Genomic DNA, 144,179 nt, shown 5'->3' with positions numbered 1-144,179 from the left:
ACCGGGCCGCAGCCTTCGAAAGCAGCCAGGAAGGCGCAGCTCAGACCAGCTTTAAATGCAGCTGACCCACTGGCTCCGGCCAGGCCCGCGGGGTGGTGTTCTAGGCTCGGCCTCCAGGCCAGCCTCCTCGTGGACGGGAAGGGGCAAACTACACCCGGGTGGCGCCAGGAGCCCACCTGTCCGACTTGACCCTGTGCGTCCCCAGCCTGGAGACGACTCAGGTGGAATTACCCACAGTACAGGCTTAATTCAATAGGTCGACTAAACACATTCCTCAGCACTATAGCAGGGCAAGAGCCTCAAATAGAGCCCTACAAAAAAACCCAGTTTTTAAAAATTAGGAGTAAATCATTTTACTTTCAAATGCTTGCTATCTGATTGGACGACTTAGCGTTTTTATTTTAATTGCAGATGGATTTGCCCTAAAAATCTTTTATTTCTTCCCTGCTCCCTCACCCTAACCACTCCAAACAAACCGTTTAGGCCCTGCAGTAAAGGCATGCCCTATTTTAAAGTATTGCCAGTCTTGTTAAGAACACACACTCAACCCCACAGGTTTGTTTATGCACAAAGGAATCCTTAACGTGTTTGCCTTCAAGGAGCAAAGAAAAGTACCTAGTAAAAAATGCAAATCATATCTAACAGTGAAGCTTTCCAGCAAAAACCTTCTGCTCTGGAATGCATAATGTACTAAAGCATAATAAGATCTACTACTACAAGACTTTTAGCATAATTACCTGTAGGCAGCAAACACCGAGAGTGATTGGTGCCTCTTGGACCTGGGACTCACAGAGAACCTGGCAAAGCACAGCAGTGGAAGAAAGAGACAATGATGCCTTGCAGAACGGGAGGTCGATTTTTTTTAAGCCATCTATAGCAGTCTTCATAATTCCTGTCACAGTCTTGATGAGCTTATCTGCTGTTGAGGCCCACATTGGCCAGTTTCTAACCTCTGTCGGCCTGAAAAACTACAAATTAGATGATCACATGGCCTAGAGCCAGAAATGCAGGAGGCAGCAAGCCAGAGTTCATTTGTTTGTTTCTGAATTAGAAGACCAAATCCTGACTTTAACTAATCAGAATAAATTGCACGTAATGAAGATCTTTCCAGCTGAAAGTCTTAAAACATGGCATCTGGAAAAGGGCCTTAGGCTATTGCTCCCAGGGTGGTACTATGTTGTCATTAAACAGCCCACAGATAAGGGAGTTATTGCTCCCTGGTTATCAGGCTGCCAGGAGGTAAATGATGGAACCAAGTCGGATTTGAAACACTCTCAAAACAAAAACAAACCTTGCCTTGAGCTGTCAGTGGCATTTTACTGAGAAGTAGGATCCAGACACTGCCGGTGTTGTTTACTGATGCCAAAAGGCAAAGGGTCAGGACTTTAAAAAGTCACTTTGGGGTCACCTCACATCAGCAAGCAACAGTGAACTGGTGCAAAAGATAAACAGAGTAAACTTAGGAACAAGAGAAAGAAATGAGGGCAATTTATGCCATAAATATGGAAGGGGCTGGGTCTTATTTTCTCATTTTCTGCACATAATACAGAAGCCTGGTACATAGTAGACATACAATAATTATGTGTAGCCTGAATGATTAAGTGAAGAAGAAAGACAGCAAGCAGTGGGAAAATAATACAGCTGGGAAAGGGCAACTGCAGGAAAGCTAAGTGGCTCAAGCGCTCTGCATGGTCCTGAAATGTCACCCCAATCTGCTGAGATATAGCTGTGCCACTCTATCAAGATACCCCAAAACAAATCATCTGCCTCCCTGAAGCATAGGTTGCCATCATTTCTTACCTTGAATGCTTAAGAATATATGGTAATGGAAGGGCTTCCCTGGTGGCGCAGTGGTTAAGAATCCGCTTGCCAATGCAGGGGACACGGGTTCGAGCCCTGGTCCAGGAAGAGCCCACATGCCGCGGAGCAACTAAGCCCATGTGCCACAACTACTGAGCCTGCGTGCCACAACTACTGAAGCCTGCGTGCCTAGAGCCTGAGCTCTGCAACAAGAGAAGCCACTGCAATGAGAAGCCCACGCACCACAACGAAGAGTAACCCCCGCTCGCCGCAACTACAGAAAGCCCACGTGCAGCAACGAAGACCCAATGCAGCCATAAGTAAATAAATAAATAAACTTATAAAATACAAAGAGAGAGAATGGAATCAGACTACATGGTTTCAAATTCCAGCCCTGCCATGAATACCTGTGACCCGAGGGCAAGTTTGTATGTCAGTAAAATGGAGATTGTAGCAGTCCCTAACTCAGAGTTGTTATGAGGTTTAAATAAGTTTATACATTATAAAGCTATTATAAGGTTAGCATGTCAAAAAATGCCGCATAACTGTGAGCCTCATTAGTAGGGTGTTGAATAAGCATGAAATTAGCCTGCACACCAAACATATACATTCTTTGGGATGTGCACCTTGGATGGGCAATGCATTCATGCACCAAAGGCATTTACCAGCCTGTGGCAATGAAATAAGATTTCACGGGATGTATTGGTAGGTGTTATAGATTTCATTTGTCCCATTTTCCAGACTGACATGAGTCTGGTCTTGGTAGGAGATACAAAGTCTGCCTCTGTGCTCTGGCCTCCACAAAAGTGCTTGTCTCCTGTGTATCCTCCACAGGATAAGTCCGTTTGGACACTTAAAAGAGATGGTGAATACTTACCTGATTAAAATAAATCTTTATCTGTATATACAAATGTCTATGTGAGTATTTCAGAAATATGTAGGTTAAATAAACTGATAAGACTCACAATATTTTGTTTGTGGTAGAGTTAAACCATATTACTCTGAGAAGATGTGTTTTTAGACTTTGTATGTCACTTGGGTACACAATTCATCAAAAAGTTTCTAAGCTTCTACTAGCATTATTGGTGGAATAAATGAAACCAAGTTGGAAAGCTCAAGTCACACATCCATTTATCTTATAAATACTTTTTTTTTTTTTTTTTTTTTGCTGTATGAGGGCCTCTCACTCTTGTGGCCTCTCCCATTGCGGAGCACAGGCTCCAGATGCGCAGGCTCAGCGGCCATGGCTCACGGGCCCAACTGCTCCGCAGCACGTGGGATCTTCCCGGACCGGGGCACGAACCCGTGTCCCCTGCATCGACAGGCGGGCTCTCAACCACTGCGCCACCAGGGAAGCCCCATAAATACTTTTAATGTCTAGTCTGTACTGAGAATTTTGTACTGGTTTTTATTGAGAGATACGCATGTAGAATGCGCGACTCTTAAGTGTACAGCTCGGTGAATTCTTCCATTAGTGTACCTATGTGTAACCGCCATACAAATTAAGACGTAGAAATTTCCAGCAGCCCAGAATGCTTCCATGAGCCTCCACCCAGGTATTAATCTCTCTTCAAAAGATAACCATTATTCTGACTGCTACCATTATGGAATAGTTTTCCTTGCTCATGAATGTCAGAGAAATAGCCTCGTACAGTATGGATTCTTTTGTGTCTAGTTTCTTTTGCTCAACATTATGTGTTAGGAATTCATCACTTTGGTTCTATGCAACTATGGTTCACTCTTTTTCTTTGCTGCATAGACTACTATGCCATTCAATACATATTGAATGAATATGCCACAATTTGTCTCTCCAGCATTATTTTAAAACAATCTTGTCCCCTTCTCCAAGTCTAGCGATTTAAGATATTTTACAAAATCTCCTCGGTTTTTTTTTTTTTTTTTTTTTTTGGCAACCTCAGTGTAGTTCATCTGCAAATGGCAAATCCTAAAAATGGCTATTGTATCCGTCAGGACCCAGTCGGGAAGGAGGTAAGTCAGCAATACATCTTCACTTGTCTAGCCTCGGGGTTATGTCACCTCTCCTTCTCACTGTCCACTGTCGTCATCATGCCAGCAGAGAACTTAATCTTCCTGACATTCCACAGAACATCACACAGATCCATTACATTCATGACATCTTGCTGCACAGACTGAGGAGCAGGAAGTGGCAAGTACCTCAGATGCATTAGAAACTCACATGTGCTCCAGGAGGTAGGAAGTGACCCCTAATCCTGGTAATGAGTATCCTATCAATTAAGATCCAGGAAATAGAAACTTTCCTTTGAAATGCTATAGGCCTTTCAAACCAAAGGGATGGGCCACCACCAGCTGGCGCTGGATTGAGAGACTGTTGCAGCTGGTGCTCGGGCCTTTGACAGTAGCTTAAGATGAGAAGGGATGCTCATCTCCCCTGCCACCTTCCAGTCTCCCACCAGCGCCTCCCATTGGCAGAACCTGAAAAGAAATCAGATGGCAAGGGCGTCTGGGAAATGTAGTTTATAGACTCCAGTCCTATCATCGCAGAACAGAATAGAGAAAGGCAGCCTTGGCCTGAGCAATAATAGGTAAATAATGGTACAGCCATCGCTTCAAGTTTCCACCAAAATAAGACTGCCCTCTGGTTTTTCTGAGAATATGCCAGTAGCAGTTCCTTCAGGTTTGTGTTGAAACCTTAGACATTTGGGGCCTTAGCCCAATAATGCTGAAGGCTGGCACCGTCCTGAACTGTCTAGCACCTTAGGGCTTGCTGACTTTCCTGAGCTTCTAGCTCCTAAAGCTGCAGTGCTTAGGTACACAGGAGGGGAAGGAAAGGGCCAGAGGTCAGATATACTTTCCCTTCTTCTCCCTGAGGTCAGTGGGACACATTCCAAAAGTCAATGCCTTACAGATGTTACAAGGAGTCTCTTAATATAATTACTTTGTGTTTCTCAGAGATGGAAACAAATGAGAACAACTGAAGACTACCATCTTTTTCTCCTTCACTGTTCTGTTAGGAGATCTTTACGTGCAGACGTGATGGGGGAGAATGACACTGAATAAACAGTTAACATCTAACCAATACAAAAGTAAAGGTAGGAGACGGGGACCCAGAAGGAAGGAGCTGGTGAGAAGCCACAAGCCCAGAGACTGATTCGTGCTCAGGAAGATTGCAGTTAGCTTGGGGTGTGCTCAGGGAAAACAGAAGTAACCACGTTGAACGGAAATCACTGAACAGACACAGAGGGATAGAAAGCATTCAGTCACTGAGGGTGCACACCACGGCAGAGTAAAAGCAACTCAGTATGCCTGAAAGCGTCACGAATCCTTGCTCACTGACCCCTGTCCCTCACTGCCCAGCAGAATTCATGCAGCCTTTCCAGCTGAAGCCATGCAGCTGGTGCGTTGAACATGTCAAAGCGTGAAGTATCACATCGCTACAGCACTGGGCACAAATGTGTCCGTCCAAAAGAGCGAATACGTGAGTGAATTTCAAAGGTCATAAATATTTTCTTACTTCTCAGGGCAGGGATCTTAACTGATGAAGAAACAGTTCCTAAGCTTTAGAGCCTCAGGACCCTGGCACACGTTTCTCCAGAGAAAGAGAGAGCCCAGACATCTCAATGCGTGATTATTTTTCTTCCAAATTACACAAAGCTGTAGGAAGGAGGATGCAGGGAGAACAGCAAAGGAGGCCAAGGACGGGGAGGGGAACAGAGCCTCTCTGCTCAGGGAGGCAGGAGTGGACAGACGTGGGTACAAGTGGGCACACCCCGGACCCACCCACTCCCCGTGTTCGTTGGGAGTGAATACGGTATTTCCAACCTCTAAACACAGACGTATTTTTGACTCCGCACCTTGACAGGACAACAAGAGTGCAGCTTCTGCCAGCAGCCCGATTTAGATACAAGATCTCCTCTACATGTGCCTATCTCTTGCCTACTCAGAGAGAGGGCTTCAAAACCCCCCATCAGAACTGAGTTTTCCCCTACATGTGGACTCTAAAAACAAACAAAAAAGCTCATAGAAAAATAGATCGGACCTGTGATTACCAGAGGCAGGAGTGTGGGAGGAGGGGGAATTGGAAGAATGGGGTCAAAAAGCACAAACTTCCAGCTATAAGATACATAGTATGGGGGATATAACGTACAACATGATGACTATAGTTAACACTATATGTATGTATGATATAAAGGAACATTGTTAAGAGTAAGTCCTGAAGGGCTTCCCTGGTGGCGCAGTGGTTGAGAGTCCGCCTGCCGATGCAGGGGACGGGGGTTCGTGCCCCGGTCCGGGAAGATCCCACATGCCGCAGAGCAGCTGGGCCCGTAAGCCATGACCGCTGAGCCTGAGCGTCTGGAGCCTGTGCTCGCGCGTCCGGAGCCTGTGCTCCGCAGAGGGAGAGGCCACAACAGTGAGAGGCCCGCGTACCGCAAAAAAAAAAAAAAAAAAAAATAGTGCTTATACAAAATGCTGGTGAGGATGCAGAGACACTCAGTTCCTCATACAGTGTCGATGGCAATGTCAAATGGTACGACCACTTTGGAAATAGTTCGGCAGTTTCTTAAAAGCTAAACATATACTTACCATATGATCTGACAATTGCAGCAGTAGACATTTATCCTAGAGATGTAAAAAGTTATGTCCTCACAAAAACCCTTATTCTATTGTCATAGCAGCTTTATTTGTACTAGCCTAAATTTAGAATACTGCTCAATCATAAAAATGAACAAACTCTGGCTGACCAGCCCTGCCCAGAGGGAGCTTGAGGCTCAGGACCTGGGGGCCGTGGGCTCTGAGACCTCAAGGAACACACCTTTACCATGCTTCAGCCCAGCCTTCAGGTCGGCTCAGCTTTCAGCTTCCCGGCAAGGTCAGGATGCAACTAGGCCTGGCATCTCATCCTCCTCGTCCCAGTGAGTGGTCAGGCCTGACCCCATGATCTAATTCAGGCCAAAGACAGTTGCCGAGCAAGAGTGGCGGCTTGCCTTTCTCCTGGCACTGCCGGCTGGGGTCTTGCCGCCTTGTAGCTTATGACCTGGAGGAGCTGGGAAGAAACCAGGCTGATTGTATCATCTGAGCCTTGGAAACAGTCCATGCCTGGAGGTAAAGCTGCCCCCAGGCTCATCACTTATGTGCGCCAATAAATGATGTCTTCTATTAAAAGAATAGTCAGGGCTTCCCTGGTGGCACAGTGGTTGAGAGTCCGCCTGCCGATGCAGGGGACACGGGTTCGTGCCCCGGTCCAGGAAGATCCCACATGCCGCGGAGCGGCTGGGCCTGTGAACCATGGTCACTGAGCCTGCGCGTCCGGAGCCTGTGCTCCGCAACGGGAGAGGCCACAGCAGTGAGAGGCCCGTGTACCGCAAAAAAAAAAAAAAAGAATAGGCAAAATATAAAGGGTCCCTGGAACAGGTCACATGGCATGAGACAACAAAAATGCCTCTGCCTGAATGTGAGAGTAGCTGAAATCCTCAAGTCTACAGGAAAGAGGAGTATGTTAGGGAAGAATTATTGTGCGTCCTCTGAGCTCCATCTTCCATCCTCACAAAAAAGGAAGATCCTAAAGAAATCAGAAGATTTTTGCAGGAGCTGTCACCCAGTTTTCTGACCCTGTTTTGTATCAGTCTCATTAAGGAATAAATTTCCAGTTCCATTAGTGGAGCCAGGATTGGCTCTAAAGAGTAAAGACTCAAAAGACGGGTAACAAACAGGCAAGGTGTAATGCCTCCTCCGTCCCCAAGAGCCAGGACTGGGGTGTGTATGTGGGGTGTTGCTGACCCAGGAGAGGCCACAGTTTCTCACACTCCAGACTTTACTGGAGAAGCGACATGAATGTGGTCTTAGCAGCTTCAAGGAAACTGGCCCTTCTTTGTTAGCCTTCACTTCTCTCAGCCGGTGCCAAGAAAACAGCAGGCTCCAGAGGCCTGGTTATTGTTTCTGTCTATCCGAGGGGCTGGCCATTGCACCCTCCCTGGGACAGGTCCATGGGAGGGTACGACGGCCGCCTGATTTTTTTGTTTTTAATTTTCAATTGTATTTGTTTATTTTTTGGACGCGCTGAGAGGCTTGCGGGATGTTAATTCCCAGACCAGGGATCGAACCCGCGCCCTTGGCAGTGAAAACACAGAGTCCTAACCTCTGGACCGCCAGGGAATTCCTGAGATGATCCTGATTTTTAGCAAGAAGAGTGAGTCATTGAGGAGATGGGGCCCAGGTAAGGCACAAGTAACCCACCAATCCTCTGAGCTCAAAATCAATCCACCTGCCCTACAGGAAACTTCGTACTGGTCCCAAATTTCACACTACGGTATTATAACAAGCTGTATTAGCCAACTTTATCATTAGGACCCAGAGACTTCAACAATTTTGGCAGAAAATTACTCCCAAATTCTCATCACAAAGTGACACTTTTTGTGAGATATTTCAGGAACCTTGGCAGGAAGCAGGAACTGCCTCAAGATATCTGAACTAAACACCTTTCCAAATAATTGTGAAGGAAGTGATGTTTAAAAATAAATTACAATAGAAGAGGTGCCATAGACTGAATGTGCGTGTCCCTCCAAAATCTGTTCGTGGAAGCTCCGCATCCCTTCTCCCATGCCTTGCCCTCTGCAACTCTTCCATTTGACTGTTCCTGAGATGTATCCTTTATAATAAGCCAGTAAACATGAGTAAAGTGTTTTCCTGATTTCTGTGAGTCATTCTAGTGAGTATTGAAGCTGAGGAGTGGCTGGGGGAACCCCTGATCTGTAGCTGGTCTGGCAGAGGTAGGGGTGGCCCCCCAGGACCTGCAATTGGCATCTGAAGCGGGGGCTGGGTTAGATCTTGTGGAACTGACTTCTTAAACCAGCAGGGTCTGCCGCTCACCTGGGTAGTTAGGGTCAGAACTGGATTGACTTGAATTGTTGGACATCTAGTTGGTGTCAGAGAGTGTCTGACGGTTGGTTTCAGAACCACAGGTACAGGTGGCCTTTTCTCTGGCTCCAAAAGGAGACATCTGTGGGGAAGGAACCTGAGATGGCAGGCCTACTCGTGTTATCTAGTACATATCAGATGCTTGGTACCTGTAGAAGAAATGTTGATTTAAAATAAGTATTGCTGAAATGCCTTGCAACGTGGAACATTCAGGGTATTCTAGTAAAAGTTGTAGGGGACTTCCCTGGTGGTCCAGTGGTTGAGAATCCTCCTGCTAATGCAGGAGATGTGGGTTTGATCCCTGGTCGGGGAACTGGGATCCCACATGCCTCAGGACAACTAGGCCCAAGCACCGCAACTACTGAGCCTGCGCGCTCTAGAGCCCGTGCGCCACAACTAGGGAGCCCACGTGTCACAACGAAAGATCCTGTGTGCCTCAACTAAGACCCACACAGCCAAATACATTAATTAATTTATTTTTAAAAAGTTGTAGGACATTTACCAAAGGTTCTGATTTGAAATTATGATCTGTGCCTTTCACTTTGAACTTAGTTCCATGTGACAGGTGAGGCCTGGCTTATCAATTTCATTCTGAGTTTATAGAATATAAAACCTGTATTTGAAAAAAATGCTGTTTCATTAATTATTTGCAACCTTCTCCAAATCAGACACAAAAATCTTCATGTGAGGGAATTCCCTGGAGGTCCAGTGGTTAGGGCTCTGAGCTTCTGCTGCTGGGCGCCCGGGTTCAGTCCCTGGTTGGAAACTAAGATCCCGCAAGCCGCACAGTGTGGCCAGAGAAAACAAAAAGCCATCAGGCTTCCCTGATGGTGCAGTGGTTAAGAATCCACCTGCCAATGCAGGGGACATGGGCTCGAGCCCTGGTCTGGGAAGATCCCACATGCCGTGAAGCAACTAAGCCCGCGTGTCACAACTACTGAGCCTGCGCTCTAGAGCCCGCGAGCCACAACTACCGAGCCTGTGTGCCACAGCTCCTGGGGCCTGCACGCCTAGAGCCTGTGCTCCGCAACAAGAGAAACCACCACAATGAGAAGCCCGTGCAGCACACGAAGAGTAGCCCCCGCTCGCCACAACTAGAGGAAACCCACGTGCAGCAACAAAGACCCAATGCAGTGAAAAATGAATAAATAAATAAATTTATTTTTAAAAAATCCTCATGTGAGCTGCATAGAGATACATGTGTTAACCAGAGAGAGGGTGGATGGCAGGAGGGAGGAAGGGAAGACACACTGTTTTGTTTCTTGATCAGCTGTGATCACACAGGTGTGTTCATTTTGTGAAAGTCCACTAGGCTGTTTACTTAGGATTTATGTACTTTTCTGTATGGACTTGCTACTTAAAAAATAAATGAGAGACTTCCCTGGTGGCGCAGTGGTTAAGAATCTACCTGCCCAGGCAGGGGACACGGGTTCAAGCCCTGGTCTGGGAAGATCCCGCAAGCCATGGAGCAACTAAGCCGGTGCGCCACAACTACTGAGCCTGCACTCTAGAGCCCGCGTGCCGCAACTACTGAGCCCACGTGCCGCAACTACTGAAGCCCGCGCACCTAGAGCCCAAGCTCCACAACAGGAGAAGCCACCACAATGAGAAGCGCAAGCACTGCAACGAAGAGTAGTCCCCTCTCGCTGCAACTAGAGGGAGCCCGCACGCAGCAATGAAGACCCAACGCAGCCAAAATAAATAAATAAAATAAATAAATTTATTTTAAAAATACACTTTAAAAACAAATGACAGGGACTTCCCTGGTGGTCCAGTGGGTAAGACTCTGCACTCCCAATGCAGGGGGCCCAGGTTCGAGCCCTGGTCAGGGAACTAAATCCCGCACGCATGCCACAACTAAGAAGTCCGCATGCCCCAACTAAAGACCCCCATGCCGCAACAAAGGTCCCATGTGCCACAACTAAGACCTGGTGCAGCCAAAATAAATAAATAAATAATTTTTAAAAGTTGACACTATTCAAATAAAAAGTTCAAATCCTCTTAGAACTGTGAGGATTAAGAGATCACATATGTAAGGCACCTGACAGTTTTTAGCACACAGGACATACTCATTAGAGTTTAGGTGCCAGCTCTGCTCATTAGATGAAAGGCCAGGTGAATATGCAAATGACCAAAGTGGGTAAGGAATGGATCACCAGTCCATGACAAAGAGTAAGATGTTCACAGAGCAAAGTGCACAGATTTGTGGTTTGCATTTAGCTCCTCCATCTACCAAGCAGGTCACTTTACCTCTCTGAGCCTTAGCTTTCTCACCTGATTAATAACTGCCCAACAGGTGAGTTGCCATGGTTAAATGACATACATAAAGGCCCTGGCCTGGCACTCTACCTGTACACACACAGTTGCACTCTGTAAGCAGTAAGCATGATGGTGATTGTTATCAAGCCCAAGCTCATACTGCTTGCCGTACAAGAGGAAAATAAATCGAGATTGAAGTCATCGGGGAAAGGAATGGTGACTTTATTTGGAAAGCCAGCAGACCAAGAAGATGATGGACTCGTATCCCAAAGAACCATCTTGACTAAGTTAGAATTCAGGCTTGTTTTATACTAAAAGGGGAGGGAGTAAAGTTAAACATTTCCTGGTTCTGGTCAGTCTCCAGAGGGGCTGTGTTTCTTCTTTCCTGCAGTCATTCACAGGTGGACCTGGTTGGGATGTTTCCTGTGAGCTAAATAAAGATATTTTAGATTAACACTCATTATCTGGGAGGCAAGGTTCCCAGAGATGGGCCATTATGTGTAATTTAAGCTTATAGGCCACACCCTTTTAGTGATTAACTTGTGATAGAATACAATGATTCTTTTTTTTAAAAATAGACTTATTTATTTAATCTTTGGCTATGTTGGGTCTTTGTTGCTGTGCACAGGCTTTCTCTAGTTGCAGTGAGCGGGGGCTACTCTTTGTTGCGGTGCACGTGCTTCTCCTTGCAGTGGCTTCTCTTGTTGCAGAACATGGGCTCTAGGCACACGGGCTTCAGTAGTTGTGGCACGCAGGCTCAGTAGTTGCGGCTCGCGGGCTCTAGAGCGCAGGCTCAGTAGTTGTGGCACACGGGCTTAGTTGCTCCGTGGCATGTGGGATCTTCCCGGACCAGGGCTTGGACTCATGTCTCCTGCACTGGCAGGCGGATTCTTAACCACTGTGCCACCAGGGAAACCCCTGATTCTTCCCTATTACATGATGACTGGGAAAACTTGCATACAAAGCCCTCACACTACTGCAGTCTGCACCATGGATGTGCAGGCAGCTTGAGATACAGATTCTCCAGTGGCCATGAACCCCTAAGCATTTTTTGGCTGAAGCTTTCAACGTTGCTCTAGAAAGTGAAGCTTTCCAGGAAACACTGTTCACAATCTACCTTCAAGGAAATCATCTGTAGGTGCAGCTGCTCCGTCCACGCATTAAGCTCATTGCTGGTAATGGCTGTGACAAGACCATCGTGCCAAACACGGTGACCTTAGAAAATGTAAGCTAATGGCAGTTTTATGTTTTATGGAAGCTTTTCCTGTCTATTCACTGCCAACAAGAGCCAATCCTGGCCTCTCTGGCCTGCATCTCAGCCTGGACATTTTAGGAAACTCAGCAGGAAATTACATCAGGGCAGATTAAAATGGCTCTTGGGTATCCTGTGAAACTTAGGAGGTAAAGTCATCCAACTAAAGCCTGTGGAAATATGATATGTATTAATATGCACAAGGACTTCCCTGGCAGTCCAGTGATTAGGACTCCCCTGGAGGTCCAGTGGTTAGGACTCCGTGCTTCCACTGCAGGGGCACGGGTTCAATCCCTGGTCAGGGAACTAAGGTCCCACATGCCACATGCTGTGGCCAAAAAATAAATAAACATTTGGAAAAAAGAAAAACATGCACAGTGTCAATTGCCACCACTTGCTCAGGCCCCGCTATGCAACACATGATGGTAGACATGTCCACATATCACTCCCGTAACAGCAATTTCCAGGATTTACTTAACCACCAAGGTGAGGAGGAGTCTCATCTCCTACAGCCCCTATGCTCTCCCATGTCACTTTGGCCCTGCAATGACTAAAAGGCCATACATCATCGTGTTCTAAGTATACGAGGTCCACATTATACTCTCACAGTATCTGTACATCAAAGATCAAGAATGAGTAGATGGGATGGGCTTCTCTGGTGGTGCAGTGGTTGAGAATCCACCTGCCAATGCAGGGGACACGGGTTCGAGCCCTGGTCCGGGAAGATCCCATATGCTGCAGAGCAACTAAGCCCGTGCGCCACAACTACTGAGCCTTGTGCTCTATAGCTCACAAACCACGACTACTGAGCCCATGTGCTGCAAGTACTGAAGCCCGTGCGCCTAGAGCCCGTGCTCTGCAACAAGAGAAGCCACCGCAATAAGAAGCCTGCGCACCTCAACGAAGAGTAGCCCCGGCTCACCACAAGTAGAGAAAGCCCACGCGCAGCAACGAAGACCCAACGCAGCCATAAGTAAGTAAGTAAATAAATAAATTTATTTATTTAAAAAAAGAAAAGAAAAGAATGAGTATATGGTGCTTCCTTGGTGGCACAGTGGTTAAGAATCCACCTGCCAATGCAGGGGACATGGGTTTGATCCCTGGCCCAGGAAGATCCCACAAACCAAGGAGCAACTAAGCCCGTGCACCACAACTACTGAGCCTGTACTCTAGAGCCCAAGATCCACAACTACTGAAGCCCGCATGTCTAGAGCCCGTGCCCGCAACAAGAGAAGCCACCACAATGAGTAGGCCCCAGTCACCATGACTAGAGAAGGCCCGCACGCAGCAACAAAGACTCAACATAGCCAAAAATTTTAAAAAATCTATTAAAAACAAAAAAGAATGAGTAGATGTGTCTAAGGCTAAGAACCAGACAATTGTGCTGTGGAGGGAGTGTCATCTGAGTGTAGTCCATGGGCGCCTGCATTCTGTCTTTGCAGACCTGCTCTTTCAAAGGAGTGGGGCCTGTGGGGCTTCCCTGGTGGCGCAGTAGTTGAGAGTCCGCCTGCCGATGCAGGGGACGCGGGTTCGTGCCCCGGTCCGGGAAGATCCCACATGCTGCGGAGCGGCTGGGTGCGTGAGCCATGGCTGCTGAGCCTGCGCGTCTGGAGCCTGTGCTCTGCAACGGGAGAGGCCACAGCAGTGAGAGGCCCGCGTACCGCAAAAAAAAAAAAAAAAAAAAAAAAAAAAGTAGTGGGGCCTGTGGACTGGTGACCTGAGCAGAAAGGGGGAAAGAAAGGTGCTCAGAAGGCGTGTCATCTTGCTGCTGTGCAAATGGGAAATTCAGAAAAAATGTTCCTGAATGTTCTGGGGGAAAACACTTGTTTGGTTAACTTCAAGGCCCATGTTAACTTGCGTGAATGTTTCATACCCAGGCATAAGAGGACTTAGTGTAAAAAGAGAGGGCAAATGAGGAGCTTAGCTTTTGTTTGTTTTGTTTTTTCTTGAAATGAGATGGTAACATCAAGACACAATTATAGACTAATCACAAATCAATAAGAAAAATATATACACACACATACAACCCCCCCCAAAATTGGCCATAATATGAATAGGCAATGAATAACATAAACAGTGCAAATGGCTAATAAACATAAGTAAAAATGATTGATCCTCCTGGCAGTTAGGAAAATGTAAATTCGAATATTTTCCCACCATCGACTGTAATACTACTGACACTTGCCAGTGTAAGGGAGTGTGGACAAGTGGGGAGTGGTGATGCAGCCCCGTGGGAAAGTGACTTGGCGGTGATCTCGGCGGGGGGCTGGGGGCAGGTGGGAGGAGGGCCTCGGTCCTTGCCTTCTTTGAGGAAAGAATTCAGCAGAGAGACAGAGATTGTGAAGCAGATCATAATCCGAGTACGTGTGGAAGAGCGCAACGGCGAACTCAGGAGTGAGTTGCACCCAGTAGGGGTGCTTAGATCTCTTACATGGGGGCAGTTTTCCTGGTTGTGTCTGGCCAATCATCTTACGTGTGCCCGTATTTGGCCTGACTCAGGGTCCTTCCTGGCAGGTGCACGCATCTCTCAGCCACGATGGATTCCAGCACGAAGGTTTCTAGGGTTTGGCAGGACATATTATGGGCTGGTGGCTCCTCCCTCCTTTGGTCCCTCCCTAGACTTGAGGACATGCTCCGTGCATGTGTCGGGCTGGGAAATCCCCCTGACCACGAGAGAATGAGGAAAATGTTGTTGCTTTGTCTTCCACTCAGTCAGGGCCCAAGGTTCCTGCTAGTATCTTATCTTGAAGCGTCAGCAGGAGACTGGTTGCAGTCGCTCAGCCTGGGGCCCATCGATCTCCTACCTCAGCAGCACCTACCAAAATCCAACCTTAGTCCTGTTTTCATTAGGCTACAGACACTGTGATATATTTCTATACATACATGTATTTCTCTGTATGCATATATACTTGCATGCCACAGATTGGGAAAAAAAGACTAGAAGGATGTACGGCAACTGTTAGCAGTTTCCTCTGGAGAACTACGTTTTATCACCCCTCCATTTCTAGGTATCACGCACATGTGCACAAAAACGTGAATACAAGGTGGTGCAGCATTGTTTACGACGCAAAAAAAGAATTTTTTACCACCTAATTTCATCACTAGAGAAACTGAGTCCAGAGTGCACTATGGTGCATTCATATAAGGAAAACCACGTGGTTGAGAAAAAGAGCCTGGTGGAACTCCACACCAGCAAAGATTACTCTCTAAGAAACTGTGAAGGGAAAAAGCCAGCGACCTCCTTGGTCCCATTTCATCACTGTCAAATCGCTGTGATGTGTCTCTGTACATGTTTATCTATCTGCGTGTGACTCTATGGAAAAAAAGACAGGAGGCATAGACACAACTGTCAACAGTGGCTCCCCTGGAGAGGAAAGGCAGATGTGGAAGGGCAAAGGGAGAAGTGAACGGGCTCTTGTTTTCTTCCCTTTCTGTGACTCTGCCCGAAAGCAGAGGGGACAAACGAACCAACGTGGATTTCTCACATCAGTGGGTGGGGCGGGGCCCACTCTCACCAGACCTGCTAGCCAATGCTGCATTGAAAGTTTTTACCCCCTTAACAAGGATAAAGTATTACTACTATAAATTAACACATCAAAGTTTAATAAAATGTCTGGAATTGATGTTAATTTTTATTAAAATAAGGAAATAGAAATATTTCTAAAAGGAGAGAAGGAAATGCAAAGTTTGAATATCAGTCTTGTTATCTGTAACCACACATATCTGTATCTGTTATAGAAAGGAAATGTAACCCAAGGGTTAGAAATTATCGAGTCCAAATATTTCATTTTACAGATAAGGAAATTGAGGCCCCAAAGGGTAGAGTGACATGCCCCTGCCACAACTGAGTCGCCAGCCCCGTCAGAGCACCATCAAAGTCTCCAAAGCACCAGGCCAGCGCTATTCCAAGGTATGAGAAGCTGTCTTTCTGTGATTTGTTACATTGCAGGGGCCTTGGTGCATGTTGAGATTAGACCCTCCAGCAAGAGGCCCGGGGTGTGTGGAGGAAGGAGCCCTGGAGGGCGTGCGCCCCTCCCACCGTGTCCGGAACCTTTAGGTCCCTGGTGCCAGTGGACAGGGCGTCTGAGATCATTCCTATCCCCAAACCCTGGACACGACCATAGGTCAACATGCTTAGGCCTTTGGAAAATGCTTCTGTGAGGAGGAGAGACCTAGGGGGACGGGAGTGAAGCACTGAATAAATTTAATAGGATTTAGGCCCTAATCTGTTTACTCCCCAAGGCAAAATTTAACCACCTCTTAATGGCAAGAGGCTGATCTCTTTTCTTCCTACACAATCACTTTCAAAAGCTGAAAATGAGAATAACAAACTTGTTTGAACCTTAAAAAATATCTGAGCAAAATAGCTGTTTTATGTGTACTTTTTTAAAATGACAGTTTTATTGCTTTTTTTTTTTTTTCTTTTTTCGGTACGCGGGCCTCTCACTGTTGCGGCCTCTCCTGTTGCGGAGCACAGGCTCAGGGGCCATGGCTCACGGGCCCAGCCGCTCCGCGGCATGTGGGATCTTCCAGGACCGGGGCACGAACCCGTGTCCCCTGCATCGGCAGGCGGACTCTCAACCACCGCGCCACCAGGGAGGCCCCCAAACTGACTTTTTTACAGGGTACAATTCCATGCTTATTAGTATATTCAGAATTGTACAACCATCACAATTTACTTTAGGACATTTTCATCACCCGAATGAAACCCCACCCCACACCCTTTACAGCCACTTCCCATCCTTCCTCTCCCCAGGCCCTGGTAACCACTGAGTGCCTTTCTTTCTCTATGGATTTGCCTCTTCTGGACAGGACCATTCAAATGAATGGAATTATACAATCTGTGGTCTTTGTGATCAGCTTCTTTCACTTCACCTAATGTTTTCAAGGTCTCTCCATGTGTCAGTACTTCATTTCTTCTATGGCTGAATAATAATCCATTATATGGATATACTGCATTCTGTTTATCCACTCATGAGTTGAGGGACATTTGAATAATTTCCACTCCTCCCCCCTTTATTTTTAAAGGTAGAGATATTTTTAAAAATTAATTAATTAATTATATTTATTTTTGGCTGCATTGGGTCTTCGTTGCTGCGTGTGCGCTTTCTCTAGTTGCAGCGAGGGGGGCTGCTCTTCCTTGCGGTGCGCGGGCTTCTCATTGCGGTGCGCGGGCTTCTCATTGCGGTGCGCGGGCTTCTCATTGCGGTGGCTTCTCTTGCGGAGCATGGGCTCTAGGTGCACGGGCTTCAGTAGTTGTGGCTCACGGGCTCCGTAGTTGTGGCTCTTGGGCTCTAGAGCGCAGGCTCAGTAGTGGTGGCGCACAGGCTTAGTTGCTCCGCGACATGTGGGATCTTCTCGGACCAGGGCTCGAACCCGTGTCCCCTGCATTGGCAGGTGGATTCTTAACCACTGCACCTCCAGGGAAGCCCTAATTTCCCCTTTTGGGCTATTATGAATAATGCTGCTGTGAACGTTTGTGTACATGTATCTTTGTGGGCATGTGTTTTCATCCCACTTCACCTAGAGTGGAATTGCTGTTTCATATGGTAACTCTAGGTTTAGCATTTTGAGGAACTGCCAGACTGTTTTCCAGAATGGCTGCATCATTTTACATTCTCACCAACAATCTATGAGCCCTCAATTACTTCGTATCCTCAACAATACTTGTTACTGTCCGTCTTTTTATTTATTTTTTAAACAGATATTTTTAATTTTATTTTTTTAATTTTTTAAAATTTTTGGCTGTGTTGGGTCTTCGTTGCTGCGTGCAGGCTTTCTGTAGTTGCGAAGAGCGGGGGCTACTCTTTATTAAGGTGCGCGGGCTTCCCACTGTAGTGGCTTCTCTTGTTGCGGAGCATGGGCTCTAGACGCACGGGCTTTAGTAGTTGCAGTGCATGGATTCAGTAGTTGTGGTGCACGGGCTTAGTTGCTCCACGGCACGTGGGGTATTCCCAGACCAGGGCTCGAACCCGTGTTCCCTGCACTGGCAGGCAGATTCTTAACCACTGCGCCACCAGGGAAGTCCCTATTGTCCATCTTTTTAAATGAGAGCCATCCTACTGGGCATGAAGTGGTATCTCATTGTGGTTTTGATTTGCATTCCCCTAATATCTTTTAATGTATATATTTTTGATTTGCAGATCTTTTTTTGGAGAAATATCTGTACAAATCCTTTGCCCATGTTTTAATTGGGTTTTCTTTTTATTGAATTATAAGTGTTCTTTATATACTCTGGAAACAAGTCAGATAAGTGATTTGCAAATATTATCTCCCAGTCTGTGGGTTGTAGATGCTCTTTTTGTAGCTGGAAATGGCATGGCACCTCACTTTTCTTCACAAAATCATTTGGCAGTTAGCTGCAGTTTAGTACTTGAGAAATTATTCCTCTCAGCCTGAAGTGCTGGCAGAGCTACAGGTAGTGTTCAATGATTGGTGGAAGAAACGCCTGAAGTCCTCAGTTTTGAGAAAGAAATGGGACATGTGTGGAAGCGCCCTTGCATATTTGAAAGAATGCATTATTTCTTTTCTTCTTGTCCTTAAAGGAAATATAGGTCTCGGAAAAGCGAAACTATCAAGGGTAATCCTGGTAGGAGCCCCGTTTGGGGACTAGGGGTAAAATCTTTTATGCCCAGCCCACAAATTTGGCTTTTCTATCAGGAGACTTATTCATTCGGCCCAGAACAAGTTAATGAGAAATGGGCATTTTCCCAGCCATCTAACTGCCGTCTACATAACAGTACCCTGCCAGTAAGGGTTCTCTATCTCAAATGACAAAAATCCACCCAGGCTGCTTTGAGAAGGCGAAGAATTTGTGGAAAGACATGGACATCTTTGGAAAGAATCAACTGGGTTCCAAGGCTGTGCCAGGAGAACCACAGTCAAGACTATCTTCCCACGGGACCTGCGAGGACAGTAAGGCTGCCGCTGACCGGTACGAGATCCCAAAGCTCACCCAGGGACAGGGCTGTGGGCACTGGCGGCCCAGGAAAGGGGAAGCCTTTCAAAACCACTAGAGGTGGGCTTCCCTGGTGGCGCAGTGGTTGAGAGTCCGCCTGCCGATGCAGGGGACACGGGTTCGTGCCCCGGTCCGGGAAGATCCCACATGCTGCGGAGCGGCTGCGCCCGTGAGCCGTGGCCACTGAGCCTGCGCGTCCGGAGCCTGTGCTCCGCAACGGGAGAGGCCGCGACAGTGAGAGGCCCACGTACCGCAAAAAAAAAAAAAAAAAAAAAAAAAAAAAAAACCACTAGAGGTGAGGAATCTCTGCTGCTCCTGACCCTTTGTATCTTAGTGTGATGTATTCAAGGCCATGGATGACACTTCTAGAGCTTGCCTGTATCCAGGCTTTCCCTCTCTGCCAGGGACAGTGGAAGTTATGCTCTCCTGTTCACTTGCAGTTAAGACAGGGCAATGGGCTGGGAGTCAAAGTGACATGTGTCACTTCTGTTTTTGTTTGTTTGTGTTTTTCTTTTCTCTTTTTTGGCCGTGCAGCGTGGCATGGGGGATCTTAGTTCCCTGACCAGGGATTGAACCCACACCCCGTGCAGTGGAAGCGAAGCATCCTAATCACTGGACCGCCAGGGAATTCCCAGCTTCTGGGCTAAAGCATTTTATTGCCTGTGTGAACCCCGCTCAGCAGGTTATTCCCTGGGGTGTTGACAGTGAGGGCCAGGTGTTCCCAGCCTTGCAGCTACAGGACAGTGACCCTCTGTTGATCCGGGTCTCCAGGTGACAGTATGGAGTGGAACCCCGGACAACCAGTGTTGGGTATGGAACGTAGGCACAGAACACCTGCACCGTTGAGCCACTGAGATGACACAGTTGTTTGTTCCTGTGGCACAAAAAGCAGTCGAACCTCTGCTCACCACCTGAAAAATACATACAAACAACAAAGTCAAAAGGCGGAGGGAGGGGAACAGGAAGGAAGTTTAACATTTTTCTCCTCATCTCTAAAAGACAGGAGTCAATGATCCTCCTTTGTTTATAATATTTATGAGACAGGCTTGGACCTGGGACTCTTTGCTGCAGTGCTTGCACCTGAACAGAAGGTCTCCTGGAGCAAGAAAATACGAAGGAACTGTAAGGGACTAAAAGTAACTGAGTGCATTCATGTGCAGTTGCGGCAAATTCTGGACAAGATACAAACAGACCAGAAATCCCAACTGCCACTTCTGAGGGTCCGGGAGCAAAAGCAGGGGGTCAGGAGCAAAAGCCGGGTACCGCGCATGCCCGCTGCACACAGCACCACCTAAGGGGTGGGCAAACCACCTAAGCCACCCCTCCCGCCGACCCCTGGACCCACCCCTACCCTCACCCCATATAAGGAACAAGCTCGCCCCTGCTGAGTGAGCAAGCAAGGGAACCTGTTGTTTGTTCTCGCTCCCAAGACCTTGCCTGAATTTCTTGTCTGGGCTCTGATCAATTTCTATTGATTAATTAAGGAGGCCAAGAACCCTGGTCAGTAACATTTACATTTTATTTCAAATCATATTTCCCCCACTGTTTAATCATGGTTCTAATTTTAACTTGATTCCATTTTCACCTTCAGTCCTTTTACCTTGATTCCTCTGTTGTTGAATTCTTTCATTTGAATCTTTCTTATTTAGCTAGATTTCATTTTGGGTAGCTTTTTCAGCAGTCCGTCTGTTCCTCTTGTATTTAAAGAGATATCTTCACGGTGTCTAAAATTCTTAGGTCAATCTTTCCCTTAGAATTTTGTAGGCGTTGCTCTATAGTTTTCTGTTATTGCATTTGGCATGGAGAAGTCTAATGTTTGACCCCTTGAAGAAACTTGCTTTTTAAAAAAAAAACAGCTTTATTGAGATATAAATACATACCATAAAATTCTTCTGTTTAAAGTGTACAATTTGATGGATTTTAGTATATGTACAGTTTTGCAACAATCACCCTAGTCTAATTTTGGAAAATTCTCGTTGCTCAAAAAGAAACCTCCTCTCCTGTAGCAGTCACCCATTCCCTCCTCTCTCCAGCCCCTGGCATCCATTGCTCTGTGATGGATTTGCCTAATCTGGACATTTCATATGTATACGGACTCATGAAATATTTGGTCATTTGTGTCTGGCTTCTTTCACTTAGCATAATGTTTTCGGTCAAATAATATTCCACCGTATGGATGATGGATGGACATATCACATTTTGTTTATCCAGTCATCAGTTGATGGATATGTGGGTTGTTTCTACTTTTAGGCTATTATGAATAATGGTGTTATGAACATTCATATACAAGTTTTTGTGTGGACATATGTTTCAGTTCTTTTGAGTGTGTACCAAGAAGTGGAATGGCTGGATCACATGATAATACTATGTTTAACATTTTGATAAATTGCCAGAACACTTTCCATAGTGGCTGCACCATTTTACATTCCAACCTGCAATATCTGAGGGTTCCAATTTCTCCACATTGTGGACAAAACTTGTTATTGTCATCTTATTTATTATAGTAATCCTAAAGGGTGTGCATTTGTATCTTAATCTGGTGTTGATTTGCAAAACTAATGATGTTAGGTATTTTTTCATGTGCTTACTGGCCATTTATGTATCTTCTTTGAATAAATGTTTATTTAAATCCTTTGCCCATTTAAAAATTTGCGTTATTTACCTTATTATTGAGTTGTAAGAGTTCTTTAAATACTCTAGATACAAGTCCCATAGCAGAGACAAGATTTACAAACATATTCTCCCATTCTGAGGATTTCCTTTTCACTTCCTTGATGGTGTTGTTTGAAGCACGAAAGTTTGAAATTTTGATAAAGTTCAAATAATTTTTTTTTCATTTATCACTTGTGCATTTGGTATTGTTTCTAAGAAGTTATTGCCTAACTCAGTGTGTTGCAGGAAGGGGGACCCCTCCAGGGCCTGAGAGTGAGCTCTTGTCTAACACTCGGAAATGAATTGTCCGAGGAGACACACGTGCTGACAAAGCAAGAGACTTTACTTGGAAGGAGGGCCCAGGTGGAGAGCAGGAGGGTAAGGGACCCCAGGAGAGCTGTTCTGCCACACGGCTCGCAGTCTCAGGTTTTATGGTGATGGGGTTAGTTTCCGGGTTGTCTCTGGCTGAGCATCTTGCTTGGTCCATATTTGGCCTGACTCAGGGTCCTTTCTGGTGGCGCGCACATCCCTCAGCCAAGGTGGATTCCAGTGAGGGGATTCTGGGAGGTTGTAGGCTGGGGTCTCCTCTCTCTTTTGACCTTTCCAGAATTCTTCCAGTTGGTGGTATCTTGTTAGTTCCACATTCCTTACCAGGACCTCCTGTTGTAAGAGAACTCTTGCAGGTGGTTAATATCCGGCCTGGCCAGGATGGGCGGTTTCAGTTAGTGGTTCCCCTACCAACTGTACTATGTGTTCTTCTCAGACAAAGCAAGAGACTTTATTGGGAAGCGGTGCCTGGGCAGGGAGCAGCAGGGTAAGGGAAACCAGGAGGACTGCTCTGCCGCGTGCTCTATACCTTACGTTCTTACATATAGGTTTTTGAAGCATTTTGATCCAATTTTTGCATATAGTATGAGGTGAGAATCCCAAATCATTTTCTTGCATGCAGATATCCAGTTGGCCTAGTATCATTTGTTGACAAGTCTATTCTTTCCCCATTGAATTGTCTTCAGTGGAGGCTTCCTCTTTATGTCTGGATGTCTGAAGAATTGTTTATCCTTAAAGTTCAGAAACTTAACCAGGAAGGGTTTTTATGGCAATTGCTCTGTATCACTTTTTCCTTATGCCTGTTTCTTTGATATGCAATAGATGTAGGTTCATTTCAGGGAAAACTATATTGTATACTGGGAGAGGGAAATTTAAAAAAAGAATTAACATCTCGTACTAAAATTCAATAAGTTTTTTGGTCTTTAAATGAATAAAATTTAACGTTATTTATATTTTAAAAACAGTGGTGTGGTACAATACGTTCAATAAAATGATTTCTGCCTTTCATCTCAATTATCTACTCCTCATCACAGAGTAATGTCCAGAGCTATGATCACCATAAGTTAACACTGCTTTTTTGTCTAAGTGGTAGAACTTCAGGAGATTCACTAATTTCTTCTTTGTACCTCTCTGAGTAGATTAACATTTTTAAATAATGAGAATATATAATTTTATATTAAAGTCATCATTACTTTAAAAAGTCACCACCTTCAGTTTTTCAAATACCTTTAAGCACATTTCAAAGTGATTTCATTCCTTAATACTGGAAGGGAACCGTTGACTGAAACCACCCTCCTTGGCCAGGCCCGCTTGCCTGAGCTGTCTCATGACAGGAGGTCCCAGTAAGGAGCATGGTGCTGCCGCAGAAAACTAACTGGGAGAATCCAGGAGGGGCCAAAAGAGGGAGGAGACACCAGCCTCCAGAGCCCTTCTCGCTGGAATCCATCTCAGCTGAGAGATGCACGTGCCACCAGGAAGGACCCTGAGTCAGACCAAATGTGGGCCAAGAAAGACGACTGGCCAGAGACAACTCGGAAACTAACCCCATCACCATAAAACCTGAGACTGAGAGCCACGTGGCACAGCAGTTCTCCCGGGGTCCCTTACCCTGCTGCTCTCCACCCGGGGCCCCTTCCCAATAAAGTCTCTTGCTGCATCAGCACGTGTGTCTCCTCGGACAATTCATTTCCAAGTGTTAGACAAGGGCCCATCTCGGGCCCTGGAAGGGGTCCCCCGTCCTGCGACAACATCATTGCAACGTTACCCTTTACTAATTTCTTTTATTTTCTCCAGTTTTGTTGAAATATAGTTGACATGTGACATTGTATTTGTTTCAGGTGTACAACATAATTATTTTATATATGTTATATAGTGCAAAGTGGTCACCACAAGCCTAGTTAACATGCATCACCATACACAGTTACATGTTTTTTCCTTGTGATGAGAATTTAAAAAATCTACTCTCTTAGCAACTTTCAAATACACTAAAGAGTATTGTTAACTATAGTCTCCATGCTGTACATTACATCCCCATGACTTATTTATCTTATAACTGGAAGTTTGTACCTTTTAAACTCCTTCACCCAATTCCCCCTCCCCCATCACTTTACTAATTTCTTACCTAGAGATTCTTCATCTCTGACCAAAGTAGCTAAATATTCATCACTGTCTGAATATTGGCCCTTCGGAACTATCTTAAAGGCTTTGCACAGAATATTCCATTTCATCGTCTCATCAACACCTCGGAAATAGAAATGATTATTATACCAGTTTAACTGATGCGACAATTGAGGCTTAGAGATGTTAATTAGCTTTCCCAGGGGTAATTGAAGAAATGCAGGAAACAAAATCCTACTTGGTGCCTTTATTGCCCTCCACTTCCCTCTCCAAGCCCCTTGAAGAATTCCCGTGACTCTTTTTTAAAATAATTTATTTATTTATTTTTGGCTGTGTTGGGTCTTTGTTGCTGTGTGCGGGCCTTCTCTAGTTGTGGCGGGCAGGGGCTACTCTTTTTTGCGGTGCACGGGCTTCTCATTGCAGTGGCTTCTCTTGTTGCGGAGCATGGGCTCTAGGTGCACGGGCTTCAGTAGTTGTGGCTCGTGGGCTCAGTTGTTGTGGCTCGTGGGCTTTACAGCGCAGGCTCAGTAGTCGTGGCACACGGGCTTAGTTGCTCCCCGGCACGTGGGATCTTCCCGGACCAGGGGTCAAACCCGTGTCCCCTGCATTGGCAGGCGGATTCTTAACCACTGCGCCACCAGGGAAATCCAGAATTCCCATGACTCTTACGGATAAGTGAAAATTATGTAGCGGGGCGTACAAGACCCCAAGCCTTGGGCTCTGGCACATTTGTGGTTTTCTCTCTCGTTATTACTTCCCCTTGCACCCTGCCCTTCCGCTTTGCCATTTGTTGCTTTTTCCTTTTTCTGAAGACTATTTATCCTTTATGATTTATGGGATTTCTTCCCTATGTATTCTATCTCTAATCTACCAACTTTTTAACCTGCCCACATTCATTTGGTTCCATGTTGTCTCTCCCTCCAGACTATACGTTCCTGGAAGGCAGAGACTGTCTGATTCATCTTTCTGCCCCAATAGAGTCACTCAGGGCTTAATAAATGTTTGTTCCATTCAATTTCAAGATCTAGTTCAATTGCTAAGCTCATTCTGTCACTCCTATCCTGTGATGATTTCCTTCTCTAAACCCTGAAAGCACTTTTATTTCATGTACCTGATTTACTGCTTAGCACATGCTGCTGTCTATTGCTGCCTTTCCCTTTGATGGAAACAGTCTGCAATAAAACAGCCAGAAAGTACAAACATGCTTTGCTCTATCTGTCCTCAGACTTAACCCTTGACCTTGTTCACATTAGAAACTCAAGACAAAAGAGAGCAGCATTTTTTCCAAAATGCAATTGTTACACACTTAAAAAAAATTTTTTTAAATCAGGTTGTCAGGTGGAAGTCTAGGATGGCCCCCAAGTTTCCTTCCCCTTGGTGTGCTCGACCTTCTTCTTGCCTTGAGTGTGAGTGGGACTTGTGTATATGATGGGATTTTACGTTCATCATTTGATTTCATCATATGGAAAAACCGAAGGGATTTTGCTGATGTGATTAAGGTCCCTAATCAATCAACTTTAGGTTAATTAAAAGGGAGATCATCCTGGGTGTCCTGACCTAATCATGGAGCCCTTTAAGAGAGGCTTAAGACACTCCTTTGGGCCTTGAAGAAGCAAGCCACCAGGAGTTCCACAGGAATGAATTCTGCCAAAAAGCATGTGAGCCTGGAAGAGGACTCAGATGAGATCCCAGCCCTGGATGATACCATAATTGTTGCCTTTCAGACCCTGATCAGGCTCCTGATTATGTGTCCTGAGCTCCTGAATCATGGAAACCGTATGTATCAGGGTTCTCCAGAGAAACAGAACCAATAGGATATATAGAGAGATATACATAAGAGGAAATATATTTTAGCAATTTGCTCACATGGTTATGGAGGCTAAGTTTCCCACAATCTCCTGTGTGCAAACTGGAGAAACAAGAAAGCTGGTGGTATAATTCAGGTTGGTATGATAAGGAGGATATACTCACGACAATTAGAGTCCTCATTTCTGTAAGGGGTTGTGTGGTTGTAGATGGTATTTATACCTGCCTTCTTCTACTCTCTATTCTGTATTCACTTTGCCTTCAGCAAGCACCTCAGCTGGTCATGGTTCTTTACCTGGTAGGGTGACTCACACCTTCATTCTTGAAGGGTCTGGGCCATAAGTAGTCCTGCCTGTATTGAGTTGTTGTGGTTTTCCATTGGCCTTAATCCCAGGGCATGGAAATACTAAGAGATGCCCTAAGGTATCTTCTGTATTCCAGATATACTCTTCTTTACCTCCATCGTGGGGTAGTAGTCCAATTTCCCCATGGTCATCAAGATCAATCACCAGAGAAATTCCCTACCTTTCCTGTTGATTCAGAGGCATGAGGAATGCAAAGTGGCCTGGTGGCAGTCTTCACTTTTAGTTCAGTGGAATCATTGTTGTGTCTCCTGGTGGAAGCATTCCTCCTGTTGGAAGCAAGACCTCTAAGCCAGCAGAACAAAGTCACAGGAATTGGAGGCAAAAATTTTGTTAGGGGGTCACTAAGGGTAACAGTGAGTGGTACCACTACCATTTCTACCTCTTGATTCCTAGACCTGTGAGTCCTGGCTATTAGAGCAACAGCACCATATATTGGACACTGATTCAGAGAATATATATAGTCTTCTGGAGAACCTGGACCCAGCCCTGAAAGGTATTGCCACCTAGCTGGTGCTATAATTGAGTCTTCAAAAGGCCATTCCAGATACAAGTAGAGATTATCATACTAAGCGAAATGTCAGAAAGAGAAAGACAAATACCACATTATATGTGGAATCTAAAATATGACACAAATGAACCTATCTATGAAACAGAAACAGAATCACAGACATAGAGAACAGACTTGTGGTTGCCAAGGTGGAGGGGTTTGGGGGAGGAATAAAGTGGGAGGTTGGGGTTAGCAGGTGTAAGCTTCTATAAATAGAATGGATAAAAAACAGGGTCCTATTGTATAGCACAGGGAACTATATTCAATGTCCTATGATAAACCATAATGGAAAAGAATATTAAAAAAAAGATGTATATATATGTATAACTGACTCACTTTGCTGTACAGCAGTAATTAACACAACATTGTAAATCAACTATACTTCAGTTAAAAAATAAGAAGAAGAAGAAAAGAAAAGAAAAAAAGGTCATTCCACCATTCTATCAAGTCAGCTGCTTCAGGCTAGTGGAAGATATGGTAAGACCAGTGACTTCTGTGAACATGGGCCCATTGCCACACTTATTTTGCCGTGAAGTGCATTCCTCGATCTGAAGCAATGCTGCATAGAATACGATAACAGCGGATAAGGCATTCTGTAAGTCCACGGATGGTAGTTTTGGCAGAAGCATTGCATGTAGGGAAGGCAAATCCATAGCCAGAGTGCCTATTACAGTAAGAACAAAATGTTGCCCCTCCCATGATGGAAGCAGTCCAATGTAATCAACCTGCCACCAGGTGGCTGGCAGATCACCCCAGGGGATGGTGTCACATGGGGGCTCAGTGTTGATCCCTGCTGCTGGTAGCAGAGCGAGGCTGGCCTTCATGAGTGGAAGCCCATGCATAACCTCCATCCCTGCCACCATGGCCACTTTGTTCATGAGCTCGTTGGGAGATGATAGAGGTGGCTGGGGAGAGAGGCTGACTGGTATCCATAGGACAGGTTATCCTATCCCCTTGATTATTAAAATCCTCCTCTGCTGAGGTCATCTTTTGGTGAACATTCACAGAGGACACAAATATACTCTTATCCAGAGAGGTCTATTCACATACATCTTCCCCAAGTTTCTTTGTCACCAGAGAAATTCATATTCCTTCCAAGTCCCTGACCATCCAACCAAGTCATTGGCCACAGCCATGAATGGGTATATAATCACATCTGGCCATTTCTCCTGCCAAGAAAGTGAACAGCCAGGTGCACTGTCTGAAGTTCTGCTCGCTGGGAAGATTTACCATCACCACTGTCCTTCAGGGATGTCCCAGAAAGGGACTATTGTGCAGCTGTCCACTTTTGGGTGGTGCCTGCATATCATGTAGAACCATATGTAAACCAGACCTGAGTCTTTTTTCCTCTGTCAACTGATTGTAGGGAACTCCTCATGAGGCCAAGAGTACAGGCTGGGAGAGAGAAGGCAATGTAAGAGGAATGGGGACCATTGGCATTTGGGCCACTTCTTCATGTAACTTACCTGTGCCCTCAGGGCCTGCCCAGACCCAATCACATATATATACCACCATCATGTGATGATGGAGCATTGCTGTGCACACCCAACTTTATGGCTTGGTGGGTCAGATAACACTCAGTTCACGATGCATAGCTCAGGTCATACGGCAATTTGGTGGCCTGCAGCCAAGCATGCAGTCTCTACTAAGGCCCAGTAGCAGGCCAAGAACTATTTTTCAAAAGGAGAGTAGTTATCCATGTAGGATGGCCAGGTCTCGCTCCAAAATCCTAAAGGCCTGTGATGCAATTCACATACAGGAGCCTGCCAAAGGCTCCAGACAGCATCCTTGTCCACCACTGACACCCGAGCACTGCTGGATGTGATGGATCATAGGGCCCAAGTAGCAGAGTAGCTTGCACAGCAGCTGGACCTGTGGTAGAACCTTCTCTTGTTCTGGGTCCCAATCGAAACCAGCAGCTTTGGGGTCACTCAGAAAATGGCCTGAAGTAACACACTCCAATGAGGACTATGTTGCCTCCAATATACAGAGGCTCAATAGGCATTGCCTCTTTCTCGGTTATAGGAGAGGCCTTATCCTTCAACACAGAAGGCATATCTTGACATGTTGCACACAACTGTGTGCAATGTCACTGAGGTAGGAGGCCCCTGAATTTTACTTGGCTTTCCTTCTCATCCTCTGACACGTGTTTGACCGATAAGTCTAAAGTAGTGCCTACTTCCTGCTTACAAGGTCTAATCAGCATAGTGTCACCAACGTGATGGACCAATGTGACATCCTGTGAAAGGGAAAGGTGATCAAGATCCCTGTGGACTAAACTATAACATAGCGTGGAGAGCTGATATACCCCTCCGGTAGGGCAGTGAAGGCTGAAAGCAAGCTGCCCTGGGGAGCTTTATGGACATGTGAGGAGGAAAAGGCCAGGTCAATAGCTGCATACCAGGGACCAGGGGATGTGTAAATTTGCTCAAGCCATGCAACCATATCCACTACAGCAGCTTCAGTTGCAGTCACCACTTAGTTGTTCATGAGAATCCACTCTCATTCTCCAAGATCCATCAGTCTTCTGCACAGGCCACATAGGAGAGTTGAATGGGGATGTGATGGGAATCACAACCCCTTCAACTTTCAAGTCCTTGATAGTGGTGCTAATCCCTGCAATCCCTGCAGGAATGGGGTATTGCTTTGACTCATTATTTTCCTAGGAAGAGGCAGTTTTAATGACTTCCATTTGGCCTTTCCCACTACAATAGCCCTCACTCTGAAGGTCAGGGAACCAATGTGGGGATTCTGCCAGCTGCTAAGTATGTCTATTGCAATTCTGCATTCTGGAACTGGGGAAGTAACCACAGGATGGGCTTGGGGACCTACTGGGTCCACTGTGAGAAGGACCTGAGCTAAAACTCCATTGATGACCAGAACCCCATAAGCTCCTACTCTGACTGGAGGGCACATGACATTTTTGGGTCTCTTGAAATCATTGTCTAGTCACAGCCAGTGTCCCTGAAAGGTCTGGTTATTCCCTGTTCCTCAGTGCATAGATATTCTGGTAAAAGTGATAAAAGGCTGTAGGTCCCTTTGGGGAAGGTTGGGAGAAAGATTAACAGTATACATTTTTGGTAGTGTACTGGGGTCCTTCCTCAAGGGGACCCAGACTCCCCTTCATTCAAAAGGTTCTGGATCTGTCAACTGGCTCAAGTTTGGGAATTGATTGAGGGGGTGTGACTCTCTAGTTTTATAATTTGAGCTAGACTTTTGTTCACTTGACCTAGAACTTTTCTGCTTATACAGATTAAGAATCTAGTAGGCTTCCTATCTATTTCATGTCTAATAACCCCATGATTAACTAACCAACACCATAGGTCTGAGTCCTAGGGTGAGTCAAAATATTCAGATTGCTGCTTTGACTCTGCTGTCCACTGCGGTAACTATGCCTGCCTGGCCTCTGGTGCTATGAAGCCAGAAAAGCACTCCTTTGGGCCTTGAAGAGGCAAGCCGTCATGTGTTCAATAGGAAATTAATTATGCTGAAAAACCACGTGAGACTGGAATAGGACTCAGATGATATCCCAGCCCTGGTGGATACCATGATTGCAGCCTTGTGAAACTCTGCCCAGGGCTGCAGCTATGCTTTGCTGGGTTCCTGAAGCACAGACACTGAAATAATAAATGTTGTTTTGTATTTGTGATAACTTATTACACAGCACGGAAAACTATGAGAATATGGATAAATGTAATGAGAAGAAAAAGCAGGGATGATTCACAACCTGAATGCAATAATTGTAGCAACCTGATAGCCACAAATCCCTGAGAGTGCTTTAAAAATACCAATCATGGGGGCTTCCCTGGTGGCGCAGTGGTTGAGAGTCCGCCTGCCGATGCAGGGGACACGGGTTCGTGCCCCGGTCTGGGAGGATCCCACATGCCGCGGAGCGGCTTGGCCCATGAGCCATGGCCATTGAGCCTGCGTGTCCGGAGCCTGTGCTCCGCAACGGGAGAGGCCACAACAGTGAGAGGCCCACATACCGCAAAAAAAAAAAAAAAAAAAAAAAAAAAAAAAAAAAAAAAAAAAAACCAATCATGGGGGCTTCCCTGGTGGCGCAGTGGTTGAGAGTCCGCCTGCCGATGCAGGGGAAACGGGTTCGTGCCCCGGTCTGGGAAGATCCCACATGCCGCGGAGCGGCTGGGCCCGTGAGCCATGGCCGCTGGGCCTGTGCGTCCGGAGCCTGTGCGTCCGGAGCCTGTGCTCCGCAACGGGAGAGGCCACAACAGTGAGAGGCCCACATACCACAAAAAAAAAAAAAAAAAAAAAAAAATACCAATCATGGGAATTCTCTGGCGGTGCAGTGGTTAGGACTCTGCACTTTCACTGCTGAGCGTGCAGGTTCAGACCCTGCTCGGGGAACTAAGATCCTGCAAGCTTCACAGCCAAAAAAAAAAAAGGTAAATAAAGTAAACTAAAATAAATAAAAATACCAATCACATGCTATTAAAATGGTAGAAGTTAACTTATAAGTGAGCCTTTTAAAACACTGGTATGCTAGTTTGAATGAAAAGATTATATACACTTTCTTTGTAAAGTTTCCACTTCCTCTTTGTAAAACAAAAAGGTAAACTATATGTGAATCAAGAATTTTATTAAAGTCAGTCAAACTGACATTCAATTATAAAAGGTGTTGACAAACAATTACTGATACACCAGAACTGAAGGAATATTGTACCTCTGAGGCCTTCTTGAGGAACTCACTGGTGAACAAGTTTCAAACAACAAAATGGAGACTTTGACATAAGGACTGGTGGTAAGCACTAAATATATAGTTATTTCTAGAACTAATACTAATTGAAGATTACAAGGGAGAGTAGTATGCTCCCTACTGTCGATGTGCTCTGATATTGTAGGTATAGTATAACTATTTAAAAAATGAGGGAGGGACTTCCCTGGTGGTCCAGTGGTTAAGACTCCGCGCTTCCAATGCAGGGGGTGAGGGTTCGATCCCTGGTTGGGGAACTAAGATCCCACATGCCGCATGGCCAAAAAAATAAATTTTAAAAATAAAAAATAAGGGGAGGGCTTCCCTGGTGGCACAGTGGTTAAGAATCCACTTGCCAATTCAGGGGACACGGGTTCGAGCCCTAGCCCAGGAAGATCCCACACGCCACAGAGCAACTAAGCCCATGTGCCACAGCTCTTGAGCCTGTGCTCTAGAGCCCGTGAGCCACAACTACTGAAGCCTGCGTGCTACAACTACTGAAGCCTGTGTGCCTAGAGCCCGTGCTCCACAACAAGAGAAGCCAATGCAGTGACAAGCTCTGTGTATTGCAATGAAGAGTAGCCCCCGCTCGCCACAACTAGAGAAACCCCGTGCTCAGCAATGCTCAATGCAGCCAAAAATAAATAAATAAAATAAAATAAAATAAAATAATGAGGGGAGAGCCTTCAAGGAGGTGGAGCTTAATTTTTCATCGCTTGAACATGGGCTATACTTAGTGATTAGCTTCCAGAGTAGTTTATGGAAAGGAGGTGGGGGGCAACTTTACAATTAATCACTACACTTAAATATGCATTTGTATATCTGTCTATTTAAAAGTCCTAGAAACAATTACACACCCAATAGCAATAATCATGCCCCACTGCCTAGATTGTGATGTTTAAACACCACTTCCTAGTAATTGAAACTACAGATTCTTAGAGAAATGACCAATTTGTGAAGCAGGAAATATATAAGATGTGTTTAGAACATCTTGCCACACCAGAGAGCAAGATCATAACAAAAAGAATCAGAAGTCAACCTGAAGATGCTCCTACTGGCTGCTAACATTATAAAAAGAGATAATTAGGCAGTAAGTAACTCCTGTTGAAAGAATACAACATCACACATAGTCCTACCAAAATCAAAAATCAAAAATGAACAGATCAAGACTCTGGATCCAGAGGACAGAGAATTACGTTTAACTATACTATTAAGTACAATCAGCAAAAATCAGACTGTGGGGAAAGGACTGAGTTCCTTAACAAACAAATTCTAAGAAAAAAAGAACAGGAAGGCCACCTTTGATTAAAGATTTAAAAGGCATATCAACAATGGAATATTACTCAGCCATAAAAAGGTATGGAGTTATTTGTAGTGAGGTGGATGGACCTAGAATCTGTCATAGAGTGAAGTAAGTCAGAAAGAGAAAACAAATACCATATGCTAACACATATATAAGGAATCTAAAAAAAAAAAGGTTCTGATAACCTAGGGGCAGGACAGGAATAAAGACGCAGATGTAGATGATGGACTTGAGGACAGGGAGGGGGGGAGGGTAAGCTGGGACGAAGTGAGAGAGTGGCATGGACATATATACACTACCAAATGTAACATAGATAGCTAGTGGGAAGCAGCCGTGTAGCACAGGGAGATCAGCTCAGTGCTTTGTGACCACCTAGAGGGGCAGGATAGGGAGGGTGAGAGGGAGATGCAAGAGGGAGGGGATACGGGGATAGATGTGTACATATTGATGATTCACTTTGCTATACAGCAGAGACTAACACACCATTGTAAAGCAATTATACTCTAATAAAGGTGTTAAAAATAAATAAAAGGCGGGCTTCCCTGGTGGCGCAGTGGTTGAGAGTCCGCCTGCTGATGCAGGGGAAGTGGGTTCGTGCCCCGGTCCGGGAAGATCCCACATGCCGTGGAGCGGCTGGACCCGTGAGCCATGGCCGCTAAGCCTGCGCGTCCAGAGCCTGTGCTCCGCAATGGGAGAGGCCACAACAGTGAGAGGCCCATGTACCGCAAAAAATAAAAAATAAAAAATAAAAAAAAATAAAAAATAAAAGGCATATCAAAGACAATAAGAAAACAGGCAAGATGAACTGTAATGTTTAGATAGACATAATTGGTTATTAAAATCATAGAGAAATGCAAAACTATGATTACAATAAATGTCAAGATAGAGGAGTCCATTAATGCCAGAGTTGATTTACTAAGATAAATCACACTTTGGGCCATAAAACATGTGTTAGCAAATTTAATAGAACAGAAATCATACAACGAATGTTTTCAGACCACAGTGAAATTAAACTAGAAACCAGTAACAGGAAGATAACTGGAAAATTCCAAAATATTTGGAAATTAAACAACATACTTCTAAATAACACATGGGTCAAAGGAGTTTCAAGAGAAATTAAATATTTTTTGAACTAAATGAAATTACAAATTTTCAAAATTTGTAGGATGAAGTGAAAGCAGTGTTTTTTGTTTGTTTGTTTGTTTTGATGTGGACCATTAAAAAAATATATATATAATATTTATTTATTTTTGGCTGCACCAGGTCTTAGCTGCAGCACACAGGATCTTCATTGGTTGGGGAACTAGATCCCACATGCTACAACTGGGAGTCTGCATGCTGCAACTAAGAAAACAGTGTTTAGAAGTAACTTTATGGCCCTAAATACATAAAGTAAAAAACGAAGCAAGATTGAAGATCAATAATCTAAGCTTCGGGCTTCCCTGGTGGCGCAGTGGTTGAGAGTCCGCCTGCCAATGCAGGGGACACGGGTTCGTGCCCCGGTCTGGGAAGATCCCACATGCCGCGGAGCAGCTAGGTCCGTGAGCCATGGCTGCTGAGCCTGCACGTCTGGAGCCTGTGCTCCGCAACAGGAGAGGCCACAACAGTGAGAGGCCCACGTACCACAAAAAAAAAAAAAAAAAAAAAAAAAATCTAAGCTTCCACTTTAGGGAAACAGAGAAAGAATGGCTATTTAAACCTAAAACAAGCATAGAAGTCATAAAAATCACAACAGAAATCAATGAAATTGAAAACAGGAAATCAACAGACAAAATCAACAAAAACCAAAAGTTGGTTCTTTAAAAATATTGACAAAACTCTAGCTAGACTAACCAAGGAAAAACAGAAGTCACAAATTACTAGTATCAGACATGGAAGAGGGAACTTTACTATTGACATTACAGGAATAAAAAGAAGCATAGGGGAATACTAGAAACAACTGTATGCCAACAAATTAGATAACTTGGATGAAATGAACAAATTCTTAGGAAGACACAAACTACCAAAACTGACTCATGAAGAAACAGAAAATCCAAATAGATCTATAAGAAATAAACAAATTGAATTAGCAATCAAAAAACTTCCCACAAAGAAAATCCCAGGACCAAGTGACTTCACTGGTGAATTCTAAAAAACGTTAAGGAAGAATTAATACAAACCCTTCACAAATTCTTCCAAAAGAAAGGACAGCAGGGAACACTTCCCATCTCATTCTGAGGCCTATATAACTCTAATAAAAAAATAGACAAAGACATCACACAAAAAGAAATGCACAGAATATCTTTAATGAATATATACCAAAAACCTTTAAAAAATTAGCAAATCAAGTCCATTAAGAAAAAGGATTATACATCATGACCAAATGGGATATATCCAAAGAAACACAAAGTTGATTTAATATCTGAAAATCAATTAATGTAATAAACTACACATCAACAGGATAAAGGACAAAAACCACATGACCATCTCAATAGACGTGGAAAAAGAATTTGACAAAATGCAACACCGTTCCATGATTAAAAAACACTCAACAAAGTAGGAATAGAAGGGAACTTAATCTCGTAAAGGGCATCTATGAAAAACTCATATTTAACACCATACTTAATGGTGAAAGACTCAATGCTTTTCCCCTAAGATCAGGAACAAGACAAGGATGTTATCTCTCACCACATATGTTCAATATTTACTGAAAGAGGGAAGGAAGGGAGGGAGGGAGGGAGGAAGGAAGGAAGGAAGGAAGGAAGGAATAAAAGGTGTGGAAGGAAGGAATAAAAGATGTCCAGACTGGAAAGAAAGAAGGAAAACTATCTCTCTTTGCCTATGACAGGATCTTGATCTTGTATATATAAAATTCTAAGGAATACAGTAAAAAACTGTCAGAAGAAATAAACAAGTTTAGCAAGTTTGTGGGAACACACAAAATCCAAACTGCATATCAATAACTTCAAATTGTATTGTAGTGACATCAGGAAAGATGGCAGAGTAGAAAGCTCCAGGAATCTATCCCTCCACTGACCCAACCATCAGATTGCCAGGAACTGTCTGAAGTAACTACATGGTTCAGCCAGTAGAGTAGAATACTTGCACCATCCAAGAGACAGTTGGATGAAGAGGCTGGTAAACTTGTCTATTTCAGCTTCAGTGAGATGGTGGCTGCTATTCCTCAGTCTTAAGCCCTGGAGCAGGCAGCTATGGAAACAGCAGCCTACACACACTCCTGGTGTGGCTTGCTGGACCCAGAGTGGGTCATAAGGACTTTGTCCTCCAAAAGATGGGGTTGTGGGTTCTGATTTGATAAATGAGCAGCAGTCATGGAGGTGGGCCATTGTTTCAACCCATGGGCTGATGGGCCTCCCAGACATGAGTTTAAAGAGATTGGTTTTTTCCTCTCTTTTGAGAGCCATTTAAGGAAATCTTTGTCAATACACTGGCTGACTGTAGAGACAACAGAAGAGAAACTTCAGTGAACATACACAACGAAGAATATATACTTTACAAAAAATAGTATGGAAAAGCTACAGAAGGATGGCTCCAGCCATCAACAAAGAAAACTCAGCAATCCCTGATGAGTGGAAGTATTAGATTTCCAGAGAGTTACCACAACATTATGCTCAGAGTATCCACTTCTCAACAAAAAATACAAAACATAAAAAGAAATAGAGAAGTATGGTCCAGTCACAGGAAGTAAAGAGTCTGCAGAAACTATCCCTGGGGAAGCCCAGATATTAGAATTATTAGTCAAAGGTGTTACAGTGACTATTTTAAATGTTAATCAGCTAAAGGAAACCATGAACAAACAACTAAAGGAAATTAGTAAGGTGATATCTGAACAAAATGAGAATATCAATAAAGAGATGGAAAGCATACGGGCTTCCCTGGTGGCGCAGTGGTTCAGAGTCAGCCTGCCAATGCAGGGGACACGGGTTCGTGCCCCGGTCCGGGAAGATCCCACATGCCGTGGAGCGGCTGGGCCCGTGAGCCATGGCCGCTGAGCCTGTGCGTCCAGAGCCTGTGCTCCGCAATGGGAGAGGCCAGAACAGTGAGAGGCCCACGTACCGCAAAAAAAAAAAAAAAAAAAAAAAAGAGATGGAAGTATAAAGGGCAATGAAAAAGAAATTCTGGAGCTGAAAAGTACAATAACTGAAATGAAAAACAGAGGGATTCAAAAGTAGAGCAGAACAAGTAGAAGAAAGAATCAATGAATTTGAAGATTAGATATCAAGAAATTAACCAATCTGAGGATAAAAATAATGAGGAAAAAATAATGAAGAAAAGTGAACGGAGTCTAAGGGACCTGTGGGATACCATCAAGCAGAACAACATATACATTATAGGAATCCCAGAAAGAGAAGACAGAAAGGGGCAGAAGAAATACTTGAAGAAATAATGGCCCAAACTTCCCCAATCTGATGAAATATATGAATACACACCTCCAAGAAGCTCAACAAACCCCAAACAGGGTAAACTTAAAGAGATCCACATCTTTTTAAGGAATACATTATAGTCAAATTGCTAAAACTCAAAGACAAAGAGAGAATCTTGAAAGCAGCAAGACAGAAGTGACTCCTCATGTACAAAGGATCTTCAGTAGGGTTAACAGCAGATTTCTCATCTGAAGGCATGAAGATCAAAAGGCAAAGGGATGACATTCTTAAAATATTGAAATAAAAAAACTGTCACCTAAGAATTCTATATCTGGCAAAACTATCTTTCAAGAATGAAGAAGAAATTAAGACATTTCCAGATAAACAAAAGCTGAGGACGCTCATTACCACTATATTTGCCTTACAAGAAATCCTAAAATGGGGACTTCCCTGGTGGTCCACTATCCCAATGCAGGGGGCCCGGGTTTGATCCTTGGTGAGGGAACTAGATCCCATATGCTGCAATGAAGAGACCCGGTGCAGCCAAATAAATAAATAAATATTAAAAAAAAAAGAAATCCTAAAATGAGTTATTCAGACTGAAATGAAAGAACACTAGACAGTAACTCAAAGATGTAAGAAAATATTAAAAAACAGTAGTGAAGGTAACTTCATAGGTAAATAAAAAGCCAGTATTACTGTACTTTGGGTTTAGTTTATATATATAATATCTCCCTTTTCTTTTACATACATACATATATATATTTGTGTGTATATATATATGTGTGTGTGTGTCTGTGTGTGTATATATATATATATATATATATATATATTTTGTGTGTGTGTGGCTGTGTTGGGTCTCCGTTGCTGCGTGCAGACTTTCTCTAGTTACGGCGAGCAGGGGTTACTCTTCATTGTGGTGTGTGGACTTCTCCCTGAGGTGGCTCCTCTTATTGCGTCACGCAGGCTTCAGTAGTTGTGGCAAGCGGGCTCAGTACTTGTGGCTCACAGGCTCTAGAGCGCAGGCTCAGTAGTTGGGGTTCACAGGCTCAGTTGCTCCTTGGCATGTGGGATCTTCCTGGACCAGGGATCAAACCCATGTCCCCTGCACTGGCAGGCAGATTCTTAACCACTGCACCACCAGGGAAGTCCCAATGTCTCCCTTTTCATATATGATTTAAAAGAAACATGCATAAAATATTTATAAATCTATGATAATGGGTATATAATGTATAAAGATGTTATCTGTGACAATAATAACATAAAGAGGGAGAGGAGGATATACAGGAGCAAAGCGTTTGTATACTATTAGAACTATTATTCAAAGCATATTATCATAATTTTATGTTAATTGTAATCCCCGTGGTAACTCCCAAGAAAATAACTTTTAAAATATACAGAAAAAGAAAGAAGGGAATCAAAATGGTACACTGCAAAACTAACTTACTACAAAAATGGCAGTCATGGAGGAAATGAGGAATAAAAAACATGGAAGATACACAGAAAACAAATAGCTAAATGACAGAAGTAAACCCTTCTTTATCAGTAATCACATTAAATGTAAGTGCTTTGGACTGGACATTTGTGTCCTTCCAAAGTTCATCTGTTGAAATCCTAACCTCTAATGTATTAGGAGGCGGGGCTTTTGGGAGGTAATTAGGTCATGCGGTGGAACCCTCATGAATGGGATTAGTGTCCTTATAAGATGAGACACGAGAGAGCTTGCTTCCTCTCTGCTCTCCCCCATGTGAGGATACAACAAGAAGACAGTCACTGCAAATCAGGAAGAGTGGTCTCACCAGTCATCAGGTATGCCGGCACCCTGATCTTGGACTTCCCAGCCTCCAGAACTGTGAGAAATAAGTTTGTTGTTTAAGCCACCCAGTCTATGGTATTCTGTTACAGCAGCCTGAATTAAGATAACATGTAAGTGGTAAGGAGATTGAATTAGTAATGAAAAACCTCACAACAAAGAAAATCCCAGAACCAGATGGCTTCACTGGTGAATTATACCAAACGTTTAAAAAAGAATCAATACCAATTATTCACAAATTCTTCCAACAAACTGAAGAAGAGGAAAACACTTTCTAACTCACTCTATGACATCAGAATTACTTTGATACCAAAACTATACAAAGGCACTACAAGAAAAGAAACAACAGATGAAAATTTTTATGAATATAGATGCAAACACCCAACAGAATACTAGCAAGCCAAATTCAGCAGCATATGAAAAGGACCATCCCATGACCAAGTGGGATTTATTCCTGGAACACAAGTATAGTTTGACATATTAAAATTAACCAATGTAAGTAAATCACATTATTAGAAAGAAGGAATAAAACCACATGATCATTCCAATTGTTGCAGGAAAAGCATTTAATAAAACTCAATATAAAAACACTCAGTAAACCAGGAATAGCAGGGAAATTCCTGAACACGATAAAAGTCATATGTGGAAAACCCACAGCTAACATCATACTCAATTGTGAAAGACTGAGAGCTTTTCCTCTAAGATCAGGAACAAGGCAACAGTGCCACCTTTCACCACTTCCATTCAACATAGTTCTGGAATTTCAAACCAGAGCAATTAGGCAAGAAAAACAAATAAAAGGCATCCAAATCGGAAAGGAAGAAGTAAAGTTCTCTCTGTATGCATATGTTATGATTTGACGTGTAAAAAAACCTAATGATTCCACAAAAAACTGTTAGAGCTAATAAATTCAGCAAACCTGAAGGATACATACAAAATCAACACACAAAAATCAGTTGTATTTCTATATACTTGCAATGAACAAGACAAAAGCAAATTGTAAAAGCAATTCAATTTACAATAGCATCAAAAAGAATAACGTACTTCGCAATGTAAAATGATGCAGCCACTATGGAAAGTAGTTTGGTGGTTCCTCAGAAAGCTAAACACAGAATTATCATATGATTCAGAAATTCCACTCCTAGATACATATCCAGAGGAACTGAAACCAGGCAGTTGAACAGAGACTTATATGCCAATTTTCGTTATAGCATTATTTATAATAAGCAAAATTTATAAACAATCCAAGTGTTCACCAGTAGATAAATGGATAGAATAAAATGTGCTATGTACATATAACAGAATATTATTCAGACATAAAAAGGAAAGAAGTTCTGATGCGTGCTACAACCTGGATGAACCTTGAAAAGCTCATGTTGAGCAAAATAATGCAGACACAAAAGGACAAATATTGTATGATTCCATTTACATGAGGTACCTAAAAATAGGCAAATCCACAGGGACAGAAAATAGTTTCAAGATTACCAGTGGTTGGGGAAGGGGGAATGAGGAGTTACTGCTTAATGGTTACAAAGAGGTAATGAAAACATTTTGGAAATAGTCGTGGTAAAGTTTGCATAATATTGTGAGTGTAATTAATGCCACTGAACTGTATAGTTAAAATGGCAAATTTTACGTTATGTATTTACTACAATTAAAAAATTAATAACATAATATATCAAAAACCAATGAATTATGCACTTTAAATGGGTGAGCTGTATGGTATGTGAATTATATTTGTCAAGCTGTTTCAAAATAAATAAATAATAAGTACAATATTTAAAAAATCAGTTGTATCTATACAGTAGCAATAAGCAAACAAAAAATGAAACCAAGAAAGCTGTTCCCACTACTCAGCCATAAAAAAGAATAAAATTTTGCCATTTGCAATCACATGGATGGACTTGGAAAGTATTATGCTTAGTAAAATAAGCCAGACAAAGACAAATCTGTATGATGTCACTTACATGTGAAATCTAAAAAATAAAACGAACTAGTGAATATAGCAGAAAACGAAAACAGACTCACACACATAGAGAACAAACTAATGGTTACCAGTGGGGAGAGGGAAGAGGGGGGCAAGATAGGAGTAGGGGGTTAAGAGATAGAAACTATTATGTATAAAATAAATAAGCTACAAGGATATATTGTACAACACAGGGAATATAGCCACTAGTTTATAAGTGTATGAAGAATAGCCTTTAAAAATTGTAAACCATTATGCTGTACACCTGAATACTGTAAATCAATCATACCTCAATAAAACATTATAAAATAAAAAAATAAAGCTAATCAAAGGGGCCTGCCACAAATATTTCTGCTACATAGACCATACCGCAACATTTTTCCTACACGTACTAATGCCAGCAATTATGCGTCAATGGCAGGAAGCTGTAATGACATGAAGAATCTACCACAATAAGGATTATGTCTTATTAAAATTTGTAATAACCAAGGGGCACAGGGGCAGAAAAGAAACTGTCTTCCTCTGGGCCTGACTGTATTTCTGCTTGAATGTGTTAAGTGAGTTGTATAATAAATTAACAATAGTTAATATTAAAAAAATAAAGCTATTCCATTTACAGTAGCATGAAAATAATAAAAGTTAGGAGTGAGTTTGACAAATGAAAAACTTTTACTCTGAATACTATAGAACAATTGAAAGAATTTAAATTAGAAGTAAATAAATTCTAAAATCAGTCCAGGTACACAGATCAGAAGACTTCATATAAAGGGGGGCAAATTTTTCCAAATTTATCTATAGATTCAACACAATACCTATAAAAATCCCAGATGACTTCTTTGCAGAAATTGACAGGCTGTTCATAAACTCACCTGGAAATTCAAGGGGCCCAGGACAGCCAGAACAATATGGAAAAAGAGTTCCAAAATGTAGAACTCACAATTTCAAAACTTATGGCAAAGTTTTAGTAAACAAGACAGTGTGGTAGTGGCCTAAGGCTAGACCAAGGAATAAAATTGAGAATCCAGAAATAAGCCTTCACAAATACATCTCACTTATCTTTGACAGATTGCCAGGACAATTCAATGGTGAAAGAATAGTCTTTTCAACAAATGGTGGTGGGAACACTGGCTAGGCATGTGCAAAAGAATGAAGTTGGATAAAATCCTAGAAGAGAACATAGGCAAAACATTCTCTGACATAAATCATAGCAATGTTTTCTTAGGTCAGTCTCCCAAGGCAATAGAAATAAAACTAAAAATAAACAAATGAGACCTTACAAATCAAACTTACAAGCCTTTGTACAGCAAAGGAAACCATAAACAAAACAAAAAGTCAACCTATGGACTAGGAGAAAATATTTGCAAACAATGTGACCGACAAGGGCTTAATTTCCAAAACATACAAACAGCTAATACAATTCAATAACAAAAAAACAAATAACTCCACCAAAAAATGGGCAGAAGACCTAAACAGGCATTTCTCCAAAGAAGACATACAGATGGCCAACAGGCACATGAAAAGATGCTCAACATTGCTAATTATTAGATAAATGCATATCAAAACTATAATGAGGTACCAACTCACACTGGTAGGAATGGTCATCATTAAAAAGTCTACAAATAACAAATGCTGGACAGGGTGTGGAGGGTGTGGGTGTATACATTGTCGGTGGGAATGTAAATTAGTGCAGCCGCTATGGAAAACTGTATGCAAGTTCCTCAAAAAACTAAAAATAGAATTTCCATATGATCCTGCAATCCCACTGCTGGGTATATACCTGGAGAAAACTATAATTCAAAAAGATACATGCATCCCAATGTTTACAGCAACACTATTTACAATAGCCAAGACATGGAAACAACCTAAATGTCCATCAGCAGATGAATGGATAAAGAAAATGTGGTATATACCATAATTCCACAATGGAATATTACTCAGCCATTTAAAAAGAATGAAATAATGCCATTTGCAGCAACATGGACGGACCTAGAAATTTTCATACTAAGTGAAGTCAGACAGAGAAAGACAAATACCATATGGTATCACTTTTATGTGGAATCTAAAATATGACACAAATGAACTTATCTACAAAAGAAAAACAAACTCAGACAAAGAGAACACTCTTGTGGTTGTGAAGGGGAAGGGATGGATTGGGAGTTTGGGATTAGCAGATGCAAACTATTATATATAGAATGGATAAACAACAAGGTCCTACTGTATAGCACAGGGAACGATATTCAATATCCTATGGTAAACCATAATGGAAAAAAATCTGGAAAAGAATATATGTATGTATAATTGAATCTCTTTGCTCTACAGTAGAAATTAACATAACATTGTAAATCAACTATACTTCATTAAAAAAAAAAAGAATGAAGTTGGACACCCTACGTCACATCAGATGCAAAAATTAACTCAAAACAGATTAAACTCCTCAACAGGAGTAATGGTTATAGGGCACAGGGCTTGTTTTGGGGGCAATGAAAATACTCTAAAATTGACTGTGGTGATGGATGCACAACTCTGTGAATATAGTAAAAGTCACTGAATTTCACACTTCAAGTAGGTGAATTGTATGTTATGTGAGTTATATCTCAATAAATATTTAAAAAAATGAAATGAAAGATTATCACTACTGTACCTACAGACATGGAAAGAATAATAAAGGAATACTAGGAACAACTCCATGCCCACAAATAACTTAGACAAAATGTTCCAATTCCTTGAAAGATAGAAACTACCAACACTGACACAAGGAGAGAGACAATCTGAATAGGCCTATGTCTATTTAAAGAATTGGATCAATAATTAATCATTTCCCAAAAAAGAAAAGTACCAGGTCCAGATGTTTTTACTGCTGAATTTGACCAAACATTTGAGGGAGAAATTGTACCAATTCTCTACAATCCCCTCCCGAAAAGAGAACAGAGGGAACATTCCCTAACTCATTCTATTATCAAGACACTGAAACCAGACTTAAGGCATGTACGAAAAAGAAAGCACAGACCAGTATCTCTCATGAACACAGATGCAACTAAGTGTTGGCAAACTGAATCTAACTATGTGTAAAAAGAATTATACACCATAACCAAGTGGGATTTATTTCAAGTGTGCTGGTTTGACTGGCTGGTTCCATAGTAAAAAATTAATTAATGTAATCTAACATACCAACATGCTAAAGAAGAAAACTCATATGATCATATTAGTGATGCAGAAGAGCATACGACAAAATCCACCATTCATTCTATGATTGAAAACTCTCAGCAAACTAGGAAGAGGGGAGAACTTCAACTTGATAACGAACATCTACAAAAAAACCCTGCCGCTAATGTCATACTTAATGATGAGAAACTGAACACTTTACCCTTATGACTGGGAACAAGGCAAGGATATTCCCTTTTACCACTCCTACTCAACACCTTACTGGAAGGCCTACCTAGTGCAATAGATAGGAAAAGGAAATAAAACCTAAACAGATTGAGAAAGAAGAAATAAAACTGTATTTGTTCACAGATGGAATTACTGTTTACATAGAAAGTCCTGAAGAATCAACAAAAAAACTGTGAATACAACATCACAGCACACAAGGTTAACAGTATATAAATGTGGACTGCTTTCCCATATAACACCAGAAAACAATCAGAATTTGAAATAGGGAATTCCTTGGTGGTCCAGTGGTTAGGACTCAATGCTTTTACTGCTGAGGGCCCAGGTTCTATCCCTGAGGTTGGGGAACTAACGTGCCACAAGCAATGCCGTGTGGCAAAAAAAAAAAAAAAAAAAAAAAAAAAAGTACCATTTACAATAGCACACACACGAAGACGAAATAATTAGGTATACATCTAATGAAATATGTACAGGCTCTACATGAGGAAAACTACAAGACTGATGAAAGAAATCAAAGATCTAAATAAATGAGGAAACAGTCCATGTTCACAGACTAGAACACTCAACATTAAGATGTCAATTCCTTCCCAACTTTATCTTAGATTTATGTAATCCTAGTCAAAATTCCAGCAAGCTGTTTTATAGATATTAACAGATTCTAAGATTTATATGAAAAGACAAAAGACCTAGAATAGCCAACACAATACTGAAGAACAAAGTTGGAGAACTCATACTCTCAACTTCAAAACTTACTGTAAAGCTACAGTAATCAAAACAGAGTGGTACTGGCAAAAGAATAGACAAGTAGATCAATGGGACAGAATACAGAGCCCAGAAATAGACTTCCACAAATACAGTCAACTGATCTCTGGCAAAGGAGCAAAGGCAATTTAATTAAGAATAGTCTTTTCGGGCTTCCCTGGTGGCGCAGTGGTTGAGAGTCCGCCTGCCAATGCAGGGGATGTGGGTTCGTGCCCGTCCGGGAAGATCCCACATGCCGTGGAGCGGCTGGGCCCGTGAGCCATGGCCGCTGAGCCTGCGCGTCCGGAGCCTGTGCTCCGCAACGGGAGAGGCCACAACAGTGAGAGGCCCGCTTAAAAAAAAAAAAAAAAAAAAAAGAATAGTCTTTTCAACAAGTGATTATGGAACAATTGGACATCCATGTTCAAAAAACCCCTGAAAACCAAAACCCAAAAAACTTTACACAGACCATACAACTTTCAAAATAATTATCTCAAAATTGATAATTATAGCCTAAATGTAAAACACAAAACTATAAAACCACTATGACAAAACATAGAAGAAAACCTAGGTGACCTTGGGTTTGGTGATGAGTCTTTAGCTATTATCCAAAAGCACAATTCATGAAAGAAAAAACTGATGTTGTACTTTATTAAAATTAAAAACTGCTCTTCAAAAGGTACCATTTATTAAGTAAATGGCAACATAAGCTACAGACAGGGAGAAAATATTTGCAAAACACACATCTGAAAGAGGACTGGTATCAAAAATATATAAAGAACTCTTAAAACTCAATCAGAAAACAAACAAGCTAATTAAAATATGGGTAAAGATCTGAATACTTCATCAAAAATGATATGAAGATGGCAAATGAGCATTTGAAAAAATGCTCAACACCATATCGTTAGGGAACTGCAAATGAAAATAATGAGAAACCACTACACACCTGTTCGAATGGCTAAAATCTAAACACTGACAACACTAAATATTGACGAGGATGTGAAGCAACAGGAACTCTCACTCATTGCTGGTGGGACTGTAAAATGGTACAGCTGCTTTGGAATATAGTTTGGAAGTTTCTTACAAAACTAAACATGGTTTTACCTTATGACTCAGCAATCACACTCCTAGGTTTTTACTCAACTGATTTAAACCTGAGATTCCACACGAGAAGCTGCATTCAAATGTTCACAGCAGCTTTACTCGTAATAGTCAAGAGCTGGAAGCACCAAGATGCCCTTCAGCGGGGAAATGGGTAAACAGACTGTGGCATAGTCACACAGCAGTAAAAAGAAACAACTTAGGATACATTTAACAGATGGAAGAATCTCAAATTATGTTGAGCAAAAGAGCCAGACACAAATAAGTACATACTGTGTGATTCTATTCACACGAAATTCAAGAACAGACAAAACTAATGGGTGTGGGTGGGAGGACACAGGTGTACTTGACTACAAAGGAGCTCCTTCTGAGGTTACAGTAATGTCATGTATCTTTATCTGGATGTTAGCCATGGTTGTATATGTGTGTCAAAATGCACAAAACTGTCAATTTAAGATTTGGGTATTTTACTCTCTGTAATTACATGACAATAAAACTGATTATTTGGGAGGGAAAAGTCAAGAGAGTGGTTATTTTAGGGGGAGGTAGAGTGTGTGATTGGGATAGAGCATTTTGTGGCTAGCAAAGTTCTACTTCTTACTCTGGGGGACCATTTCAAAGTTGTTCTTCTTTCAAGAACTTATAAAGCTATACATTTGTTTCATGTACTTTTCTTTACCTGTGCTGTATTTTACTATAAAAAAGTACAAAAACTTAACATCCTTTCAAAGGTGTCCATTTCATCACAGGTTGGGCTGGACTATATAACCTCTAAATAACTTCTAAACTCTAAAACTGTGTGATTCTATATTATTACTATGATAAAAATCAATGAAAATATTCTAAAGCATTTTCTATTTAATGATCTTTTGAAATACCTAGGTTTAAGAAAGTAATATGAAAGATTTTCTAGACCAAGCAGATGGATTAAAACTTTTTCCCCAGGGACTTCCCTGGTGGTCCAGTGGCTAAGACTCCCCACTCCCAATGCAGGGGGCCTGGGTTCAATCCCTGGTCAGGGAACTAGATCCCCACGCCGCAACTAAGAGTTTGCATGTCGCAACTAAAACATCCTGCGTGCCTCAACTAAGACATGACTCAGCCAAATAAATAAATAAATATTAAAAAAAACAACAGAAAAACCTTTTCCCCCAGATTTATGTTTAATTTTCTACTGTAAAGAACAGAAACCATATCGACGTCCTACCTCAAATATATTTCTAATTCTTTCTCATCTTTAAGTATGTGAATGATAGTTTTCTGGACCAAGAGCCACTGGGTGTCTGGACTTCTCAGCACTATCTCCTGGTCATAAATCCCTGGAAAGTACAACCAACATAAAATCACCAGTTAAGGTGTGTACTGACATTTGTCCATACAAAGAACAGAAACGTACAAAATTCCAGAAAATGCAATCTAGAGTGACAGAAAGCAGATTAATCATTGCCTGGAGATGCGGGGTGGTGAGGCAGGGAGAGGTGAGAGGCAAGAAATCACAAAGAGGCACCAGGAAAATTTTGGATCTGATATCTTCACTCTCTTGATCGTGGTGATGGTTTCATGGGCATATATGTATGTAAGATCTTATCAGACTGTATACTTTAAGGTGCTTTGTTTTTAAATAATGCTGTACACACATATAATTCATCTCCCCCTCCACCCTCTCCTATCTTCTGATCATATTGTCCTCATAAGGCGAGGGAAAACAGAAAACAACACCGTTCTAACCTGCACTGACAGCAAAGCTTGTACTGGCAATCTTCCTTTGACCAGGGTTATCGAAGTTTTGTTTAAACAGAGGTAACAATACTTTTAGAGAGAACAGGTCTGTAAAGCAGGATCCAAAGTACCTGGGTCCTGTCCTTCAGAGCCAGCACATCACGTATACCTGGGCAATATGCACAGATGAGAAATGGAGGCAAGGAGCCCTGTGCTAGCACAGGCACTATACTGCACACAACACTAAACCGGCATCATCTAGTACATAGTCAGTAATATCTTCAGGTTGAAACACTCTAGTGAAGCAGCCTTGACTGTTCCGAGAACCTCTTTAGCTTATGCTATGCAGGCCATGTGGCCTAACAGGGGGAAGGCTGAAAGCCCACTTTGCTTCTCTCTTCCTCAATCCTACAACAGACGAGAGTTTACCATTCCAGTTCGAGGAAGGCTGCCCCAGGAGAGCCAAGGCCGTCCCAGGAAGGCCGTCCCAGGAGGGCCGTCTCTGGTCCCAAAGACTGGATCAGACTTGGCATAGACTCCTGTCTCAGATCTGTGCAGGTCAAGGCAAAAAGCAAGGCTGGGCTACCTTCCCACTTGAGCTAGTTCACAGGAAGCAACCTTGTAAAGAAACTCCACTTTCCTGGAAGCTCTATCCCTAATTGTCCTATAACATGACCAATTTCTATCTGCAGTGGGATACAATGTAGTCTCGTATTTAAGATAACCAAAAGCTAACAGGCTTCACCATCTGTGACATCTTCAAGATACGAGGGTAAGTGGAACTCGATGTGGAACGACAAAACTTTAACAGAGTAGACTCAAAAACGTGAGAGAAACTACAGCAGGGTAAACACTCGAGCGATGTGCAGTACAGCACCGATTAACTTTATAAAAAGATGTAAACTGCTCTGTACAAAAACCTCTTTGAGTCCTTTATTAACGTTTGGAGATGTGTGGTACATACAATTAACAGCATCACACCAGGCACAGAAGTACAGATAACCAAGAATGTACTTCAGAACACAGATCTCAGAGCAACTTACGGTGTTGCCTGCTCCGAACCTCCACAGAAACCCAACTCTGACACACGCAGGACAGACAATGTAACAATTTCACTCTGAAATGGTTCTTTAAAAAAATGACGAGAATCGATAGTTCAAACCCTTTAGAGTGAGATGTGGCAGGTCTCTCGGTGCCATGGCACTGCTTTAGAAGGCCAGCGTGGGCATCTGAAGGTCAGAGTAAGGACCGACTGGGGTGACGGGAAGAGGTTCAATTTTCAGCGTAGAGAGGGAACAGATGGTCTGAGTGGGTACTTTCAGTCCAGGCTCAGTATGGGTCCTGCAGGAATCCAGCAGATAAATACAGTTTATCAACTGGAAGGCCGAAAAACACCAGCCAGTCACTTATGTCACTGATTCCAACTGGGAGACACTGATGCATCAGGAATCATGTCCGACATGGTAAGTGTAAGAGGGAGACAGACGCCTGAAAGAAAGACTGGAGTCCACTGTGTCAGATGCGCTCTGATCCTTCCGCGTCGCTGGATGCTATGGGCTCCTGTGCTTTCGAGCGTGAGTTAAGGAACGTTTTCTTAATTTCAATGTTCTGCTTTGAAAATAACCAAAGCCCTCCCCCACCCCCAACACCATTCTTCATAAATTCTGTTTCCGAAGTCCTGATTCAGGGTCTAGACTTTTTCCTTCCGCTTCAATTTTGCCACCTTCTTGACAGTCCCGTTCTTATTCAGAAGCTTCAGGACACGATCTTTGTGATCTAAAACCTTAAGCATGGAGTCTCTGGCCTCACTGATTTGATCCATCACAAGTTTACACCTCTGCATATTCCCCTGAAACAAAGGACATCACAGCGTCAGTAAGTAATCTTCGAGACAATGTGGCTTTTAAAGAACTTCTCTTCTTTGGATTGAGCCATTTTGAGGCTTTCACACAGAAACAGTGTTTTAGTGTTTCTTGATAATGCAGGCTGAAGTAATAGGTTTTTACTAAAGACATTAGTGGACGAGAGAGGGAAAGGGAGAAGTAAGGAGAGGGAAAGGGCTCCTTCAAACCTGTATTAGTTCATTTATTCGGTGTAAATCATCATCGGTTGCTGCTTTTTTCTTTGGGATGATCCCTTCCTGTAGGTTGGTGAGTCTTTCATAAACATCGTGTTCTAGATTTGTCTGCAACAAACAAGAGGGAGGGCGTCATGACTTCAGAGATACTTTTGTCAAACTCAGGCAAACAACCCACCCTGAATCACCTGTGTAAACTGGTATCAGATCTGTTTGGGTGATAAAATCATTTCTCCCAATGACTAAGATGCAGTAAAGAAAACTGATCAACAACAATTTACATTACAATTTGCCATAATTCAGAGTCCATCTTCCAGGATAACTTTTTAAAAAATTAATTAATTAATTAATTTTTGGCTGCATTGGGTCTTTGTTGCTGCACACGGGCTTTCTCTAGTTGCAGTGAGCGGGTGTTACTCTTTGCTGGGTGCGTGGGCTCTAGGCGCGCAGGCTTCAGTAGTTGTGGCTCACTGGCTCTAGAGCGCAAGCTCGGTAGTTGTGGCGCACGGGCTTAGCTGCTCCGCGGCATGTGGGATCTCCCAAGACCAGGGCTCGAACCCGTGTCCCCTGCATTGGCAGGTGGATTCCCAACCACTGTGCCACCAGGGAAGCCCCCAGGATAACTTATTTATTTATTTATTTGTTTGTTTTTGGTCGCACCGCACGGCATGTAGGATCTTAGCTCCTCGACCAGGGATCAAACCCGTGCCCCCTGCAGCGGAAGTGCAGTCATAACCACTGGACTGCCAGGGAAGTCCAAGGATAACTTTAAAATTCTTCCAGGAATTCACAATCCCTCTGAAAAACAAGTCTGTAAGTTTCAGAGAAATATGCTTTTATGCTACACTACTTTAAGAACAATACTAATAAAAGACAATGTTCTTCAGATCACTGCTACTCCAAAGATGGAAAGACTTTGTGAGGTTATTATTTTGATCACCTCCTCTTTACCTTGTTGAAGGGAGGATTCCCGCCTAGGGTTATGGAAAGGGCTGAACACCTAGCACGTTGGACAGATGAGATCAACAGCAGTTTACTAGTCAGTATCCTCACAGCCCAGGGGAAGAGGACAGCGCACACCACGCATGGCCACATGGGGGCTGCGCTCCATGACAAGCAGGGAACGGAGTGAAGGAGTAGGGGCTGTGGGAGGCAGGCACTGCAGCAGCCAGAGCGAGCGGTGCCCCTGGTCCTCCCGGGAGGATGTCACCAGCTTATCTGAGTATCACAAGCTGGCAGAGAACTGAAGCCCACTGTTCAGGAAGAAGTGGGAACTGTGCCTGGTCCCCACGCCAAGGAGCAGGGTGAGGAGGAGGAGCTTACACAGTTGGGTCATCTGACGCCCCCTCTTTTTCAGATGTCACGGCAACACGTAACACTGAACCTCAACTGTACATCTTACAAACTTAAGTTGTTCAGTATATTGCACTTACGGGGACCAAAACTAAGATATATTTAGATTACAATTACACCCACAGAATAGATAACAGTAATTACAATATCACACAGCACACATAAAAATTCTACCATGACCCACGTTAACTGGGAACGCTTCGGAATCACTCTAAAGAAAATGTTCTATGAACTCAGACGTCTCCAGCATCCATCCTTCTGTTCAGCAGGACGTAACAACTGCTAGAGCACCACCTACCAGCTGCAGCAACTGGGCAGCACAGAGGTGAACCTTCCAGCCTTGGGCACGACAGGATACTCCTTTCTGATTAGCTATTTCCTGCAGCATAGCTTTCTTCTCCTCTGGAATCATAAAAGAAAAAAAAAAGTATATTTCAATTTTTATAGAGCTAAAGTCATTTGTGTTCAAGCCACTACTTTATTAAGAATTTTACTTAAATATCTTTAAGTCATTGAAAATACAGTCACAACATGAATAAAAGCTCTTTTTGTCCACACCAGAAGAATTCTTTAAAGACATACTCTGCTAATCTAGTGAGTTCAAAAGAGAGTAAGTTAGTACTCTAAACTCTTAAATGAAGGAAATGGTCTTTAGTGGGTTGGAGCCTTGCTCATGTGTGAAGCTTGCCAGCATGTGGAGAGTTTGGGCCTGAAGCTTAGGAGCTCCGTGGTGTAATCTAGATCTTGGAGAAGTTACAGGGCTCCAACTTGAGTCACATTTAAATGTAGGTAGAAAAGTCCAGTAACCAGCACTGTAGTAAAATAAATATGAATTGTATCATTTGGACTGGGGAAAGAAACTAGGATTGAGGAGCACCTGTCAAAGGTGAGTTTAGCTGTATCTGTGAAGTTTTAATATCACTGTTTAACTAGGACTTAAAATGTAATTACATAGTACATGGATAATTAAAAAAGATTTTTAAAATTAAATAACTTATTTTATTATTTTAAAAACTAATCTTGAAAAAACCCTACCTGTATGTTTGTCAAACTGATACAGTATACAATGCCAAGACCAAACTGGACTGTAAATGATGAACTTTGGGTGATACTTGTATGTCAGTTTAGGTTCAGCAGATGCGACAAATGCACCACTTTGTGGTGGTGTTGACGGTAGGGGAGGCTGTGCATGTTCGGGGCGGGGGGACATGTAAGATCTCTTTCGATATGGTTGTGAACCTGAAACTGACAAACTTTACTTCTCAGAGCAATTAAAAAAAAAACTCTGTCTACTAGGCAAATATTAGCATGAATGGGATGAAAGAATTTTAACCTTTTTGAGAGAACTGTAGATTCACATACAGTTGTAAGGAATAATACAGGGAGATCCCGTGTACTTTTTTTTTTTTTTACATCTTTATTGGATTATAATTGCTTTCCAATGTTGTGGATCCTGCATACTCTTTATCCACTTTCCTCCAGTGGTAAGATCTTGCAAAACTACAGTCAATGTCACAACCGTGACACTGACAGAGTCCACTGACCCTATTCAGATTTCACCAGTTTTAGATGGACGTGTATATTTCATTACAAGCATTAAAAAAAACTTTTTAGTTTCACAGAAGTTGCAAAGATAGTCTACAGATATATCTGGTAAGGGACCTGTATCTAAAACACAGGAAGAATTCTTACCACTCAATGATAAAAAGACAAACCAATTAAAAAGGGCAAAGGATCCAAAAAGACATTTCTTCCAAAAAACATATACAAATGGCCAACATCACATGAAGATATTCAACACCATTAGGCATTAGCGAAATGTAAATCAAAACCACAGTGAAATACCACTTCCCACCCATTAGGATGCTGTAATAAAAAAAAAGAGTAAGTGCTGGTGAGGATATGGAGAAATCAGAAGTATCATCATGCACTGCCGGTGGGAAAAATGTATTTACTTTGGAAAATGGTCTGGGAGTTGCTAAAATGTTAACTATAGTTACCAAATAACCCAGAAATTCTATTCCTATGTATATGTCCAAGAGAAACGAAAACAGATGTTCCCACAAAAATGTAGATACATGGGGCTTCCCTGGTGGTGCAGTGGTTGAGAATCCGCCTGCCAATGCAGGGGACACGGGTTCGAGCCCTGGTCCAGGAAGATCCCACATGCTGCGGAGCAACTAAGCCCGTGCGCCACAACTACTGAGCCTGCGCTCTAGAGCCCACGAGCCACGACTACTGAGCCTGCACACCTAGAGCCCGTGCTCCACAACAAGAGAAGCCACCACAATGAGAAGCCCGTGCACTGCAACGAAGAGTAGCCCCCACTTGCCGCAACTAGAGGAAGCCCATGCGCAGCAATGAAGACCCCACACAGCTAAAAATAAATAAAATAAATTTATAAAAACAATGTAGACACAAATGATCACAGCACCATTATTCATAATAATCAAGAAGTGGAAACAACCCAAATGCCCATCAAGTGATGAATGGATAAATAAAATGTGGTATATATCCATAAAATAGAATATTATTTGGCAGGAAAATGGAATGAAGTACTCAGACATGCTACGTGGATGAACCGTGAAAACATTACACTAAGTGGAATAAGCCTGTCACAGAAGACTGTATAATATATGATTCCATTCATAAGAAATGTCCAGCACTGGGAAATCTACAGAGATGGAAAGCAGATCAGAGGTTGCCCAGGGCTGGAGGTATAGGGAGGAGTGAAGATGGCAGGATTGGGAAGGATGGCTAAGGGTTGTGGAGTCTCTTATCGGGGTAATGAAAATGTTTTAGAACTCACCGTAGTGATGGACGTGCAACTGTGAACATACTAAAAATCACTGAATTGTACATTTTAATAGATGAATTGTATGCTACGTGAATTATAGTTCAATAAAGCTATTACTGGGGAAAAAAGATAGTAAAGAGAGGTCAGGTATTTCTCCTTCACCACTGCCTACATCTTAATAACTGTAGTACAGTATCACACCCAGGAAACTGCCACTGATGTAAAGTGAGTATATGCCATTACATCATTTTAGATTTATGTGACTGCCACCGCAATCGAGATTCAGAACTATTACATCACCACAGAGATCTCTCCTGTGCCACACCTTTATGGTCACACCACCCCTGCCCCGTGATTAACCCCCAAATCCACTAATTTGTTCTCTATCTCTATAATTTTGTCACTTAGAGATTGTTAGATAGATAGCATCACATGATATGTCTTGTTTTTTTTCTTTTTGGTATGTGTCCTCCTAAGATTAGCTTTTTCCACTAAGCATAAGCACAATGCCCTTGAGATCCACCTAAGCTATTACATGATCAATAGTTCTTTCCTTTCCATTCCTGAGTAATATTCAATGGCACTACAGTTTGTTTAACCATCTGATGTCATTTGTGTTGTTTCCAGATTTTGGCTCTTACCAAAAAGTTGCTATGAACACCTGTGTACAGATTTTTGTGTGAACACAGGTTTTCATTTTTCTGGGATAAACACCCAGGAGTGCAACTGTTGGGTCATATGGTAAGTGTATGTTTGGTTTTTATAAAACTGCTAACCTTTTTTTTTTCCAGAGTAGCTCAGCAATGTATAAGAGACAACTGACTTGTGATATGACAGTGTTCTTCTAAGCTGCTTCCCCAGTGAAACTGGGGGAAATTTTTAAATAAGGCTTTAAACCTCTGGGAAAGGTCCTAAGGGCAAAGAGCAAAGCAGAAACATCTACTCGAGCCAATCTACTAAAATGTGGAAAGAACAGGAAGTCTGTGGTATTTAAACCAAGACCGCTCCCTCTCTCCTCTCTCCAGCTGAGAGGCGGTGACTCCATCCCAGATCGCTGCAGCCCAGAACACAGAGCCCCCTCTCCGCCAGCCGCTAGGGAGACGGCTCCCCTCCCAGGAGGAGCAAGACATTCCTCATCCTGCTCCGTGCTCCCTGCTGCTGAGGCCAAGTCCCAGGCGAGTCTAACTGACATGGGGGCTCCCTTCTTTTGCTCAACCCCACTTGTAGGATGGAGACTGTACCTTAGAAGTACAGTCTGAGAAGCCCTTCTCCTGGCTTGTGAAATGGTGGCGTCACATTAGGAGAGGCAAACCAAGCGGACGTACCCCAGGCTACTCACTCCTCTTCCCCTACCCTGAGTGTTCACCTCCTAGAACAAGGTGTTGCTCGGAGAAGAGGCTGTCATTGTCCCAGCCCCACCTCCAGAGCCCTAGGCTCAGAGATTCTGCCTGGAGGGAGAAACAGGCCATAGCACAGGAAGCTTCTGATCTCTTCCCAAAGGAGGTGGCTCTATTTTCAACAGAGTACGCAAGTTCAAATGCTCCCCAAAGCAGTGAGAGTGTAGTGAAGGCAAGTAGGAGGAAACGTGCAGACCCAGTGAAAGACGCGGCCTAGACTGTGGGCTGACCAGTTTTCAGGAGAGAACAAAGAGTAAGACAGCTGGCAGGAGCTCTCCTGGGGCAGAACAAACATCAAACACTGACCTCAGAAACCATTCTGGCAAGGAGCTACAATACGACTGGATTAGTTTGCAGAGGAATTTGTGTTTAAGGTCAAATTCCAGTACTGTGTTCTAGTAGATTAAATGGCAAGCAAGTAGTGGGGTTTATCAGCTGGATGTGGTCAGGGAAACAGTGGGGGAGAACCCTACTAATGCCATTGTCTTCCCAGGTGACTGCGGGCACCCAAAGCTGTGCCTCCCTAAGGAGTAACGTCAGAGGCTTAACACTTGGTGGTGTTGGCGGGGTGCAGGTGAATAGACTTCACTAAAAGAATCCAGCCGGTCGCTAAACAGATAAACAAGCAAATAGCAAATAATTATGGTGGGTCTTGGAGGAGATGAGATCAGTACCAAGAGTTGCTACAATATAGTATCAAAAATGTCCAGTTTCTAACAAAAATTATGAGGCATGCAAAGAAACAGAAAAGTATGACCCATACACAGGGAAAAAGAAACAGGCACCAGAAACTGCTTGAGAGAGTGACCAGATGTCAGATTTATCAGAAAAAGGTTTCAAAGTAGCCGTTATGAATAAATTCACAGAATGAAAAGAAAGCCTGAGTGAAGAAGTAAAAGAAGGTATGATGAAAAAGAAGGTATGATGATCATGTCACATTAAATAGAGAGTATCAGTAGAGAGACATAAATTATTTTTTAAGAAAAGAACCAAATGGAAATTCTGGAGTTAAAAAGTACAGTAAGCAAAATGTTAAAAATGTACTAGAGGGGCTCAACAGTAGATCTGAATTGGTACAAAAGAGAATTAGTAAAGTTGAAGACAGACCAACAGCCCTGAAGAACTGAAGGGAGAAAGAAACGAAGAAGAATGAACAGGCCCTCAAAGAAACATGAAACACCATTAAGAGCACCAAGACATGTATAAAGGAGTACCAAAAGGAAAAGAGAGAAAGGAGGAGAAATATTCAAAGAAAAAATGGCTGAAGACTTCTCACATTTACTGAAAACCAGTAACCTATATATCCAGGAAGCTCAAGGAACACTAAGTATGATAAATGCAAAGATACAAATAGACATATTATAGTATTATAAAAATGTTCAAAGTCAAAGTTGAGAAAATCTTCAAAGGAGCAAGACAAAACATGATGCATCATTTACAAGATAACCCCAATAAAATCAGCAGCTGACTTCTCTAGAGAAACAATGGAGGCTAGAAAGCAGTGGGATAACATTCAAAATGCTCAAAGGAATGTATGAGAGATCTAGTTTCTCTACATCCCCATTTGGCATTATCAGTATTTTTAATTTCAGTTATTTTGGCTGTGCTGCATGGCTTGTGGGATCTTAGTTCCCTGACCAGAGATTGAACCCTGGTCCCCGACAGTGAAAGCGCCAAGCCCTAACCACTGGACTGCCAGGGAATTCCCTAATTTCAGTTATTTTGATAGGCATCTCAATTTAAGTTCCTCTAATGGCTAGGGATAAACGCTTTTTAAAAATTAAATTTTACTGCTTTCTGTTCCAGAATCCAGTCAAGATACCACAGTACATTTACTTGTCATGTCTCCTGAGACTCCTTTTGGCTCGATGGCTTCTCAGACTTCCCTTGCTCCTGATGACTTTGACAGTTTTAAAGAGTTAACTGGTTAACTATTTTGTAGGATGACCTTCTAGTTAGATTTGTCTGATGTTTTTGTTAGGATTAGACAGTGGTTATAGATTTTTGAGAGGAGACATAGAGAAGTACCATTGTCATCACTGCCTGAGAAGGGTACGTATTATTACACGATTCATTACTATTGAAATTGACTTTGATCACCTGGCTGAGGTGATGTCTGTCACATGTCTCCACTGTAAAGAGAGAGAGACACCCTCTTCCACACTGCACACTTTGGAACAAAGTCTCTACATAGCCCACACTTAAGGACTAGGATTTATATTCCCTTGGACATCTTCTCAGGTGCTTGCCATCCATGTATCCTCTTTGGTGAAATGGCTCTTCATGCCTTTGTTCATTTTCTAACTGGATTATTGTTTTTATTTACTGTTAAGTACTGAGAGTTCCTAATATATATCCTAGACATGAGTCCTTTATTAGAGATGTAGTTTGCTAATATTCCCTCCCAGTCTATAGCTTGTCTTTTCATCCTCCTAATAGGGTCTTTCACAGATTAAAAAAGGTTTTATGAAGTCCAATTTGTTGATTGTTTTTCTTTTAGAGATGGCGTTTTTGGTGTTATGTCTAAGAATTGTTCACCATGCCCTAGGTTTTGAAGACCTTCTCCTAGTTTTTTTTTCCTAAAAGTTGTATAGTTTTACATTTAAATCTATTATCCATTTTGAGTTAATTTTTGCATGAAGTGTGAGGATTAGGTTGAGGTCCCCCCCGCCCCCACCAAACACATGGATGTCCAGCATTATTTGTTAAACAGACTCTCCTTCCTCCATTGAATTCCTTTTGCACTTTGGTCAAAAATCAGTTGGGCATATTTGTGTGAGTCTATTTCTGCATTTTTTATTCCATTCCCGTCATCAATACGTCTATGCTTCTGCAAACACCATGCTGTTTTGAGTACTGAAGCTAAAGAAGATTTGGTAACAAAATTTCTGTTGTTTTTCAAGATTATTTTACCTATTCTAGTCCCTGTGCCTTTCCACATAATGTTTAGAACAAGCTTTACTAAGTTTACAAAAACCTCTGTGATTTTGGTAGAAATTGCAGTAAATGTATCAGTCAATCTAGGGAGAACTGACATCTTTTGAGTTTTTCTAATCATGAATGCTGTATGCCTCTTCATTTATTTAGATCTTCTTTCATTTCTTTCATCAGCATTTTTCAGTTTTCAGCAAACATGTCCTGTACATGTTTTGCTAGATTTGTACCTGAGTATATCACTTTGGGGGGGAATAATTCTAAATGGCATTATGCTTTCAATATGTTTCCACAACATTCCAGGTATCTAAAATTATAATTGATTTTTTTCATGTTGATATTGTAGCCTGTGACCTTGCTGAACTTATTTACTAGTTTCAGGGGTTTTTGGTAGAATCCTTGAGATTTTCTATGTAGACAATGATGTCATTTGCAAATAGACAGTTTTATTTATTCCTTTCCAACCTGTATAGCCTTCTATCTCTTTTTATTACTTTATGATGTGGCTAGAACTTCCAGTTCTATCCTAAGTAAGAGTGGTGACAGAAGACAGTCTTATCATTTTGGTAATCTCAGGTAGAAAGCATTCAGTCTTTACCATTAAGTATAATGTTAGCTCTAGTTTTTTTGTAGACTTTTTATCAAGTTGAGGAAGTCTTCCTCCTTCTCTGTTTTTGAATTTTTATCATGTAAACGTTTTGAATTTTGTCTAACAAATTTTCTGCATCAATCGCTATGATCCTGTGATTTTTCTTTAGCTTCTGTTGTGGGCTGAATTATGTCCCTCCAAAAGATGTTTAAGTTCTAACCCTTGGTACTTGTGAATGTGCTCTTATTTGGAAGAGGGTCTTTGCAGATGTAATCAAGTTAAGAAGTCATACTGAACTAGGGTGGGCCCTAAATCCAAAGAGTCAAGAAACACAGGGAGGAATGCTCTGTTGGAGATGGGGGCAGAAATTGGAGTAATGCAGTAGCAGGCCGAAGAATAACTAGGGTTGCTGGCAACCACCAGAAGCTAAAAAGAGGCAAGGAAGGATTCTCTTCTACAGCCTTCAGAGAGGGCATGATCTGGCTGATACCTTGATTTTGGACTTCTGGCCTCCAGAACTATAAGAGAATATATTTGTTATTTTAGGCCATCCACCTTGTAGTACTTTGTTATGGCAGCCCTAGGAAATTAATATAGCCTGTTAAAAACAGTGAATTACACTGATCTTCAAATACAGAACTAACCTTGCATAGCTGTAACAAATCCTACTTGATCAAGGTGTAAAATTCTACTTAGAAATTGCTGGATTCAATTTGCTAACATTTTGTAAAGAATTTTTACATCTATATTCATTAAGGAATATTGATATGTAGTTTTCTATATTTGTACTCTCCCTGTCTTATTTCTGTATCAGGAAAATATTGGCTTCATAAAATGAAGTGTTCCCTCCTGTATTTAAAAGAGACTGTGGGAAATTGGTGTTGATTCTTCTTTAAACGTTTGGTAGGGCTTCCCTGGTGGCGCAGTGGTTGAGAGTCCGCCTGCCGATGCAGGGGACACAGGTTCATGCCCCGGTCCAGGAAGATCTCACATGCCACGGAGCGGCTAGGCCCGTGAGCCATGGCCGATGAGCCTGTGCGTCCAGAGCCTGTGCTCCGCAACGGGAGAGGCCACAACAGTGAGAAGCCCACGTACGGCAAAAATAAAAAAACAAAAACGTTTGGGAGAATTTCCCAGTAAAAGTATCTGAGCCTATAGATTCCCGTTTGGAAGCTTTTAAATTATGGATTCAACTTATTTAATGGTTATAAGACTATTCAGATTGCCTGTTTCTCACTGAGTTTTGGTAATATGTGGCTTTTAAGGAATTGGTCTAATTCATCCAAGCAGCTGACTTTATGAGCATAAAGTTGTTTGTAGTATTTCCTTATGCTTTTAATGGCTGCACAGTCTTAGTAATATCCTGTTTCCTTCTTTTTAAAAATTTTTTATTTCATATTGGAGTACAGCTGACTAACAATGTTGTTTCGGGAGTACAGGAAAGTGATTCAGTTATACATATACATGTATCTATTCTTTTTCAAATTCTTCTCCCATTTAGGTTGCTACAGAATACTAAGCAGACTTGCCTGTGCTATACAGTAGGTCCTTGTCGGTTATCTATTTTAAATACAGCAGTGTGTACATGTCAGTCCCAAACTCCCCATCTATCCCTCCCCCCGACTCTTCCCTCCTGGTAACAATAAGTTTGTTCTCTAAGTCTGTGAGTGTTTCTGTTTTGTAAAGAAGTTCATTTGTATGTTTTTTTCCCCCACATATAAGCAATATCATATGATATTTGTTTTTTTCTGTATGATGTACTTCACTTGGTATGATAATCTCCATCCATGTTGCTGCAAATAGCATTATTTCATTCTTTGTAATGGCTGGGTAATATTCTATTGTATATATGTACCACACCTTCTTAATCCATTCCTCTGTTAATGAGCACTATGGTTGCTTCCATGTCTTGGCTATTGTAAATACTGCTACAATGAACATCAGGGTGCATGTATCCTTTCAAACCATGTTTTTCTCCAATATATGCCCAGGAGGGGGACTGCTGGATCATATGGTACCTCTATTTTCAGTTTTTTAAGGAACCTCCATGCTGTTCTCCACAGTGGCTGTACTAATTCCCACTAATAGTGTAGGAGGATTCCCTTTTCTCCACACCCTTTCCAGCATTTATTGTTTGTAGATTTTTTGACAATGGCCATTCTGACTGGTGTGAGGTGGTATCTCATTGTAGTTTTGATTTGCATTTCTCTAATAATTAGTGAGGTTGAACATATTTTCATGTGCCTCTTGGCCATCTGTATGTCTTCTGTGCTGAAATGCCTATTTAGGTCTTCTGCTCATTTTTTGATTGGGTTGTTTGTTTTGATGATACTGAGCTGCATGAATTGTTGGTAAATTTTGGAGACTAATCCCTTGTGAGCTGCATCACTTGCAAATATTTTCTCCCATTCTGTGGGTTGTCTTCTTGTTTTGTTTATGGTTTCCTTTGCTGTACAAAGCTTCTGAGTTTAATCAGGTCCCATTTATTTATTTTTGTTTTTATTTCCATTACTCTGGGAGACGGATCAAAAAAGATACTGCTGCAATTTATGTCAGAGTGTTCTGCCTATGTTTTCCTCTAAGAGTTTTATAATGTCTGATCTTACATTTAGGTCTTTAATCCATTTTGAGTTTATTTTTGTGAATGGTGTTAAAGAATATTCTAATTTCATTTTCTGACATGTCGTTGTCCGGTTTTCCAGCACCATTTATTGAAGAGACTGTCTCTCCTCCACTGCCTCCTTTGTCATAGATTAATTGACCACAGGTGCATGGGTTTATTTCTGGGCTTCTTATCCTGTTCCATTGATGTGTATTTCTGTTTTTGTGCCAGTACCGTACTGTTGTAATGACTATAGCTTTGTAGTATAGTCTGAAGTCAGGGAGCCTGATCCCTCCAGCTCCATTTTTCTTTCTCAAGACTGCTTTGGCTAATTCGGGGTCTTTCGTGTCTCCATACAAATTTTAAGACTGTAGATTGCCTTGGGTGGTATAGTCATTTTGAGAATATTGATTCTTCCAATCTAAGAACACAGTATATCTTTCATGTGGTTGGGTCATCTTTGATTTCTTTCATCAGCATCTTAGAGTTTTTGGAGTACAGGTCTTTTGCCTCCTTAGGTAGGTTTATTCCTAGGTATTTTATTCTTTATGATGTGGTGGTAAATGGGATTGTTTCTTTAATTTCTCTTTCTGATCTTTTGTTGTTAGTGTATAGAAATGCAACAGATTTCTGTGTATTAATTTTGTATGCTGTAACTTTACTCAACTCACTGATGAGCTCTAGTAGTTTTCTGGTAGCATCTTTAGGATTTTCTATGTATAATAACATGTCATCTGCAAAAAGTGAGTTTTACTTCTTCTTTTCCAATTTGGATGCCTTTTTTTTTTTCCTTCTCTGATTCCTGTGGTTAGGACTTCCAAATCTATGTTGAATAAAAGGAGCGAGAGTGGTCATCCTTGTCTTGCTCCTGACCCTCCAGGAAATGCTTTCAGCTTTTCACCGTTGAGTACGATGTTAGCTGTAGGTTTGTCATACATGGTCTTTAGTATATTGAGGTATGTTCCCTCTATGCCCACCTTCTGGAGAGTTTTTATCATAAATGGGTGTTGGATTTTGTCAAAAGCTTTTTCTGCACCTATTGAGATGATCATATAGGTTTTATTCTTCAATTATTTGTTAATATGGTATATCACATGAATTGATTTGCAGATATTGAAAAATCCTTGCACCCTGGGATAAATCCCACTTGATCATGGTGTACGACCCTTTTAATGTGTTACTGGATTCGGTTTGCTAGTATTTTGTTGAGAATTTTTGCGTCTATGTTCATCAGTGATATTGGCCTGTAACTTTCTTTTTTTGTGGTATCTTTGTCTAGTTTTGGTATCAGGGTGATGGTGGCCTCATAGAATGAGTTTGGGAGTATTCCTTCCTCTGCAATTTTTTGAAACAGTTTCAGAAGGATAGGTGTTAGTTCTTCTCTAAATGTTTGATAGAATTCAACTGTGAAGCCATCTGGTCCTGGACTTTTGTTGCTGGGAGTTTTTTAATCACAGTTTCAATTTCAGTACTTGTGATTGGTCTGTTCATATTTTCTATTTTTTCCTGGTTCAGTCTTGGAAGACTGTACCTTTCTAAGGATTTGCCTTTCTTCCAGGTTGTCCATTTTATTGGCATATAGTTGCATGTAGTAGTCTCTTATGATCCTTTGTATTTCTGTGGTGTCAGTTGCAACTTCTCCTTTTTCATTTCTAATCTTACTGATTTGAGCCCTCTCCTTTTTTTTCTTGGTGAGTCTGGCTAAAGGTTTATCAATTTTGTTTATCTTTTCAAAGAACCAGCTTTTAGTTTTATTCATCTTCGCTGTTTTCTTCATCTCTCTTTCATTTATTTCTGCTCTGATCTTTATGATTTCTTCTAACTTTGGGTTTTGTTTTTCTTTCTCTAGTTGCTTTAGGTATAAGGTTAGATTGTTTGAGATTTTTCTTGTTTCCTGACCTAAGATTGTATTGCTATAAACTTCCCTCTTAGAACTTTTTTTGCTGCATCCCATAGGTTTTGGATCATTGTGTTTTCGTTTTCATTTGTCTCTAGGTGTTTTCTGTTTGCTTCTTTGATTTCTTCAGTGACCCATTGGTTGTTTAGTAGCATATTGTTTAGCCTCCACATGCTTGCGGTTTTTGCAGTTTTTTCTTGTAGTTGATTTCTAATCTCATAGCGTTGTGGTTGGAAAAGATGCTTGATATGAGTTTCAGTTTCTTAAATTTACTGAGGATTGATTTGTGACTCAAGATGTAATCTATCCTGGAGAATGTTCCATGTGCACTCGAGAAGAATATGTATTCTGCTGCTTTTGTATGGAATGCTCTAAAAATATCAATTAAGTCCATCTGGTCTAATGTGTCATTTAAGGCCTGTGTTTCCTTACTGATTTTCTGTCTGGATGATCTGTTCATTTTTTGAAAGCAGGGTGTTAAAGTCCTCCAGTATTACTGTGTTACTGTCGATTTCTCCCTTTATAGCTGTTAATATTTGCCTTATATATTGAGGTGCTCCTATGTTGAGTGAATATCTATTTACAACTATTATATCTTCTTAGATTGATCCCTTGATCATTATGTAGTGTCCTTCTTTGTCTCTTGTAATAGTCTTTATTTTAAAGTCTATTTTGTCTGTTATGAGTATTGCTACTCCAGCTTTCTTCTGATCTCCATTTGCATGGAATACCTTTTCCCATCTCTTCACTTTCATTCTGTATGTGTCTCTAGATCTGAAGTGGGTCTCTTGTAGACAGCATATATACAGGTCTTGTTTTTGTATCCATTCAGCCAGTCTATGTCTTTTGGTTAGAGCATTTAATCTGTTTACATTTAAGGTAATTATCGATATGTGTGTTCTTATTGCCATTTTGTTAACTATTTTGGATTTGTTATTGCAGGTGGTTTTTCTTCCCTTCCTCTTTGTTCTCTTGTGATTTGATGTTGTGTTTGGATTCCTTTTTTGTGTATCTATTGTAGATTTTCAGTTTGTGGTTACCATGAGGTTTTGATATAGCAGACTATATATAAATAAGATTATTTTAAGTTGCTGGTCTTTTAATTTCAAATGCATTTCCAACATCCTGCATTTGTGCTCTCCTTTTCTCACCATTTTGCTGGTTTTGATATCATATTGTGTGCAGATGATTTCCTACCTTTACTGTTTGTTTGCCTTTACTGGTGAGCTTTTCCAATTGTAATTTTCTTGTTTCTATAGTAGTTTTGGTCTTTTCTTTTTCACTTAGAGATGTTCCTTTAGACTTTGTTGCAAAGTTGGTCTGGTGGTGCTGAATTTTCTTAGCTTCTGCTTGTCTGTAAAGCTTTTGATTTCTCTGTTGAATCTGAATGAGAGCCTTGCTGGGTAGAGTAATCTTGGTTGTAGGTTCTTCCCTTTCCTTACTGTAAATATATCTCACCACTTCCTTCTGGCCTGCAAAGTTTCTGCTAAAAAATCAGTTGATAACTTCATGGGAGTTCCTTTGTATGTTATTTGTTGCTTTTCTGTTGTTGCTTTTAATATTTTTTTCTTTGTCTTTCATTTTTGTCAGTTTGATTACTATGTGTCCCAGCGTGTTCCTCCTTGGGTTTATTCTGCCTGGGATGCTCTGCGCTTCCTGGACTTGGTTGACTGTTTCCTTTCCCATGTTAGAGAAGTTTTCAGCTATTATCTCTTCACATATTTTCTCAGGTTCTTTCTCTCTCCTCCTTCTGGGACCCCTATAATGCGAATGTTGGTGCATTTAATGTTGTCCCAGAGGTCTCTCAGACTGTCTTCATTTCTTTTCATTCTTTTTTCTTTATTCTGTTCTGTGGCAGTGATTGATACCATTCTGTCTTGTAGGTCACTTATCCATTTTTCTGCCTCAGTTGTTGTGCTATCGATTCCTTCTAGTGTAATTTTCATTTTAGTTATTGTGTTGTTCATCTCTGTTTGTTCTTTAGTTCTTCTGGGTGTTTGTTAAACATTTCTTGCATCTTCTTGATCTCTGCCTCCATTCTTTTTCCAAGGTCTTGGATCACCTTTGCTATCATTATTTTGAATTCTTTTTCTGGTAGGTTGCCTATCTCTACTTCACTTAGTTGTTCTTCTGGGGTCTTTACCTTGTTCTTTCATCTGGGACATATACCTCTGCCGTTTCATTTTGTCTAATTTTCTGTGATTGTGGTTTCCATTCCGCAGGCTGCAGGATTGTAGTTCTTGCTTCTGCTGTCTGCCCTCTGGTGGATGAGGCTAGATTAGGCTTGTACAGGCTTCCTGATGTGAGGGACTGGTTCCTGCCCAGTGGTGGGTGGAGCTGGGTCTTGTTCCTCTGGTGGGCAGGGCCATGCTCAGGAAGACTTTAAGCTGCGTGTCTGCTGAGAGGTGGGGCTGTGTTCTGCCCTGTTGGTCGTTTGGCCTGAGGTGTTACAGCATGGAGCCTACAGGCTGTTGGGTGGGGCTAATGGTGGCCTCTGGGGGGGCTCACGCCAACGAGTACTCCCCAGAACTGCTGCTGCTGGTGTTATTGTCCCTGTAGTGAGCCACGGCCATCCCCCACCTCTGCAGGAGACCCTCCAATACTAGCAGGTAGGTCTGCCTGTCTCTTATGGGGTCACTGCTTTTTACCCCTGGGTCCTGGCGTGCATGGAACCTTGTGTGCGCCCTCCAAGATTGGAATTTCTGTTTCTCCCAGTCCTGTGGAATTTCTGCAATCAAACCCTGCTGGCCTTCAAAGCCAGATTCTCTGGGGGCTCTTCCTTCTGTTGTCAGACTGCCAGGCTGGGAAACCTGATGTGGGGCTCAGAACTTTCACTCCTATGGGAGAACATCTGTGGTATAACTGTTTTCCAGTTTGTGAATTGCCCACCTGGCGGGTATGGGATTTGATTTTATAGCGACTGCGCCCCTCCGACCATCTCATTGTGGCTTCTTCATCTTTGGCCGTAGGCTATCTTTTTCGGTAGTTTCTAGTGCTTTTTGTTGTTGTTGATGGTTGTTCAGCAGTTAGTTGTGGTTTTGGTGTTTTTTTAAGAAGGGTTGAGCTCACATCCTTATACTCTGCCATCTTGAGCTAATCTCTGACAGAGAATATCATGTGTCAAGCACTGTTTGTTGCCATGCTTGCATATGCAGTAAGTGTACGGTTGTTGTCTGCAGATGTTTGCAGTGCTGTCTCTCCTGTTTCCTTCTTCATATTCATGATTTATGTCCTCTCTCTTCTACCTTCTTCAGCCTTGCTAGAGATTTATTGATTTTTCTTTTAAAGAATTCGCTTTTTCATTTTATTATTTTGTTTTCAATTTCACTGATTTCTTTTTTCACTATTTTCTTCCTTGTACCTGCTTTGAGTTTATGCTGTTCTTCTTTTTCTCATTTTTTGATGTAGAAACTGTGTTTGAGGTACTTCCTCCTCTATTTTGATATAAACATTTAGTGCTATAGATTTTCCTGTTGGCACTGCTTTAGTTGCCTTCTACATATTTTGGTATGTTGTTCTTTTATTGTCATTCAGTTTTAAGTATTTTTAAAAACTTCCCTTTAGACTTCCTCTTTGACCCATTATTTAGAAGTGTGTTGCTTAATCCATGGCTTGGAGGTTTTATCTGTCACTGGTTTCTAGTTTGATTCCATTATGGTCAATGAAGATACTTTGTATTTTTCTACATGATTTCAATTCTCCCTAATTCATTGAGGTTTATGATCCTAAATATGGTCTGTCTTTATATGTTCTGTGTGCACTTGAGAGAATATGTATTCTGCTGCAGTTCAACTGTCCTATAATGTCTACTAGATGTTGGTTCGTGGTGTTCACTTCTTGTATATCCTTGATGATTTTCTGTCAAGTCCTTCTATCAACTGCCGAGAAGAGGGTGTTGAAGGTCTGACTATGACTGCACGTTTGCCTACTCCTCCTTTCAGCTGTTTTTGCTTCATATATTCTGAAGCTCTTGATCTTTGCTGCCTATATATTTTTAATCAGTATGTAATGCCTTTTTTCATTTCTAGTAATTTTCTTTCCTCTGAAGTCTACTTTTATTTGATATTACTATAACTACTCTTGTTTTTGGATTAGTTTTTGCATTGTACATATTTTTCCACCCTTTTACTGTCACTCTACTGACACACTGTATCTGAAGTTTCTTACAGACATAATATAGTTGGATCTTTTTTTTATCCTCTCTGCCCATCTGTGTTTTAATTGGTACTTTCAGACTATTTACATTTAAGGTAATTACTGATATGTAAGGCTAAGCCTGCCATGTTATTATTTGTTTTCTGTGCTTCTTATTCTCCTATTTCTCTTTTCTTTCCTCCCTGTGAATTACCTGTTTTTAGTACTCCATCTTTATTTCTTTGTAGGAATATGACTTTAAAGCTTAGGCAAAACAGTTCAATTAAAGTTTAATAGTCAAGAGACTTGGCACAAGGTGATTAATATGTACATATCCAAACAGAAGATTTAGGAATCATCAGTATTTTCAGCTGTCAAATAACCTTTCCTGAGATAGCTTTTGAAGAGTGAGTTCCAATGAGCAATAAGAATCTTTTATGGCTTAAAATGTTACCAGGGAAAACTGTAAATATTTTCCTGCTACGATATGGAATTCCTGTGGTGTGAAGAAATGTTTGGTGGCTCATATCCTGCTTCCACCAAAGGCCAACATTCTCTGATTTCTCTTTCGCTCTTTCGAAATCTCACCCTCTTTTCAATCCTCAGGGTGGACTTGTGAGGAAGAAAAGCTGGGCAGTGCAGCCACCTCTGTACTTCCATTCAGATAGTGAACTGTCAGGACCTTCACTCCTGCTGATAGGCATTAGTCAGTACCATCCAAATCAGACTCATCTTGAGGCTTCAAGGAAGCTTCCAAGTAAAGTTTATTTGAGGGAATGGGAAATATGACCAATTCTCCGAAAATTTACACTTCTCTGTGCAATGATTATATTTGAGATTAATGACACAAAGTCTATCCATAGAAATATTTGAAGATATTTGCAAAGTACTATCAGCCATTTTTATTATAAGTGGGTTTATGAGAATGTTATTCTCAAGTTCAAAACCACAAAAACATTCACTGAGTGCTTGCACTGGACCATTCCAAGAGCTTCACATATGTTGAACAAAAGGTCTTTTGGAAAATACACTTCCTGGAGCTTATCACACATATATATCTGAGCATCCTGAACTACTGTGGACCATGTCCAATAACAGTCTAGTATAGCTCTCCCTCAACTACTCTGAGGGCTAAAGAGGTCATCTGTGACCACTTGGGGAGATGGCAACACGTTGTCATTTATTCATTAGACTGTGTTTCCAGTAAAGTACACATAAGCTTTCTGAGGGAAAGGATAATTTTCCAAATTTTATGCTCAACTGTATATTCTATCTAAGTTAAACAATAAAGTCGAGATTTTATAACAAAAACTTATGGTTCTTTTTTTTGTTTTTTTTTTTTTTTGCGGTACGCGGACCTCTCACTGCTGTGGCCTCTCCCGTTGCGAAGCACAGGCTCTGGACGACCAGGCTCAGCGGCCATGGCTCACAGGCCCAGCCGCTCCGCGGCACGTGGGATCTTCCTGGACTGGGGCATGAACCCGTGTCCCCCGCATCGGCAGGTGGACTCCCAACCACTGCGCCACCAGGGAAGCCCTTATGGTTCTTTTTGAAACTGGGAAACTGTGATTCTGTTTTTCTATTCTACTGTGATTTCAATATACCTGAGTGAAAGACCCATTGCAAGTGTTAACACCAAACCTTTCTGGGGAAACTGACCTTTGACCCGGACGTCACTGTACCGCTGAAAGTGGTGGTATGCAGCTTTCCAGGGGTTCCGATAGTGACGGAGCAAAGTAATGGGAGGTCTTGGACGCACTGGGACATACCTCACACCTTCTTCATCTATTCAAGAGAAGAAAAAGAAGACATTAAAAAGCTTACTATCTATTTGCAACAATCTTCCTGGTATAATTCATGCAGGTGAGCCGTAAGTGAAATCTGGCTACAGAAACAGCCTCAGGGATGGACCCCTGACTTAAGTGGGAAGCTTCTCGTGACAAAATTTAGCTCAAGTGAGCATTACCGATATACTCCTTGGGAGGAGACTTGCGCTTCTCTGCCTTCACCAGAAGACTCTTGGCAGTGGACTTCTCATCATCAGTGCTGTTTGTCTCCATCATATCCCCTTCTTCTGTTGAAATCACGTGCTGCTGCTTCCGAGGCTTTTTCCTTGGCGAAGCACCAGGTGGTAGGTCACTTGTAGGCATGGACAGGTTGTTAGCCAGCAATGCAAGAGATGGAGACACACTGTTGGTAGCCAGGGGGGGAACTGCTGTCATAGGAAAAAGGGTGCACACATGCATGAGAGCCCAAACACAGTGGAAAGTGTCACCTGATTTCCATCAATGAGAAAGATGAGGAAGACAGGAAAGAGAGCTAACATTTATGGGGTCTTCCGACGTGCCCAGCACCATACGAAGCACTCCAACTGTGGCAGAGGCTGCCAACTGCTTTCTAATGCCTTACATCTTCACCTCCCTTAGCACAAGCACCCCTCACTTTGAAATGGGCACACTGTCACTTGGCTGGAAGACCGTATTTACTAGTCTCCCTTACAGTTCCTTGTGGCCTTTTGAAATGAAAATACAAGCACTCTGTAGCACTTTTAAGAAGTTTCCTTAAAAGAAAGAAGGCATGACCCACTCCTCGTCTTCTTCCTGTGACCCTGGAACCCAGATGGGATGGCTGGAGTTCCAGCAGCTATCTTGAATCAAGAGCATGAGGGTCAAATGCTAGGGGTGATAGGAGCCTGGATCCCTAATGATTTTATGGAGTCCACATACCATGCGTGGACTGTCTGCCTCAGGATTCGCTTCAAGGGAGACAATAAAACCTTACATGTTCAAGCCACTGTTTTTCAAGCCTTTGAGCATTGATTTCTAGGAGATAACCCATTAACTCATATAATCTTAAAAGTAATCTGAGTAAGTAGGCATTTTATTATGCCCCAATTTAAAGATGAGAAAACGTGGCAAAAATCACACAAGGAGGAAGCGGGACAGCTGGGAGCTGACAGAGGCAGCCTGGCTTCGGAGCCTGGACTATTTAACTATCACAGTCCACTGCCCCCAGATAAGCAGCATTCTTAGTACAATGTTAACATCATTTGTTTGGGCTTGTATGGATCATGTATCTGTGGACGTGCAAATCATGAGAAAACTTCACCTCAACTCTTCTATACCATATATCCTTGGCCTATCCTTTCCCTCCACCCTTCCTCAGCCACCCACTCCCAACAGTCATACCCTTCACTCTGTCATCACATCTCAATTTCTAGCATCTGACTTTCCAGCCCAAAGATAGACCAACTATCTTTCTAGGTCACTTCTCTTAGTAACTTGCCTCCAACAATTCCTAGACCCTATTAGGAACAATTATCCATTAATCATACCACTTATTTGCTGTCATTCATCCCTGAAATGTCCACTCTCTCCTCTCACTGGGTTTTAATTCTCCCATCAATTTTATTCACCTTATTCATTTATTGTCCTTTCTTTTGCTTCACTGTACTCACTGAGCAAAAAGCACAACAGGTTAAATCCAACTCTCCAACTAGTTTGCACCTGTGCAGCTGAGTGTAGCCAGAGAAAAACACACAGCAACAGGCACAGGTGTCCTGTTAGCATGCTTGCTGACCTCGAGCAGGCCCTTGCTGCTGGACGATCCTCCCGCATCTCCCAAGTCCATTCACCCTCAACACCTCCTATAGCACCCTTACCCTCAGCTATGACCCTGCTTTCTATCTTACTGGAAAATATAGAAATAATCAGAAGGAAATGTCCATAATTCCCACCAGCTATACCCACTTACATGCATTGTGACCAGGCACTTCCTTTCTCTCTGTGACTTCAGCAGACACAGATTCCTTCACATACACAATAGGTCCCACCCACTCTCACCTCCTCAGACTTCGCTCCAGGAATTCATCTCTTTTTCCTGTATCATCACTTTTTTCCCCCTACTGGATCACTCCCATTAACATACAAAACTCATTTGTCCTGTCTTAAAAATAACTTCCTCTTGGCATCATTTCTCTTCAGATATGGCCCTTCTTTTTTCTAGCGCTTTGTAACAAACTTCTCAAGTGTTGTTTATACTCACTGTCTCTCAGTTATTTCCCAGCTTCCTCTTGAACCCACTCCCCATCATGCTGTGGCCAATATCATTACACGGAAACCGCTCTTCTCAAGATCTGCATGACCTTCATACTGCTAAAGCCAATGGTCCTGCTCAGTCTTACGTTACGTGATCTCTCATCAGTCATGATCCTTGCCCTGGCTTTCTAGGACATCGTACTCCACGCTTTACCCCTATCACTCTGGCCCCTCCACTTGGTCTCCTTTGCCAGCTTCAGCCTCCTCTCCCTCCTCAAAATGGTGCAGTGCCCCAGGGCTCACTTCACAACTGCTTCTGTTTTTTATCGTGCTCATTCCTCAGATGATCTTACCACTGAGGTCTAACTTAACGGATAAGATTAAAAACTAAGTCCTAATCTCTCCCTACACAATGGAGACCCCCTGCACCCTCCCCTACCTCAGCTGCCAGCAATTCTATGCTTCCATACACTAAGCCCAAAAACTTTATAGTTGCCTGATGCCGTTCCTCACACACAACATTCCATCTTAATAAAGAAATCCTCTCAGTTCTACTTCAATAATATATCTAGACTCTCACCACTTCATACTACTGGTACTGCTACTACCCTGGCTGAAACCTTCACTGGTCCCTGCAATTAATGCAGCAGCCTCTAAACACATCTCCCTAATTCCACCCTTGTTCCCAGTCTTTTTCCCACAGAGCAGCCAGAGTGGTCTGTTAAAAATGGAAGTGAGCTCAAGTCTCTCTTCTGCTCGGAACCCTCTAATAGCTCCCACCTCCCTCAGCAAAGCCAAAGGCCTTACAGTGGCCCACAGGCTCTCACAGGCTTGACCCTGTTTCTCTGACCTTGTCTATCCCGCTCCCCTCATTTACTGAGCTCCGTCTACTGTTGCCTCTGCTATTCTTTGAGCACACCAGACTTTTACATTTACCACTCTCTTGGTCTGAAATGATCTTTTTCCAGATAGCCTCATGGCCATCATTTCATCTCTTTAATGTCTCTGCTCAAAGATCATTTCCTCAGTAAGGCCTTTCCTTTAAAATATTCTTAAAAATCACAGCTCCAGCCCTAACTTTCCCTTATATTTTGTCTCTACTTCATTTTACCGTCTGTCGCCCTTGCTAGAAGGTAAGCTCCAAGAGGATGGAGTTGTGCTTGTTTTGTACAAGATTGTATCATCAGTGCCTGGTGAAGAGCCCTACAGGACAAAGGCCGGTGCAGAGCCCTGCAGTTTGAGGAAGGACTACTGCCAACTTCCTAGTACCGAGAGGTTAAGAGGAAGTATCCAGAACGTTGAAAGACCAGATGAACAGCAAAAGTGAGACCATTTCCTTTCCCCTCCAGGGTTATCCACAGTACCTTTCAATGGAAGTGCTGAGGCTAAATATGGGTGCCATAGAAGGATATTTCCTGGCATCATAAAATGAAACTAAATAAGCAAATAAATACACAGCAGGTTTAAAACCGTAAACACAGCATGATCACACCTCATAACTGAAGAGACGGCATGGGAGATGAGGGCCTTCATGCCGACATGGACAGAGGGTGATACTGGGCAACTATGGCACAAACCGACTTGTTTCCCACTGTAGCTTTGTCGGTAGTTTATAAATGTCACACACTGAATGTTACGTTTGTAGTCAGGAAAAGCAAGATTCCACGTTAAGTTATTAAAGTAACAGAAAACCAAACAAACAAAAAGAAAGCCTTTAAAGTGACCTGCCTTTTACAAACTAGAAGTTTAGAGTTGAGAAGAGGGAGGGGTAATGGTAGTTTTGAGAGTTTACCAATCACAAATATATTTATCAAGAGACTACTTTCTACAACACAAATCTTACTGTACTGCATACACAAGGCAACAAAAATTGGCAGGGAAAACACTGTAAACTAATCAGCACTTAGCTATGATTGTATTGTGAACCCCTTTTACATGGCAATATTTTCTTAATGAATACAAGAAGCTATGTTCAAAGATATTCTTGGGGAAATAATCTTTTTCAAGATTTTGGTGAGAAAATTAACTACAAAAGGGTAGCAATATGGTTTTAGTTTTCAAAAGGAGCGTAATGTTTTCTTCTATTTATTAATAACTAATGAAATACAAATTTCAAAAGGGCATCAAGGCATCAGGCTTCCTGGCTGAGGGTCACACAAGAGTTTGGACTCTGAGGAGACTTAGGAAAAGGGGAAGAAGCAACTGCCAGCAAAGAGCATACTGTGAATGAACTTACCAGAAACTGGCCTCATGATGTCCACTGGTTCCACTTCTTCTTTAACTTTTATCTCAGGTACAGGAGGGCCCAAAACGGAGGAGAGACTACTGCCCACAGCCACTGGCGGTGGAGGGGCAGTGGCAATGGTGGTGATGGGTGGAGTGACGGGAACTGCTCCAGGAATGGTTGGAAGGGCAACCGCTGGTTGTGACGGGGGGCTAGCTGCTGCAATCATAGTTGGAATGGCTGGTGGAGGCTGCTGAGCGGTGGGTGGGACTGCAACGGTGGGCTGATCATTATTTTGATTGGACATGGTCTCCATAGACACAGTGACTGGAGTGGCCATCGATACGTGGATCTCTGACTTGGGTTTGGCACTGAAACACAAAAGCAAAGATGATGTAGCAAACACAGAAAATTGCCTTAACCTGCATCATCTCAGAAGGTGAATATTTGTCCAATTCTTTTTGTACAACACACAGCACAACTAAAACTCTATTCCTTGATTTTAAAAGTTGAACTTTAGGGTAACTTTTAAAGGGAATTCAAGTTTCAGAACCATCCCCATCGTTTTTATAGGCAGTAATAAAATTAATTTAGAAAACAAAGAACATTTTAAAGAAATCAAAGTCACATCACTGAAAGACAACCAATTTTCATTACATTAGTGTATTTTTCCCTTCAAGAATTCATTACTGCATATGTTGCCTTAGGAGGTTTTTTTTTTAATAACAACTATACTCACACCTCACATGTCATTTGTAAACCTACTTCTTATAAAACAGGAAACTCATGCACATGGAAAAGATCGAAAAGAATACAAATTGAGAATAACTTCCCTCCACTTCGAACACCCAGCCCTCTACCCAGGGTCACCACAACATTCCAGTATGTTTTACCAGAAATACTCCAGACATCTAAAGTAACTACAAATACAGTCTTAAAAAATGTATATTCTATTTTTTTCAGTTTTATAAGAAGTCATCGATGTCATTACAAATTCTTCTCAAACATTTTTTTAAGTAAAATATTTCATTTGAAAGCGGTAAAGCTTTACTGATTTATATTACTACTGCTGAAAATTCAGAATATCAAAAGCAACACAAGACAATACCCCTCAAGTTCAAGGCCCCAAGCAACAGGACTTATATAGGCAAAAAATTCACTATTGACCAAAACCTCACACCATATACAAAAATGAACTAAACAAGGATCATAAATCTAAACGTAAAAATGTAAAACTATAAAACTTTTATGACTGGAGTTCTTAGACATGATACCAAAAGCACAAAAAACTGATAAATCGGGCTTCATCAAAATTAAAAACTTTTGCTTTGCTAAAGACCATTTCGAGAGAGTGAAAAGACAAGGCAGAAACTGAAAAATATATCTGCAAAGCACATACTGCATATATCTGAGAATATTATGCTAAGTAAAATAAGCTAATCACAAATATACAGTCGGCCCTCTATACCCACAGGCTCCACATCTGCAGGTTCAATGAGCAGTGAATGGAAAATATTTAGGGACAAAAAATTCCAGAAAGTTCCAAAAAGCAAAACTTGAACCTGGTGCATGCTAGCTACTATTTACACAGCATTTACATTGTATTAGGTTTATAAGTAATCTGGAGATGTGTAGGTTACATGAAAATACTATGCCATTTTATATAAGGGACTTGAACTTCCATGATTTTGATATATGCAGGGGCGCAGGTCATGGAACCAATGCCTTGAGAGGGTACCGAGGGGTGACTGTACTGTAGGACTCCATTTATATGCGCTACCTAGAGTAGTCAAATTCACTGAAAAAGAAAGCAGAATGGTGGTTTCCAGGGGTTGAAATGAGAGACAATGGGGAGTTGCTGTAAAATGGGTATACAGCTGCAGTTTTGCAAGAAGAAAAATATCTGGAGACTGGTTGCACAGCACTAGGAACATGCTTAATACTGCTGAAATATACACTTAAGATGGTTAAAAAAACAAAACACATATCTAAAAAAGGAGTTATATTTAGAAAATATAAAGAAGCCTGTAAACTCAACGCTAAGAAAACAAAAAATCCCATTAAAAATGGGCACAACCCATGAATAATGAACAATTTGCTAAAGAAAATATTCAGAAGGCTAATAAGCACACAAGAAATGTTCAACACTATTAGCCATTAGAGGCATGCAAAGAAAGCTTCGATGATACACGACCACACACATACCAGAATGGTGAAAATATAATACCCTATGATACCAAGTGCAGGAAAGAATGTGGAGCAACTATTTCTACAAAAAACCTTCTAGGGCTTCCCTGGTGGCGCAGAGGGTGAGAATCCGCCTGCCAGTGCAGGGGACACAGGTTCGAGCCCTGGGCCGGGAAGATCCCACATGCCACGGAGCAACTAAACCCGTGCACCACAACTACTGAGCCCGTGCTCTAGAACCTACGAACCACAGCAACTGAGCCCACATGCCACAACTACTGAAGCCCGCGTGCCTAGAGCCCGGGCTCCACAACCAGGGAAGCCATCGCAATGAGAAGCCTCCGCACCGCAACGAAGAGCAGCCCCTGCTCATCGCAGCTAGAGAAAGCCTGCACGCAGCAATGAAGACCCAACACAGCCAAAAATAAATAAATAAAAATTAAAAAAACCCCAAAACCAAACAAACAAAAACCTGCTAACACTAATTAATGAGTTTAACAAGGTTGTATAATAAAAGGATCTCCTATGTTGCAGGTATGAATTTTAAATGGTCCAGTTACCCTGGAAAACAGTTTGGAGGTTTCTTATAAAACTAAAAATATACATGTACAATGCAACTCAGCAACTGCACTCTTGGGATTTTTATCCTACAGAAATGAAAATGGGTGGAAAATGTGTGTCTACCCAGAGCACTGTACATGAATGTTTACAGCAGCTTTATTTGTAATAGCCCCAAACTAGAAACAACCCCAATGTACTTCAATGAGTGAACAGATAAACAGATTGTGCTACATCCATATGATAAAACAGTGCTCAACCAAAACAGAACTACTACAATGCTACAACTTGGATGACTCTCAAAAGTACTATGCCAAGTGAAAATAAGCTATATAATTATATATATAATTATGCGATTCCATTTACATAAAACTCTCAAAATGACAAAATTATAGTGATGAAGAACAGCTGAATGGCAAGGAGTTAGGGTTGGGGGAAGGGTGTGACTGTAAATGAGGGAATGTCTTTGTTGCAATGAAACATTCCATATTCTGATTATAACAGTGGTTATACAAATCTATTCATGTGATAAAATTTCAAAGTAGTATACACCAAAGGAAAAAAAAGTACATTATAAAAATTGGTGATATTCTAATGAGGTCTGTAGTTAAGTCAACAGTATTGTACCAATGCCAGTCTTTTCATTTAAAAAATGTACTAGAGTCATGTAAGATGTAATGATTTGGGGAAGCTGGAAAAAGGGTACATGGGAAATTTCTGTACTACTTTTGCAACTTTTTGTGAGTCTTAAATTATTTCAAGATAAGCATTTAAAAAAATAAGGGTGGTGTAGACGTAAGGATTATTCTGGAATTAAAGACAATTAAAAGATAAAATAGGGCTTCCCTGGTGGCACAGTGGTTAAGAATCCTCCTGCCAATGCAGGAGACACGGGTTCGAGCCCTGGTCTGGAAGATCCCACATGTTGCAGAGCAACTAAGACTGTGCGCCACAACTATTGAGCCTGTGCTCTAGAGCCCGTGAGCCACAACTACTGAAGCCTATGTGCCTAGAGCCCGTGCTCTGCAACAAGAGAAGCCACCACAATGAGAAGCCTGTACACTGCAACAAAGAGTAGCCCTCACTCGCTGCAACTAGGAAAGCCCATGCACAGCAACGAAGACCCAACGCAGCCAAAAAAAAGATAAAATAACCAGAGACATCAGCAAAAATATATGAGACTTAGGATCTCTGAAAATCCCCTTTCATAAAAGCAACAAAAAACCGGCAAAAAAAAAAGAAAGTCAGAAACAACTTTTTCAGAACTCTAGAAATTAACCAAAGGCTTTCAACAATCTGGCAAAACTATTCAAGAAAACAGGCTGAATCTTGGTAAGAACAGTAAACTTTGTGGCGTTTTAACTTGCACTGTTTCCATTCTTCCATTTCCAGCTCCACAGTAGACTTATCAGCCAACAGCCCACACTGACAGTGAAAACCAGCAGCCTTGCAGCTACCAGAGGGGTCAGAGCCACGACAAACGCTCTTTACCAAAGAATTACCATTATATGACCTGTCTGCTCGTTCCCATTTGCAAGGCTGTCTTATTTGACTTGACTTAGAGCTTGTCAGTGCAAATGACCTTTTCCCAAGGTGTGTTTTTGGAAAATATTAGAGGCAATCGATCAGTTTCCCAGCTGACTGAGGGATGGTAACAGTTGAGGCAAACAATAAGCTACCCAAAAAACGTGAAAGGAAAAGCTGGAGAATGAAATATCCATAAGAGATTTGAACAGCTCTGACATATTTCTGGCAGTCTAGGAAGCAACACATACATGTAGAGCTGTGTGCAAACCCAGGGCTAAGCACACGCCCAGGGAAGAACTGAGAAGGCCCTAAGTCTCACCTCTGGCTGACTGTGAGGCTCTGTGCAAGCAGGAAGAGAGGGCTCAGGCAGAGCTGTCAACTGCCAGCCTAAGTGTTGAGAGGGTGCCCGAGACACACACAGAGCTCTCTGGCAAACACATGGAGACTTATTGGTTCCAGGCATTAAAGAAAATCTGGTCTTTCATTAGTTGACTACAAAGTTAACCAAGTAGATTTCAGTGGCTGCGTAAGAGAAAGATATAGATTTTAAAGAATTAGTTCAGAAAAGTCACTATACAACTACAAGGAATAGCAACAAACCTGGGGAGGGGTGGGAGTCTGATGTTCAGAGTTGCCACATTATATTGGTTGCCTAAAGAGCAACCAATGCAGACTGGAGGGATGTTACCAAGAACAAATGACACAGAGATCTATAGGTCCACCTTTATTCAGAGCTTTTCTATAGGTTTGGTGGAGAGTTTGAGGATGAACTAGTGACTGGCAGGGAAAACCTAAGCAAACATGAATAGTAGCCTTGTAGTATTGTACTATGTGACTTCTTTTAAAATTCAATTTTTATATCTATTTCGTTAGCATCTGGATTTACTTTCTAAATCTACTGTTTTTTAATATTTCAACTTTTCTTAATGTTTTGTTTTGAATTAGCATTCACATTTCAAAAGGTGTATTGAGAAGTCTCCTTCCTCTAACCTACCCACTACCATCTCTACACAACACCACTCTATTTCAGTATTTCATTGAATCTAAGTTGCCAACACTATACAATATACCAATATTTTGTGAACTTAAAAATACATTATTTAATGATAGGATATTAACACGCAGTCAATTTAAAGTTATATATTGATTTCAGAGACGCTGACATGTATATGTTTGATCTTACTTGTATCACGGAGTGTTCTGTATGGTTTTTGTTTTGTTTCTTTTAAAATTTTTGTTCACTTTTTTCATTTCCATCCGCTATGCCTACACTGTTTTCTGTTTCAACTGTACTTCATTCTGTGATGGTTTCTTCTAGATCTTCACTGAATTCTGTCCACTCATGTATCATCTTTTTGTTTTCTCATTTATTCTTGGGAGTCTTCGTATTTCATCCTCGTGTTCTGTTTCATAAAAGTGGTGGCTATTTCGTTCAGTAATTTCTATTCACAAATATTCTGTTATAAATTTCATCTGTCCCCTGTAAATGTTTTTCTGGTGAGTGTTCTCAGTGAACAAACTAGTATATTGTGTTGCTTTTTTCCTACTTTTTAAACTTATTTTCCCATCAATCCTTCTGTTATTACTCGTCGGTAAATGAGTTGGGATATTCCAAGAAACAGCCAATTATGTGAGACTCCTTGGGCGTGGGAGGATAGGAAAACTGCTCTTTCAGCTGGTTGTTTTTCACAATCCAAATACTCTCTTCGTTCAGGTGCCACAGAAACAGACTGCCAACTGCAAAAAAAAAGGCCAGCCTGGGTGCCTGTGTGGGGCCCACAGCACAGCTTCTCTGAACCATACTAAGCCCAGGAGAGAGTCTACAACAGCCCCTCCTCACCCAAGTTTCTGCACGTTTTGCTCACAAGGGATAAACTTCTGTATTGATACATCACAGGGCGCTCTTCACCTTCATGAGCTACTTTTTTTCTACCACTTTAAAAGTAACTCCATATGCTACTTTGTTTAAAAGAAAAATCTTAAACAACTGAAAATAAGTGTATTACGTTTGCAAAATTTAATATCTGGTGTTGGCAAGAATGTGCAGGAAATGGGAACACATATCTTGTAAGCATGTAAAAAGGTAGAGGGATTGGAAATCAGAATTTAAAATGCACGTTTACTTTGACCCATCAATGCTACTTCCAGAAATCTATCCCTGAGAAATGTTTGCAATGAGGCTCGATGATAGATAATGAGATTCACTGTAGTAATGTTTATTATAGTGATAAATGGAAATAACTTAAATGTTCATTAATTGAGGACTCAATTATGGCACCAGCCTATCTGGGAACACCACAAAGAACAGGAATACAGTCTCCTTTCCTGGTTTTGTTCTTTCCTGACCTCTAAAGATGGTTATGTCCTAAGGTGTGGTCCTTGTACCACTTCTCTATTTACACTCACTGTCAATGGGAGCCTTTCCACTCTCATGGTGTTAAAGCATACATACAACATACCTTAGAGATAATGCAGGCTTGGCTCCAGACCACTGCGATAAAATGAATATCGCAATAAAGCAAGTCACACACATTTTTTGGTTGCTCAGTGCATGTAAAAGTTATGTTTACACTATACTGTAGTCTATTAAGTGTGCAACAGCATTACACCTAAAAAAACACATATACATGCCTTAATTGTAAAAAATACTTTTTTGCTATAAAAAGCTAACCATCATCTGAGCCTTCAGGGAATCACAGCAGTGACATCAGAAATCACTGATTATAGATCACTATAGCAGATATAACAATAACGAAAAGGTTTGAAATACAGTGAGAATTACCAAAATGTGACAGAGACACAAAGTGAGCAAATGCTGAAAAAAAAAAAAAAAAAAAGGCACTGATAGAGTTGCTGGATGTAGTGTTGCCGAAAACCTGCAATTTGTAAAACATGCAGTATCTGTGAAGTGTCATAAAACAAGGTATGCCAGTACCTGCTTTAATTCCCAAATCTTAATCATCAGCATGGACCTCTATCTTCAATTCCAGAATTGTATATACTTCAGAAATATATATCCAGCTATGCACGTGACATCTCCACTTGGGTGTGTTTAACCACTTGGATATCTCAAAATAAAATATCTAAAAGTAAACTCCTGATTTCCCCTTGCTATTTCTCACTTCAGAAAGGGTAATTCCTTATCTGTAGTTGCTCAGGCAAAACCTGGCAGCTATCACTGCCTCCTTCCCTTTCTCTCCACTCAGAAAAGTCTGACAGCTGTACCTTCAATACATATTGAGAATCTGAACTCTTCTGAAGACGTTTACTACCTCCATGCTGGTCCAAGCCATTAAGAGAGTCTAAGGTTTTATCATCTCTTACTTGGTCTCATTGCTTCCACTCTTGTCTTCTTGCAGTTGATCTCAGCACAGCAGCCAGAGCAATCCTTTTAGAAATAAGTCAACTTATGTCACTCCTATGCCTTAGCCCTCTGATGGCACTCCTGTCTCACTCAAAATAAAATCCGAAAGATTCTGAATGGCCCACAAAGCCCTGTGTACATAATCTGGCTCTCACTGTTACCTCTGAACCATTCTGTACAACCCTGCCCTGCATTCTAGGCTGCTCCTTGTTTATTCCTAATATACAGACAGTGCTTACTTTGCACAACACTGATACGTGTGACTTTCACATACATACATGGAACTGTATTCCCCCAGTCCCCCACCAACACTGTTCGAATTTCAGTTTCTACAGTATAATTATTAACTGTGAGTAACGTCAGAAAGTGCAATCTTTGCTACTAGCTCTTCAGTCCACAAATCACTCTGTAACTTACAGACATGCACATCGCACATCACTTCTTTTGAAGTATGTCGTTGACTGGTTGGTGACTGCACATCTACTGCTCAGTTCATGCAGACAGCAAAGTGTGTAGTTGTGCTGTCTAGTTTCCTAGTGATAAACCCAGATGAAATGTTACAAAAATGAACGACTGAAAGAGAACTGGCCAACAGTGATGAAAATGCAGAAAAAAATGTGATAAATCTAGAAGTAAAATGGGATGTGATTAGAAGATCTGAAAATGGCAACAGCAAAGATAATTTAGGATGAGACCCAGGCCTGTACGAAGCTATGGCATGGACCACACTGAGAAAGTCCAATGAATATAAAAAAGGTGGTAAAGTCATTTTACTGTAAGCCGCTATAGTGAAACGGAGTATTTACTTCCATTCTGGATTGAAGACTGTAAAAAAACCCCACAACAACCCAATCACTCAGACCAAAGTGTTGAATTAACTGCCACATTGAAAGTAGATGGAAATTACAAGGAGGATTAAAAACACCAAAAAACCAAAACCTTTTACAGCCAATAAAGGCTGGATTCATTTTTTCAATAGTCAGCATTAATTTGATTAATGTAAGCTATCTGGTGAAGCTGCCAGCACAGATAAAGATGCTGCTGTGGCATGTGCACCCAGATTCCAAGGAATAGTTAAGGCAGATGGTTTGATAAAAGGATAAAGATGTCCCTGAAAGTGATACTGGCAACAACCTCACATTAAAGGAACTTCTGGAAATAATTTACAACACTGAAAAGACAAAGGATAGGGACTTCCCTGGTGGCGCAGTGGTTAAAAATCCACCTGCCGGACTTCCCTGGTGGAGTAGTGGTTAAGAATCCCCCTGCCAATGCAGGGGACAAGGGTTTGAGCCCTGGTCCGGCAAGACCCCACAGGCCGCAGAGCAACTAAGCCCATGCGCCACAACTACTGAGTCCCGTGTGCCACAGCTACTGAAGCCCGTGCACCTAGAGCCTGTGCTCCGCAACGAGAGAAGCCACTGCAATGAGAAACCCGCGCACCACAACGAAGAGTAGCCCCCACTCACCGCAGCTACAGAAAGCCTGCGCACAGCAATGAAGATCCAACACAGCCAAAAAATAATAACTAACTAACTAAATAAATAAATGTATAAATTCTTAAAAAAAAATCCGCCTGCCAATGCAGGGGACACGGGTTTGTTCCCTGGTCCAGGAAGATCCCACACATCGTGGAGCAACTAAGCCCATATGCCACAACTACTGAGCCCACGTGCCACAACTACTGAAGCCCGCGCTCACAGTAACGAAGACCCAATGCAGCCAAAAGAAAAAAAAGACAGGATAAAATGTCAGGGCAGACCCAAACTTAGAAAGGAGTATGACAATTCACCAAAGCTTAGAAGGAGTCTTGCTCTGTTTCATAAGTTATTCAATGTGAATAAGGGAAGCATTGTTCCAATTACAGTCGTCCCTTAATACCCACCCCCGCGGATACCAAAATCCATGGATACCTGTGGACGCTCGAGATGTGGAGCCCTCAGATACAGAGGGCCAACTGTACTCCTGATTAGCTTTTATTTCTTTCTTTTTTTTTCTTTTTTTTCTTTTTTTGGCTATGCTGCACAGCTTGTGGGATCTTAGTTCCCGACCAGGGTTTGAACCTGGGCCCTCAGCAGTGAAAGCGTGGAGCCCTAACCCCTGGACTGTCAGGGAATTCCAATTTGATTAGCTTTTAGAAAGAAATAAAACACTTTAATTCTCAGCGCTTCTGATGTTCAAATTACAGCATACTAAGTAAATTTTAGTTTTACTATGTTTTTCATTTCCCTATATATTTTAACTGACAGTTAAGAGAATTTTTGATACTTTCACAAATGTTTTTAAGGTCACAGAACAATTATAAATAACCCAGCACAGTTTCCGTTTACATGGTTATTTGTACATTCCTGCACTAATGTACAAAGTGGTGACTGCAAATACTCCTACCTCAAAGTCTTAGTCCCTGCTCTTTCCTCTGCCTGACACAGTCTGACATCAGGGAGCATGTGGCTTATTCCTCCATGCTCTTAAAGCCTCTGCTCAGAGAGGCCTTTCTGTAAGTCATCACCCTTTCCTCCCATCACTTATATTCCGTTTACATTGTTTTCTTTTTCTTCACATATTTATTATTTCTCTACATTCTCTAGACAGTAAGCTTAAGGAGAATGGACACTTTATTGCAGTCACTCTTACATCCCCAGATTCTAAAATGATACTTGGCACACACATGGCATTCATAAATTTTTTTTGAAGTTTTATGAAGAAGGAGATCTAAATATATTAACATGGTAAGCTATTACAGACATAAGTATAAAATGCAGTACATAAAACAATCAACAAAATCCTGTTTTTAAGAATCTATCAACCTATCTACACGTGTATGTAGAAAAAGACGTGGAAAGATGCTTAACAAAACTTTAACCAATCAATATTACTCTGGGGGGTGGGACTGGAGTGGGGGTGGAGAATAGGACGATTTTCTCTTTATACCTTAAATATTTTTATATTGTCTCATTTTTTCCCCCAAAATATTACTTTTAGAATTAAGGAGATAAAGAGTAAAGAAAACAGAATGCATTAACTATTGTCATGATGCCATTTTCGACGGCAGCAGTAAGTGGGTGTTTACTGTGAGGCAGGCTCTGTTCTAAGTGGTTTCAATACACAGGGAGCCTATGAGGCAGGTGTTGTAAGTATGCCCACTTCATAAATGAGGTGAATAAGGGTCAGAGAGGTTGAGAAACGTGTCCAGATCTCATGGCTAGAAAATGGTTCTTTCAGATGCACACACTAGTGGTTCTTTTTAGAGGCAAAGGATGTGGCGCCTGCGACATGTATGAGACTTTTCTGTCCTCGATGATTGCTCACCCTGCAGGCCTAGGCGACCCAGACGTACTCCGCATAGAGCTCTCCACTCGAGGGCTAGCCACTTCAGGAGGCTGAGGAGGAATGAGGGTTTTCCGAACTGCCATTCTGAAAGAGTAAAGAGACAAACCCAGACGGCATTAAAGGATAAGAACTACACATTGGCTAAGTGTACCTATGGCTAGGTATTCTTTAATGGATTTTCAAATTTTATCAAACGAATGAAGGCAGATTATTTAAAAAACCAAATAGTACTAAAACAGTTTTGATAACGTACAGCAGATCCCTTCCCCCTGCCTCCCCACTTCCTGCCCGTCTCTCTTCAGGAAGCAACCATTGCGACTCTTTTACCTGGTTCTTCTACTTTCTACCTACACATCTCCTTTGTACTTAATACTAAAATTTAGGGACTTCCCTGGTGGCGCAGTGGTTAAGAATCCACCTGCCAATGCAGGGGACACGGGTTCAATCCCCTGTCAGGGAAGATTCCCCCATGCCGCGGAGCAACTAAGCCCAAGCGCCACAAGTACTGAGTCTGTGCTCTAGAGCCCACGAGCCACAACTACTGAGCCCACACGCCACAACTACTGACGCCCTCGCAGCTAGAGCCTGTGCTCTGCAACAAGAGAAGCCACCGCAATGAGAGGGCCGCGCACCACAACGAAGAGTAGCCCCCCCTCACCACAACTAGAGAAAGCACACAGGCAGCAATGAAGACCCAACGCAGCCAAAAATAAATAAATAGATATATAAAACATAAATAAATAATTAAAAAATAAAATAAAATTTACATCTGTTTAGTAGTTACAATCATTATTGTACCTATGTATTTATACTGACCTGAGGAACTGAGTGAAAACAGTTGATCAAGGTAGCTAGTGATCCACTGTGTCACGCAGTAGAGAGGCCACGCGTGGCTCCAACTGACAACTAACTACTGGAGCTTAGCAATGTGGAAGTCCTAAGTGATCTTGACACGTTTAGTTCTGGCAGAGTGGTGCAAGCAAATGCTAGAAGAGTCGGTTTGAGACAAAACAGCTAGAACATACCACTTTGCAATGCCTAATCATGAACGCACCCAGACACTGATCATAAGACTGCTAAAATCTCAAAAAGGTTGACTTTCACACAGCATATTTCTCCTGATAAAAACACTAAACCACCAACTTAGGAAGGAGTCTTGCCAAAAGGGGAGAAAAAGTAAAGTGCACCTAGCCTTTAGATTCAAGTAACAACTTAGAGAAAATGTGGAGGAGAGGATAACAAGTGAAACTAGGCAATGGGGTCAGTGGGTTGAATTGTGTTCCCTAATATGATCCATCCGAGTCCTAATCCCTGGTACCTGTGAATGTAAAAAAAATAGGGTCTTTGCAAATGTAATTAAGTAGATAAGATCATTCTAGAATTAGGATAGGTCCTAAATCCAATGATGGGTATCCTTTTAACAGAAAGGAGAGGGAGATTTGAGACACAGACACAAGAGGGAAGGCCACGTGGATATGGAAGCAGAGATTGGAGTGATGCATCCACAGGCCAAGCAACACAAAGGACGGCCAAGAGCCACCAGAAGCTGGAAGCAGGGCATGGAGTGGATCCTCCCTGAGAGAGTTCAGAAGGAACCAACCCTGTGACGTGTTGATTTCAGACTTCTAGTCATCAGAACTGTGAGAATAAACTTTTGTTGTTTTAAGCCACCAAAATTGTGGTAATTTGTTACAGCAGCCCTAGGGAACTAACAGAATGGGGATGCAATCGACAAATTAAGGGAGAGAGTTGGGAGGGGAGAGGAAACTCTACAGGACAAAAGACCAAGTTTCTTCAACAGACAAACTGCAAGGAAAAAAGAAATGGAGGTAACATATATTAGAAGAGTCTTAATAGACATATCGACCAATCGTAATGTGTGTACCTTATCAGAATACAGACTCAAATAAAGAATATAAAACAAAACAAAATTTGTGACATTTGAGATCACTGGAAGTTTGAAGAATGACTAAATATTTGATAACATTATGGGGTTATTACATTTTTTTAAAGTATGTATTTCAATAAACACATGCTGAAATATATACAAATATATACAAACAATATGATGTGTTCCCTATGATTTGCTTCAAAGTAATATGGTGGAAGGTGGTGGATAGGCATACAGATAAAACATGAACTGATAAGTTAATAACTGAAGTTGAATGATGGGTATAAATTCAGATGTTCAAATTTGTATTATGTTTAAACCTTCCACAATAAAAAGAAATAAACAAAAAAGCAAGACCACTCAACCCCCCATTCCTCAGTACAAACAAGCCCTTCAAACCCCTAAAGAGATACACTACTATAAACCCACAGAATGACCAAACTTAAAAAAGAGTGCCAAATAACAAGTGTCGATGATGACAAAACCAAGGACCCCACTGCTGGTGAGAGTGTAAATGGGTACAAACACCTGGACAAACTGCTGGCGTTACCTGCTGGAGCTGAAAATGAGCACAGCCCACATCCCAGCAAATCCCCTCCGAGGTACATAACAGCACTGCATTTATGGATGCATCAAAGGTGATGCACAGAGCTTCCCTGGTGGCGCAGTGGTTGAGAGTCCACCTGCTGATGCAGGGGACACGGGTTCATGCCCCGGTCCGGGAAGATCCCACATGCCGCGGAGCGGCTGGGCCTGTGAGCCATGGCTGCTGAGCCTGCGCGTGTGGAGCCTGTGCTCCGCAACAGGAGAGGCCATAGCAGTGAGAGGCCCACGTGCCACAAAAAAAAACAAAGGGTGATGCACAAAGATGTTCGGGGTAACATTATGGCCCTAAACTGGAAATAACCCAAATATCCATGGTTAAACTATGAAGTATTCTCAGACAAGGACATTTTATATAACCATAAAAAAAGTTACAATTATATGCAGTAACACGGATCAATCTCCCAAAACCAAGTGAAAGAAGACGGACTCACACAAAAAAATGTATATGATTCTATGGGAGCTCAAAAAGAGGCAAAACAAATCCATAGGGTAAGAAGAAAAACTGGTTAGTAATCTTTGGGGGAAAGTGCTGGTAATGTTCTGTTTCTTGACCGATACAGCAGTTATACATTTGTGCTGACTCATTACACTGTACATACATTATCTGTGCAGTTTTCTATACTTCAGTGAAAGTGCTGAAAGAAAGAGAGACTGGACGAAGTGGAGCTAGCAAATAGAGACAACGTCTTCATTTTCATTGCAAACAGGAGCAAAAAAATGGGGTAGAGAGTGGAGCAAAGTGGAAGAAATGACAAGTTTATACTTTTTTATGTGAAGGATCCACTAACAAGAAAAAACTGATGGAGGAGAGAGGCAGAAGAGCTGGAGCACTGTTCTCACGGAGGTGAGACGGGATGCAGTCGGGTGCTCTGGAGAGATGCCCCGAGAGCTCAGCTCTGAGTGATGAGTACACCACTGAGAGATGGAGGCGGAGCTGGAGACAGAGGCAGGCAGGCACGTATGCGACAGTTAGCTTGTGAACTTCTCTTTTGCTTGTTTCCATTTTCTCAAGCAAGTAGCAGAAAGAGAAAAGTAGGCGGCACATTCATTAGCTACAAGTGAACGTGGGAGAGGAGGTGTGGAAGTCTGGAAAAGAGCAGAGGTCCACGGGCGTCTGGAGGAATGGCCAAGGAAAGCAGACTGTGCTGGGCCGCCGGGAGACCCCAGGGGAGGTGTGTGAGGTTAAGCCGGACGAGGCAACACTCTGCTGCACACAGGCAAGCGGCACAATGCAAATTAGGCAGAACGTTGCATTTTAACTCTGATTTTGACCAAGTGAAGAGGAGGACAGGGAAGTTGAGGCTGTACGCGAGGAAATGATTGCAACGGACCACAGACTCTGAACCAGGGAGAGCAGACAAAGAGGCCAGGAAAGGCAGTGAGGAAAAGTGAAAAGGTGGTAAGGACCAATAGACTGAAGGCTCCCAGCTGGGTCCTGTTGGGAGTCGCTGCCAGGGACATGGAAAGAGAGGCGGGCTGTGGGACCCTAGGGTACAGAAAAAGCTGCTGAACTTTTGTGCTGTGGAGTGCTAGCACTCATGGGTGTGCCCTGCTGAGGGAGGGTGGATGCAGAGGATGCATTCAAGCAACTGAGAGGCCAGAGAGCTGGGAAATCATTTCTGTTTACATTAAAGTTGAAGATGGTACGACACAGCCAGACACTATGTACCTTCTGGACAAACACAGACCCCAAATCAAACCTGAATCTGTCCCACAAGGAAGCCACCAGCCACATGGGGCTACTAAGCACTTGAAAGGTGACAAGTGCAACTGATGAGCAAGATTTTAAACTATATTTCATTTAAACTAATTTGAATTTAAAAACTGGTATTTGATTCAGTTACTGGAAAACTTTTCAGTGTGTCTGGATTAACCTGGCTATGTGAAACTACTCTTTCAATTGCAAATTTTATGAAATCTAAATACAGACCAGGAAGCATGTCTGCTGTTGAGAAGGAAGGGCCTGAAAGTGGCAGTGAGGCCCACAGAGGACAGCCACCCCACCTCCAGGCCCAGTGACAGGATGGAATGGGGAGGGACAGACAGCCACCACCCTGGGGAGAGCCGAGGAAGTCGAGACCCCGAAGAAGAGCCAGGTTCCAATTAAAGCAAGAAGCCATGCTCAGAGAAGGTCAGGCCACAGGGGACTCAGATGATGACAGACGATCTCAGAGGGCACAGCAGAAGGGACTTTGGAGGTGACGAAGCATGGGAGAACGGGCAGATCTCATTTTGTCCAGCGCTGTGAAATTTCAAAATATTTTACCTTGGTGCCAGTTTGTATCCATTGCCATCTACTGTACCGAGCATTTCGTGGTTCGTTACAACAGGAAACGCCTACCCTTCGGTTTTGGTGATTCTCTATGAATTATTTTTCAGTCATCCCTCTCCTCTTCTCTGATCTGTCTGGCTGAAACCCCATCACTTGGAGGCAGGAGCTCGTGAACTGGTTCTTTAAATTTGTGGTCTTTTCTCTCCTATTCTCTATCTCTTTGTCTTTTTGCTCTACTTTTGAGAGACTTCCTCAATTTTACTTTTCAAGTTTTCTACTGAGTTTTTGATTTCTGGACACATTCCTGTTCTCGGAATGCTCCTTTTGTGGAGCACGGCCTTCCTGTTTCATGGATGCAGTTTTCTTTGGTCCTTTGAAGATGGTACTGACGGTGTCTGTCTCTGGTCATGTGCTCTTACGTTTTTAGTTTTCTTCTCCTTGCCGAGCCTCTGCATCTTCCGAGCTGCTGTTTTCAGTGTGTTCACTGTGGCTTCTATCTTGCATTGTCAGAAGAACCCTCAGATACCTGATATGCTTGGCTGCACGCTCATGATGACGAGTGGGGGCACTAAAAAGCTGGTTGGCAGCTCTGAGCTTGTGGCAGGGCTTGTTTACTTTAAGGGCAATCGGAGCCCTGTCCTTAGTGTCCTTAAACCCCTACTGTCGGTAGCCTTAGCTCTTTCCCCTCGGGCTGGAATGGACCCTAGAAGCAGAGTACAGGCGTCTTCTCACTTTCTGTCAACAGAGTTAAATTCAACTGCCAGGGTCGTGTCAGCCACGAGGGAGAAGTCTCAGCACTCCACACAGGCTTGGTCCCCTAATCCGTTTTTGGTACAGCACCATGCCCTTCACTGTGCTGGCTGATCCCAGTGGACCATCTGCAGAGTGTACTGGGGCTGGAGAGGAGGGGCAGTGCACCCCACTGTGTGGGCAGAGAAGGAAAGGAAGGGCTCTAACCACTTTTCAGACAGATTTCAGCCCAGCCTTTTACCCCCAGTTCTTTCTGCTCCTGGTCCTTTTGAAGATTCACAATTTAAACAAGGATGGTTCTCAGCGCTCTTCTCTGCAGACTTAACGTTCACCTTTTTCACAGCTAAGGGAGCGAGTGAGCACTTGCCTATTTGCTTTCCAGCTTCAAAGTCTTGCTGCTGTTGTGTCTTCTCCTATTCTCCCCATCCCTGTGAGTTTATAATCTTTTTAAAAAAAATTTATTTATTTACTTACCCACTTACTTATTTTTGGCCGTACCGTGTGGCTTGTGGGATCTTAGTTCCCCAACCAGAGATGGAACATGCGCCCTTGGCAGTGAAAGCGTGGCATCCTAACCACTGGACCACCAGGAAATTCCCTACAATCTTTTTAAAAAGCCTCTTTACTAAAAGTTCTGTAGGGTTTGGAGAGGAAGAGAAATTTAGAAGTGCATATTCAATCTGCCATCTTAACTACAAGCTCTGCCTTGTGTTTTGATATGGTTACTGTGTCATGGACTGACTTAGTATTAAGACAGAGACTCTGGTCTCTGTTATGGCAGAGCACATACCTTCCCACCTATGACCCACCAACTCAGAAGCTTATATGACAACACAGAACACTATCTGCTACTAAATATGACCCTTAATACACTTGGGAAACTGCTTGCCCCGAGAAACAATTCATTTAGGGCAATGAGGAAAAAATACACAGCACACATTACTGTGGCTAGCTAGACAAGCCTGAAGAGTTCAGTTCAAGCTACTTTAGGGGTTCTAGGATTAAACTCTCAGAACCAGAGAGAACTCCTAAAAGTACATAATACGCAACACATGCTTACAAAGTGACACCCAACTGACTCCTGGATTCTTACCATCCTGCAGTCTGAGCTTGGCAAGCCTCTACTGAATAACCCGGCGGTCAAGTTATTTTGGAGGAAACTGAGTTTGCTATCAGCACTGGATTACTGCCTACCTGTTTACACCAATTATATCCAGAATTAGAGGTGTCATTTGGCACTTCTGGATCTACTCACCCATCTGTGGCAGGTTTCTTCCGGAGTATACTTGGCCGTGGGGACGAGCCCTGGGCTGGAGCGTTGGTGCTCGCACTCTGGCTGTGAGTCTGCACCACGGTTGTTGCTGCTGGGGCAGCACTGAATGGGTTGCTAATAGGGTTGGCTACAATTGTGGCTCCATCTGCCAACACCACTGCTGGAGGACAGGAAAGAACAATGAAGAGAAGGAAACGGAAGTAACATTACTAAAATGTCACGTCAGACAAAAAACAACGATCAGACCACCACAATCAAGAGTATCCATGTTAGGACTGTCCAATTTCAAGAAGACGAGGGATAAGGACAAAAGCAGATGGCAAAGTGGGAGAGGTTACAAAGTCTACTGATGCACGATCAAGAACTTCTTTTCTTTGCTCTACAAGCATAATTACTAAGAAGTGAGACAAGATACATCAAGTATACAGTATACTGCAAGAAATGTTCTGCTACAGTGTTTTGGTGAAATAACCACCACCTCGCAATTCCTAATAATGGTACCAACATTCCAGCCTATCTTTACAGCTTTACAAACAACTCCAAAAAAAAAAATCTTAGGGAATTCCCTGGGGGTCCAGTGCTTAGGACTCCGCACTTCCACTGCCAGGGCCCAGGTTCAATCCCTGGTCGGGGAAGTAAGATCCCGCAAGCCAGGCAGCACGACCAAAAGGTAAAAAAGAAAAAGAAAATCTTGAAATGGAATGAGAACACTAGTCTTATAAGGTGAATGTACTCTCTCAACTAAGAGCTCTTTTAGAACGCTTCTCCCCATGGGCAAATGCATGTTAGGCTGTTTATGTACGTAGTTTCTAATGCTTACAAAGACCCTGACAAGTAAGTTCTAAGCAACTCATGTTACAAAGAGAAAATTAAGGCCTAGCGAGCTTACTTGAGACCACAAAGCCAGCAAGTGGCAGAACCATGATTCAAACCCTGTGTACCTTTCCCCTCCACACCAACTTCCATGTAAAAAATTAAAATTACCTGAAGTCTTTCCTTCAGGCTGAGGCTGCTGGGTCCCTATTGGTGCAGGCTGAAGTCCTTGGGTGCTGATTGGGGTTGCTGAGTGAATGCCCTGTGTGCCTATGGGGGCTGGCTGGATCCCTGGGGTCCCAATGGGAGCTGGCTGGATGCCCTGTGTACTGATGGGGGCTGGCTGGATCCCTTGGATATGTCGAGCGTGGGACGCATCCACTGTCATCAACTGCATGGGGTTCAGGTGGACTGTGGACGCCACCCCAACTCCAGTCTGAGCCGTGATAGCAGAGTTTGGAGCCTGAGCTGAAACTAAAAATGATGCAAAAAGTGACAAAAATGTTAGCTTTGATTAGCACAGTCCACATAAGGAGAAAAACACTCAAATCAAAACAATTTTTCCACTGTTCAAGATCTAAACTCTCAGTTAAAAAAAAAAGTGCTACGTAAACCCTACACATTGAGGTTTTTTCCCCCTATTTCCACCAAATTGATACGATCTCTCTGCAGATTGCTAGAAATGTTATTAAAATGAGAAAAAAGCAATCATTTATTAAAAGCCAAATGTGAGCCAGGCAACTATGTAAGTAATTAATATAAAACTTCTGAGATACATCCATGCCTCCAGGTCAAGAATCTTTGCTTTAATTGATAGAACCACTATCACAGGCACTTCTGAAATACAGTAGTTGTGAATTTTAAATTCCAAAATATGCACTGAAGAGAGAATTAACTTGTCCTTTTATCTATCAGGCAAACATATCATCTACTGTGTATATTAAAAACAAACAAACAACAACAAAATTGAAAACAAAAACATTCCCAGGAAGCAACAAAAGAATAAGGGATTTCTCACTGTTTGTGGAAAGAAAACAAACAAAAGACTTTTCTTCTCGGTCATCCAAACAATCTGGAAAAAGATATACATATCCCCATGTTCACTGCAGCATTATTTAGAATAGCCAAGATATGGAAACAATCTGTGTCCATTAGCGGATGAATGGATAAAGAAGATATGGTATATATATCCATACACACATAATGGAATATTACTCAGCCATTAAAAAAGAAAAATCCGAAATACTGCCATTTGTGCCAACATGGATGGACCTAAAGGGTATCATGCTTAGTGAAATAAGTCACAAAGAGAATGACAAATACCATATGATCTCACTTATATATGGAATCTAAAATGCAGAAAACAAAAATAAACCAAGCTCTTGGATACAGAGAACAGACTGGTGGGTGCCACAGGCAGGGGTGGAGAGTGGGCGAAATGGGTAAAGGTGGCCAAAAGGTACAAACTTCCAGTTATAAGATAAATAAGTCATGGGGATGTAATGTACAGCATGACGACTATAGTTAGCAATACTGTATTGTATATTTGGAAGTTGCTAAGAGAGTAGATCTTAAAAGTTCTCATCACAAGAAAAACAATCTTTAACTGGACGGTGACAGATGTTAACACCCACTACGGCTCTGCCCTATACTTTCTGAAAGATGCTTTCCAAATGTCACTTCCTTCAGGAAATCACTCCTGACCTCCAACCCTACCTTCTCAAGTAGAAACAACCTCTTACCTCAGAAGCAGCATGGCTTTGCTCAAGCCCGTCTTTCGAGATTTAGCATATTATAGTATCTCTTCATGTCTAATCTTCCTACTAGACTCTAAGCTTGTTGAAAGCTGTTTAAAAGTCAACTTTAAAAACAGAGCCTAGCATAAGACCTTACATAAAGTAGAGTTTCAATAAATATTCAATAGGATACTGTAAGCTGGTTACTAAATCATTTTTTCATTTGTGTCCATCCATGTTTAGATTCACATGTCTGAGAAATAACATATTACCCCTCATCTGCACCAACAATGACAGTTAGATCCTGGAAGAAATAAAGTATTGAACGTACTATTCATTTTTCTGTGTTAGTATCTATCAGGGCTACAGCAGTGATGAAAGAAGAATAATGTAGAGAAACAGATGACTGGCAGGATCCCCAACATTTCAGACAGTGCTCTTATGATGGATTTTTACAATAAAGGTTTATACAGAATGACAGTGTCTGCATAGTTGATTCTAGGTCAAGAGAGACTCTGCATGCCATTTTCAGCTGGCTAGCATTCAGAGAAATACATAGTGGTCATGAATGACCTTCTCCAGAAAAGCAAAATGACTGCACTGTTATAGAAGTTATCAATTCAAGGTAGTAGATGAAGGAGAGAACCTGAAGGCAAGTGCTGTTACTGATAAAGAGACTTAAGAATTTTCAGCAGTTAGTGTAACACACACACGCATGAAATTTACTTCCTAATTGTCAACATGCTTCTATGATACTTTTTGCATCCTACTTTTGACAACAGTCAATTAAACAGTATTCTACTTTATAAGACTGTTAATAAAAAAACACTGTTATAAAGTTCCTTTAAAAAGAAAGTTTTGAAAAACAAACAGCCCCCACCCCCGGCAAAAAAAAAAAAAAAAAATCAAAACACACACATAGAACAATGTAGAGATGGAGGAACCTATTTTCAAAGCTATTTAAACCTCAGTATTGGGACTTGCCTGGTGGCGCAGTGGTTAAGAATCTGCCAATGCAGGGGACATGGGTTCAAGCCCTGTTCCGGGAAGATCCCACATGCCACGGAGCAACTAGGCCTGTGCACAACTACTGAGTCTGCGCTCTAGAGCCCAAGAGCCACAACTACTGAAGTCCACGCACCTAGAGCCCGTGCTCCATAACAAGAAGCCATTGCAAGGAAAAGCCCGTGCAGCTCAATGAAGAGTAGTCCCGCTCACCACAACTAGAGAAAGCCCGCACACAGCAACGAAGACCCAACGCAGCCAAAAATAAATAAATAAAATAAATAATTTTATATATATATTAAAAAAAAAACCCTCAGTGTTTGAAAGTTTTAGACTAGCACTGTCCTAACGAAAAAATAAGTCACACATGCAATTTTAGATTTTCCAGTAGCCACATTAATAAAGTAAAACGCAGGCCAGGGCTTCCCTGGTGGTGCAGTGGTTGAGAGTCCGCCTGCCGATGCAGGGGACACAAGTTCGTGCCCCGGTCCGGGAAGATCCCACATGCCGTGGAGCGGCTGGGCCCGTGAGCCATGGCCACTGAGCCTGCACGTCCGGAGCCTGTGCTCCGCAACGGGAGAGGCCACAACAGTGAGAGGCCCGCGTACCGCAAAAAAACAAACAAACAAACAAAAAAAACGCAGGCCAAATTAATTTTAATGACATATCTTGTTTAACTCAATATATCCAAAAATTATCATTTCAAAATATAATCACTATAAAAGTTATTAATAACATACTTTACATTCTCTTTTCCATATAATGTCTTCAAAATTCAGGGTACATTTTACTCTTAAAACACATCTCAATTCAGAGACTAAATTTCAGAAATATTCGATTTGCATCTTGATTCCATAAAATCTACAATTTTGAAAAAAGTAGTTGCATATCACTAAGTTGCTCCAAACATATTTGAAATTTCTCTCATTTTAATTAAGTAAAACAAAAAATTCAGTTCTTCATTTGTGCCGGATCCCCTTCAAATGCTCAATGGCCACATGTGGGCGCAGCTGCAGTCCTGGATGGCACAGCAGACAGGCAATGGCCACAATCTGACAACCTGACTTTCTTATGCCTGAAGTGAGCTGAGGGTCTCACAGGAAAAACTATACAAACCCTGAGGTTTAAATAGCATTGTTTATTGGCAAAAAGAACACTATTTACCGGACTGGATAGTGAATTTTGAGCATAACTGGACTAACATTAAAAACACAACAAGGGCTTCCCTGGTGGCGCAGTGGTTGAGAGTCCGCCTGCTGATGCAGGGGACACGGGTTCGTGCCCCGGTCCGGGAGGATCCCACATGCCGCGGAGCGGCTGGGCCCGTGAGCCATGGCCGCTGAGCCTGCGCGTCCGGAGCCTGTGCTCCGCAACGGGAGAGGCCACGGCAGTGAGAGGCCCGTGTACCGCAAAAAAAAAAAAACAAAAAAAAAAACAAAAAAAAAACACAACAAATATCCCACAAAACCATAGAAGCCCCAGAAGAGTACAGCTTTATTCGTTTTTAACTGCACTTCCATTTTAAGGGATAACAAAAACTGTTAACATAATTATCCTCAGGGTGGGATAAAATCATGCTACTATCACTTATAAGTAACAACTTTTTAGATTTCAGGGATGGTGATTTACAACCTTAAAGCTTCAGATTTCAGCCTTATCTGAATCCGAAAATAGAAGCTAGAGTAATTAAATCCATACTAGAAATATTCACTGATCAATTCCTATCTCATTGCATGAAAAAATTAAAATGTTAAAAGTCATCTTAACAGTGGGGCTCATACCTGGATACTGTCGAATGGTGGACACAGAGCTGGTGATTGGAGTGTAGGTGTGAGCAGCCAGTGGGTATGCAGAAGGTGGGTACGTTGGCAGAAAGTACTGGAACTGAACAGGAACAGATGGTCTATAGATGGAACACAGATAACATGAACCAAAAGGTTTTTTCTTCTTTCCCTTCAAATGATCCCATCCCCTACAAACTCTTTTTACCTTTAACTGCCATACTAACGTTTCCCAAATTGCATCCCAAACAATTATATCAAAAGATACAGACCTAGAGAGAGTAATATTTTAACATGGATGGACCTAGAGATGATCATACTAAGTGAAGTAAGTCAGGGAGAGAAAGACAAATACCATATGATATTACTTACAGGTGGAATTGAAAATATGACACAAATGAACTTATTTACAAAACAGAAACAGACTCACAGACATAGAAAACTTGTGGTTACCAAAGGGGAAAGGGGCGGGAAGGGATAAATTAGGAGTCTGCGATTAGCAGACACAAACTACTATATATAAAATAGATAAACAACAAGATCCTACTGTATCACATATATATATATAAAAAACTGAATCACTCTGATGTATACCAGAAACTAACAACATTGTAAATCAACTGTACTTTGGTGAAAAAAGAAAAAAGGAAAGAACTAAAAGCATTTCTATACACCACAATAATCAAACAAGAATATTTTAAAATGATCCATTTCTGAAATTACTTCATGTGCACTCTACCAGGTTCTCACCGTGGGGTGGGAGAAGGGAGATACAAATACGGAATGGGGGAGGCAATGGAGCTGGACCAGAGATACCAGAATGTACTTAGTTTTTAAAATGTTATATACTTCCTACCTCTCTGCCTGCTGAAAGGGCCTAGAAGAAGTGACAATCCAGTAACAACAAACAGAGCTAATGGCTAGATCTTAGTTTCTAAATGATGCAAAGGAACCAGGGCTCCTTGGAGAAATGGCAGATTCCAGGGCTCAGAGGGACCAAGTTCAGGAAGAGCTTCAAGTATCTTAATGTGGTGAGAAGTAAGGAAGGGCTAGAATGAGCAGGACATAGCAAAACCCAGGAACTAGTCTGAAGGGGCTCCCAAGGACGAGCCTGGAGACAATTTGAGCCTCGAAATAGATGACAGTAATGGATTATAATTATGAATAAATAAAACCAAATCCATGAGCCCATGCAGATGTTCAAAAATAAAATACACAGCAAAATAAATAAATGGGGATAGATGAACTTTCTTTACATCAAAATGTCAACTGATAAATATCAACGAAATGATCGAACAAGTCACTATCTTGCAACCACCATATTGCAACCATCAACTGACTCAGCCAAGAATCGTCAATAGAAGCAAAACTACTGAGTGAAAGCTTATAAGGACACTTATAGTCTCAAGGTATTTCCACACAAATTAGTTATTTACAAAAAAGAAAAGTACACCTTTATGGTAGAAAAATCTGGCATCACCTTCATTAAGTAATTAATGTTGAGATAACTATTAAAGGGACAAAGGGAGAGCATGAGCTCTCTGATGTAATAACAGTGAGAAGAACATATCACCTAATGGTATTCACTTCAAAAATGCACAGCCTGAATCTAACTACGAGGAACAATCCGACAAGCTCAAATTGAAGAATATTCTGCAAAAACAACGGCCTATCTATACTCTTCAAAAATTTCAATGTATGAAAGAGAATGGAAAGCTAAAGGATCGTTTCAGTTCCCCGTACTGTGGTTAAGTAAGAACAGCTTTGTTCTCTAGAGATGAAAATGGAAATACTTAGGGATAAGGGGTCATGATGCTGCCACCCTTACACTCAAAATGGCTCAAAATAAATTAAAAAGAGAAGTACACAAGTCAAAAAAAAGATACTAGAACATTCATCAAAAGGAGAATGAATAAATACAGCACAGTTTCATAAAATTAAAGAAATTATACAATGTATTAGATTTTCAGGGGGAAAAACTGAAAATAAGGAAATACATGTCATATTCGTGGGACAACCGGTTTCACTGAAAAATCAAATCAATTCGTGAAACGATGGGGCACATTCCCTCCTACCTATTGTCACTTCGGGTTTCCATAGCCACAGGATTTGGAGAGGCTCGATGTCCTGAAATGGGAATCAGGCTACTCCTCTCTGCAGGGTAATCGGGTTGGATCCGAGGAGAAGTATGTGTGATTTGCTGAGGCACCACCTTAGCTACAAAAAGTATAATCCAATTACATTACTGCTCATATGCTTTCACTGGCATGCCAAAACATTCTTGGCCAGCAACAATCTTAAGAATGCAAACAGTAATAAGAACCCTGGATTTTTAGTTTTAATCAAAATAAAAAATGAAAAGATGAGTACCTATGGTTCAACTGAATTATTTCAATCCAATAATCCACTGATATATTTACACTGCTATCTGTCAAAGCAGGGTTCGACATTAATACTTTATCAAAAACATCAGCAACTAGGCCCTTTTCCCCTGACCTGGCTTCTTGGAGACCTTTTTTTTAAAAGGAGAAAACTTAAAAAAAAAAAAATCACCAAAAATTTGAACACAGAAATGGCAAACACCTTAGATTCTTCTCAGGGGCCCATAACTAATTAGTAATAATGTAGCCAGTAAGTAATGAGAAGGTCATTTTAATTTCCAAGTCTTAGGTTCCTCATCTATAAGGAGGCCTCCTCTAGAAAATCACTTAATTTCTTAAGTCTTTTGAGTGTCCTGTGACTTTGCATAATATTTTATGGCAAAATCAAAATGATCATACAGTTTTCAAATTTAATTCTATCTGTAAAGCCCCAAGTAATACCAATGGCAGGCACGCAAACACTAGAGACTGGGATGATGCCATCACGTTACCCAAGGCGCAGCACACTGAACACCAAAGGTAAGCAGCAACCCCCCGGGCCCAGATATTTTCTGAGGGAGGCAGCTGGAGAAGTTTCTGCAGGATGATGGGTGAGATGCCCAGTTTGACCAGTGAGGATGGCCTCTGCTGGCTAACGCAGAGAGAAGCTGGCATGATGTATTTTCCATCAGTAGTCAGTCGAGAGGGTGCTGAGGGAAAAGTGACTAAGCCTGTGTTTTCACTGTGCCCATAAAAGGTAGGAGAAAATTATGCTTCCAATAAAAAAGCAGCTGTGTTTGGCAGAGTAGCTAACATCAGATGGTAACCACACACACACATGAATCATACCTTTACTTTTTCCTAATTAAAAGGGCCATACATCCTCAATTATTTAGAAAAAAAAGACTTCAGGAAAAACATAATGCAGAAATCGTAAGTTGGGGCTATTTTCAAAGATAATCTCTGTTTTCTGTAGGCTGGGATCATCTGATTATGCTTTTTATAATTCTGAGACCACTGTCATGTGTGGAGAAAATAAGGGTGGCATTCTATTGGAAATGGGCCTTCACTGCAGGTGATAACCCTATGCTTGGGGTTATCAGGCTTTTCCCCTGATCCAACACATTCCTATTAATAACAATGACTGAATTCAATATCTAATCTCACCTAGAGAAAGCAAGTGACACTTAGAAAAAGCCACTTAGGTGATTTTAATATAGCTCTTATGCCCTCAACTTGAAAATCAATGCTCTCGGGTTAATAGCAGGTTTCCCTTCTCAACTGAGACCCTTCTGTATAGGGATCCCATTATGATGTAACAAATATCTGGGTTACTACACAAGAGGAAAACAAAACCAGAGCATAAACCTGATGGAACTTCGACAAAAGCAATCACACTAAGTAGCAGATGTTCAAATCTGTTTGGACACTTCTGTCAAATGATTTTCATATCTAGAACTTAGTAAATGGTAAAAATTCAAAGATAAATGAGCTGGGGAATTAGAGAACACAGCAATACAGTAACTTAGGACAGGTAAGAAGTTGGTAGTTTTAGCCAAATGAATGAACATTATTTGTCTCCTACTACTTTGAGTGAGTTTACTTCCACAGTGTTACTCTTAGGAAGACACAGCGACATTAACAAGAACTGGCCTCTAAATAATTCTCCACAGAGAGGGTTCAAGACAACCAGACAGCCCCCTAGGGTACGCTGCCCCTCTTTACTGGTCTAATTTTCTTCATAGCTACACATTCCCTAGGGAGACTCTCGACTATAAAAATGAAAAGGGGCTGGGCTCTGACTTGACGGCACTGCAGATAATGGATGACACTGTTAGGTACAGCCAGAAAACAGCCTGAAGTGACAACATGGAACAATCAACTATCTTTTTCAATGCAAGTGCAGTAACGCTGAACCGCTACCCCACTGCCAGACTTCACAGAAGTGAGATTAAATTCAGAGGGTGTGACAGAAGTTTGGTTTCTCCAATGCCAAGCTGGAGTGAGCAGTAACGTGAGAAAGACCGCAGTTATTCTCTCTGCGAAAAGCCGTCTGTGGGGCTGAGGACCAATTTAAGGGCTGGAATGGCCCAGTTATTTAAAAGAGGAGCAAGGGTTTCCTGGGTCCTACGTTTACTCTGGAAAAGCGCCCTCCAAGTTTGCTAGGAGGGCTGTGGAAGCTGCAGCCTGTCACACATGCAAAGGAAGGAAGCAGGGAGGGAGGGACCACCCCAGTGCTGGGACACAGCAGGTAGGGAAGACACTTCTGTGTCTGGTCACCAGATTTCTGACCGTCGGGTATGTCAGTGCGTCCTCTCACAAAAGGCAGCCTTACTTCTAAAAGTATAGCAGATTAAAAATATGGCAGCTGTCCCACATCTCTGGGAGTGAAGGAGAGTAAGATGGCACACTCACTGTTACAGAACCAAGGCACAGGTAACACTAGAAACTAAAACCTGTGACTTGTGGGTTAAAGAAGGAAGTGTTCTGCCTCATAGGCCACAGCCTCTGCTTTGGAAGCTGTGACAGTAAGCTATCAACTCCGACGACAGGCGTCGACAACCTGCCGGCCAAACCTTGCTGATGCCTGTTTTGGCCCAGGAGCTAACAATGGGTTCATGCTTTTAAATGGCAGGGGGGGAAAAATCAAAAGAAGACTATTTTGTGACACCTGAAAATGACATGAAATTCAAATTTCTGTGTCCATAAAAAAGTCTAACTGAAACACAGCCACACCCATTTGTTTACATATTGTCCATAGCTAGGTAGTTGCACACACCCATGAGGCCTGCAGAACCTAAAGCATTTACGAGCCGGCTCTAGGGAAAAAGCTTGCCAATCCCTGATCTTGATCACTAACGTTTGGCTGCCAGAAACTTTTCAAAGATGTTTTAATACTGAAAATATACACATATTTAAAAGGGGAATAAACAAAGCCTGGAAGGAATTTTAGGATGGTCATGAAGTACCTTGGGTGGCACCCAGATAAGAACCTCAGGGAACTGACTTGAGGGTTAGCATTCTTCCCACTGGTGCATCACCCAAAGATTTTTCCTGAACAATCTGTCAGTGTACAAGGTCTCTTCACTCCAGATCTTTGCTTCTTTCTTGCTTATCCTGTTGTTCTTGTCAAACTTTTATCAGTAAAGTTAACTTACTTTTTTAAAAGGTAAACATAGAAAAGGTAAAGGTTGATGAATAAGTCAAAAGTGGAGTTAAAGTAGTCTACTTTGAGCTCTCAGAGACAGTTATCTTCTTTTTTCTCCCCCTACCATCAAAATGCCAAATCTGTATATGAAATAATACTCAAAGTTAAAGTCAGTGCTGCTTTGAAAATTAACAATTAAAAAAAAAAATCAACACTAGCCAGCTATATGAAGACCTGGTCAGCGGGGCTGAAAAATTCCTTGTAAGCTTCCATCTGCAGGCTGCACGCCACTTACCAACCGGGATGTTTGAGGTGGTCACTGCCGTAGCATGGGATGAATGTGAGGGCATTGTCATGGTAACAATTGTACTCGTGGGAGCCTGTGTGTGTGACACCGATCCTGGACAGGAGAAAAAGGGAAATTCTTCAACAATGGCCTCTCTGCACACATTACAGACTCTCAAAAACCCAAGAAAAGCTCTTGGGAAAAAGAAAGAGAATTTTTCTAACCTAATTCTTGTTCTCTGCCTGAAGCTGAGAAATAAAAAATGAACCCCCGCCTTATGCCTCCTTCTTCCCTGGCAGGAAGAGCAGGGCTGCCGACTTACCAGCCGTGGTTGCGGAGGGAATGGTGTTCGTTGCCAAAATAGGTGCTACCGTTGCTGCAGCCACTGGTGTGCCAGTACTGAAGATCGTTTTCTGTGGGGGGAACACCCCACAACACAATTAGAAACAAGAACATCTCCCACCCAATCCCGTTTAAACGCAATCACTGCCTTCGATATTGCCAGGCTTTTAGCAAGTTTTGCACAGGTTTTAACCCATAGGGTATACGGATGGCTCTTCATCTCTGGTTTTACCTGAGCCATGGTATGGAGCTGCTGTTTTGGCGTCCCTAGTGCAGGGTGAGATGGCAGCGTGATTCTTGTTGTCACATCCCGTGACTGGGCAGGACGCTGAATACTAATTGCTGCAGACGGTGGATGCTGGAGAGACAGAGTTGGCCGACTGGGAAGACAGAAAAGACATCACGATCTATGACTTGTCTCCAGACGCAATGCAGGCAGTCAAGGCCACTTACTGTCTGGTGCTGGATCACAGTCACAGAGTTTTATTTTTCACAGGTCTGTGAAGTCCACAGGTGAACCAATGAAGTTAACTGCCCATCGAGTTTCTCTCCTGAAACTGCCAGAAGCCTCATTCTAAAAGGTTATCAACATGTACCATGAACCAAATAAATCAAACCTTAGTCATACTGAGCATCCTCGATATAATTAATCAACACTCTCTGACCATCTCGAGTGAGCATTACTATAACGAACACGTTTCACACTGTGGACAAAGCTGAAGATACACATTAAGTTTCTAACTGTTGAGGTAATATTACAGAAAACCTTAATTAACGGAAGCTTAACCTGTGACCTTGAAGCACTGACTGACTTCCTTCCCCCAAGTTTATATCATCCCTTGCCAGAAGATAAAGTTATGACTGCCTCATAATTGAAAGGGATATCAACATAGACAGCATGTCAAAATAACTGGGAAGCATGCTACTGAAGTTGCAAAAATGGTAAGAAAACGTGACAGTATATCAGAGTTGACATCTCAAACAGAGAGGAGGGAATGGGCTACTTAATAAATGATGCTAGGAAGACTACATAGCCATTTCGAAAAAATAAAATTTGATCCATACTTCACACAGTACACCAGGATAAATATGAAAATGATGAAAGGTTTAATGGAAAATAAGAACGTACATGAAGAAAAGATAGAATTCTTTAATAGCCTTGGAGTGGGGGAGAGCTTTCTAACAATTAACAGCTCTCAAAATCCAAAAGCTATAAAAAAAAAATCAAGAAATTTGACTCTGTAAACCAATAAGCAAGCCTCCTAACACAGTAAAACACACTACAAGCAAAGTAAAAAGATTCATAGGTGAAAGTGTGATCTTAATATATGAAGAGCTCCTAGGAATCCATGAGAAAAATAACAGCCCAATAGAAAAACAGGCCAAGGATATGAACAGTCAGTTTGCTAAAAAGAAAACACAAATGGCCCCTTAACAAAGGGAAAAGACTAAGTCTTAATCAGAGGAAGAGTAATGTAATTTAAAAGACACCGATATATCATTGTACACCTATCAGATTGGCAAAAATCCAAAAAATTGACAGGGTACTCTGTTGTTCAAGCTGTAAGGGAACAGGCACTTTTAAATATTCTGGAGGGAGTATAAATTGGTACAAACCCTATGGAAGGCAATAAGACATAGGTATCAAAATTACAATCACATATACCCTCTGATCACTTTTGGGAATTTATCCTGCAGATATTCTTGCACACATGCATAATGACAGGAGTTTAAAGTTATTCACTGCAACATTATTTATGATAGTAAAGTATAGAAAAGAACCTCAAATCCATTTACACAATGGGTCATCATACTGCTGCTAAAAGAACAATGAAACTCCACGTACTGAAATGGAAAGCTTTCAACATATGTTGTTATATGAAAAAAACCCAAAGAGGAACATATGAATCATGAGACTGACACACTGCCGGCCTGCAGTTAAGAGGGCAGCTTAGGAATCTATGAATTAAACAATTTGGGGGGTAAAAAGGATAAAAGTTAAGAATTGCATGTGAATTCAACTGTATTTAAGAAACACTGGAAGGATACCCCAAAAGCTATAAACATGTTACTTTACAAAGGGAAAGGAACATAGGAACTTGGTAGACGTGCGACAGAGGAGTGATACTCCCTACTGAATACCTTTTTATGTTTTTGTATTTTGGAACCATGTGATTATAAACTAGGAAGAAGAAAACATGAAAAAGTTGAGCCGTAAGGGTGAAATGTGAGTGGGACCTCACGTATCCAAACTAACCAATGGTTTCATCACAGGGATCCTCTCTCAAAATGCCTTAAGATCAGACCTGGTGGGATACGAGTGAATAAAACTTACAAACTGAATAAAGGATGGCTTTCTCTCTACAGAAAGAGAACTAAATGGCATATTATTCAAGTTCAAAGGAAAGCTGAAAGCCTGGTCATAGGTGCAACTATGACACCTGGTGGAACTTACTGAGGAGAAAGCCTACTATTGAAGGCTGGATTTTTAATAGCTGATGACTTAGGTCACCAGAGTACAGTGAAGGCTGCCCACTCCCAGCATTTACAATGAAATGCATTCAGAGAGATACGTGTACACATAATTCAGATAATCACAAATTTCAGGATGGAGGAATCTAATTATGGGAACAATTCTGAAGATACCTAGTATCTATTAAATGATTTAAGTAACAAAGAAGATTAAATGATTTAAGTAACAAAGAAGAATGCCAACAGAATCTCCCAGAAAGGATCTCCTAAATTCAAACTTACACGGGCTCATATTTTAAGAGGTCCGGCTCATACAAAAATATACCCCCAAGAGTATTTCTATTAAGTATTTAGATACGTGAAGTGCTTCTGAAAGCATAGACTATACTAGTCTTTGATTTTCATTTACTCTAATGAAAAATAACAAGTGTTAATACATAAAAAGTGTTAATGACCATTACATGTCAGGCATGTATTAAGTGCTTTATATATTCGTATTAATATATACACATTTACACATTTATTAATTAGCTTATAATTAGTTTATATATTATATATATTAGTTCATATATTTACACATATAATTAATATTAATATATACATATTTACACATTAATATTTCTATATTAACTTCCATATCAAGGAAGGTAATATTACTGCCATTTTCTAGGTGAGGAAAATTGAGACATTTGCTCTTTCACCTAGCACTCCCACTTCTAGGAATACACCTTGAAGGCACACCATCACAAACATGCAACATATGCCAAAATGCCCATCAGTACATCCATTAGCTAGGAAGTCAGACATTAGGAATTTATCACAGTTACAGATAATTTAAGTAGAAAAACCATCTGATCATTAGGGTTTTTGTCTGTTTAATTCCCTAGTGTATTTCCAGTGCCTAGAGCAGTGACTGGCACAGATCAGGCACACAATAATATTTGTTACAGGAGTGAAAACATAGTTATATGCTAAAAATATATCTGACAAAATTCAATATCCATTTTTTAGTAAAAACAATACACTGGAAAAGATAGATAATTCAACAACATGGTTTAAAAAAAATCTAACCCTAGTTTTCACTGTATACACATTTATACCTTTTGAATTTCATCATACCATCCGAATATATTAATTTTTTGGAGGTACTATAAAGTTAACATGAATAACACAGTCTATTTTATGTTGGGCTGTTGTGTCTCTTTGTACCTCAGGCAATAAATTCAATTACCGAGAAGTAAAGTGTCTTCATTTTATTGAAGAGGGGACTAAGGATCAGGGAAGTTAAAAACACTTCCCTAATGGCACACAGCTAGTAAATGACAGAGCTAGTGGTTAAAGTTACGTCCTAGGCACTACTCTGCATGTAAGTGTTATTTTCTTCAGAGCTCTGTTCTGGGCCCTCTTCTCATTACATTTATTCCCGCTGGGTAGACTCAGATACCTAGAGCATTAACTGTAGCCCACGTTAATAACTTCTCAAGCACAGACATCTCTTCAACTACCTGTTGCCACAGATACACTCAGTATCACAAAACTTAACCTTCTCTTTAAAATCTGCTTTAGGGGCTTCTCTGGTGGCGCAGTGGTTAAGAATCCGCCTGCCAATGCAGTGGACACGGGTTCGATCCTTGGTCCAGGAGGATCCCACATGCCGCAGATCAACTGCGCTCATGCGCCACAACTACTGAGCTTGCGCTCTAGAGCCCGCGTGCCGCAACTACTGAGCCCGCGTGCCTAGAGCCCGTGCTCTGCAACAACAGAAGCCACCACAACGAGAAGCCCGCGCACTGCAACCAAGAGTAGCCCCCACTCGCTGCAACTAGAGAAAAGCCAGCGCACAGGGACGAAGACCCAATGCAGCCATAAATAAATAAACAAATCTGCTTTCTTTCCCTTGTTTCCTTTTCATTTACTTGGTCAAGCAAGGAAGAAACCAAGGAGGCATCTCAGACTGCTTCCCACTGGTAGACAAGTCTTCCGGATGGTCTCTAGTTCCCGGCAGCTCTGTTCGCCATGCCCCATCCCTTCTTTGGTCCAGTGAATCACTTGTCGTTCATATTGCTGAAGGCTCCTTCCCCGGCACCCACGTAATCGATGGCAAGCATCAAGAAAGACCACTGGAACGCTGCATGCTCCTGGCAAGACTCTCATGCCACTGCCTTCCCCAACTTTCATAGCTTCACCAGCACAATATGCCTGGGGGTCGTGAGGACAAATACCTTGATGCCTTCATCCCTGATTGTGTCACTCACGAGAAGCATCAGAGACCATCCCTCATTGACCAGACTCTCTCCCTGTATGGCTCTGTAAATCTCTTAATTGTACTGGCTTCTCTTCTCAAACACCCAACCTTTCTACTATACCCTCTGGACTCACAATCCATCTTTAGCAGAACCTCCTGTATCCTCAACCTCTTCTGTGAATATATGCACTATCTTCCTACCCTAATGAATCTTGGTTCTCCCTTGAGAACACTGCTTCCCTCGACAGCCCTCTCAACTGGGAGCCATTTTCTCTCATAAACCTCCTCCCCATCTGCCTTCCTAAATCATCTCCTCCCAAACTCTTCTGTGGACTCCAGACGCATATATTAAGCTTTCTCAACATCTCCACTTGGGTGCTCAGAAGTCAGCACAACCTTCAAAGTGCCCCAAACCAGAGCCTGGAATTCCTCCCCAAACCTACTCCTCCCACTCTTCCCCATCTCAAGATTAGGCAACTCCACTCTCCCAGCTGCACAGCCAACCAGTGCTGGCATAAGCCTGACTGTTCTCATTCTCTAATAACCCTGTACGTGCTTCCTCAGAAGTCCCCTCCGCTACCTTCAAAGTTCTATTCAGAATCTAACCACATCTTTCCACCTCCAATGACCATCTCTCCTGGATTCCTGCCATACTCTTCGAAACATCCTGCTTCCAACTTTGCCTCCCCACAGCCTACTCTCTCCAGCAACCAGGCTGATGCAGCTACTTCAGATCATGGCGCTGCTCTGTTCCAAACTCTGCTAAGGCTTCCCATTGCCCCCCAGCACAGGCCAAATCCTCAGAGTGGTTCCTAAGGCTCGGCATGACCTGGGGACCTTGCTACCTCCTAAAATAATCTCTGGCCACTCTCCTACCATTAGCCTCTTGCTGCCCCTTTATGTGGTCAACATACTCCTGTCTCAGGGCCTTTGCACTTACTGTTCCCACTGCCTAGAACACTCTCTTATCCCAGACAACCATATGGCTCATTTCACATCTTCCATTTTCTGTTCAACTGCATTCTTATCAACAAAGCCCTTCCTGATCACCTTACATGACATAGTAAGCTCCCCGTACTGCCTACCCTGTCCCTCCAAATCCCATTCGCCCTGATTTGTCCCCAAAGCACTCTCTGCCCCCTAAAAAACTATATATTTTTTTATGGTAATGTCTCCAGCCACAGTTTCTACAAACAGAAACTCTATGAGGGCAAGAATTTCTTTTTATTTTTTCACTGCTTTATCCTCAGTGTCTAGAACACAACATAGCTCATTAAAAAAAAGGAAAAAAAGCACTCAATAAATATTTATTGAGTTGAATGAAGGAAGGAAAAGAAAAGGGGAGAGAAGAAGGGAGGATGGCAGCACGGCTGATCTTCAAACCCCCAAATATACCTAAGTGCGGAATCAGTGGCATGGGCTGCTGTTGTAGTAATGACTGGAGACTGAGCTCTGGTGGCCGACACAGTTGCTACCACAGCAGGAGGGATGGTATTAGAGGTGGTCACAGGTGGACGAGACTACCAAGAGAAGAGAAAAACATATTTCATTGAAAGCAAAAGCAAAATACAGTATGCCCAAAACACCGCAAGTATAATTTGAAAACTGGGTCTCGAAATAAGAGTGTTTATGTCCAAATGAAAATAAATTCTCACCATTCTGATTACCAAGTTCTCTTTTCAGAGAGGTTGTTAGAAGGCCAAGAGCCAGAATTATCCCCAAAAATCCAATTCTGGTTGGAAAGTACATAAGTCCCTCCTTTTCGAATATGACCACACTCAAAATTCTGTCCTACGATTAGTACAGACTGGAATCTAGCCCTTCAGCTCCGGTTCCCACAGAGCCGTCACTGGTCCTGGAGCAGACACTTTTCATGACGACACAACCCAGGCCTTTCCACAGAGGGCCTACTCAGAACTGGACGCTGGCTCTCATGCCATCTGAGGGCAATAAAGGCAAACACGTGGTAACAGCATTCTTTATCAGCGGAAGGAGCAGGGTGCCCAGATACTTTCTAGATGTTTCCATATGGATATACTTCCCTTACCCCTACATCTGGGTGTAAAACCTTCACCTGACAAACGAGTTCCACACTGGGCTTCACCCGCTTGCCCCGTCAGATTCTCCAGGCATCTGAGCTCTCCTGAGTAGTCCTTCTTTCCTGCTCCTGCCATGTGCAGGTTAACTCAGCAAACTCTGCCCATTCTTGATCTGTTTCTCACCTGCAGACCTCGTCCCCACGGCGCTGCTCTCACAGCCTGTCCTCTCACACTAGGACTGCTGTGCTGTCTTCCTCACTACTGAGCTCTTGACCCTGGGTTCTCCTCTTTCTCCAACCCTTCCTACCATTATACTCCTGGGGCCCTAATCAGTCTCCAAATGTGTTTTATTACTAGCAAGGTCTTTTATTTTGTTTAACGTGAAAGCTCTAGGCTAGACGTATCTTAACCTGCATCCCAGTCAGCACTCTTCCGTAGTATCTTAAACCCAGCTATTTCATACATGCTACCAGTCTGGCCACAAAGGCACTGAACTTCTACCTTCTGTACGCAATTCAGCTAGATTAATCTTTCAAAGATATTTCTTTGACCATATGTCAGTATATTCCAAAGACGCAGTAGCTCTCTGCTGTGTACAAAATCAAGTTTACAGTCTTCATCTTAGAGTCCCGAATTTAGAGACAGACACGGTATCACGCAGTAACACGTTATACTTCAGTGGTACCGAGGCCACAGGCTTCCTTGAAAAAAGTTGAAAGGCGTGGACCATCTTCCTCAGAAAGCATACATATGTGCATAAAAATGTGCATAAAATGTTGAGGGGTTCACACAGCCCTATCGAAATCAGAATCCCTCAGCTCTAACTAGTCTTCACTCCACACTGTGTACAACCACCACCATCTTCCTTGCCTTGTTCAGAGTGCTGCCCCCCTTCACGCCTCTGAATCCCCACTGCCACACCCATCCCAACCAAAAGCCTTCCCTTACTACCTCTCTCCTAAATTTCTACAGCGGATCACATGACACTGTCTGTAATTCAGCCTTCTCTACATCTTGGCAACTAGATCCAAAGTCGCTTGAGGTTCAAGAACTCGCACAGTGCCAAGCAGAGTGAATAACTCAAGAGTAGGCGCTTAACGCTTGCTGGCTGACTACCCACAACCCCGGCGTGCCTGGATTGGCTGGTGAATGATGTGCTGTACTGCCGGCTGAGCTGAAGCAGCATTTGGCAGCTGGGAAGTCGGCCTCAGGACCGTGGTTACTTTAGAACTGGACATCACAGCAGCAGCTGCTGCACCTGGAAAAACAGAATTTTTTTCATTAGTATGGCTTCTGGGCTCATGATTTAAATAGCTACAATTATATTCCCTATAAGCTCAGTATGTCAGTATTCAGCTTAAGTGCTTTATGTATACTTCCCATTTCATCATATAGAAAATTAAGAGAACGTGCGCTCAAGGGCTGAGATTTCATAAGACTGATAATCTGTATTGCTTCTTCAAGGGTGTTCTTAAATGAAACTGGTTTTTTTTTTTTTTTTTTTTGAAACTGCAAGTACGTAGCAGTGAAGCACAGCACGGTGCTGTTATTACCCTGATTCAAGCCAAGGCTGCAGCAGTTTAACCACCAGTGAGAGTTCACTTGAACCACCACTGCCTTTGCACCATCAGTGCCAATATCAGCACTGACAAAAGGGCACACGTCTTAGTTTCGACCTCACACACATGCCCCTGCAGTCCGCAAACCTCACTCTGAGACCCACTAAGTTACACTGAGAGAGAGCATTCGTTAGCCTGATTTTGCCGACAATAATTTTACCCTCTCCAATAGAAGGTAACAATTTCTGATCAAGTAACTGAAAAAACTCATTAAATTTAATACCTTACAACCTATCAGCAGTTAATTTTAAGAATAAATTCATCTTATTGCCATGTGAATAAAAAGATTTGACTAAGCATTTTCACTAAACTTCAAAAATACTCAGTATTGACATCTGTGACTTATTTATTAAAAATGAAGCCCATATTTACACTACCATAGCTTTCAGGGGTTCCTCAGTATAAAGGACAATTTTTAGACCATACAGAAAATCTGAACTGCTCTGAGTTTACACACATACACATATGTGTTGCAATACAACTATAATAAGCACCTATTAGGCCACACTAAAAATGTGCATTAACCTAAGTTTATTTCTGCTGTCCTGCAACTTTAAAAAGCTCATTCTGGAGATGCTTTGTGTTACTGTATCTTCTACCAAACGTATACCTGTCACTGCATTTCAAGAGTCTGAAGGAAACATGCAGCCTTTATACCTCGAGGTAAATGAGAAGCTCCAATGTGAAGAGGGGGCCCAGGTGCGTTGCTGCGGATGATAGACATCTGTACGTTTGTGGTCATGATGTGATGCAGGTTACTGGGATGCCCCTGCAAGAAACAGGATGCGACGTTATTTCCAAGTGCCTGGTCTTAGCCACGGGTGCTTAGCCATTGCTTCTAGGAAGTCAGCTGCCTCCAAATGTGGGTCATGTTGTTCCTCTTAAGGACATTTCGTTTTCTTTTCACAGCATACTGCACGATGCCCTGTGCCAGCAGGCATGTGGTAAGGGACAGGGAGGACCCATCAACTGCCTTGAGTCTAGCTAGTTGTTAGGTTCCTGTCACTGATGACACATTTGACTGTCCACTTTCAGACACTGTCATCTTCAATATTATTAGCCTTCTACCCTTGTTTTCTTTGTCTTGGCCTATAGCTTATTTTTCCTTATTCTCACTATTTCCTTTACACGCCACTGCACTCACGTATTCTTTATGCTAGCCGGGATTTCTAAGCAAATTCCGTCAGCATCCAACGGGCACTCCCCCGTCAGTTCTTCAGCTCACCCCTAAGTGTCCCTTCCTCACACCTGCCCAATCCTGGTGCCAGTGCTTCTCAGGTGGACATTCCAGCACTTCTGGGAGGACTCAGCAGTATGACAAAATGAAAAAAACCACAGTGCACCTTTTTGGAATACCATTTTTTTTCCTGAAAACTTGAAGGGAGTGAGTTGTGAGATTCAGTTTTCATTGGTAAGTAATTTAAAATATTTAAATAAATCAAATACATATTATGGAGGAGGACTGCAATTTCAAAAAAAAAAACAAAAAATTAAGTTAAAACATGAGACTTTAAAATAAATGTTCACAACCGGTAGGCTGCTGAGGGAACCTGCCAGTCGCCCAAGAGACACACATCACTGTCCTCAGAGAACAGCCTTAGAGAAGCACTGCTGCTGTGAGGCTGTCCTCAGCCCACTGGAGTTCTGTGCCTGTAACCAAGCACAGCCGGACTCCTATGCTCCTCAAGGTCACGGGCTGTCTCATCTAGATTTGCTTCTCACACTGCAGGGGGTGCCTCGTACACAGCAGGTACCCACTACGTACGGGCCGAATGACAAGACCACTGTGCATACTGGTCTTACTCCCGAGGCCATCCTTCTCTGTCCACTCTCCTCTTGTCCCCTTGCAGATACCAGTGACCAGTTCATGTTTGATTTAGTCCAGTGCCTAATGTACTGCTGGCATTCAGTAAATAATGATCAACAGTTTGGCATCTCAGTTTGAAAATCAGCAAATTAAGAGGAAAAAAACCTGTTGTCCACTGATTGTTGCCACAGGAATGGCTGCAGCTTGAGGGATGCTACTCTCCATGGTAACGGTAACCTGCCCTGGAAGCTTGGGGGGAAGTGACAAGGTGGAAGGTGGAGCAGGAGCAATGGGACGGCTAGGCACGGTGGGCTTCGGGGGCGGCTGCGAACAGAAAACCACACGACACAGATCAACAGCGTTTCCAGCGATGCCCTTCATTGCACACACGTACACAAATCAAACCTGGAGAGCGCCAGGGAGGATGCCCGAAGCCTCATATGTTCTACCTCTTAGCATCACAGCCTCTCCATTGAAGTGCTAGCATTGCCATGTTACAGATGTGGAAACATACAAAGCAAGGCTAAGTCACTTGCTTAAAGCCACACAGACAGTAAAAACTAGAACTGGGAATACAGCCCAGATCTGTATGGCTCACAGCCCACATTCATTCTTCTATACCGTGCTGCCTCCCAAGTTTGGCTGGAAGTAAACAAAACTCCCAGTAACTGACACATATCCATATGGTTAATACACAAGGCGATATTCTGATACACCCAAATTAGCAAGCTATCAAAACAAAACCTTGGAGAAGAGTGCCACTCCAAGATAAGAGCTACACTAGCACGCCCATAACTTGAAATAAAATCAACGTCAAAATGGGTACGAGAAAAGATCCTGTGATGCCAACTGCCCAGCGGCACGAGACTAGGCACTGCAGAACAGCGCCACTCTGAGTTACAGAGAGGAGCTGAACTGATAGGTCAGAAAGAAAAAGCTATGATCCTAGGATACAGCCTAAGACTCTGTGAGCGCTGTCAGAAATCCTAGCCAGTCTTTAGCTGTCGTTCAAGGTGCAATTTTAACCCTCTCCATTACCTTCATAAGTCCCTCCGAAAATGAGAGTGGCACTGCTGGCGTCAGATGTGCTGGCGGGGCTGTCACTGTGACAGGTGTGCCCGATGCAACAGCATGGTGTGTAGACAACATCTGCACCTGTGGATAGGGCCTTACCACAACAGGCTCTTGCTTCTCTTCACGGGACTGTAGGGAGCTGCTGGAACCCACGTGCTCCCTGGCAGTGACTTCAGCATCTCGACTAGATTCATCGTTGACTAGTGAAGACATGAAGGGTGAAACAGCGTGTCATGCCCTTCCAATAGCAAATAATATAACAGCCCATGTAGGAGTGGCACCTGCAGTTAAGTTTCAGGGTTGATAAACTGACCGTTTCCTTGTGAGATTTTCTTAACAAGGAAAAGTTGGGCATCAAATTCCCCTCATGGCTAGCAAACTTGAAAGTCACACCTATGGAACACAGGATTTGTTTTCAAGATTGTAATTTCCTACTCCTATGAACAAAGGGCCTGAAAACTATCTAGAATGACCTCAAATACTTGAAATTGTAATATAAGATATAAGACAATTTCATTTAAAATATTTATTTTAAAAGTTATAAAAACCTAATATTAAAAAGGTGACTTGGGGATTTCCCAGGCGGTCCAGTGGTTAAGAATCCATGCTTCCACTGCAGGGGGCACGGGTCTGACCCCTGGTCGGGGAACTAAGATCCTGCATGCTGTGTGTGGTGTGGCGCCCCCCCCAAAAAAGGTAACCAATTTCTCAGTCCAAATCCCTACAGAGTGAACAAGTAAAGCTCTATCATTATTACAATGCATGCACCCTTTGAGACTCAACAATTCCACTTGCATGACTGTACCCTATAGATACACAGCATGTATGTAAAATGACTCAGGTACAAGTTATCTGTTTCAGTATTTTTATACTAGCAAAGGAACCAAAAAACCTACATGTCCATCAATAGGGGACTGGTTATATAAATTATGGTATACTCACACAATAGACTACCATGCAACTATAAAAATAAAACAAGAAAGCTTTTTAGGTACTCTTATGGGAAAATGTATAATATATATATATTGTGAAAAAGATATATGAAAATACCAAGGTACAGAACGGAGAAAAAGTAAATAAAATACACACAAATATAAATACATTTGTATTTGTATACGGATAACATATCTCCAAAGCATCTTGTTTGCCTGAAAGGAAAGAAAGTGGGTGAGTGGGGGACAGGAAGGAGAGATACTTTTCAGTGTATACTCTTTTTTCTTTTGGAATTTTGGACCATGAGAACATGTAACGTATTCAAAAATTAAGTTAAAAAAATCAAGGAACTGGGACTTCCCTGGTGGCGTGGTGGTTAAGAATCCGCCTGCCAATGCTGGGAACACGGGTTCGATCCCTGGTCCGGGAAGATCTCACATGCCACAGAGCAACTAAGCCCGTGCGCCACAACTACTGAGCCTGCGCTCTAGAGCCCGTGTGCCTAGGGCCCATGCTCCGCAACAAGAGAAGCCACCGCAATGAGAAGCCTGCGCACTGCAACGAAGAGTAGCCCCCGCTCGCCGCAACTAGAGAAAGCCTGTGTGCAGCAACAAAGACCCAACGCAGCCAAAAATAAATAAAACTAAAAATAAATTTTAAAATGCTGTGAATTCAGAACACAATGATTAAAAAAATTTATTAAAAATCAAGGAACTAATGTAATGAAAGAGGAGAGTCTGTGAAAATATTAATTTGCACTATCATTTTCCCAAAACAACACTGACATTATTTTTCTGAACATAAAGATTATACTTACGTAAAAAATTTTAATTACTTGGAAAACTATAAAGAAAGTAAAGCTGCTCCCAAAGTCTATCCCCTAAAGGCACCAAGTTACTATTTTGGTAAAACGTCAGACACTTCTCAGCTCTTAATCTTAGGTGGGTTTTTATTTACTTAACTTTTTATTTAACTATAACCTTCATAAAGACAAGTGTATAGCTCAATAAACTTTCACAAACGGAATACACCTGAGTTACCAGCCCCTAGATCAACCAGCAGAATGCTACCGGATCCCCATAAACCCTCTGTTCAGCCTGATTCCAGTCACTGTCCCTCCCAACGATACTCACTATGCTAACTTCTAAAACTATAGGTTACTGTTGTCTATTTTTGAACTTATATAAATATACTCGTAACAAATGTACCCGGTTCTTGTCTCTCTCACTTATAGGTATAAGATTTGTGCATGTTATTGCATGTAGCCGTAGCTCCTTCATTCTCAGTACAGTATGCCATTGCTTGAATAAATCACAAATTATCCATTTTACTCCCAGTTAGTTTTCAGGTTTTTTGTGGTTTTTTTTTTACTATTATGAATAGGAATACTAGTAATATTCACGCATATGTCTTTTGGTGAACATTACCATTGCTATTGGATTCCACCTAAGAGTGGAATCGCTAAGTAATATGAATATACACTGCATCATTTCAAAAGCGCTAAATGAAATTCTATTGAATAGATGTACTATACCTTTTTAAACCATTATATCAACGATGAGCTTTTAGGTTATTTCCAAATTTTTGCTATTGTCAACAACTCTAGAATAAATATCCATGTGTACTCTGAGTCCTTCTTCAATGATCTCCTCAGGAAAAAAAATTAGAACTTTTCTCTTGGAGGAAAAAAGTGCTGCGAGAAAAGATTAATATATTTTATATTCTGCTATACATTGACCCTTCTCCTAGGTCATTCAGATTTTTTAAAAATTTTGATTTTTAAAACCGCTTTATCGAGGTATAATTTGCATACAATAAAATGGCTATTCTAAAGAGAGTTCAATGATTTTTTTTTTTTTTTACATTCTCACCAACAAGTTAGGAGCAGAATGGCTGGGTCAAATGGTAAACTTCATATGAAACTGCCGAAGTACTTTCCAAAGTGGTTGTATTATCTCATGTTCCCACAGGCAGTGTGTATTAGCGGTCCAGTTGTTCCTCATCCTCACGGATTCTTGACACACAGATATTCTAGTGGGTGTGTACTGGGTATCTCATTGTGGTTTTAATTAACATTTCCATGCTGACTGGTAATGTAGAACTTCTTTTTATGTGACCATAGGCCATTCATATACATCTTCCTTTGTAAAGTATATGTTCATATCTTGTCCATTTTTTAATCAGCTTTATTATTAACTGAGGTACAATTTACATATAAAATCTACTAATTTTTTGTATAAAACTAAATTTTCACAAATGTATTCAGTACTGTTATCACAACACAATCATGACATAGAACGTTTCCCTTGCTCTAACAAGTTCATTCATGCCCCTTTGCAGTCAATTCCCTCCCTCCCACCCCGACTCCTTAGAAACCACTGATCTATTGATGGTTCTATCACCACTGCTTTGTCTTTTCTGGAATTTCATAGAGATAGAACCACACAGTACGTGGTCCTTTGGGTCTGGCTTCTTTCTCTCAGTAAAATGCTTTTGACGTTCATCCACGTTACTGTTTATAATGCTAGTTTGCTTCTTTTTACCATTGAGTAGTATTCCACTGTATGGATTAAACCAAACTTTGCTTATCCAGTCACCAGTTGATAAAATCTGGGTTCTTTCCAGGGTTTGGCTATTATGAATAATGCTTCTATGAACACTGAAGGAGAAGTCACTGTATGTGTGACACACATTTTCATTTATCTTGGGTAAATACCTAGGAATGAGACTGCTGGGTTGTATGGTAAGTTTACGTTAAATTTTTTTAACATACTGTGCCAAACTGCTTACCAAAGTGGCTGGATTACTTTGCATTCCCACCAATGCATGGGTTCTGCTTACTCGACAAACACGTCAAAACTCGGTATTGTCAGTCTTTTTGTTTTAGTCATTCTAGTGGGTGTATAGCAGTTTCTCACTGTGGTTTTAATTTGCATTGCCCTGAGGAGTAATACAGTTGAATATCTTTTGTGTTTATCTGGCCTTTATACAGCATCTTTGGTAAAGTGTCTATTCACATATTTCATCCCTTAAAAACAAACAAACAAAAAAAACAAGCTGTTTGCCTTTTTTGCTATTGAGTTACAAGTTTTTTATATATTCCAGATGTAAGTCCTTTGTTGACACATTTATCACAAATGTCTTCTCTCATTTGGTGGCTTGCCTTTTTATTTTACTAACAGTGTCTTTTGCAGAGCAGTCATTTTTAATGTTGATGAAGTACAGTGTATTAGTTGCCTCCTTTATAATCAGTGTTTTTCGTGCCCTAAGCAATTTTTACTTACTCTAAGATAACAAACAGTTTCTCCTATATTTTCTTTTAGAAATTTTAAGTTTTATACTTAGGTCCATAATTATACATTTCGAGTTAATTTATGTGCACAGTGGAAGTAAAGGTCAAGGTTTATTTTTTTTCATATGGATATTCTGGTGTTCTGGCACTATTCTGTTAAAAAGACGATCATTCCCCTATTGAATTATCTATGTACTTTTATCAAAAATCAATTGACCATTATGTGTGGGTCTATTTCTGGATCCTCTAGTTTGTACCAATGATCCAGTGATTTATGCTAATATCACACTGTCTTGATTAGTGCAGCTTTATACCAAGTCTTGAAGTAAGGCAGTGGAGTCCCCCAACTTTCTTCTTCTTTTTTGTCAAAATTGCTCTGGCTATTCTAGGTCCTTTGGTTTTCACATATATTTTAGATTTAATTTTAGATTCAATTTTTAGAAAAGTACTTGATGTGAATTTGATTAGGATTCATTTGAATCTAAAGATCCCTTTGGGTAAAGGAAAATACTGAGTTTTCCAATCCATGAACATGATAGATCTTTTCATTTATCTAGGTCTTTAACTTCTCTCAGCAATGTTTTACATAGTTTTCTAACCCCAGGTCATACACATATTTTGTTAACTTATTCCTAAGTATTTTGTGGGTTTTTTTTTTTTTTTTTTTTTTTGCAGTACGCGGGCCTCTCACTGTTGTGGCCTCTCCCATTGCGGAGCACAGGCTCCGGACGCGCAGGCTCAGCGGCCATGGCCCACGGGTCCAGCCGCTCCGTGGTATGTGGGATCTTCCCGGACTGGGGCACGAACGCATGTTCCCTGCATCAGCAGGTGGACTCTCAACCACTGCGCCACCAGGGAAGTCCTGTGGGTTTTTTTTTTTTTAATGCTACTGTAAATGACACTTTTAAATTTTCACTATTCATTACTAGTATTTAGAAATATAATTGATTTCTGTACACTGAACTTTTATCCTGCAACCTTTAGTAATTTCACTTATTAGTTCCAACAGCTTTTAAAAAACATTTAGGGGCTTCCCTGGTAGCACAGTGGTTGAGAGTCCACCTGCCGATGCAGGGGACACGGGTTCGTGCCCTGGTCCGGGAAGATCCCACATGCCGCGGAGCGGCTGGGCCCGTGAGCCATGGCCGCTGAGCCTGCGCGTCCGGAGCCTGTGCTCCGCAACGGGAGAGGCCACAACAGTGAGAGGCCCACGTACCGCAAAAAACAAAACAAAACAAACAAACAAAAAATTTAGTATTTTCTGTATACATGATGCGTGTGAATAAAGAGTTTTACTTCTGTCTTTCCATTATCAACTGATTTTTAACCTTCCCCACTGCCCAGATTTTCCCCTAATTAAAATTTTAAAGGAAATGGACAATTTCATAACTTTCCCCCAAACCTATCTGTCCAGGAAGACTTTGATTTTTGACACTTTCGTTTAAGATATAATGCACTGACCATTTTCCACTAAGCTCTTTTTGCAACTATGTATCGTTTCCTTCTAGGTATTTGAAGTTGTTTATTTTTATCAGAAAAGAACCTTGAAGCAGTAGTTAAGAGAACTGGTTGTAATCTATATTTCCGTACTGTGGATGTGTACTTGAAATCCTGACATGCGTAGGATCCCAAATTACTTCTTCCAATAAGAGCAACAGGAAATATAGAAAGACATCTAACTACTTAAGGAAAACTTTTATTTTCTTTTTAAGAGCAACTGAAGGAAACAGCATACACATTTCAGAAGTAAAATTATAGGCAATTTTGGTCTAAGTCAATGATTTCCTTCGCAACGAAGCCTGAGGGCAATTATTGCTAATTGATACCCTTTTTAATGAGCAGTAAAATTCTTGCAAATAGATGTTCAAAAATATTCTCTTTTGGGCTTCCCTGGTGGCACAGTGGTTAAGAATCCGCCTGCCAATGCAGGGGACACGGGTTCAAGCCCTGGTCCAGGAAGATCCCACGTGCCGTGGAGCAACTAAGCCCGTGCGCCACAATGACTGAGCCTGCGCTCTAGAGTCCGCAAGCCACAACTACTGAGCCTGTGAGCCACAACTACTGAAGCTGATGCGCCTAGAGCCCATGCTCCGCAACAAGAGAAGCCACTGCAGTGAGAAGCCCGCGCACCACAACGAAGAGTAGACCCCGCTCGACACAACTAGAGAAAGCCCGCGTGCAGCAACGAAGACCCAACGCAGCCAAAAATAAATAAATAAAATAAATTAATTAAAAATGGATTTTTATTTAAAAAAAATTCTCTTTAGCTATGCTCCTTTAAATTATTCTGTTGTGGGGATTCCCTGGCACTCCAGTGGTTAGGACTTGGCACTTTCACTGCTGTGTCCTGGGTTCAATCCCTGGTCGGGGAACTAAGATCCCGCAAGCCATGCAGCTTGGCCAAAAAAAAAAAAAAAAATTCTGCTGTGAATTCATACAAAAGATAAAACACTGTCAAAAATTTTTGTTATGGGGTCAGGAACTTGAAGTGGCACTATAAGAATTTGTTGACCTCCACCCTGTAGCAAGGATAGCACATACAAAGGAGCATGAACAGGTAGGTCCTGGCCTTCATTCTAGGAGGAGGCCCGACCTTGAGTTGCTGTGGATGATGGAGTCAGTAAAGATTTCCCAGAGAAAGTGACATCTGAGAGGAAACCTCAAGGAAGAACAAAGAGTTAGCCAGATAAATAAGTGTGCAAAGGAAGATGAAAGATTGTGGCAAACAAACAAAACAAAACTGGACTGTGTAAAGTTCCAAGGTCAAGAAGATTGAGAACTTATCATCTGTTCAGCTGTTCAACAGATATCATCTGTTCATATCTGTTCAATATGAACAGCTACTATTAAGCAGGAGGAATAAAGTAGCTTAAAGTTACTTTAAGCCTAAAGAGAACTGAAAGAAATTTGTAACAAAAATGAAGTTGGCAGGAATGAGGCGAAGCAATAGGAAGGAGGTCACAGCTCACAAGTGAGAGACAAAGACAGAACAATTAAACACCATGCCTGAGTTTCTGGTTTGAGCAATAAGGAGACGGTAGTACCATTTACCATGATGAGGAACATAGAAATCAGACTGTAAAGAAAGACGAATAAAAAAAGGAGTGCCTTACTTCACTTTGCAATGCCACCTTTCCACTTGATACACAGAATACAGAATTATTTGAAGGAGTAACTCAACTTCAGCACTGCTGACTGGACTAGATACTTTGCTGTGGGGTTGGGGGCTGTCCTGCTTAAGTCGAGTATTTAGCAGCATCCCGGGCCTCTAAATATCCAATGCCAAGAGCATCCCCTACTTGTGACACCTAAAAGTGTACCGAGACATCGCCAAATATTCCCTGGGGGGGCAAAATCATCACCAGCTGAGGCCACTGATCTTCAGCATTCAAAGAGTATACAACTAAAAACCGAGTTGCGTAGTATATGTGCGTATACACATCTTTTTAAAATCTCTTTTCCTATACAGTAAGCTCCTGAAAGGCAAGACCTACACCTTACACACCTTTGCATTCCCTCATGGCATTATTATTACACCTCTGGGCCTTAATTAAATAAGAACATATTAATACATTTAAAAAAATAGTTCTTGTAGGCGTGCTTCACTGTAAGTTTCATGTACACTCTGTACATGTGAATCAAGTGGTTAAAACAGGAAGAAAGAAAGCCCTATTTAAATTAGAACTGTAATATATCCTTTTTTCAAATTTGATAACCTAGTATTTACTAAAATCCCACAAAGAATTTGCTAATTTTTAAGTTAGAAAACTGGCAATATTTTTAGTGCAGGAAGCAATATAGAAAAATATCACACATCTCACCTGTTGCAGCTGGGTTTATCAATCCTGCAGAACCACTGTTGGCTATCTGTGAAGGAGCCTGGCTTAGCCCGGTGGAGGGGGTTCCTAACCGAGGAAACTGTTGAGAACTCATTTCCACCTGCAGTGCATAGGCATATGGTTATTACTGGATTCTGATATTAGAATCAATAATGAGAAAGTAAAGCATTTTTAGTACCTACATCTTCCCTTAGAAAAACAAATGTAGCATCATCTATCTAAAATGATACTTGTGTTCAATATACAGTGCAGAAATGGTGTAAACTGTTTAAGTTTTTGATGTACATAGGTTCAATTAATGGTAAAATCGTTTATGTGGTGCTGGGGGATATTATGACACCGCTCCCCAATGCCTGTGGATTGCCACAAAAGTCGACACTGCATTGTGTATAACATCCACGTGACAGGTCTTAACACAATATATATACTTCTGTGTAAAGTTTCATGACAAATGGCATGTGCCTTTGAAAGACTTAAGCCTCACCCCAAGGTGAACAGAACTGTCATCAGTGTGTCACAGGAGGAATCGGAGGCAGATGCCCTGTCCTAAGACGGGATCAGAAACCTTCCATCAAGACCTGATCCGAAAGGAATTCTCAAACGCTTTCCTGCACAGGCCTCCATTGACGGATTTCTCCCCCGCCCCTTTCACAGAGCCCCACTGAGCCAAAGGGAACCGAGACCTTCACCACTTTCCCTAAAATCGACCCCCCACTCCTCCTTCAGGAGCCGATATCCCCGATACGCCCGCAATCCTGCCCCCACCCTGAAGCCCCCCGCTGAGATCGGAGAACACAGGTCTCCAGACACTCCGGGTCTCTGAGACTCCATCCCTGGGGAGGGGGCAGGCGTTCTGAGGAGCCCCGGGACCAGTGTGCCCTTTACCTGCCGCCGCCCGCCGCCCGCCCCTCCCGATTCCACCTCGCCGGGCTGGGGTTGCCGCGGAGGACCCATCTTGGTGGCAGCGCTGGGCTCCGAGGTCGCGGGGACGACTCGTGCCGCAGCGCGCCTCGGGCCCGCCGCTGTCCAGCCCCGCCGGCCCCGCTCACCCCCGCCGCCCGGCTGCCGCTGCGCTCCAGTCCTCTTCCCCCGAACCTGCCCCTACCTCCCCCGCCCGCCCATTGGCCCCACGCCGGGCGCGTCAGTCCGGGGCCCGCACCAATCCAACGCTGCCTGCACGCTGAGATCCCGCCCCACCCTCCCGCCGACTGCCAGCCAATCAGACACGAGCCTCGCCGGGGCAGCCCAAACCTCTCGAGGCTGAGCCAATGGCAGAGGCAGACAAGCGCCGCAGGCGAAAGGGGCGGGGAGCTCGGAGGCCCCGCCTCGGTCAGGGTCTGAAAGCGGCGGGCGCAGGGCCCGGATGTGGAGAGTCACTTTAAACTGCTCCAGGAGCCAAACTCCCTGGGCCGCCCGCCCGCCCGCGCTCCCCCGGCCTCTCAGCTTCCCCGCCAAGGCCCACGCCCGCCACGCCCCCACGCCCGAATCAGCCCAGCCCTCCCGACGCCTCTCCCTTCCTTGCCACAGGACACCCGGCCTCTGCCGCCGGCCCAAAAGCCGTGCTCAGCTCGCGAAAGAGCTCAGGTTTGCGCCGCAGGAGACGAGGGACCGCTGCCCTTCCCCGGGGACGCGCAGCGGGAAGGACGCTGCAGCCCGGCTCGGCCGCCCCGCCCCCTCGTCTCCTCCCCTCTCCTCCCCTCCGCTCCCGGGCGCCCGTCCCGCCATTACCTGAGTGCTGCGCCGAGTGGCCGCCGCGCCGCCTTGAGCTCGCTCTCCTGCGCTCTCCGCCTGTGGAGCCGGCGTCCTCGGGCTCCCGGACCCGCCGCCGCCGCCGAGGCGCTAGCACTCTGCCCCCCACCCCTCAGCCCAGCGCCGCTGCTTCCGCCGCCGTAACGAGCCTCTCACCCATTGGCTGGGGTAGGCCCCGCCCTCCTCCGGAGAAGCCAGTCACCGCTCAGTGTGAGCGGAGAGCGGACGGGCCTGCCCCTCGCGGCCGCTGAGGCCTCTGGGAAATGTAGTCCCCGGTGCCGAGAGGGCGGGCCTGGGCGGGGCGTCCGGGCGACCGGGCCGGGGCAACACACCCCTTTGCTGTGTAGAGTCGGTTCTGCATTTTCTCTTTGCCTAGTAAAAAGCTCATACCCTTTTGCCTCAGCTGACGCCACAAGGTTTCATTTTCCCGAGGGCGGTGCGGCGCGGGAAAAGGTAATGGAGGCCGACTGCAGCGGGCCGAAGGGGCTGCAGGCAGGGCCGAGGGCTTTCCTGACTGTTCTTGATGTCCCCACAGAGGCCACGGCCCGCAAAGCCTGAGCATCGTGGGAGGATCGGGTGGGCGGAACTGAAGCGACTCTGTCGGGTTTGCGCCCGGCGCGCCGCGTCGGGAGCTGCACACCAGGCCGGACCCGCTCGGGAGCCGAGCACCTTCGGGTTAAAGCCGGCTCGGAGAGGGCGCCTTTGGCGCAGGACTCCGGCACGGTGCACCTGCTCGGTTTTTCCAGATTACGAAGAAGCGGAGGGTGGCGGTGGTGTTTTGTTGTTTTGTTTGGGGTGGAGGGGTGGAGTTTATACAGCTGCAGTAGACTTAGCCAAAGCTGCCGGAGCAAAATCTGAATCTGACAATAGAGTTAATGTCCCCCTCCTCCCGTCCCAGATGGTAATTTAGATCTGGAGTTTTGTGTTAAGAAATAAATGGGGCTCGCATCCCTTCTTCCTGTCGTGCACAGCTGTGTTCTTGCGAGGAAAAGAGTAGCTCGTGGCTACAAGAATGTCTCAAATACCCCCTCTCCTTCCTCAAGGCACTTTCCTTTCTCACACTCTTCCCTTCTCAAATTTCTCCTAAAAGTAACTGATGGGATATACCTTAGCCTCCTCTCTCCTTAGGCAGTCCATTCTGCTTCTGCCACTCTTCTCAAGCTGCTCCCCAAAGTTGCCAGAGACCTACTCACCTCACCCAGTGGTCCTTGCTTAGTTCTCATCTTGTCTAGTTTACCAACAGTAATTCCTCTTTAAAATGTTCTTCCCTATGGGAAAAGAATCTGAAAAAGAATAGATATATATCTATAACTATCCTCAGAAAAAAAATTCTTCCCTTGGTCACCAGAACCACACTCTCTCCTGATTCTACTTCTGTCCCTATTAAGTTGCTTTCTACTTCTTCTTTCTCGCATATACAGCCCTCTCCAGCCCTCTCTCAATGCTCTACTATCTTCCTAACTAGTTTAATGCACTCTCACAGTTTCAAATACTGTTCTCGAAAATGACTCAATATTTTGTCGGCGTGGTGATGAAGATAACTCTCTCTCTCTCTCTTTTTTTTTTTTTTTTTTGCGGTACGCGGGCCTCTCACTGTTGTGGCCTCTCCCGTTGCGGAGCACAGGCTCCGGACGCGCAGGCTCAGCGGCCATGGCTCACGGGCCCAGCCGCTCCGCGGCATGTGGGATCCTCCCGGACCGGGGCACGAACCCGTGTCCCCTGTATCGGCAGGCCGCCTCTCACCAGGGAAGCCCGATAACTCTGTCTTGAATTGTATACCTACAGTCCCACAAATATGTCTTACAAGCCCCTGAGACTTAACATATCAGACACCTTCATTGATTTGCCTCACCTGTGTACTCCTCCCCCTTGTTTCTGGGTTTGGTTAATGGCATAACCATCTTCTCTGCCCTTGGTTTAATTCTTGTTGGTTTCCACTCTTCCATCTCCCAGAGTCACCCTATGGACCTCTGCACCTCCTTTCCAGTTGCTTCCGTAGCCTCGGCTCAACCTTTCATAAATTCCTGTCTGGATTATACTAACACGGCCTCACTCAAATCTCTTCCTACCCTCAACCTGTCCTCCGCAGAGTTCTTTTTCTAAAGCCTTCCTCTGAACCTGTTCTTTCCAACCATGATGTTCCAGTGACTTCAAAATCTATTCCAGGGCTACCCTGGTGGCGCAGTGGTTGGGAGTCCGCTTGCTGATGCAGGGGACACGGGTTCGTGCCCCGGTCCAGGAAGATCCCACATGCCACGGAGCGGCTAGGCCCGTGAGCCATGGCCACTGAGCCTGCGTGTCCGGAGCCTGTGCTCCGCAACGGGAGAGGCCACAACAGTGAGAGGCCCGCGTACCGCAAAAAAAAAAAAAAAAAAAAAAACCAAAATCTATTCCAAACCCGTAAACCCAGTTCAAAGGCCTTAATAATTCAGTCCCTCCTACCTCTCAAGTATGGTTGAGTACTCTCTCAACCATAGTTTCCACCAATTCTCCCCACAGCTTGGCTTCCAGGGTTTTGCTCAAGCTTTGCCTTGTATAGGCCTCACTCTTCAGCAGCCATGTAGCAGAGTGCTACCAATTCTACAATGCCTAACTGCAAAGGAAATGATTTATCTTCTCCAAGAAGCCTTCCGTGAAATTCCTCTCCTTCCCTTCACCCTACAGGATACTTCCGTGGATACTTCTTCGGTCCCTCTATTATAGCACTAATCTATCTATGCTGTATTCTTCCTGGATTAGGCGGAGAGAGAAATTATTCATCTTTATATCTCCCATCAACAGGAAGGAGTCAATAAATGTTTGCTGCGTATAATCACAAACACATCCGTAGTACATGAATGAAATCCGAATTTTCCTTAGTTACTAGAGACAGTCTCTGCTTTATTCACTTATGTCTCTAGTCCCTCACGTAGTGGATACTTGAAGGAAAATAGATGTTTCACCCATGGCTGTGTTGCTAGGATTTAGGGTTCCCATCCCCTGAGCTTGACATGCTGAAGACAGCCTTCTTGTACCCCAACCAGGCTGAACCTTCCACACTTCTCAGGTCTTCAAGCCCCCCTGCCAGTTGCAGGGGCTCATTAATATCTTGGGTTCTTGGAGATAGTGTGCACAGAAGAGAGTTTGGATGGATTAAACACAGACACCATCAGGCACGACATCTGCTGGGTGGTTACCAAGAGAACAAATAACTACTGCCCTCTGCCAACAAAGAGAGTAAGTTCTCAATGCAAGTGTCCTGGGGTGGTCAGTCAAATGTCAGTGCATGGTCTGCAAGTGTTGGTGAAGCTCTGTTTGGTCTCTGCCACTGAACCCGGATGGTTCTCAGCCTGAGCCTGGGTCGTCTAATGATACTGACTCTTTGGTTCCTCTAAGTCCAGATACTCCCCTTGGCCCAACTCCCCAGCCAGGGAAATATAGTCCCCTCCAGGTAACTCATCTGTAAAATGAGAGTACCGTTACTTATCTCAATCTTATTGTGTAGGTTAAAAGCTACACACGTAAAGGACGTGAAGCTTTTGAGCTCACTCACATTCGTTGTTTTTATTACCTTCATCTGGTTTATTACCTAGGCCAAACTCAGACTCTGTCTCCTCCAGAGTGTGTATGGCGGACAGACTCTAGGATGACCCCTCATGGTCCCCCTCTTGGGGTTCATGACCTTGTGTAATCTCTTTCCTTTGAATGTGGCAGGACCTGTGACATTCTTCTAATCAATAGAATATGGCAAAGGTGAGGAGATGTCACTTCCTTGACTGTATTATGTTATGTTTAGTTTTTAGCTAAATTTGAAACAATGGAGAAACATGATTTCGACACATTCAGGGTATTTAATGAGCCAAGTTTTTTAAACTTGTTACAGCAAGTTTAAAAAAATAGTGATTGTCATACGACCCAGCAATCCCACTACTGGGCATATACCCTGAAAAAACCATAATTAAAAAAGAGTTCAGTACCACAATGTTCATTGCAGCTCTATTTACAATAGCCAGGACATGGAAGCAACCTAAGTGTCCATCATCGGATGAATGGATAAAGAAGTTGTGGCACATATATACAATGGATATTACTCAGCCATAAAAAGAAATGAAATTGAGTCTTTTGTAGTGAGGTGGATGGACCTAGAGTCTGTCATACAGAGTGAAGTAAGTCAGAAAGAAAAAAACAAATACCATATGCTAACACATATATATGGAATCTAAAAAACAACAACAACAATATGGTCATGAAGAACCTAGGGGCAAGATGGGAATAAAGACGCAGACCTACTAGAGAATGGACTTGAGGATATGGGGAGGAGGAAGGGTAAGCTAACCTGCCGACATTTTGATCTTGGACTTCCATTCTCCAGAACCGTGAGAAAATAAATTTCCACTGCTTAAGCCCTACAGTCTGTGATATTTTGTTATGGCAGCCCTAGCAAACTATGTACTGTACGTATACTACATATAGTAGAGTGTTGTTTTGTGAAATTTTAGTTTCAGTTGTGTGTATGTGCGCTGGGTCTCAATGCAAGATGCGTTTCTTATTATGGGTTGTAGGTCAAAATGTTTGAAAAACATTGGGCTGGAAGAAATGAAGGATTTTGCCTCCCAGTTCTGATATAAGCCAATTGAACTAAAACCTTATACTAGGCAAACCTGGAGAAACCGTAGCTCCACTTTTCCTGGGTAGGGCGCTAAGGAAAAGAAATGGGTTCCTTATGAAAATGACTCTAGAACAGTGTACTGGAGTGGAGTGTGTGGACAGAATTTACAGGGGTGTGGACTTGGATAGGAAGAAGGTACATGTTTATTTTCACTAATGTCTACCTGAAAATTACCATTTCCTTCCACTGTAAATAGAAGTAACAGATTTTGGTAATATTAGCAGTACTTGTAACTTTGTCACCAATTAAAATCATTTTCATATCACATTACACAAACTCTATCTCAAAACACAAATAGCAACCATTCCTATATTGAAAGTATATTAGTTTGTTATTTAATATATTAATAAAGGAGCACATGTATTATGATGCACAAATTTGTTTTTTTAAATATATTTTGATAATAACCATGTTTGTATATAATTTCTTTCCCCAGGATCCCTAGGTATTTATGCATTTAAGAACATTTTTCTGAGAAGGTCCATAGGCTTCACAAGACTGTCAAAGGGGGTCTGTGACAGATAACGGGTTAAGAAAATCTCTACAGGTATATTTTTATAGACTCAGGTCCTGCCTCTGTTACATTTCATCTGAGTCCTTCCTTATGTTTCTTTCCACTTCCACTGTTTTGGTTATGACCAAGACTCTCCTTCTGACCAGTTTCTTTTAACTGAGGACTTCTTTGGTTCTAACTTTGACTTGACATCTTCCCAAAGGCTGCCTCTGTGTTTACACCTCTGCTCTTGCAGTGAGTGCAGCCCAAGGACAGTGGCCCTACTCTGACACTCGGCCCAGGAAATTGACCCACAGGGTTACAACTTCTGGACTGCTGAGGACCAGTGGGAAGAAGGTGTCTTGGCCACCCAAGGAGCTTGTGACCATTAGAAAACCAGCTAATAACATCAGCAGCACAGAATGGGAAACCTTCAGTCCCAGGCCCTGCGGACCTGTTCCTGCCTCCTGAGGGTGTTTGACTTACTTTTGTGACTTCCCTCACCGCTTCATTTCTTATTTAGACTTCCAGCCCATGACCTGAATTTGTAGCCCCATACAAGACCCTCCAGACCCAACATTTCCATCGCCCACCATCAGTGGCCATATGGAGCGTGTCCATTCCCCACAGCGTGGAGTCTGCCAATTCACAATAACTGGTATCTTCACTCCCTTTGACTTCCACAGGCACACAGCACTCCCATTTTGGTTCACCCGCCTGACCAACACTGGGGAGAATTCCACACTCCCACAGAGGAGAGAGTGATACCTTCCAGGGGTGGGCAAGGACTATACTAAATCTCCTTCCCTCCACCCCCTTTTTTTTTTTTTTTTTTTTTTTTTTTTTGGCGGTACGTGGGCCTCTCACTGTTGTGGCCTCTCCCGTTGCGGAGCACAGGCTCCGGACGTGCAGGCTCAGCGGCCATGGCTCACGGGCCCAGCCGCCCTGTGGCATGCGGGATCTTCCCAGACCGGGGCACGAACCCGTGTCCCCTGCATCGGCAGGCGGACTCTCAACCACCGCGCCACCAGGGAAGCCCCCTCCACCCCCTTTATGGGAGAGACCATCCACCTTGTGCTGCGGGCCCCTACTTGGCCATCATGTCAGTAGCACACTCTGACCTCTAGAGGGAGCCCCGTGAATGACGAAGAGGAGGAGCAGCTCTGAGCCTTCAGGGAATGGGGGGCTGGAGCCTTGAATCACCAGCTGTCCTGGGGAATGGGGCTCACGTCTGGGCCACATTATCCTAAGTTCACTGATGACCTTTAGTGTCCTTTGGGCAGGAATGCCCTACTTAATTTACTTTGTCTGTTCTGGCTCCCCACCCATCTCTGCCCACTGCCAACATTTATCTATTTGGGGGTCATGATTCTTTTTTTTTAAAATCACTTTCATTTTTATTTACAATCAGAAAACAATTAGAAATTAAAGTGGGACGGTATCTACAAACAACAAATGCTGGAGAGGGTGTGGAGAAAAGGGAACCCTCCTACAGTGTCAGTGGGAATGTAAATTGATACAGCCACTATGGAGAACACTATGGAGGTTCCTTAAAAAACTAAAAATAGAACTACCATATGAATCAGCAATCCCACTCCTGGGCATATATTCCAAGAAAAACATGGTTTGAAAGGATACACGCACCCCAATGTTCATTGCAGCACGATAACTAAGACACGTAAGCAACGTAAATGTCCATCGACAGAGGAACGGATAAAGAAGACGTACATATACACAATGGAATATGACTCAGCCATTAAAAAGAATGAAATAATGCCACTTGCAGCAAGATGGATGGACCTGGAGATTATCATACTGAGTAAAGTAAGTCAGACAAAGACAAATATCATATGATATTGCTTATATGTGGAATCTTAAAAAAATGATACAGATGAGCTTATTTACAAAACAGAAACAGACTTACAGACTTAGAGAATGAACTCATGGTTACTGGGGGTAGGGGGAGGGATAGATTGGGAGTTTGGGACTGACGTGTACACACTGCTATATTTAAAATAGATAGCGGCCCGGCCCGGGCGCTTCACTTGCGCTGCAGACCCCGCCTCGAGTGCGCAGCTCTCCAGACCGCGTGAATGCTTCCCCCAGACACCACCACCCTTTGGAATGGCCAACAGGGGACCTGCCTATGGCCTGAGCCGGGAGGTGCAGCAGAAGATTGAGAAACAATATGATGCGGACCTGGAGCAGATCCTGATCCAATGGATCACCACCCAGTGCCGCAAGGATGTGCGCTGGCCCCAGCCTGGGCGCGAGAACTTCCAGAACTGGCTCAAGGATGGCACGGTGCTGTGTGAGCTCATTAACGGGCTGTACCTCAAGGGGCAGGCCCCACTGAGGAAGATCCAGTCCTTCACCATGGCCTTCAATCAGATGGAGCAGATCTCCCAGTTCCTGCAAGCAGCCGAGTGCTACGGCATCAACACCACTGACATCTTCCAGACTGTGGACCTCTGGGAAGGAAAGAACATGGCCTGTGTGCAGCGGACACTAATGAACCTGGGTGGGCTGGCGGTAGCCCAGAAAAATGGGCTCTTCTCTGGAGATCCCAGCTGGTTTCCCAAGAAATCCAAGGAGAACCCTCGGAACTTCTCAGACGACCAGCTGCAGGAGGGCAAGAATGTGATTGGGTTACAGATGGGGACCAACCGCGGGGCATCACAGGCAGGCATGACTGGCTACGGGATGCCATGACAGATCCTCTGATCCCACCCACAGCCCTGCCCCTGCCTTCCGTGAATGGCTAATATATATATATATGTGTATATATATATATATGTGTATATACATATGTGTGTGTGTGTGTATATATATATATATATATATATATATATATTTAGCAGTGACATTCCCTGAGGGCCCCTGGAGCTCTCACCCTCCCCTCTGCCAGGGTGGGGGCCTGGCCTGTCTCCTCTGGGGGTGCCTGATGGTGGCCTCCACACTATGCTTACTAATACATTCCCTTCTCCAAATCCACCAAAATTGGACTAACTGGCCTCTTTTCCCCAGGACCAAAATTAGGGGGGCATCACCCTCTCTCCCCACCCTACCTCTTCTCTTTCTCTCTGGCCTCTCTTCCCCTGAGCCCTGTGCTGGGGAAGCCCTGTCCATTCCTTGGCTGGGAGTCAGGGATGCTGCCTAATGGCCTTCTCCCCACAAGTACGCCTCTCCCACAGCTGTGGCTGAAGGGACTTAATTTATACGGAGGGGTCTGTGGCGGCTGCCCCCCCAGCCCCGGCTGGACTGTGCTCACCACACTTCTGAGGCAGCCTGCTCTGGCAGAGGCCTTCAGGCTTCTCATTTTCCATTCCCCTCTCTGTGGCTAACGGATGGGGAGGGGACCGGGGAGGGAAGGCTGCCCACCATGGGCTGGGGCTTGAAGAATCTGAGTCTGCTGATTTAAATAAAGAATCTCTGTCTTTTAAAAAAAAATTAATTAAATTAAAAAATAAAATAAAATAAAATAGATAACCAACAAGGACCTAGTGTAAAATAAATAAATAAATCATAAAAAAGGAAGAAAATAAAATAAGAAGGTATCATGTTTTACAACAACATTTTAAAATCAAATATGATGGGGCTTCCCTGGTGGCACAGTGGTTGAGAGTCCGCCTGCCGCTGCAGGGGACACGGCTTCGTGCCCTGGTCCGGGAGGATCCCACATGCCGCGGAGTGGCTGGGCCCGTGAGCCATGGCCGCTGAGCCTGTGCTCCGCAACGGGAGAGGTCACAACAGTGAGAGGCCCGCGTACCTCAAAAAAAAAAAAAAAGCTCTTGCCCATATTATACCCTTGTTCTCTCTGCCTCCTAGCTGACCCTCCTGCTGACCCTTTCTTTTTTGCTGTACACGCGTCCCGTGTACAGCAAAAAAGAAAAAAAAATCAAATATGATTAGATGGCAAGATTTATACTCCAAATATTATAATATGACGTTGAGAGAAATTAAGGAAGACTTAAAGGAGGTACATGCCATCTCCATGGACTGGAAGACTCAACGTGAAAAGCTCTTATTCTCTCCAAAGTGATAGAGACTCACTACCATCCTGGTCAAAATCCCAGCAGGTTTTTTCCCCCCTGTGTGTGACTATAACAAGCTGATTCTAAAATTTTTTTTGTTGTGGTAAAATATATATAACAAAATTTACCATTTTAACTGTTTTAAAGTATACAATTCAGTGGCATTAAGTACATTCGCAATGGTGTTTGGATAGATTCTTGACTGCTCAGGCTAGCCTGGCCTCACCATCAGGACCCAAGCACTCCCTTAAAGGAGACTCTGGATTTTAGCAAAGGGGTGCAGTGGGTGTATCTAGAAAGCAACCAGTCTGGGACAAATGTATATATCTAATCTCATCCAGGCTTCTGTCTAGGAATAAACAATGCTCTGCGTCATGGTTAGCTTTAGTTTTTCCCTTTAAGCTGACTGTTGGAAGCACTTCATCACTATGTTATTTTTTTTCTCACTTTTTTATTTAGGAATATTTCAAACACATAGAAGAGTTGACAGTATTGCATAATGAACAGCTAGATTCCACCCACCTAGATTTAACAATTTGCAACATTTTGCACAACGATTTTTAACATCAGCTTTCTTTATGCTCTCACCCATCCTCTCATGTGTGATTGTGTTTGTCGACACCCACTTTTTTCCTCCTAGACCATTGGAAAATAGGTTCAGGCATCAAGACGCTTCACCTTAAAATGCTTAAAATGCTTCAGTATGAATTTCCTAAGAATAAGAACTTTCTCCTACAAAATTTTAATACCCCAAGTGAGGAAAAGTATTTTTTATATAGTAGTGTGTGTATGTCGATCCCATTCTCCCAATTCTTCCCACCTCCCTCTTTCCCCCTTGGCATCCGTATGTTCGTTCTCTATGTCTGTGTTGCTATTTCTGCTTCGCTAATAGGTTCATCTGGACTATTTTTCTAGATTCCACATATAACGTTAATATACGTTATTCGTTTTTCTCTTCCTGACTTACTTCACTCTGTATGACAGTCTCTAGGTCCATCCACGTCTCTGCAAATGATGGAGTGTCTGTTCTTAAAAAGGGGTTTCCCTGGAGTCTCCTGACAAGTACCATCAATTCTGTCTAATACGAACGACAATCCTTTCTAGTAACAAACATATTCCTAACAATACAGTGTTGACACTGTCTCTACCCAGCACAATGTGTATCATATTGAAAAGTACCCCTCCTGCTATTAGAATAGGCAGCCCCTATACCCCAGAGCCTGCTGAAATTATTCACACTTGCCATCCTAAATGTGTTTAGCCTGCTGACCCTGCCTCACCCATTCCTTCCCCTGGGAACCACAATAAAAGCTCTTGCCCATGGGCTTCCCTGGTGGCGCAGTGGTTAAGAATCTGCCTGCCAATGCAGGGGACGCGGGTTCGTGCCCCGGTCCAGGAAAATCCCACATGCCGCGGAGGGGCTGGGCCCGTGAGCCATGGCCGCTGAGCCTGCGCGTCCGGAGCCTGTGCTCCGCAACGGAAGAGGTCACAACAGTGAGAGGCCTCAAAAAAAAAAAAAAAGCTCTTGCCCATATTATACCCTTGTTCTCTCTGCTCCTAGCTGACCCTCCTGCTTCCCATGTGGCCCTGCATGGTGAGGCATGCCCCCTCCTCTGGGAATTGTGAGAAACCATCTTTTCAATGGCAACTGTTTCCTGATCTGTTGGCCTCACCATACCTGAATAATATTTAAACCTACATTTGAAAACAATTATGCAGTTTACAGTTAAGGGAAGGTGTGGTAACATCTCAAATGAATGTTAAACGTAGAAGTTGCATATCTGTGTAGGTGAATCAAGGGAGAATTGCAATGGCCTGTCCAGTACTAGATTAAATTAAGTTAAATTCCTCCCAAGACTAAATGGCAAAATGAGATTCAAAGTCAATGACTGTAATACATGCTGATTTATCAGGTAAAGAGATCATTTAAAAGAGAAAAAGCAGAACGAATCCTTTGATTTCTTTACTTGTAAAAGGGAAATTTAACTATTTCCCCAGCAGTCTTCAGATTTTCCTTCTGTTAAGAGCAGTATAGGGACTTCCCTGGTGGTGCAGTGGTTAAGAATCTGCCTGCCAATGCAGGGGACACAGGTTCGAGCCCTGGTCTGAGAAGATCCCACATGCCGCAGGGCAACTAAGCCCATGTGTCACAACTAGTGAGCCTGCGCTCTAGAGCCCGTGAGCCACAGCTACTGAGCCTGTGTGCCACAACTACTGAAGCCTGCGCGCCTAGAGCCCGTGCTCCACTACAAGAGAAGCCACCGCAGTGAGAAGCCCACGCACAGCAAGGAAGAGTAGCCCTGGCTCACCGCAGCTGGAGAAAGACTGCGTGCAGCAACAAAGACCCAACAACACAGCCAAAAATAATTAAAAAAAAAAAAAAAGAACAGTACAGAGCATGGCACCTATTTCCATCCAGATACAGATTTCCATCCACTTACAGATTCAACATAATCTGTATGAAAATCTCAGCTGCCCCCCCGAAACTGACAAACTAAAATTTATACGGAAATGAAAGGGACTCAGAATAGCCAAAGCTATCTTAAAAAGAAAGAAATAGGAGGACTTGCACTTCCTTATTTCAAAACTTGCTACAAAGCTACAGTAATCAAATAGTGTGGTACTGGCATAAAAATATACATATTGATCAATGAAAAAGAATTGAGAATCTAAAAATAAACCCTCACATTTATGATTAACTGATTTTCAAAAAGGGTGCCAAGATAATTCAATGGGGGAAAGAATAATCTTTTCAATGAATGATGCTACAACACTGGATATCCTCATGCTAAAGAATAAAGTTGGACCCTTTGCTTACATCATACATAAAAATTAACTCCAAATGGATTATATACCTAAAAATAGAGTTAAAACTATAAAACTTTTAGAAGAAGGAGTCTAAGAAACAGAAGTATGTCTTCATAACATTGCATTGGGCAAAGTCTTCTTAGGTGTCCATCAAAAAAGTGAAAAGACAAATCCACAGAAAGGGAGAAAATATTTTCAAATCATGTAGCTGTTAAGCAACTTATATCCAAAATATACAAAGTATCTTATAACTCAATGACAAAAAGACAAATAACAATTTAAAAATAGGCAAAGAACATAAAGAGGAACGAAACTGAGTTATTTGTAGTGAGGTGGATGGACCTAGAGTCTGTCATACAGAGTGAAGTAAGTAAGAGAGAGAAAAACAAATACCATATGCTAACGCATATATATGGAATCTAGAAAAATGGTACTGATTAACCTAGTGGTGGGGCAGGAATAAAGATGCAGACGTTGAGAAAGGACTTGAGGACACAGGGAGGGGGAAGGGGCGGCTGGGATGCAGTGACAGAGTGGCATGGACATATATACACTACCAGATGTAAAATAGATAGCTAGTGGGAAGCAGCTGCATAGCACAGGGAGATTAGCTCCGTGCTTTGTGACCTCCTAGAGGGGTGGGATAGGGAGGGTGGGAGGGAGACACAAGAGGGAGGGGATATGGGGATATATGTACATGTATAGTTGATTCACTTTGTTATACAGCAGAAACTAACACAACATTGTAAAGCAATTCTACTACAATAAAGATGTATAAAAAATAAAATAAAATAAAAATAGGCAAAGGATATGAACAGATATTTCTCTGAAGATATACAAATGACCAATAAGCATTTGAAAAGATGCTCACTTTCATTTGTCATTAGAGAAATACAAATCAAAAGCACAATGAGATACCAATTCACACCCAGTAGGATGGCTATAGTAAAAGGGACAATAACAAATGTTGGTGAGCAGTTAGAGTAATTGGAAACCTCAGGCACTGCTGGTGGGAATGTAAAATGGTGCAGTCACTTTGTGAAAAGTCTGTCAGTTCCTGAAACAGTTATCATATGGACAGAAATTCCACTCATAGATATACCAAGATGGATGAAAACATATGTCCACACAAAAACTTGTACATGAATGTTCACAGCAGCATTATTCATAATAGCCAAAAAAAACAGCAACAACTTAAATGTCCATCAACTGATACATGGATACATCAAATGTGGTACAACCATATAATGGAATATTTATTCAGTCATAAAAAGGAAGGAAGTATTGATACATACTACAAATGGATGAACCTTAAAGACATTATTATAAGTGAAAGAAGCTAGTCACAGAAGGCCACATGTTGTATGATTCCATTTATATGAAATGTCAAAAAGAGGCAAATCCATAGGGACAGAAAGTAGAGTAGTGGCAGCTGACGGATGGTGTGGGGTGGGGGGTTGGTGGGAAATAGGAAGTGACTGCTCATGGGTACAGAGGTGTTTTGGGATGATGAAAATGTTCAAAAATTGATTGTGGGGCTTCCCTGGTGGCGCAGTGGTTGAGAGTCCGCCTGCCGATGCAGGGGACACGGGTTCGTGCCCCGGTCCAGGAAGATCCCACATGTCGCGGAGCGGGTGGGCCCGTGAGCCATGGCCGCTGAGCCTGTGCATCCGGAGCCTGTGCTCCGCAGCGGGAGAGGCCGCAGCAGTGAGAGGCCCGCGTACCGCAAAAAAAAAAAAAAAAAAAAAAAAAAAAAAAAAAAAAAATTTGATTGTGGGTGACGGTTGCACAACTCTGCAATGATTCTAAAAAACAATGAATTGTACACTTAGTGAATTGTATGTTATATGAATTGTGTCACAATAAAGCTATTTTAAAAGTGTGTAACTGACTTAACTTAGATGCATGAATGGTGTATTCACACCAAGGTACACCATTTCCATTGCATGATGGAAGGAATGTTTCAAATTCAAGGTAGCCTTTAGGCTTCCATATTATTTTGCATTATATTTTATGACATAATAGATTATTACATGTAACATACTGTTTTACTTTACTATCCTGTAGCTGAGAAAATAAAAATTATAGTTGCTTGAAAAAACTTATTTCCAGTAGCCATTTAGTTTTTTCTAGAGCAATTGAACCTCATAGAGCTTAGAGTCTACCTAGTCCAAATCCATCAGAACGAATCATTAAAACACAGAGGCAACAAAAGCACAGGTACCATCTCCCAAGCCTCAGGCAGGCCTCTTCACTTAGAATACTATGGGTGTTTGCTTCCCCTGGATCATCACTGGCTTGGTGTTTTCCCATTTTTGTCTATATTAACTGTCTTACGCTATTACAGTCTTCTATGCTAAATTTAAACCATCTTCTGAGAGGTATAGGAGGAGGAAGTTCTGCAGAAGGAAAGTCTAAGACAGGAATATTGGCTATTAGAATGTCCTTGAGGGACTTCGCTGTGGTCCAGTGGTTAAGAATCCGCCTTCCAGTGCAGGGGACTTGGGTTCGATCCCTGGTTGGGGAACTAAGATCCCACATGCTGCAGGGCAACTAAGCCCGCACCGCCAACTACTGAGCCCGTGTGCTCTAGAGCCTGTGTGCCACAACTAGAGAAGCCCACCTGCCACAACGAAAAGTCTGAGAGCCACAACAAAAGACACCGCATGCTGCAACTAAGACCCGATGCAGCCAAATACATAAATAAATAAATAAAATTTAAAAAGTAGAATGTCCTTGAATTTCTCTACGTTTGCTGTAGACTTCTTCCAGGGAACTTGATATACCTCTTTAAATTTGTGATCTTGGTTTCCTGCTCTTCTGTATTTATTTTTTCATTTCTCAGGGTTTGCCTTCAGTGTGTGGTGTTGGTGCTCATTCTTTTTACGAAGCAAATATAGTAGCGAGTCTCAAGTTCCTTTCAAAGAGTCTAAGACTTTTCTGGCAGGTATTTATCTATAAAAAGGCTGTACTGCTGAGAGAGAGAGATGCCTATACACCAACAGCTTTGTCCTTGACCACATTCTTCTGGGCTTTCTTCTGTGGCTCTATGTTGCACTTTTCCTGTACCTTCCGGGCTCTGAGATTTCATTTCATTCTCTCTCCAAGCTAGTATGTTGGCCTGCTCCTATTTCATGGGTGCTGGCAGAAGTTACCAGACTCCTGGATCAGATTTCACTGCATGGACTTTATTACCCACAGCACAGGAAGCAGCATCAGCATTATACATGCATGATTTTTTTTTTTTTTTTTTTTTTTTGCGATACACGGGCCTCACCGCTGTGGCCTCTCCCGTTGCGGAGCATAGGCTCTGGACGCGCAGGCTCAGCGGCCATGGCTCACAGGCCCAGCCGCTCCGCGGCATGTGGGATCTTCCAGGACTGGGGCACGAACCCGCATCCCCTGCATCAGCAGGTGGACTCTCAACCACTGCGCCACCAGGGAAGCCCTACATGCATGATTTTTTTCTCACCACTGCCTCCACAAGTCCCATGGGGGTGATGCAATGTGGGCCTGACAGTTTTTGTGCACACAGTGAGTTTGCGTCACAGCTGGGAAACACTGAGCTTGGGGAACCTCCTGTTTTTTGGCAAGCAGCATGCAAGCCTGCTCTTTGCCCCAGGGTGAAACATTACCACATCTCTCAAGGCTGCTTGTTGCAAAGACAATCCTGAGAAGTGGCCAGGGGAAAGGGTGGTCAGGGACTTGCATTCCTGACATACCCAGCAAGAAATGAGAGACCCATGGAGAACTGTCTCTCCCAACACACCTCTCCTATTTCATGTGTGTTGACCTCCGCAAAGGGCTCCCCTGGGCGGTCCACCATCTAGGAGCTTCCTGTATAGCTGTGCTAATGACAACCAACAGCAAGCATAAAAGATAAAACTTTATTAATGCTCACACCAGTGGGGACTCTCAAAGTACATGGGGCTTCATCAGCTGGAGGTAGGTGATGACAGGGTAATGGGAGAAGTGGCCAGATTACAGAAGCAAAAGTATTTATGCATTAATTAAGGGTGGGTTAAATTTTGTATGAGGTGTTATCTGATTGGTTGGATTTGGATCCTAGGAAGCTTTCACAGATGCCGCCCAAAAGGGAACATGTTAGCTCAATACATGTGAGGTACTGGGGTGTCAATGGAAGAGTGAGGGTGTTGGGGACATGCAGATGGGAGGACATTGGTGGGGCATCCCAGGGTTAAGTGGGACTTATACCAAGCTGTAGTCACTCAGAACAAACTGATGGGCCTTCCTCACTACAGCATGGCCAGTGGAAAATGTTACACGGATATTCTAAGATCTCACTCTAGTTATAAATCCTTCGAACAGTCTGCTTTAGCCTCCTGTCTTTGGAATAATACACGTCTGCCTTTATTGACACCTCTGTAAATGACAAGAAATTGACTCTTCCGATTTCCCTGCAGCTCACAGTTGGTCTGCTCTTGTGCTCTGTTGATAAAGGTGGAGGGATGTGGTGCTTCTGTCATTTTTGGAGATCTTAGGCATCACCCCCTCCCCTCTCCAGAAAGGCATTAAGACATCAGGACATATTCACAGAGTTGTGACTGTCTAATTTCCAAGATTTTGCAACACCATTGATTGTCTAACTTGGCTTATATCCTGGTCAATCAGTAATTTCCTCCAAGCCTGCCTGTCTATCATCGTAGTAGGCATGTCAGACATTCCTTTTATAGTGATAAGGTGGCACAATGGTTACTGCTATGTAAGCAGGCTAAAGGCACCGAGGGGGCAATTCTGGGTGCCTCCAGCCTCATGTGTCCTTCATCCCGTGCAGTTTGCTGAGACCACTGACGCTGGGGAGGACTCTCAGATGAACCAGGTGGGCATGGGAAGTGGTGCAGCTTACACTGCTGTGTCTAGGCTGCACTGCTTTACAGCTGAAGTGAGAAGAACACAAGTGAGAAAAACTTCAGCCAAGCCTGGGTCAGCCTTTGTAAACTGGCTGGGGCTCAACCACGTGTCACCCAGGATCCCGAGCTGAACGGAAAGAACCAAAGAGATATCGGGAGTGCTCCGATGCTCACCCCTCACACAGAAAGATGACGGGGACACATGGCTTGTGACTACTCTTCTTCTCACGACTGTCTGTGCTCACAAACCAAAATTACCTTTTTTTTCTTTTTTTGCCGCATTGGAAGCGTGGAGTCCCAAGCACTGGACTGCCAAGTAATTCCCTAAAATTACCTTTTTTAATGGCAACTGTGGTTCTCCCTGCTGCTAGTTTCCAAGGGGCAGAGGCCAAGTACAGGCCAAAGACCATTAGAAATGGAATCATAATTACACGGTGCAAAGCGAGCATGGATGGAGCAGCAATCAGAATGGTTTCACTCAAGATATCCTTGCTGATGGCTTAGGGAATGTGATAATGAGGAATAAAATATGTGAGAACTCCACTAAAGTTTTACTCGATATTAAGAAGTAAAAGTGTTCTAGTTGTGGCATCTACAGACCTGATTTGAGCTATACATTGTAGGGTCATTGTCCGTCACCTGATTCTCACACCTGAGCCAGTTTACAGCCCTAGGGCCCCTTAAATTGAAGGGGAGGGAACGCTCCCTGGGGAAAGGCCCTGCAACTTGGCCACTCTTCTTCCTCATCTCCCACAAGGGATCTGTGACCATTTACCAGAGTGATTGTGTATTGTGGGAAGGAAAATACCCAGAATTTTCAAGGATTCCTGGATGGGCTGAATAGTTCCTCTCCCGAAGTAGTTCACTTCCTAAGCCCCAGAATGGAACCTGTGAATAGGTGACTTCGCAGATGTCCTTAAAGATCTTAAGATGGGAAATTATCCTGAATTATCCAGATGGGACCAATGGAATCTTAAGGGTTCTTATAAGACGGAGTCAGGAGGGTCAGAGAGAGAGGAGATGTGATGAGAAAAGTGGAGGTCAGAGTGTGCTGAGCCACGATCCAAGCAAAGTCGGAGGCCTCTAGGGGCTGAGAAAGGCAGAGAAACTGATTCTTCCTTAGAGCCCACAGAAGGAATGCAGCCCTGCTGACCCATCTTAAACTTTGACCCTTAAAACTGTAATACTTTTCATTTTACTAGTCAAATGGGTGACTTACGGAGTCATGTGGTACATGGAGTTTTCATCCAAGTCTGTCTCACAGTAGGTCTAGTGGTCTGTGAACTCACTCTGTATATTTTTCTCTATACACACTAATTGGCAAAACCCCACAGTGGCTCTCCGACTCATAGAACGAAGGCTGCTATTATGGTAGGAAAGGCCAAGTGGAAGCCCAGGAATTACCCCACACATCACAAAAGAAATATAACATTCCCTGGGAAATTTCAGAGATCAACATCACCAGTAAAGAAAACAAAGATGTAGGGATAGTGATTCCCCATTTATCCTGCCTATTAGTTTTGTGCAAAAGACTGATTTCAGAGAACAAAGGATTATTGTAAATTTAATTCCAGTTGCATCTGATGTCATGTCTCTTTAGAGCAAATTGACCTTTCTGGTAACTGGTTTGCAGCAATCAGATCAACTGGTAATTGATCTGGCAAATTTTTTTTTCTTCTATATACCAATTAAAAAAAAAACCTACCAGAATTTGTTTTCCCTGGGTAACAATAGCAGTAGTATACCTTCATCATCTTTCCTCAAAGATGTTAAATCTTTGGCTCTATGTCATAATCTGGTCTACAGGAAACAATCTTTCATCAGGTCATCATCCTGGTCTACTACACTGACACTGTTTGGATATGATAATGAAGATGCTTCAAATACCCTAGATTTCTTTTTAATACACTTGCATGACTGAGAATGGGAGATAAGCCTCATAAAAATCCAAACGTTTGTCACTTAGTTGATATTCCTAGAGGATTTTTGGTCTGGTGTATTTTGAGATGCCCCTCCCGAATAAAATGAGTTACTGCATCTTGTGCCCCTACCACTAATAAAGAGGCATAGCGTTTGGTGGGTCACTTTGGATTCTGGAGGCAACATATATATTTGACACATTTACTGAGTAATATGTAATGTGTCAGTTTTGAGTGAAAGCCTGAACAACAGAAGGTGCTGCAGTAGATTCAGTGGTTCCAAAGCATCTCTAATATTTTGATGGCTATGATGGGACTTCTGGAAAACCCCAATAGAGAATCTCAGCTCAGACTTCTAGGATTTTGGAGCAAAGTAATACCATTTTCTGAAGACAGATATTCCCTTTTTGAGAAACAGCTCCTGATTTACTCCTCAGTGCTAGCAGAGACCAAAGGGAAACTAAGTTATTATTTGACCTCTGTTGGTTATCATGATCTAGGTGTTTGTCATTGGATCTATGAAGCTGTAAAGTTGGTCATGCATACCAGTAATTCTACATCAAGCGGAAACAGTACGTATAAAATTGTGCATGAACGTGTCCTGAAAACACAAGTGATTTGTGTGAGCAAATGGCTTAGATCCCATGGTAGTCCTTCCTGCTGCACTGACTCTGTTCTCTCACACCATGGCCTCGTGGGGAGTTCCCTATGACCAATCCACTGAGAAAGATTAGTTTTTCCCTCAGGCTTGGTTTATAGATGGTTCTGCATGATATGCTAGTACTGACCTTATGTGTTTATACTAACCTTATAATTTAGACTTCAGATTAAAATGTATCAAAACTGGACTGTAATTGATCTAGAAAAGGAATGAACATCTACTAGAGAGAGACTTTTAGGGCTCAGGGTCTCACCTTCTTGGGGAGAGCACAAGAGCATCTTTGATGGTGTGAGGGCCAGTATCAGGATGTTAGGCAGAACCGG

The 144,179-nt window shown here is 42.5% G+C and overlaps 2 protein-coding genes across 5 annotated transcripts; one reads left to right on the top strand and one right to left on the bottom strand.

The window, feature by feature from the left end:
- Nucleotides 1-49,773: 49,773 nt before the first annotated feature.
- On the bottom strand, nucleotides 49,774-123,627 carry SAP130 (Sin3A associated protein 130; the record flags this gene model as incomplete). Of its 4 annotated transcripts, XM_079710550.1 has the most annotated exons (21): nucleotides 49,774-49,932; nucleotides 50,155-50,268; nucleotides 51,812-51,915; nucleotides 69,523-69,648; nucleotides 69,830-70,078; nucleotides 74,137-74,495; nucleotides 85,070-85,174; nucleotides 91,865-92,042; nucleotides 92,867-93,169; nucleotides 97,218-97,339; nucleotides 99,293-99,434; nucleotides 103,021-103,125; nucleotides 103,334-103,424; nucleotides 103,586-103,733; nucleotides 109,466-109,590; nucleotides 111,243-111,367; nucleotides 112,386-112,497; nucleotides 113,701-113,859; nucleotides 114,574-114,809; nucleotides 122,656-122,773; nucleotides 123,559-123,627. In XM_079710550.1, 21 exons carry the CDS (start codon nucleotides 123,625-123,627, stop codon nucleotides 49,774-49,776), a joined length of 3,249 nt encoding a protein of 1,082 aa, XP_079566676.1. The 4 variants fall into 4 exon arrangements, with proteins under 4 accessions (XP_079566676.1, XP_079566678.1, XP_079566677.1 ...); XM_079710552.1 differs by lacking the exon at nucleotides 85,070-85,174; XM_079710551.1 differs by lacking the exon at nucleotides 123,559-123,627 and having other exon boundaries at nucleotides 91,865-92,039; nucleotides 122,656-122,767.
- Nucleotides 123,628-131,669: 8,042 nt separating this feature from the next.
- LOC307056768 (transgelin-2-like) lies at nucleotides 131,670-132,275 on the top strand (the record flags this gene model as incomplete). The annotated part of the gene is made up of 1 exon (XM_079709647.1): nucleotides 131,670-132,275. Exon 1 carries the CDS (start codon nucleotides 131,688-131,690, stop codon nucleotides 132,273-132,275), a length of 588 nt encoding a protein of 195 aa, XP_079565773.1. The 5' UTR covers nucleotides 131,670-131,687.
- Between the last annotated feature and the right edge of the window lie 11,904 nt (nucleotides 132,276-144,179).

Source organism: Hyperoodon ampullatus, assembly GCF_949752795.1.
Source record: "Hyperoodon ampullatus genome assembly, chromosome: 8".
NCBI lineage: Eukaryota > Metazoa > Chordata > Mammalia > Artiodactyla > Ziphiidae > Hyperoodon > Hyperoodon ampullatus.
Note: the sequence above shows the minus strand (reverse complement) of the source record. Positions and strands in the feature narration are given on the sequence as shown.